General features: G+C 32.1%; 13 protein-coding genes, 1 long non-coding RNA gene and 2 other non-coding genes across 24 annotated transcripts; 7 read left to right on the top strand and 9 right to left on the bottom strand.

The window, feature by feature from the left end:
* The first annotated feature begins 10,635 nt into the window (after nt 1-10,635).
* On the top strand, nt 10,636-10,962 carry LOC111012954 (sigma factor binding protein 1, chloroplastic-like). Its single transcript, XM_022287268.1, has one exon. The coding sequence runs from the start codon at nt 10,636-10,638 to the stop codon at nt 10,960-10,962; it is 327 nt and encodes a 108-aa protein (XP_022142960.1).
* Nucleotides 10,963-20,128: 9,166 nt separating this feature from the next.
* On the bottom strand, nt 20,129-33,798 carry LOC111013058 (myosin-11). 3 transcript variants are annotated; one of them, XM_022287415.2, is made up of 37 exons: nt 32,130-32,264; nt 31,087-31,230; nt 30,860-31,005; nt 30,635-30,791; nt 30,420-30,478; nt 30,061-30,220; nt 29,792-29,941; nt 29,557-29,693; nt 29,327-29,473; nt 29,095-29,196; nt 28,707-28,764; nt 28,524-28,625; nt 27,972-28,009; nt 27,641-27,767; nt 27,395-27,565; nt 27,028-27,159; nt 26,826-26,935; nt 26,592-26,652; nt 26,128-26,305; nt 25,707-25,912; nt 25,500-25,619; nt 24,919-25,017; nt 24,563-24,784; nt 24,021-24,160; nt 23,554-23,665; nt 23,403-23,450; nt 23,039-23,290; nt 22,810-22,965; nt 22,515-22,721; nt 22,262-22,405; nt 21,954-22,024; nt 21,774-21,873; nt 21,647-21,703; nt 21,490-21,546; nt 21,304-21,384; nt 21,093-21,175; nt 20,129-20,633 (listed from the first exon to the last, which is right to left on the bottom strand). In XM_022287415.2, exons 1-37 carry the CDS (start codon nt 32,262-32,264, stop codon nt 20,510-20,512), a joined length of 4,593 nt encoding a protein of 1,530 aa, XP_022143107.1. In that variant the 3' UTR covers nt 20,129-20,509. The 3 variants fall into 3 exon arrangements, 1 of the variants encoding a protein (XP_022143107.1); XR_015792617.1 differs by lacking the exons at nt 20,129-20,633; nt 21,093-21,175; nt 21,304-21,384 and adding an exon at nt 33,199-33,798 and having other exon boundaries at nt 21,774-22,024; nt 32,130-32,258; XR_015792618.1 differs by lacking the exons at nt 20,129-20,633; nt 21,093-21,175; nt 21,304-21,384; nt 21,954-22,024.
* A 766-nt stretch (nt 33,799-34,564) lies between these two features.
* On the bottom strand, nt 34,565-38,420 carry LOC111013139 (F-box protein At5g03970). 3 transcript variants are annotated; one of them, XM_088127059.1, is made up of 3 exons: nt 38,285-38,420; nt 34,912-35,940; nt 34,565-34,844 (listed from the first exon to the last, which is right to left on the bottom strand). In XM_088127059.1, exons 1-3 carry the CDS (start codon nt 38,343-38,345, stop codon nt 34,792-34,794), a joined length of 1,143 nt encoding a protein of 380 aa, XP_087983185.1. In that variant the 5' UTR covers nt 38,346-38,420; the 3' UTR covers nt 34,565-34,791. The 3 variants fall into 3 exon arrangements, with proteins under 3 accessions (XP_087983185.1, XP_022143223.1, XP_022143222.1); XM_022287531.2 differs by having other exon boundaries at nt 34,565-35,900; XM_022287530.2 differs by having other exon boundaries at nt 34,565-35,940.
* Nucleotides 38,421-43,876: 5,456 nt separating this feature from the next.
* Nucleotides 43,877-45,493, top strand: LOC148209936 (AT-hook motif nuclear-localized protein 20-like). 2 transcript variants are annotated; one of them, XM_088126861.1, is made up of 3 exons: nt 43,877-44,054; nt 44,195-44,634; nt 44,787-45,493. In XM_088126861.1, exons 2-3 carry the CDS (start codon nt 44,268-44,270, stop codon nt 45,290-45,292), a joined length of 873 nt encoding a protein of 290 aa, XP_087982987.1. In that variant the 5' UTR covers nt 43,877-44,054; nt 44,195-44,267; the 3' UTR covers nt 45,293-45,493. The 2 variants fall into 2 exon arrangements, with proteins under 2 accessions (XP_087982987.1, XP_087982986.1); XM_088126860.1 differs by having other exon boundaries at nt 43,877-44,634.
* Nucleotides 45,494-53,776: 8,283 nt separating this feature from the next.
* Nucleotides 53,777-57,741, bottom strand: LOC111013165 (putative prolyl 4-hydroxylase 3). Its single transcript, XM_022287562.2, has 8 exons — nt 57,351-57,741; nt 57,174-57,255; nt 56,986-57,083; nt 56,445-56,542; nt 55,241-55,370; nt 54,973-55,160; nt 54,571-54,642; nt 53,777-54,029 (listed from the first exon to the last, which is right to left on the bottom strand). The coding sequence occupies exons 1-7, from the start codon at nt 57,554-57,556 to the stop codon at nt 54,572-54,574; spliced, it is 873 nt and encodes a 290-aa protein (XP_022143254.1). The 5' UTR covers nt 57,557-57,741; the 3' UTR covers nt 53,777-54,029; nt 54,571.
* A 2,163-nt stretch (nt 57,742-59,904) lies between these two features.
* LOC111013116 (Methyltransferase family protein) lies at nt 59,905-64,570 on the bottom strand. 3 transcript variants are annotated; one of them, XM_022287494.2, is made up of 7 exons: nt 64,146-64,570; nt 63,919-64,028; nt 62,331-62,545; nt 62,158-62,231; nt 61,315-61,417; nt 61,016-61,158; nt 59,905-60,491 (listed from the first exon to the last, which is right to left on the bottom strand). In XM_022287494.2, exons 1-7 carry the CDS (start codon nt 64,260-64,262, stop codon nt 60,390-60,392), a joined length of 864 nt encoding a protein of 287 aa, XP_022143186.1. In that variant the 5' UTR covers nt 64,263-64,570; the 3' UTR covers nt 59,905-60,389. The 3 variants fall into 3 exon arrangements, with proteins under 3 accessions (XP_022143186.1, XP_022143187.1, XP_022143185.1); XM_022287495.2 differs by having other exon boundaries at nt 62,331-62,407; nt 64,132-64,570; XM_022287493.2 differs by having other exon boundaries at nt 64,132-64,570.
* A 2,079-nt stretch (nt 64,571-66,649) lies between these two features.
* On the bottom strand, nt 66,650-73,441 carry LOC111013080 (AT-hook motif nuclear-localized protein 14). Its single transcript, XM_022287450.2, has 6 exons — nt 72,965-73,441; nt 72,078-72,130; nt 68,151-68,282; nt 67,730-67,882; nt 67,230-67,521; nt 66,650-67,135 (listed from the first exon to the last, which is right to left on the bottom strand). Exons 1-6 carry the CDS (start codon nt 73,374-73,376, stop codon nt 67,080-67,082), a joined length of 1,098 nt encoding a protein of 365 aa, XP_022143142.1. The 5' UTR covers nt 73,377-73,441; the 3' UTR covers nt 66,650-67,079.
* Nucleotides 73,442-77,375: 3,934 nt separating this feature from the next.
* Nucleotides 77,376-80,298, bottom strand: LOC111012942 (c-Myc-binding protein). Its single transcript, XM_022287256.2, has 5 exons — nt 80,140-80,298; nt 79,937-80,009; nt 79,759-79,807; nt 78,880-79,003; nt 77,376-77,696 (listed from the first exon to the last, which is right to left on the bottom strand). The coding sequence occupies exons 1-5, from the start codon at nt 80,152-80,154 to the stop codon at nt 77,610-77,612; spliced, it is 348 nt and encodes a 115-aa protein (XP_022142948.1). The 5' UTR covers nt 80,155-80,298; the 3' UTR covers nt 77,376-77,609.
* A 1,476-nt stretch (nt 80,299-81,774) lies between these two features.
* On the bottom strand, nt 81,775-86,304 carry LOC111012940 (RNA-binding ASCH domain protein). The gene is made up of 8 exons (XM_022287254.2): nt 86,143-86,304; nt 85,865-86,041; nt 84,912-85,055; nt 84,053-84,120; nt 83,913-83,963; nt 83,751-83,810; nt 83,020-83,658; nt 81,775-82,120 (listed from the first exon to the last, which is right to left on the bottom strand). Exons 2-8 carry the CDS (start codon nt 85,989-85,991, stop codon nt 82,082-82,084), a joined length of 1,128 nt encoding a protein of 375 aa, XP_022142946.1. The 5' UTR covers nt 85,992-86,041; nt 86,143-86,304; the 3' UTR covers nt 81,775-82,081.
* Nucleotides 84,004-84,813, top strand: LOC148209937 (uncharacterized). The gene is made up of 2 exons (XR_015792809.1): nt 84,004-84,140; nt 84,533-84,813. It is a non-coding gene; the product is annotated as an uncharacterized LOC148209937 (long non-coding RNA).
* Nucleotides 86,305-88,551: 2,247 nt separating the features above from the next.
* On the bottom strand, nt 88,552-88,624 carry TRNAR-CCG (transfer RNA arginine (anticodon CCG)). Its single transcript has one exon. It is a non-coding gene; the product is annotated as a tRNA-Arg (tRNA).
* A 4,636-nt stretch (nt 88,625-93,260) lies between these two features.
* Nucleotides 93,261-93,333, top strand: TRNAR-CCG (transfer RNA arginine (anticodon CCG)). Its single transcript has one exon. It is a non-coding gene; the product is annotated as a tRNA-Arg (tRNA).
* Nucleotides 93,334-93,783: 450 nt separating this feature from the next.
* LOC111012941 (low-specificity L-threonine aldolase 1) lies at nt 93,784-98,381 on the top strand. Its single transcript, XM_022287255.2, has 10 exons — nt 93,784-94,014; nt 94,159-94,613; nt 95,097-95,208; nt 95,923-95,973; nt 96,246-96,317; nt 96,404-96,536; nt 96,671-96,729; nt 97,099-97,199; nt 97,438-97,504; nt 98,157-98,381. Exons 2-10 carry the CDS (start codon nt 94,171-94,173, stop codon nt 98,184-98,186), a joined length of 1,068 nt encoding a protein of 355 aa, XP_022142947.1. The 5' UTR covers nt 93,784-94,014; nt 94,159-94,170; the 3' UTR covers nt 98,187-98,381.
* Nucleotides 98,382-98,534: 153 nt separating this feature from the next.
* Nucleotides 98,535-101,822, top strand: LOC111013011 (protein LIGHT-DEPENDENT SHORT HYPOCOTYLS 1-like). Its single transcript, XM_022287331.2, has one exon. The coding sequence runs from the start codon at nt 100,933-100,935 to the stop codon at nt 101,488-101,490; it is 558 nt and encodes a 185-aa protein (XP_022143023.2). The 5' UTR covers nt 98,535-100,932; the 3' UTR covers nt 101,491-101,822.
* Nucleotides 101,823-111,759: 9,937 nt separating this feature from the next.
* Nucleotides 111,760-117,329, top strand: LOC111012951 (Prolyl oligopeptidase family protein). The gene is made up of 11 exons (XM_022287265.2): nt 111,760-112,176; nt 112,296-112,474; nt 112,954-113,176; nt 113,299-113,440; nt 113,627-113,827; nt 113,980-114,111; nt 114,226-114,354; nt 115,108-115,523; nt 115,745-115,961; nt 116,369-116,559; nt 116,880-117,329. Exons 1-11 carry the CDS (start codon nt 111,812-111,814, stop codon nt 117,055-117,057), a joined length of 2,373 nt encoding a protein of 790 aa, XP_022142957.1. The 5' UTR covers nt 111,760-111,811; the 3' UTR covers nt 117,058-117,329.
* Nucleotides 117,330-117,874: 545 nt separating this feature from the next.
* On the bottom strand, nt 117,875-121,521 carry CAC1 (chloroplastic acetylcoenzyme A carboxylase 1). 2 transcript variants are annotated; one of them, XM_088127830.1, is made up of 7 exons: nt 121,252-121,521; nt 120,654-120,707; nt 120,406-120,554; nt 120,002-120,317; nt 119,816-119,887; nt 118,264-118,329; nt 117,875-118,166 (listed from the first exon to the last, which is right to left on the bottom strand). In XM_088127830.1, the coding sequence occupies exons 1-7, from the start codon at nt 121,402-121,404 to the stop codon at nt 118,143-118,145; spliced, it is 834 nt and encodes a 277-aa protein (XP_087983956.1). In that variant the 5' UTR covers nt 121,405-121,521; the 3' UTR covers nt 117,875-118,142. The 2 variants fall into 2 exon arrangements, with proteins under 2 accessions (XP_087983956.1, XP_022143201.2); XM_022287509.2 differs by having other exon boundaries at nt 120,406-120,572; nt 121,252-121,520.
* Between the last annotated feature and the right edge of the window lie 375 nt (nt 121,522-121,896).

Below are 121,896 nucleotides of genomic sequence, written 5' to 3' on the forward strand. Positions count from 1 at the left end.
TTGTAACAAAACCCGTAATGGTTACGTAGTACAATTTGAAATGGAAAAAAAAAAAAAGAAAAGTAAAAGGGAAGGAATAGGGAATAGGGAATAGTGGGAGTGAAATGAATAATTGAAAGGTAGGTGGTGCTCCCAAGTGTGGGAACATGATGGGTGGTTAGGGTGTGTCTCTCATCACTCTTTTTTTTAAATTTTGTGTACTCCAAAATTCCAATTCTGTCTTTTCCTTTCATTGCTTTTCTCTCTACTTTCCACTTCATATATGCCACCCTCCCTTTTCCCCACGCGCCTCTCTAATTCGTCACCTCTTCTCTTGCTTTCACGTTAAATTACAAGTTTAATCTCAAATTTTGAATTTTGTACGGATTCAACTCTTAAGATTTGTTAGTTAACGTTCTCTTTTCGTGTTTCTTGTTTAGTCTTATTGAAGAATGTAAAGCATTTGACAACTATTTATGTTTATTGTTTTTCATTTTTTTAGAAACGTTCCAAAAATTGTTAAAAAATTTTAGAAATTTTTTCGTTTCAAACAAAATCAAGTTTCTTCTTTTTTAATTAAAAAAAATGAAGAACACAAAATAGTTACTAGATGCAATTATGTTTTTTTTTTACTAAAAATGAAAAAAAAACGGAAACGTTATCAAACATGTCTTAAACTTTCAATTATTATGTTTTCATCCCAAAATATGATTAATCTTAGTCTCCCTCGTTAAGTTTTTCGTTTAATAGTAAAAAAATATTTGGACTGTTGATACCTAATTACAAGAAGTAACTTTTTTAGTACAACATGTGGGGTGGGGGATCGAACTCACAATCTTTTTGTTGGAGATATAGGTCAATTACTGTTGAGCTATGCTCGTGTTGGCCAAAAAATAACTTTTAAAGCTTGTTTTTTTAACATTTATTGATCATATACAAGAGGAAAAATAGTTTATTTCAAGTTTCTCACTACAAGAAAGAAGGCTTTCTGCAGCACCATTTTAACGAAATTTTAACAAAAGTGTCGCTAAAACGGGAGGGGAAGGAAAACGCTTTCGAAGATCGAGATTGAATTTCTTTTTCATCAAAAACGAAGAAGGCCGGCTAAGACGTAGATTTAGCAACAACTAACATTGATAGATAAATATACTATCTACATATAAAGTTATTCATAATTTTTTAAGTAGATCGGAAATATTAAGGAAAATTTTATAAAAGTTTAATAGTAATGAAAAAAATTTCATACTACTCCCACCTTACTCAATTAATATTCAAGATACTAATAACTATTCATAAAAGTCGAATATTTTGAATTTTTATTTTTACATTTCTACTATTCTATAAAAACCTGAACTCATAAAATAAAATAAATTTTCACTTTTTTGGAAGACATCTATTTTTTTTAAAGGTCAAGGCTAAAACCCCAACTTTATTTTTATTAAAATAAGCAAAAAAAGAAAAATAATTGAATTAAATAAAACTTATTGAATATATTATTACAAAGTAGTTGATTTGAGTAATTTTTTAATGTCAAATCTACATTGAGTTGGGGAAAAAGGACCAAGTTGGTTGGAGCATTATCCTTCAACTTAATTAAACCTTTTGCTTCTGAGTCCTTCCACATATACATAATTTCCACCTGTACAATAACTCAATTCTTTTAACTTAAAAAAAAAATCAACTTTATTTTCTTTCATAAATAAGTCAGATTCATTTTCTCAAAAAGAAAAAAAGAAAAAAGTCAGATTTATTTAAGTTGATTTAATAGAAGTACAATGTACTAAAATCTGATTTTGTTTGGCAGTCTTAAATTTACCATGCCATGTCTGGTCACTAGTAGATTTAAAATCTCCATAAAGTTTAGATGATTTATGCTAGAAGTGGAATTAGAGTGGCTAAATTGTACTCTCGTCTGAGAACACGTGTTTGGACTAAAGTTTGGGTTAAGGACAACACGATCAGGTGGAGTCACTCTTGACTTATCCATGAGAAGCCCAATTCCGCCGTGTTTAAAAATATGGATTCCCCCACCATTAAATAGTAGAATAATATGCTTTCCAAAGCTTCCCTGTAAAAGACGGAGTCCATTCTCAACAAAGTTACACAATTTTTAGTAATCTAACTAAACTTGATTTGACTCAAATTCGAACTAAATTTTAACTTAATTTTTCTTATAGAAAAATAATATTTTTTAAAACAGCTTAAATGTTAGTTAATTTTATTAGGGTGTTTACGGATCGGTGCAATTTAGTTTTCAACCAAATCGATAATGAAATAGTCTGAAATAGTTTCAGACTCAAATCAAACCAAAATTTAGATAGAATCAGCATTCAAATTTCAAGGGATATAGAGTGTCAAAGTTTTCATTTTCAATGAAGTTTTTCCTTTTCTTTTTTTTTTCTTTTTTTTTTTTCCTGTCTAAGAAACCTTAAAGTGTCCAACATCTCGCATAATCATGCTAAATTAAAGAATATTCTTTAAAAAAATGTATATAACAATTTTTTTTAGTTCAGTTTATTTATTTATTTTGTTTTCTTAACGTTAAACCAAGCAAGCTGAGAATTTTCGATTGTTCCAATTTTGGAATTGGAAAAATCCAATATAGCATGGAAATGGGTTCAATTATTCTAAAAAAAAATCTCAAGTTTCTAAACTACATAAATTCAACAAGGCCACATGTTAAATATTTTTCTTCGAGAGATTCTATTCTTTTTGCACGAAATTAATTTAAGTTGGCTATATATATATAAAAGCATGGTTTGGTCTTACCTACAAATTTGACTTTTTATCATGAATCATGAATGTATGGGAGTCAAATCTATGTAATTATTAAACTTACCAAAATAAAAAAAAAAATGTTTCAAATGATCTATTTCAAGTTTCTAACATATCAACTTGTCAGCTTCCTCCATTTTTTTTTTAAAATTGAAAGAAAATTTATTTAAGTAGATGTGTATGTATACATAATTGTAAGGGTCATCACAATTTGCAGCGTAAGATATATATAAACCCTAATTTCTTTTGTGCCAAGTATATCAAAAATTAAAATAAATGATATCAATAATTCAATATATATATATATCAATAGTTATTATTTTTTTTTCCTGAAAAGTATCAATAATTCCTATTAATCAAAGTATATCAACTATATCTAAAAAAACTGCTATGTGCAAATATAATCGTATAAGTGTGTCCATATTATTTATATATATATATATATATATATATATATATAATATCGAAATAGAGATGTTTTAGCCATTAACCTATACTTATGTTAGCTATGCTAAAAATATAATTATTAAAAGACAGGAGGAGTAAAAGTAATCGGCTACATTTCTGTTTAGTAATGATTTTGTTTCAATTTTTTTATTTTATAAGATTATGTTTGTTTCCACCATTTTTCAAAGTATTTTTTTCACATCTTTTATAAACACATTTTAGTCCATTTTAGAAAATAAAATAAGTTTTTAAGTACCATTTTAGTTTTTTGTTTCCAAAATAATAATAATAAATTAAATTAAAATTTTAAATTTTAAAAATTAAAAATTTCTTTTTACTTTTATCTTGAAAATTCAAATACAGATAACAAAAGTAAAAAGTTAGTGTTGATTAGGCGTCCCCAAAAAAACAAAATAATTATAAAATAGAGGTTACATTTTTTTCGTTTTTTTAAACGGACTTTGGATGATGGAAACATTTTTAAAAGAGCAGGTATTAAAAGAAGGATAAATCTTTGGGTAGAAGTAATATTTTAATTTTTTATTTTATATTTTTTTGTATTTTGACTTATATTTGGAAAAGAATAAAAAATCAGAGAAAGGGCATATATGTATTACCTAGATTCAGTTTCCCCAAACTGCATTACACTGTCCAACACTAGACAGTGAGTACAAATGATATCAGAAAAATTGCACTGTTTTGTTGTTGGGATGGCAGAGGCAGACATAAAATGCCCTTAACTTATGCATTTAATCTCTCCCAACACCAACACTTGAAATCAAAGAGAAAGTTAGGGCATAATAATGAAGAGTGAGAAGAGAAAGAGGCATTGAAAAGAGCGCCAACATGACTAGGTTTTGAAGATGGACAGGGTTTGAGTTTCAGTTTTCACATGGGGTTCACAGTTTAGGGTTTTGCAGGGTCTAGGGTTTTTTGGGGTTTCCTTCCCCTTCCATTTTCATGGTACTCATTCTACTTTCTATTTTCTAACCCTATTCCCATACTCTTTGTACCTTTCTTTTTTCTTTCTTTTCCCTTTTTCCACCTTCTCTCCCTTGCTTTTATTTTGTGGTTTCACCCTTATATTACTTGTTATGATTAAAGAACAGGGTATTTTGGTTGACTTCAGTATAACTAACTAAGGAGTGAATCGACATTTTCATTTTGGATCATAAAAAAATCGACGAAATAACGTTAGTATGGAAATAGTATTAGAAACTAGAGTTTTAAATTCGTTTATAAATGAGTGCATTAATTTTGTAATTTTTCTAGAAATGTTCATTGATATAAAAATTTTATCGATATTTCCAACTACGTTTTCGTAAAATTGAGATGTCGATGTTGGTCTTTAAAATATTCATTAAAGTCTTTTGGTTTGGTGGATTTATTTTTGGATTGTCCTGAATTTTTTTGACATACAAGCTAGGAAAGTGAGAATTTTTACTTGAATTTTATTTTTGTCTCTACTTTTGGTTTTGATATCTCGAGATATCTTTTGTCTCTCAACTTTAAAATATTGGCTATTTTGGTTTATAAATGTTTAAAATGTTTGTTTTAGTTTTTGAATTTTGATTTCTGTCTAACTTTTAAAATGTCTGCTATTTTAATTTATAAATTTTCAAATGGTAATTATTTTAGTCTCTGTTATAATTACTATGACATCGAATATTACATCCAGTATTCAGTCCTCAAGGAATAGCTTGGGTCTTAAAGAATATCCTTGAGGTTGCATACTGCTAAATTTGGGAGGCTTTCGGAGGAAAGAAAATAGAGAGAATTACAAAATAAAGTTTCATATTAAATTCAATTCCTTAATTTGATACACGACATATCATCTTATTTATAATAGAATGATTCCAAATCATAATAGGAACAAAACATCTAAATCAAAATGATATCCAAAATTAAATTCTAAATCTCAAATCATATCAAATCAATTTTTAAATCATATCAATCTCATAACACATACATTCAAGTATAGAGGCATAAAGACTAAAGGGTTGCCGACTCTTGAGTAATAAAAAAAATATTACATCCACTCTATTCCTGTCTTTGTTGACTTATGCGTGACTCCAATACATGTCCAACTCCAGCATGTTAATACACACCTTCAAAGTCAAATTATTCGTTTGTTCATCAATTAACAAAATAAAAATGGTGAAATTTTAAATGACTATGTTTTAAAAGTTCATGGGCTAATATAAGACATTTTAAACATAAAAATTTAGATACTAAAACAGATCTTTTTAAAGTTTAAAAACTGACTTGATATAATTTAAAAAATTTAGGGGAACCTTAATTTTTTTTAATACAAAAATAACATAGATTCGTGTTGTATTCATTTAGCTAATGTTTAGATGTCTATTTGAAAAAGTATTTTAAAGCAACATTTAGGTTAGATATTATGTTTCATGATTAATGAAAAAATTAACAATAAATACTAAAATAATTTTTTGTAAGTCTAAAAAAAATGCAACAAAAACATTCCAACAAGTTGAGGGTAAATAATACACAACATTTGATGTTCAGGGACCAAAAAGTGAACAAATAAAAAAAAATGTAAAATTTTGGATCCTCACTAATATGGAGCAATTTTGATCTCACCACCATTAAATATCTAAAGAAAGGGAGAGAAATACAAAATCAAAAGTGTTTTTAAAAAATAATGAGTTGTCAAATATTTAATGGTGGTAAGACAAAATTCATGTTTATTAGTAATTTATTTTAGAGACAAGATCAGAGTATTAGCAAAATTTAGGCCGATAATTATCTTTTAATTTTTAATCTCTCTTTTAAGGTAGACAGGTACAAATTCCCAATTTTCATATGATTTTTTTATTTTTTTTAAATTTCTTCACACTCAACCCTCTGCCATGGTTAATCTGATGAATATATTTTTTTTAAGTACTGATTTTGTTTTGGGAATGATATTCTAATAAATCAAATTAGTTTGCATGGATAATTTTGGTTGGGCCTAAAACTGGCTGTCCAGATGTAGCTCAATGTTCCCCAAACATTTTGGACCATTTGGGAAAATGGGAAAATGGGCAAATGCTGAAACTACTTCAAAATAAATAAAAATGCAAATTAGTATGTGCATGTCATATATCATTGCTAATTTTAGAAAATTAATTAAAAAATATCCAAAGTTAGTTTTAAAATCTACGCTAATATTACGTTTTAGTCCTTAATGTTTGGGAAAATTTTCACTTTAGGCCCTAATGATAAAAAGTTTCAACAATTAGTCTCTAAATTTTTTTTAAACTTTTTTCATTTAGTCCATCGTCATTGTGATGGACTAAATTGACAAAGATTCAAATATTACATGACGACATAATATTTAGTGAATTCGTAGAAATTTAAAAGATAAAAAAAAGTCACTCAGAGAATAAAATTTAAAACTTTTACCAATTATAAAATTTAGACCGTGGAATTATAAACTTTATCTCCTAGATATAGTATGTTTCCCCCGATATCCACAAATTTATTGAGTTTTATATCCCACATTTAAGTTTATTAATCGACCAATTTTAACATTCATCTAAGTGTTAAAATATTAGTGACTAAATTGAAACATTTTAAATATAAAAAATAAAATTGAAAAAATATTAAAAGATTAAGACCAAAACATATCATATCAGCTGTTCCTTCCGTAATTGGTCTGTGGTTACATTATTTTATATATATATATATATATATATATATATATATATATATATTTTTTTTTTTGGGTAGGAAGAAGATAATCGTGTGTACCCTAAAAAGTAAAAATCTAAATAAAAATGAATTTAAAACTTTATATTCTATATACAAAAGGGAAAGAGACAGAAGGTTGTACAAATAAATTTTATAAAACTTAACAATATGACTGAGATTCTAATAAAAGTAAATGTTTAGAAATTTTGTTTAAAAAAATATGAAGAAAAAACCAGAACGTCCATAATGTAAATTAAATAATGGTTACAATTACAATTTGTTTTTTCTAATTATTAGTGATTAAAAAATTATTATTGACCATTAACAGTCTTTTCAATCAGTCAAACCAGAAGATTTAGCCAATTAATCAAGATTCAAGTGTAATATTTTTTTTTTAATTTAGTAAGCGTAATAATTTTGTAAATAATATATGATCTCTAACAGATGTGTTACGTGTTTCTAGATGGTCTATGAAACCATATTTTATAAACAATATTTATTAATTGATCAACTTAGACTATTTTGACTTTCATTTTGTTTGATATTTGCTCTTGATTTCAACTTTCAAACCAATCATCCCTGGCTAGATGCAAATTGCAAACAACTACTTTTTGACTCAAATTATACAAATAATAATTGTGAAATGACTCCTTTTTGTTATGAAATATATATATTTTTCACAATCTCTATGATTGATATATCAATATTTTTAAATACAAATTATTTTAGTATTTCAAAAGTTATATGTAGTCCATCATTTTTAATGATTTTCTTTTTAAATAATGCTATAGATTAGGATAGGGTTTTTCTTGTTTATTAATATATATTGTTGAAAATTAGTTATCATTACTCAAAAATTGAGTGGATGATGTTATATTATAAAAGGTTAATTATCAACTATTTTATTATTTAAAGTTTAGGTTAACAAACCACTACGTTTGTGGAGTATTGTCAATAAGCTGTATAATACAAAAAGTTTGGGGAAAGCCAATTATCACTCAATTAAGCTATGTTAACACAATAAATTAGGTATAATTTATTGAAAATTAGTTAACATTATTTATTTAAATATTTTTTACTTAATGAAGTAGTTTTTCTTGTGTTTTTTTAGTACAACTATTTAATGAAGTACTTGGAGTTGTTTAAATCTGTGAAGTTTTTACACGAATTTTTTGTTAAAAAAAAAACCTCCTAATTCAGATTTTCATTTTAGTTCCTCAAGTTCAACATTTATTATTTTTTTATTCTTAAACTCCCAATTTTCTATTAATTTCTAAAACCCTTATAAATACTTATTTTAGTTTTCCCATTTAATTTTTCATTAATTTTTAAACATAAAATATAAATATATTGCATTTTGAAATCCAAACACATAGCATACTATTATGTGACTTCGAATATTTATGCGTAGGTATATCTACTAAATAATTTATAAAATATGTGGTTATGTTAGATTTCTATTAAATAATCTATAAAAAAATAAAATGGCTAAAATTATTTTTTATATTTGAAAGACTAAAACAAAATATTTCAAAGTTTGACGTTCAAAAAAGAATTTAGTATAAAAATTTAATGAACAAAATAAAATCTAAACTTTTTTTCTTTTTTTTTTATCAATAGAGTTTATATCAGGAGAAAAATAAAAGATAAACTTTTTTTTCTTTTTTTATCAATAGAGTTATATATATATATATATATATATATATATATATATATATTATATCATTTTTTTAGTTCTAATAACATGATGTGAGGACGGAGGATTCGAACTTTCTATAGAATGAAGGATTCTAACTTTCCATCTTTTGTTCAAATGAGATATAATAATCAGATTATGACTATATATATATATATATATATTATATCATTTTTCTAGTTCTAATAACATGATGTGAGGATGAAGGATTCAAAGAATTCTAACTTTCTATCTTTTGTTTATAAGAGATATAATAATAATGATCTTCGCTATATAATCCAAAATTGCTCCAAAGTTAGTCAAAATGTGTAATGATAAAGGGAACATAAAAAGATCTTAAAAGTACTAGGTAATATCTCGTGGAATTTAATGAACAACTTTAAAATAATAGGTTGTCATACCCACATGTTTCTAATTTGTCATAGATTATATTTTTCTCTATAGAAAATAGCATAAAGTTTAAGAATTTTAGATGTTTGGTCAATGTATATCATAAAGTTTAAGAATTTTAGATGTTTGGTCAATGTATATCTTTTTTAAAAGATGATGAATAATTGGAAGAGAAAGAAGAATCATATTGAAATTCTCCATAGAATATACAATATATTAGTCTAAAATTTTGAAAAAATTGCATATCTTACTTCATTGTTAAGGTTGGTCTAGCTATCAAAAGAGCAAACCATAAATCTAGTTCCAATGGTTTTGAGGAAAATTTTAATTGGAATTGGCCTTTTAGGCCAGTTAAATATTTTCTTTAAAAGCTTTAAACAAAATTATAATCAAGATATTCTAACTCTATAAATTAGAAGGTTAAATATATGATTTGGCTTTTTAAGCGTGCATACCATTTTTCAATTTTATTTTTAATATTTTTAAAGTATCAATTTCATATTAAAAATATACAAGTTTTTCAATATCGATATGAAAGTTTGTTTGTTAAACGTTAGAAGCTCAAATCTCCATCTCCACATTGGTGAACTTGAAAAATATATATTATATTTTTTTATTTTTTAGAATTGATATCTTGTGGTTTATGCTAGTAGATCCCTATAACAGAAGCTCGCTGCTTGGGTTGAACAGTACTTGTGACCAAGATCCCTATAACAGAAGCTCGTTGTTTGGGCTGAGCAACACTTGTGACCAACGCAAGGCTTGAATTTGAGACTAAGGTAGTTGGTATCTCAAGTCTCCAACTACCCTTCCCTGAAGGGACAACTTGAAAAATAATTGATCATATGAACACTTTTAATCAAAACTTTCATCATATCATAAAACTACGTACCCAAATAACCAAGAATTAAAATATCTCTCGCAGGTCAATATATCCCTAAATTAGGAAAATTTGACATCAATATCAAGAGAGTCAATGTCAATCAATATAATAATCCAAATCTTAATATATAAATTTAAACATTTAAATTATTAACAGAAATAATTTTTATAACCTTTATGCTTTTTATAATTCTATTTTAATAATATCCATTAATATCAATACAGATCTCCCACTCTAATACCATTACTCTAATACCATCTTAAGAATGAATAAACCACCACTCAACCCAAAAGTTTAAGCTAATGAGTTGGGTAAATTTAATTTATTTATATGGATTCTAACAATTATCTTTAACATAATCATATATTTATAAATTTGAGACCTCAACATCTCACCCAGAGACATTGACATTTTATACAATGAACTACAACAAAAAGGGCAGCCATGTTAGAAAGTTAACAATAGGGCGGAATCGTACACATATAACAATGAACAAGTACACACCTTTTTTTTTCTTATTTCAACCACCATCTTCATTTTTTGTGTTTTTTTTTTCCTTCCTTTCTCAATCATCTCTCCTTCCACGAAACAACCCTTCTTTACAACTCTACAAAAACACAACTTCTCCCCCAAACAAAAATAACATTCAAATTCAACTTCTTCCCTTCTCCCAATATTCTCCAACTTTTTAAATATGGATAACCTTAGAAGAAGCCTTCCTGATCATCACCGTCATCACCAAAGAAGCCAAGCTCCCAATAGAGCAATAATGGAGAAGCCCATCAAAGTCAAGTACATTTCGAACCCGATGATGGTGAAGGCGAACTCCGAATCAGAGTTTCGAGAAATAGTTCAGAGGCTTACCGGCCAGAACTCGCCCGATGATGCTTTTGAATCACCAGCTTTTGGAGGAGAAGAAGAATTAAACCATGCTTTTTATCCTCCTCCGCCGTCTACGGCGGTGTCGACGGACCCTAAGGGTTATTATGGCTTGGTCTCCGGTAAGGTCGGCGAGCTCGGCGAAGGCTGCTTCCGGCAAGATGAAATGCAGGGTTTTTCTGGGTTTCAAGCTTCTTGCGTTAATACGTATTGGTGATGATCAAGATGAAGAAGTTGAGGAGTGGTGATGAGCTTTTAGCTTCAAAGAGTAGTTTTTATGGGAATTTTGTATTTAATGTGTGAGAGATAAATTATAGTTGATATAAATTGAATTGTTATACATTTGGTTTAATCTTATATTGAATTTGAATAAGAGGTATAAGGTGAACTAAAAACAAAACCTAATAAATAATTTTTAGTGTTAATTAATTATAACGGAGAATATAAACCACATTCATCTTTGACATATTAACAGATGTCTTATCCACTCCCTATGCTTGAATTATTATAGTACTTAAAATTAGAGAGGTAATATACCTTTTTTTTTTGGGTATAAACCTCCCTTCGTTTCAAAATTATATAATTGAATTCTTAAAGTTTTGTAAATACTCAATTTTACTCGTTACCAGTCAATTTAACATAAATTAGATTTCGCGAACCAGATCATTTGTACAATTTTAAAACCTAGGGACGAAAGAGACTTGTTGTCCAAACCTCTTGGATACAAAAAAAGTTTTTTATCCTAAAATAAAAATAAAAGTGGACATACAATAGTTTGCCATCCAACAATAAAAATAGTTCAACCTAACTGTAAAAATAATTAAATTCAATCACAAAATCAAATGATAAATTTTTACTAAGTAGATTCATTTTTTTAAATATATGAAAATATTACTATTATATACATGTAATTACAAATATAACATTAGGATAACATTTTTAGAAAACTTTATTAATCACTTATTAGCTTCAACGATGACAATCAATGGATAATTAATTAACTATCTTATGACAATCACTAATTAATTTACATGATATTGATTAAAAAAAACTGCAACTGGCCTTTGTATACCAATAAATTTTTCTGTATCTTTTGTTTTATAATTAAATCAAGATCGAAATTACAATTGATTGTCAGCATCAACAAAATGATCCTATGAAACAAAATGTTGAAAAATGGAAAAGAAACTATAAAAAATCAATTAATTGTCTAAAATTTGAATGCAAATATTAAATTATGATCAAAATTTATCTTAAATAATTGTGTTAATATAACCCACCTGAGCATAACTCAAGACACCTGTCTTTAATTAAAAAGTCGTAAGTTCGAATTTTGTCCCTACCTGATGTATACTGAAAAAATAAAATATGTATATATATATATATATATTATGTAACATCCATAAATTTTTCCTTGATGATTAAAGACCAAATTTGAGTGGAAATTTTGAATCTATAAAAAAGAAACAAAAAAATCTACAGCCATATGCAACAAGATCATTTTCTCAGTTACAAACAAATATTAGTTTATTAATTTAGTAGTTCTAAATTATTGATCAATAAAAGAGTACTCTTGGACAGTCAAAGAAGTAAGCCCAAAAAGATTATTATTGTAGTTATTGTATATAATACACAATTAATTTAGCAAAGCTAGTATACCCTCTCTTTGTAGATGGTCCATTAAGCCAAATTATAAAACAAATTGGGTCAAGAGATTATTGTGACTTAATTTAGTGATAATGACTGCATGTAGAGTTTGTGGACCAAAATTTTTGTATATTCTCAATTTTCCACATTCAAATCAATCATCTCATATAGATGCTAACTAAACTTTTTGACTTAGCAATTACAAATTTGTAGTCTTTTTTTTTTCCCTTTACCAAAGTTTATCATAACTTTTAATCCTATATTTAAAATCTTATTTTGGCAATGAATTTTTAGATTTGCTTTATTTTGATCCATATTAACTTTTAAAAGGTCTATTCAATCTTCATATATTTTTTTTTTAATTTCAAAATTAGTTGTTGAACCTTTTAAAATATCTATTTGGTCTTTGATTTTTTAACTAACCATTTTTGTCATCGTTAATACTGCCTAGCTAAACTAATACTCGCCAACTATGAGGCTCCAATGCTCACATTTAGCAAGTAAATACACAAACAACAAATTTATAACATAGTTATTTTGTTTTAAAGTTTAGGGAGTAAAATAAATATTTGAAAGTTTAGAGACAAAAGTGCAATAGAAAGTCAACGACTTTTTAGTCATAATATACATAGTTGGACTATGTTTAGGTTTACAAATAAACTTGAAATTCCTTATTAAAAACTAGAACAAACACATTTAGAAAATCTAAGGACTAAAATTGAATAATTTTAAAATTTCAGGTATCAAAATCTAATTTAAACTTTAAACTTATTTTGGTCTGGTTAGATATTCTATAAAGGATTAAATTTGTCCTGACCCATTAGTTTAAGTACAAAGAGTCTTAAATATCTTATAAATGATTAAATTTGCCTTAATTACAGTTTAAGCTTTTGGTTTATTGATTGTTTAATCATATTTGAAAGGTCTCAAAAACTTCCATATATTTTATCTTGGTATGTACATTTAATTTTTTTTATTTCAATCCTTCAACTTTTCAAATATTATGTATTAATTTGTAATTTTTTCATAAATATTTCGTTGATTTTCACATTCAAATCCATTAATCGTATAGATGCAAACTAAACCTTTAGACCAGCATTGCAAAGTCAATAGTGATCTTTTTTTCCTTATCAATTCATGATTTTTAGTTAGTCATAGTTTGTATAATTGTAGTAGTAAATAAGTGATTAAATATTGACATTAATTTCATAGAGTGATTTTATACGTTTTTCAAAATTTTCGAAAGTACTTTTTTTCATATACAACCAAACAAAAAAAACCAACAATATGTTTTTTGGATTTTTTTTTCATTTTTTTTCATATACTAAAACCCTAATAACCATTTTATTTTGGATTGTTTTGTTTAAAATTAAATTGGAAAACACTACTTTCACCCTCTTTTAAAATTTTTTGGATAATTGTATGTTTTTTTAGAATAAATAATGATGTCTATTTAATATCCAAACATTTTAAAAGTTAATTTACAACTAGTTAATATGTTTGAATTTAACACATTTTTTTTTACCCAACAATATAGGAAGGTATGGATCGAATCTCGTATCTTTCGTCGAATATATTTATTTTATCGATTGAATTATATTTTGATATTTAAACACAATAACTCTTACCTTGATAACTCCGTATCAACATTATCAAAATTATGATTTAATAGGATGAGGACACTATTTTGACTTTTTGACTTTTTTTTTTTTGTTTAAATTTTGGATGATGTTCCATATTTTCCAAGCAAACCAAAATCAAACCAGCTTCTAAGTTTTGTGTGGCTATTTTTACCCAAAAGTTCACGTGTGTTGACCCAACATTATTATGGCTACCTTTAATTTATATTATTAATAAAGGTAAAAGTAGAATCCTTTTTATTTAACTAAAATTTCAAAAGTTGCCTTTGTCTGGTGATATCTCTCTCTAATTTCTCCAAATAATTAATTTTGGGATTTCCCTTAAATTGGTCAAAAAGATGAAATGGGAAAAGTGGACTTAGAGAGTAAAAAATAATTAAAGTAATTAATTAGATGTTAGCCTCGTGGAATGTACGAAGTTAGGTACAATTTTCATCAATCAACCCTTGATTTGGAGATCCTGTTCATGCCCACAATGCAACGGAAGCTAATTAATTTATCAAAATTAAGTGACACGTATAGCATATTGTATTCATTTTTTAAGAAACTTTATTACATTGTCTTTATAGATCACAGTCACTTTATTTTGTATCTACTATGTTACGTCATATCAAATCAACAAAAATTCGTTGGATAGACATGTTACGTCATCATCATTTATTTAATAATAATAACAATACAGAACAATCCTGAACTGATTTGGTGGTAAATAATAAAAAGATTAGAGGGAATGAATTCAAACTACGTGACTACATGCCTAAGATTTAATATCATTAAATAAAAGTTTATGATTTAAAATTAACAATAATTAGAAATTTTCTTAAAAAGTATTTAATTGAAAAATAATTTTAAAAATAAATGAATAAAAGAGGAAAAAATCTTCGTGGAACTTGATCCCCGTGAATTCTCTATAGACATCTCACTCTGATCACTATAAAATTTCGTGGAGATGGAGAATAAAACGGGGGCGAGGACAGAGACGCACGAGAAAAGTCTTCCCCCATCCTCGATTCATCTCACCCCGTCCATGAACATCTCTAACCATAAAGCGATGTTTGAAAACAATACATATGTTTTCAAGAGGGCAAGGTACCAAATACAATACACACGACGTAAAATTTCTATCAAATACACTTCAAAGACACTTACCTAATGATAAAAGACTAGAACTAATTTTGATGGATATATATGTGATGAAATGATCAAAAGATAATCCCAATGGAATTTCATAACTATATTTTTTAGTTTTTGGAAGTGGGATTATGACGTTTAAGCAGACAATTTAGAAGATACAATATTGCCAACAACCCAAGGACCAAAATGAAAAATTGACCAATTGTATAGAAAAAGCAACAGTCCTTTGCTTCATTAATTATACACCAAATAATTTTCCTTAGTCAATTCCATATGCCTTCTTTCTACTACCCCACTCTCCTTCCCCTCTATTTCCTACCACCAAAATACAAACTTCTCTCCAAAGGATCCCATATTAAAGTTTTAATTTTTTTAGACTCGGATCTTGAGATAATGATTAATTCGCTTATATTATAAATCCTGGTTCAGATATCCTGCTCTCAAAGTCTCTTTATATACTTACCTCTCTCCCATCCAAATCTCATTTTTGAACTTACAAGTTTGTAGATAACAACCATCTCTCTCCCATCAAACCCTCTTTTTGTACTTGCAAGTTATAACAGAAATCTGTGTTGTGATGGGAAAGTGTGGAGAGATGAACCAATACAAGAATCATAGCCAGAGCCAAAACACAACCAAAGTTCAGAGAAAACCCATAAAAGTAAAGTACATTTCAAGCCCAATGATGGTGAAAGCAAGCAATGCAATGGACTTCAGAGCCATTGTTCAGCAACTCACTGGCTTCAACTCCGACGCCACGATTTCTCCGACGAACCACCGACCACCTCCCGCCACCCGAGCTCCGTCTTCAACGTTGCTTTTGGAAGCTATCGGAGTCCCAGACGACAGGTCGTCGTTGCTCCATCTAGATGAAGGTGGTTGTTTTGGAAGAGAGAATGATCTTCCCAACACCTTTCTGGGATTTCAATCTTCTTTTTTGTTTCAATAGAATATTCATTTACATACTTGTTTTTTGTTGGTTGGCAAATATATAAAAATTTTAAACAAATTAAAGAAATCTCCAACTTTCATGATACAAAGGCTCCTTTGTATGTATATGAATGAATTTTTTGAACTTTAAACTTGTTTATTATCAGTATACTTTAGTTTCTTTTAGCTTTCATAGAAATACTACTTTTGAAATCTCAACTAAATTTTAAATTTGAAAAAGAAAAGGGTTAAAATTTAAGAGCTACTTTGGTTTTTAAATTTAAGTTTTCAAGGGCCAGCTAGATTATTAAACAAATAAAATTATAAGTAAATTAAACAAATTTGATTAAAAAGAAAAAAATGGTTATCAAAAGGGATAATGTCTAAATTTATGTTTACTATTTGTCGTGGTTCTTCTGTTTTAGTTTCAAACTTCCAAATGTCTAAGTTCTAGGGTTGGCTTAAGATATAGACAGCCCCTAATCTTACGAAGCCTCATATTTTTCATATATTAGTATATACAATATAATATAATATTGTTATCTATTTATTTTAGTTTTTACTTATAAATGTAATTTGGAATATAAAATAATATTTTTTCATGGATTTTGTTCTTATAATATTGAAAATACAAACTAATAATAAATATAATTCACTTGGAAATAAATTTCTCTAGATTTTAATTTTTAATTTTTTTGGGAAGGAAAGGGGACTAAAGCCCATCAAACTAAGAAAATAGCATAAGACGAAAAAATAACGAAGACAAGGCATGGAGAACCCATCAAACTTAAGAAAACATAAAATATAAAAACTTATTGAATCTAACAAATGTACTACAAAAACAGAGATTGAATATGAAAAAATGTTATCAATAAATTTTTTTTAGTAGAAGTAAAAGTAATAAAAATGATAACATAATAGAAGAAATAATAGATATAAATAAATCAAAACTTAAACAAAAAGAGTAGATAATGCAGTATCTAATCAAATAAAGTTCAACTAAAAAAATACTCGTATTAAGACCTCCGTTTTAAAATTTTGCCTAAAGGGCACATATCATCCTGAGATGTCCCTGCTGAGCTTTGTATATATAAAAAATATATATATATATATATATCTAATTAGACTTTTCTCATTATTTTAAGAAACTAAATCTATTCGGAATCAATATCTAACCTACTATATATGATTTCAAAACTCCTATCTTCATCAAAATAAATAAACAAAAAAATATCTCGTGTTAAATAGTTAAAAATGAATTACATAGAACTATAGTAATTTTCCATTCAATTTTAAAGACTAAAATTAAAACATTTTCATTTTAACTATAAAATCCTAATAATATAATTGAATTCTTATTTCACATTATTATTTCACCAAATACCTAAATTAAGACCACAACTAACTCCCACCATAGCTAAACTATCGCATGAACTTCATAAATCAATATGCTTTAATTTAAAGTTCAAAATAAAATTAAATAAGGAGTAATCAATCGGTAAAAAGTTGAAAGTTGAACTAAAATAAAATAATAATACAATAACGAAGTTAGTTATAATTAAGCATACACATGATGTCTTTCCTTTTAATCTTTTTGTGACCTAAAAGCAGATGCATCAAATTTTAAGTCAAAATATTTGAACTAATCTACAAGACCTTGGTTTTGGATAAAGACAACAGCCCATAATTAAGAAGGATTAATAAAGAAAAAAAAAAGAACAAATAACTTTAAATTACTTCCCTTTATCTTACCTCACAAACCCTAAAATTATTTTTGGAAGTACTAATTAGCCTTTGATCTAAATTTTTCAGTCAAAGCTATATGATCTATTTGATCCTTTTCAACTCCACTTCAATTGGTTCAAGAGTCAAGTCAACATATGATTTCAAAAATAAATAAATAAGAAAATCAATGCATATATTCATAAAGTATATATGATTCAATATAGATTTCTACCATTAGACCTCAACATCCTAATTCCACCTAAAACAATTGATATAAAAACTAATTGCTTGTTTTAATTTCTGTAGTTTGAAGAATGGTTTATTTTTTACTTAATTAATTTATAAAAGAATATATAATTACTATCTTGAGATATGACCGTTCAAAAACATCATACTTTAAAATTTATCATTATCTCACATGTTAATATAGTCTATCATATTCTCAAATTTTCCATTCGCACGTGAGTACATACTTAAAATTATGGAAATTTAGAAAATATATATTTTAAGATATCAAAGAAACTCTATCATATGTGACAATGTTAACATGAACTTAACTCAACAGTTAAGATATCAACTTGTTTTCATTATCTAAAAGTAGAATGTTCAAATCCTCACATTTTGCTGTACTAAAAAAAGAAAAATATGCTGTGACAATTCAACGTGATGATATATAATAACTTTACTCTTCATACATGTACCAAAAATTGACCAAAAGTTGGAAGTTTGTAACTTACGTAACAGTCAATCGAGTTCGGTTTAGAGCTTCTAGATCTTTTTTTTTTCTCTTTAATAGAAGATAATCATTCAAAGTCAAAATAGATGATTGATTACTTTTGTTTGATGATCAAAGAAATTTATTTTTGTCATTTTTAATTTTTTTCCTTTTTTCCCCCAAAAAATTGTATCCATTGATCTATAATTGTGATCGCGATGTTGATTTGCATAGGCATAGAATTTGACTAGTATTAGTATATTGCAGATGAAAATTAAACAAATTTGGTCATTATTGATGTGACTAGTAAATATGATTGAAACATTATGAAAATTTCAAGACTTATTCAAACTTCAAATTTGACTTGATTCCATAAAATAAAGTAAATTGGCCCGCTCTGTGAGCTACTTTTCTTAAAAGGCCACCATATTTTTATATGTCCCATATAATTTATAATAAAAAAATTAATACTCGGATATTTTCCCCCAAATCTTATTCTCACTACCATTGAAAATTGATAATTCATTATTTAAAAAATAAAAATATATGCTTTTAGATTTCTCTTTCTTAATTGTCAAATATTCATAATGGTGATGATGACAATATTTGGTCATAGTCGATAAGAAATTAAGTATTTTTCATTGAAGATGGACCTTGTTTTTATTTTGTATCTATATGTCTCAATTTAAGGCTTGCCTGAACATAATTCAACTAATTTAAGGTACATATCTTCGACATGAAGATTGGAGGTTCAAATCATCACTTTCACACCACGTGTCATTGAACACTAAAAAAAATAATAATAAAAGACTCAACAGCTTACAAGTTAAAGCTATTCTTATTTAAATTACTTAATGTGCTACCTTAGACACTACTTGTCTCAAGCCTTCAATCCCATATTTCATGCAAAGTATAAACATATTGAAGTTGATAAACACTTTCAAGACCCATTTTTTAGAAATTAACTACGAATAAATTATGCCTTCAACGGATGATTTTTTTTTTTTACTTTCTTTGCGAGCATACTTAAATGTTAATTTTTTATTTATTTATTACTATTATCTTTTGAGTTGAATGATGGGTGGAGATTCGAAGATTTGACCTTATCCTTGAGGATCCCATATTGAAAAAATAAGAGACCTAACAAAGATTTATAATAGACATGAACTATTCCTCTCATTGTCCATTGATTCTGAGATGAACCCCATAAATATTGATAAAGTATCAGAGCTCGAAACGCTCAAACGAGCAGTCGGTCTAAAAATGGATCCGACAAAGATCTATGAGCTAAAAGAGCCATGATCTTGAAGGGAATGTATGAATATTGACAAAGGATGATATATAATAATAGCTCAACTTTAAGGTCGATACTTTACTGGTTTTGTTATAAGCAATATGATTTGTTTATACTGTAATAAGTAACACCGTCTATTCATTCCTAAATATACAAGCTGTTCCTTCAGTCAAGCCAAGCCTAAGGTTACTTCATCAATTCCTCTCTACTTTTCTCTTTACTTTAATCTTGGATATGATAGTACTATACACTTATATGAATATTATGCTACTCTAGGAAAGGTGCATTTGTCAGCAAATTTGATCAAAACATCTTCTGAACTGATGATTTAATTTATTATTTATAAAGGTAATGGAAACAATCTCAGAGAAAGTACAACTAAAATACAAAGAAAAATGTGGAGATCTATGATAGGATGGATGCCTTCTACTTCACTGGTTCTGTCTCAAAAAATCTAAACTCATACAAAGTGTAGTAAAGAAGAAAAAAAATTGGGCTACAATGCTAGGAAGTGATTTGAAGCAATATCTAAGCCATTTGGAGGAAGATTGGTGAGCTCCATTTCACTTCAAACTGCAAGGCATGTTTGAATCTCTAGAACTCAGCATTTGAGGGGTTTAATTAAGATCGAAACTTTGGCGAATTATGCTCCAAGAGAGAGAGATTGAAGATTCATCCATTAGTCCGTTCGTGGTAACAAGAAACTAAAGCCCGAGTTCTCGCGAATCAGTGGCGGTGGTTCGATGTCTCCGATGTCTATTTGCTCCATGGACTTTGATAAATCATCAACTGAAAATGGAATGCTGAAATACAAAAAACCAACAAATATGTCAAGGTTGTTTTGTTTTGTTTTCCCAACTAATATTAAACACGTCTATAAATAACTTGTCAGGTTGGATTTAGGGTTACCCTTCACTTATGAGGAGGAAATCTAGTAAACTTTAATCAAAGGATAGAGATTGACAATGAAAAATTTTAAAGTACAAAAACGAAATTGGTTACAACATTGGGAATAAATATGTAATCTATTCTAAAATAAATGTAGAAGATAGAACTAAGAACAAGCACGGGTTGCAATTTTGGCAAACTTCTAAATAAATGGAAAACATTTTGTCTAGTTATCCACTTAGTGATCAAGAGATCAACTACAATCAAATTTAGCTATGCAGTTACAAGTATATAAAGATGAGAAAACAACTACAGAAATATTTGACAAAAGAAAAGTCACAAGATAGAGTAGTGAGAGTGTTGTTGGTACTAACCTTGAATCGTCGTCCAATAGAAATGAATTGCTAATTGCATGGTTCGAATCTTCGGTCATTAGCACCCTCATATTGGATATAACCTAAAAAAATATTCGAACAATAAAGATCCATGCACATTTGCAAAAAGATGAATGTAAACAAGGGTGCTGAATACAAAAACTTCTAGATTTGAACTACAAGAGATGATACACAATGAGTAAAAGCTTACATCAGGGGAAACACTATGGGTACCATACTTGTCGTCCCAGTACATCGTACTTATACGATACAGCTGCTGAATACTTAGTACCTGTGAGTGAATAGTTTGGTTTATTCAATTCTGAGGAAATGGAGAATGACTGATTAAAACGGTACTTAGATATTCATTGTACACATATGCTGAGACGTCACTTACAGGGCATAGATCGTGGCTTATTTCATCGAGTGTCTTCTTTGGCTTCTGATGAATGACCTATTACATTATTAAAGCAAGAATTCAGCTCTATTTCATGTTTTCTAATTCAGGAAGTTTTGTGGGAAGAATTGAACATAATAAAAGGATGGAGAGATACCAGAAACCCGATCGCTTGTCGAATATGCTTCAGCTCGTCCCAAGCAGAACCTGCATACTGTATTTTTTTTATCGGTTATTAACTGTGTTTAACAAAATAAACAAGGTAAGCAGCGTACTAGAGGTACCTCATCAGTAGCCTTATAACACCAATGTTCTAATTCAGACAGCCCAGCTTTGACGTATTCGCCATTGCTAAATGAACAACATTCTCGTCGTAAAAGAAGACTGTCAAAGAAGTAAACATGTTTGCTGACTGAGAAAAGTGCTTAGTTAAATCAAAAACAAGAAATGGAAAAGCTGCATGCCTGTTAAATAGTTGAACGTTGATAAAAGAAAATATTTGTATGAAGACTTTCCGAACTAAAAACGGGGGTACCTACAGTGACATAAGATACAGGAAGGAAAAAAGAATATATGTTTCAGAAAAAGAATAATGTTCAAAAACAAGCAAATAAGTAATCATAGCTTCATATGCTTATGGAGTATAACAATCAGTAAAGAGATAGTTTAAACTTCACATATCACCAATAACTTAGTAAATTGACTATGATAACTGGTCTACCGTATTTACGAAAAGAAGATACAGAACAGACTGACATAAGATTCTGCATACATGATTTGCTTTTAAGGTGTTTAAGAAGTTTCCAAGGCTCTTCACAATTCCTTGCCAGTGAGCAATTAAGGCGCGCTGGGCCTCTGTTGTGGCAACAGAACGAGAAGATCCCTTCACTAAACTTGCCCTTGATGTTCTTGGTGCCTTTTCAGTTAAAAAATATGCATTTAATGGTTAGGAAGAAACAAAATGAATAAGTTAAACAGCTAAATCATGAAGCATAGGTATTTTGTACTTCTTCTGAAAATATTACCTGGATGCACAATCCTAGCAATGGGGAAATTTCTTTCTTCAAATTATCTCTTATCATTCCATAAATTTTCTCTACATATGCTGTCAGCTGCTGCTTGAAAAGCAAAGCAGGGTACTTTGCTTCAACTTGTCTTAAAGTGTCAACTCCTCCACCAGTTCCACCATTGATTAAGGATAGGTTGACTCCCTGTGGAGCTCCTCGAAAACTCTAGAAAAAGTTGGAGAAGAAAGATGTTTAAATATGATACTAGTTTATGCACAGAATAAAAAGGATTTGTGAATTCTCTTGTACTTACTTGAGTCATCCTCCCAAATAGCGTAGCCGACGATGATCGCCGACGCTGTGGAGCCATTCCAGCCGCACCACTAGCTTTCAAAGTGCGCTGAAGCAGTAAGAGAAGCGTTGAAGCATTGGACAACCAATAGGCCAAGACATCATTGTTATCCTGGGTCTGAAATGGAAATGCTTAATGTTAGAGAGACATGTACAAAAGAGTGGTGGAGCATAAGGTCAATCAGTTGAACCTCAATTGCATGGCCTATGGTTTGAATTATCCTATCAAATACACTGGTGCGTTCGACTTCAAATGACCTCCACTGAAGCAGGCACTTGTAGATGATACAAGCAGCAATTGGCCTGTTTCCTGCAAAGCCTAGGTGCTGAGCAATACATCTAATGAGCAATTCCTGATTCTCTTGCTGTTTCTCATTAAGTGATTTTTGAGGTTTATCCTCGACTTCTGCATCCCTTTGGTTAATAGAAGGGCTGTGTAGATCCTGATTCAGTTCATCAGATAGTAATATTAAGGTAAGAAACATAAAAATGGAATAAGGAAAGTGACTTTATTTGTTCCTTCAAACTTTTAAGGTCAAGAAAAGCTTTACTGACCAAAGGTGTCCTCCCTTCCCCTCCATAGTGACCACTTTCAGCACCCCTCTGTCATTTGGCATAAAAATTTCACAAGTAAATATATCCAACATCATAATATAGTTAAAATTAAGTTATTAATCTATCATACAGTACTAATATCTCATAATACCTGAAGAATTGATCGAGACCGTCCGGAGAGGAGTTTATTAGGTGCCATAGAGACAGCTTGTTGGCGTAAAACTTGATTCTCTGATTCCAAATTGGAAAGCTTCTCTTCTAGCCTAATCAAGAGAGTGTTCAGTTAACCATGTCATGAAAATCAAATTTTTAGCTCTCTCAGGGTAAAAGACAACCCACGTGTTCTTAAACTTGTACAGAGGATTGTTATACAATCAGGTTCAGAATATTATTGGCACATTTATCGACAATATTATGCTGCAATCTAAATGGATTTTTGGTAAAGATGAGTTAAATATTGTTTATCTACAAAGGTCAGCAGAAAGGTGAACAATTCATTTCCAGCAGGTTCCACATTATTAAATATTTAAAAATACTTCCTACTGTGCATAATAGTGGCAATCCAAAAATGTGGTAACAGAACTATTTTTCTATCCATTCTCAAAATAATGATATTACCTGGTCAATGATTCCTGGAGCTGATGAGCTTTTTTCTCAGTATCTTCTAACTTTTTACGCTGTTCATCTCTAGACTGTTCTACTTCACCACATTTTTTCTCATATTCATCGGCTCTACTTTTCTCCGTCTCCAGTGAGGTCTGAGAAGTCGTAAAATTAAGGTGTTAATCAGTTTAAAAAACATTATCAGTCATCTATCAATATGAACCCAGTTTCTCAAAGCCTGAAACAATTACTATTTACTCTAGTTGATTATGTCACAAGTGTAAATGCTAATATATTACACTAGAATGTCTAGGGGATAAGCTACTTAAGCAATAAATTGACTTTCTTCAATCATAAACATAAAGAAAATATTGGGAAATGCAAAATAAAAGTTTGTCACCAATGAAATTAGGCCAAATCATTAACTTCCAAGAACTTGCATAACTACTAATATTCTAGTCTCAATATGCTAAGACCCAAATATGAAAAAGAAAATGCTAACAGTAAAAAATGATTCAGCTAAATGCAGTTTATATGAAGAACCAAATCATTACTACCTTTAAGCTTTCTACTTCTGCTGTCAAAGCATCAATTTTCATAGTATCTTCAACAAGAACTTGGGTTTCTTGTATAACGGGAGGTGCTTCTTCAACAGCCTTCTTGACAGCCTCTCGCTCCTTTACTAGAATTGAGTTAGTTTCTTCAACTTTGGCCTGCATTTCTTGCAAGGAATTTTGTAATTTCGCTATCTCCTGTGCTTTTGCCTCTTCCAGGTCCGTCTGCATATATGATTCAAAGCTTCACCATGCAAAATATGTATATCACAGCACTATACTGTAGTCACACGACTCTAAGGATGATCACAACTACAAATAATTGATGGTTTCAAATTGACTAGTTCATTCTAGATTACCCTTAGACGTTTTTCTAGTTGTATGCGCCAAGTAAGCTCCTCCACTTTCTTTTCCAACTTATCCTTTGCTTCTTTTAGTGCGCCAGTCTCCCTTGCAGCCTGAAAAATTTTGTTTTAAGTTACCAATATTGGAAACGCTGAACAAGATTCTCAGAAAAAAACTTGGTTTGACATTTCTATGAATATAGAATATATAAAAATGCTACTTCTATTCATATCTATAATCAAAGTATCCCTGTATCCAAGAGCTGCGAAAAGATCAGATAAGAGACTAAATCTTTTGGTTCAGCAGAATGTAAATAAACTTGAGATTTAAGAATAAACAACAAAATACCAATGGAGCCTACTAGATACTAAAAGCATCCTAGACATGCTACTATATAAGATCAGTATTACAATTAATTCCAAAATGTCAATAACTGCAATCATTCAATAAAAGTAATATTGAATCAATTAAAGTCAGGATCTACAAGTAAAAAGAACTTTCCAACTTTTCCCCTCCGTCTACATTGTGCAATTTGAGTTTTCTAATTGAGCATAGTTAAAATTCTATACTAGATAAAGAATTGATCTCTGCTCACCAATTTGAGTTTTCTAAGTTCCTTTCTTGCGACCTTTCCCCTCCATCTACATTGTGCAATTACTGAGCCTCTCTGAAGTTTCTTATAGTATGAGGCAGCTTTATGGCAACGCCATCGAGCCTGCAGTTTTACATGTAATGGAGAAATATTTAATCTAACAATAACAATAAGAGATCTCTTGGGTCAATTAAAATATTAGTATGTAACCTGAATGATAATTGCCGCCTTGGTCTGCTTCCTAAATCTGAATTCGTTCCTTGCTGCCATTGCCCTTAAACCAGTTTGCACAGCAAGCACTGAAATTTGTAGTTTTTTATAGGATTTTCTCGCGTGAAATCTTCGAGCATTCTTCTGAATTTTCACAGCAGCTGCCTCCCTCTTCAAATTCTTGAAAAGTTTGCAAGCCAGTTTTCCTACAATCATGTCATATAATAACAAGTAATAAAAGAAATGTAGTAACTTGCTTAACAGAAAGCTTAGAAAATTGCATAATTTTTTTTTAAGGGTCCTTTAGAATAGCACAACAATAGCATTAATGATTGTTTTAGAACTCATATACGGGAAAATTATTTTAAAGGACTGATTGTTTTAGAACTCATATACTGGAAAACTATTTTAAAGGACTGACCTCTCCACCTAGATTGCACATGTATGGTTGCCTTTCGTAATGCAATAAACTGTTTACGAGCAATATGGGTTCGTGTGCGCCGTTGAATAGTCTTTGCTGCATTACTCAGCACCTCTGCTCTTCGTGCGTCTAATTCAGCCATCTGACCAGCCCTAAGGAATACTTTTGTCTTACCTATCTGCAAAATGCAAGTCAAAACATATCGCTCATGAACACCTATAAGTGACAGCATACTTGGGCATAAATTACATTAATATGTGATATCCATAGATGTTTTGAACACATCAACTCCATTGTTGTCAAAATTGAAAAAATATCACAATCTTTTGATCAAATTTCCATTGGTTTAGGTCATGATTGTGCAAGTTGAGATTATTTCAGTTTTCAGAGTGTATTAAATATAAGAAAGGAATATTTTCACATCGAAATAGGTATTAAAAAAGCTGCAAAGGAACTCTGTTTACCTGAAACCCTTTAAGTCCCTGCTTTTCTAATATCTTTTTACACACAGCTTTTTCGTCATAGCTGCTCACCAAGAAAAGAAGGTGGTTTCAGAATGCCGAATATTAACTCCTTATAGCAATGTAGTTACATAATGAACATCAGATATGCTCCCTCTTTCCCAACACCACCAAGTCTAAGAGAGACTGTATGAGAATGAGAGAGAACTGAAATATATTCTAAACTAAAATACTTACTTTCCTTCTAATGATTCTTGAGCTAGAATTCCAAATCGGTTAATGAATTCAAAGAAAGCACGGCGAGTAGGGTACCCAGCACAACTGATCCTGATTGCTTCCAAGACACCCTATAAAAGCATCATGAAATCATTGTAGAAAGGGGGAATCAAAATCCAGTTACAAGCCGAACAAAATAAGAGAGAAGAAAAGTAGTACTCACACCACAACGCAGCTGTTGCATTATGTTGACATTCTCAAAGATGGCAGGTTTTAAGAGATTGTTTGGCTTCACACATCTGATGTAGTGAGGTTCTGTAGAATTTAATGTTTCCATTAACTGTTGTAGTTGTAGCTGCACAACATAGAATTCAACACTTAAGGTCAAGGTCCTTTAACACATAAAGATATCTCAGTTTCAGAAGGATCAAGTTAGAATGGTACATTTCATTTAGATTCAGTAACTAATAAATAAAAAACAATTTCATCCTCTTGCTTCTTTTTAGTAAAATTTATAATAATGAGGTTTGAATTTCTTGTGTTCCTCTATTCATAAATAAATTGTTTTGGTCATTATGATTTAGAGATACCTTAAAGCGAGACCCAATGGAAGAGAACTTGGAAGATTTTGCAGATTCTTCTTTTAGTGGAGGGAAAAGGCCAGCTACAAATGGACACTTGGAGGCACCCAACAAATCCTGATGTTCAGGAACAACGTAATCCTTGTTTTTGTCCAAAAACTGTTCAGATTGATATAAAACCTGAAAACAAGTACTTTAATGGTAAGCGTAAAATCTTCCCTGGCATGAACAAAATTATGCCTTAGTTGATGTTACCTCTCCAGCATAATGAGCAATGGTAAAGTCTGTTCGAGAAAGTTTGGGTTTTATAAACCGCTTATGACTCTTGAAAGTCTGATAGAGCTTGTTAGCAAATGTTTCATGTGTTGACTTTGGGAACATGCTGAAAGAACGAGAAAGGGCAACTTACAAGTTAAAATTGGATAGAACTACAAAAGATCATCCTTTATTCAATAAAAAATAATTTGACTATAAACAACACATAAGCTACAACTTCTCTAAGAATCGTGATAATGACAAGGAATTCCGCTAACTGATAATGGTTAACCTCTCTGAAAAGTGACAATTTAGAATAAAATTAGCTTACCAAGCTTCATCAAGGAGAGCCACAATTCCACCAGGTTTCTGTCAAATAAAGATACCACAACTAGCTTAAGAAAATGATGATAATATGAATGCAAAAGAATTGAGTATAAGAATATTTCTAATCCATAGTCAAAACTCAGAAGGATATTAAAATCTGAACATATTTTCTCATAAAAATTTCTTGAATCAAAATGACAACCTATGTAACTTCTTTCATGCTCCTTTTCCCTACCTTGCATCTGATAACAGCGCAATGTTCAAGGAACTATTTGATGCATCTGAGTGTACTTGGTTGAAACTCACAATACGAGTCAAAGGATAGTCCCAGTTGTTTTTTTTTTTCATCTCTCATTATCCCACGTTTGAATTTTCCTTCCTCTTCTTTTTTCTCTCCTCCATTGCAATCATATAAAATTGTTCTAGTTTACATGAAAGTAACACAACAGTAACAGAAAATACTCCAAGAATCAACAAACAAATTTTTTCCTTAATAATTTGAATAAGAGAAGTAATCATGAGAATATTCGTAAGACTTTAGAACTAGATATTTAACCTTTTCAATAAGATCCAACACATCTTGATTGTCGACAAACTCAATGTAGCTCCAATCAATCTCTTCTTTCGTGTATTCTTCTTGTTCCATTTTGAAAACGTGCTGGACACCCAGAAAAATGTATATTAACTACTGGGAAAAAAAATAGAAGGCTTAAATGGTGTAATGATATCTGGAAGTCACCTGATTGAAGTGCTGCTGTAACTTCTCATTTGTGAAATTAATACAGAACTGCTCAAAACTGCACAGCATGATATGCTGAAATTAAGTTACAAGAATTTCCGAAGTACAACTACAAAGTGAGGAGGATTCCTTACATATTACTACGAATAATGACATGACCATTGCAAATGATGCCATTTACCGTGCATAAGATTTCAGTATATTACCAAGATTACAAGAAGCTAAGCTAAACTAATAATGGGACTCCAATGAGAACTCATGCTATTTCATCAACCAGTGGCCATTAATGCTTAGATCTGTTCGATTTTTCTTTTTTGTTCATCTCTTTGATTCTGAGTTGCTTGGAACACTTAAATCCATATCCATATCTACAATCATTATTCCTTACCTGTTAGCTTTGAAGCTTTCAAAACCATAGATATCAAGGACCCCGATCAGGGACTTGGAATTAGGATCTTGTCCAATTGAGACATTAATTTTATCAACCAACCTGCACGTGGGGAAAACATACATATAGATCCATATGAAACTCAAAATTTCTTTCTGTATGATAGTTTCAGGGTGTAGTTCAATGCTTAGCCATTAAAGTGGATGACATCTTGTAAAATCAGGGATCTAACCAGTCAAATAGTCGAGAATATATAGTTTTGGCCAAACCATCTCGGCTAACAGCCGCACTTTGAGGATCCAAGCTACGTTTTATCACTTCTTCAGGGGTGATCATGACACGCTTGCATAATGCATCTTCAAGGCCAACAGCATCACACCTGAAACAAGTTCAGTTAGATGAATACCGCCAAAATAAAAGGATGCAAACATATGAAGCACCATTTTAATGCAGGATGAGTACATGAGAAGCTCTGCAGTCATTTTAAGATGAAATTTGGCCTTGTCATCTTTTGGAACTGATGAATCAACATCTTTGCCCTTTGTAAATTCAATATTTCCAAGATGAAGAATAGCAGCAACAACCCTAAAAATTGCTTCCTGACGTAGGAAAGAGAGAGAAGAGAGGATGGACATAAGAAGATTACTAACTTTGCTCAAAGTTAGGAATTAGTTACAAGCTTCAGCAGATACCATACCTGCTCCTTAGCACTAATTCCAACAATATCCATAGCTCTTCTAGTGGCTAGGTAGTCATGAGCATCACTTACATCGACCAGTTCATAGCAATTTGATTGATTAAGGTAATGAAATGACTTGGGATTTCCCAGCTTGTATTTTTCAATTTCCTGTCATACCACAAACAACCCTAACTCACAAACCACGGCTATGCCAAGTCACATGTGCACGTGTCCTAAATAATCTCAAATTCTTAGCTACTGGTGTCAAAAAAAAAACTGCTGAATACCTCCTGAGGTGCAGCACAAAGGAGGTAAAAGCAGTGATAATTGCGCTCAGGATCAGAAACTTGGCAAACACGAGATCTCTCAAGAAGGTAAGTTCGGATGGCTGCTCCTGAGATTCTTCCATGCTTGTCAAACTGGATTTCAACAAATTTACCAAAGCGACTGTATGGACAGAATAATCCTCAGCAATAATTTGAAAAATGATAATTTGTGCTGTTTTAGTTAGTTTCTAGAAATGAGTTCGTGAGCAACCTCATGTTATCAAACTAATTGCTTCATGCATTATTTTCTTAGCAATAAAGTAAAAGTTCTATCTTGGGAAAATAATTTTCTACATTTTTGGCAAGTGGAAGAATCTTACCTGGAATTGTTATTTCTAACAGTTTTAGCATTTCCAAAAGCTTCAAGCACTGGATTTGACTGCATATAGATCAAGGGGAGAAAATACCATGAGACTTGAATCAAAAGATGATTTCATAAGATTTAAGGAAGAAACAAAGCTAGTTAAAACTTGTCTTGCTGTACTGGGAAAAAAACGGTGGTTTGGTTTTATATGGAAGTTATAATTTACCATACCTCAAGAACTTGTTGCTCAACTGTTCGTCCTTCAGTGGCTACCCGGCCACCTAAAAATGCAAGGTACCGCATGAGCATTTTTGTGGTTTCAGTTTTCCCTGCTCCACTTTCACCACTGACAAGAATCGAATTGCTTTTACCCTCATTAATCATTGCCCTGTTTTAGTATAAATGTTAATCATAGATACGTGGAGGTTCTTCAAGAGTAACATGTCGAAGTTTAACCTGTATGCAACATCAGCAACGGCAAAAACATGAGGACTCAGTTCTCCAAATGGTGCTCCTTTGTATTGTTGCATCATGTGACCATCATAAATATGAGGAAGTCTTTGGAATGGATTAATTGCAATAAGAATATTGCCAGTGTAGGTCTGCAATAACAAGGAATATTATCAGATATCATTTTTTTCAAGAACAAAGTGACAGTTACAATATGAAGAGTGGAAATTTACATAGATTTCATTGAGTTCATATCGAATTTTTAAATTTTGTAGAACTCCAGGCTCATGCAAGTAAGATAGCTTCGTCATGTCATCAACGCCACCAGCTGGAGCCTCCATATCTTTTGGGTATATTTTGGATAATTTTGCAACAACCTAAAATGCCAAAATAGAATGACACACAAACCAATATTTGTGAGACATACGAAAGGAGATATTTACAGTGGACTAAGTGTAAATTTGAACGTTCACAGTTTCTAACAGAGGCTACACATCTGATTTAACTGTAGCTAAAAAGAGAAAATATAATCATGCCTAACATAAACTTGAAGGGTATTTTATATGAATAAATTAAATTAGTAGCCCAATTTGGGCCCCTTTTGTTATCATATTTCATATATCAACGAAATAGTTTCTTGATAAAAAAAAATTACCATTAAACCAACAACTTTTTATCGTCAACTTAACTAACTTTTATTTTCATTCCAAGTATTTGGAAAATTTTAAAATAAACTTGACAAACAACTAGTCTAAAAGAACCCCAGGGAAATGTTATATGACGTTATTTTAACAAGCCATTGAGTAATTATTAGTAAATAGGGAAAAAAAAGACAGGGAAAAGAGAAAACACAAAGGATGCAGAAGGGTCATGCCGGAAATATATGTATGGAACCAGACTATGTTTCTTAAAATTTTCAGAAATTGACTCTGACTCCTAGTTATAAAAATATATATATTTTTTCAGAAATTGACATCAAGTTGGTAGTTTCCTGCACATGTTCAGTATGGGGTAAGCATGCATTTCTTAAATTAAATCCCTAACTACACATATTTACTAGGAAATTGCAAACATAATCTAAATCCTCCAAGTGACACTCTTTTTTCTTTTTATTTTAACGAACTGATGTGATAGTTTCACTGTTTATATTCTTTCTTCCCCCCCTTTGTAGTGGGATTTCTTGCCTTCTGCTCTTCCTATAAATGTTTGTCTTATAGTAAAATGTCAATTCCTATTAGGAAAAAACATAAGACAAAAAGATAAGATATTTGCCTACTTTTTTCCCATTGCTGGCTTCGATCTCAGCTTCCTGCCCTGTAATCTTGGAAACCTGTCCATCAAGCCAAGCAACTTCTGGATCTTCAATCCAGACATGAGAACCTACAATAATGTTAACTGGAGTACCCTGCATACGTCGAAAAGAAAAACTTTATTCAGAAAGGATCACATTTGAAATGTTTTTAGAAAGTAATAATAGTTTAAAATTATATCTGAAGAGGCATATTTATGAAATGTTAACACCCCTAACAAGAAGCTAACAGAAATTATGCAAAGTGGCACCTAGGAATTATTTTGAAACTGTAACTTCTTTCCTAAGTAAAATAAGGTTTCTCGAAACTTTACATGTTACATCTGCACACTTCTTGCTAATTGTTAGAATCCTTCCACCCATAAAAGGGAGGCATCTACCACAAACTAAATTGTTCCTCAGTTTCTCTATATATTCAATGGAAGCACTGTCTTTCTGAACTTAGTTTCTAACAAGGAAAATTTTCAGTGTCCAATTCCTAAATAAACATCCCAAGAGAGAGAAATTAACTAGGAAACCTATATGACAGATAGACAGCATCCATCCTACTGCAAAATTTCTACCCTTTGATGACAAGATCCAGTTATTAAGGGATATTGATTGAATTTTCACCTGTTAGTGCCCATCCCCCCAACCCCGTATACTTTTGCCCTTAATCATGAGCCTTAAATTTTCATACAAACATCTCATGGTATCACAGAATACAAGAAAGAATCATCAGCTAAAGTTTCCAGCATAATTATAATCTGCAATACATATTTCCTTTAAGCAGAAAACCTTTACCCTTCACCATTAACTTCCCACACTCCTTTTAATATGCATTATTTTCAAGGTCTGTTTGAAGATTTTGAACAAAAATTAATCCAAAAACATCTAGCAATGAAATCACCAGCATCAGATCACGATGCAATAAATATTTCTGTGATTCTTTGCCCATTTTGATCTTCCAAATAAATAATACATCCAAACATAAAACCTGCAAAGAAGCACTTTTTTAGTGTGACTGAATCAAGATATCTGATGGAAGTTCACCAACCATTTGTAATGCTGCAATCTGAAGCCTGTTGACGATTGGGTACTTTCTTCAAACACCTCAGCTGCCTAATTCATACAGCATACCAGCGACAGGACGGCTAAAAATGGCACCCCAAATGGCCCTTTTGGCAAAAATCATGGCTTAAATTCACATCAGAAAGCAGAAGAACAGGGAGTAAATCAAAGATGGGTGGGAGTGTAATGCAAGAAAATGGACGAAAGAGACATTTCCCAGAAAGATTGGTGGAAAGAAAAGTGAAAAAAATGAACCAAAAGAGGGTATTGTGATCTGAGAAAGTAAATTTTGTCTGCTTTAGAGAGAGAGAGCTAGTGAATCTGGATCCGATGGATTGTGGGAGTGACATTGTTCAGAAAGGCCGGTAAATTCGGTAGTTCCCTTTAATTTCGCGCCAATCCGTGGCTACCAAGTCTCTCTTTCTTTCCCTCTCAACCGAAATGCTTTTATATGTCTTCGCATGGCGACCAACATGGCTGGACAATCAACCCTTCATCCTCACCCTACGATTCAAATCATCATTAACATCCATCATATTTCATCTTCTTCCTTCTTTTTTCCCTTTTTTCTTCTGCATGTAATAAATAATTTGCATTTATGAGCCTCCAATTTAATCTAGTTTCAATTTGTTATTATATATATTTTTTAAAAAAATATTTGTTAAATTACGAGTTGAAATTTTAAAGTTTTATTTAAAAATGACTAACAAGTCCCTAATCTTCTAATTTTGTATTTAATATATCCGTAACCTATTCGAAATTTTTAAAAATGTCTAATTTCGTATATGATAGATTTCTAACATGAATATATTAGATTAAAATTAAAGTAATGTAACCTAATAGATTATCTCACTATCAAAGTTGATTCAATAAGATGGTCAATGTCTCAATTGTATGATAAAAAATCAATTAAAAAAAAAGGTTTTAAGAAAAAAAAATCATTAAAAAATTGTGTGGCAAATATTTAAACTAACAGATACTACTTATGAAACCGTTATGTTAATATATTTTGTAATACTACAAAAACGTCGATTCACCCCTCATGATGTCATACCTTTCACTATTCCTCATCTCACTAAAAGTGTAACTTAACTTTAACATATTGGAAATAGTAATTTTTGTTGTGAATATATTTTACCTAGCCTCGCTCTATCACCAAATTTCACATTTTAACAAAACTTGAAATCAAAGTCAAATTCCAATGACGATAACAAGTTTTTAAGAACCACATTATTTTTTTCCTTTCTAAATTCTAATTTGAAAAACGATTCTGAAAGTACACAAGGAAAAAGAAAGCTTGGTAAATGAACACACTACTTAAAAACGATAAGCGAAAAAGCAAAATTTAAATCTGAATCAACAAAAAAGGATCATCATTGAGTAACAAAAGAAGAAATTGGGCAGAGAAAGGCATCTAATAGTCATTTTACATATTGAAGAGCTGCTCCAGAAAATAAAGCACAAGGTTTCAAACTTTTAGGGGTGAAACGCAAAGGGAAATGAGGCCATATCTGTTGAAAGTAAGGCACTACTTTACAAAAATCCCAAGGGATAGAAGCAGCATCACAATGGTAAGGAATCACTTCCAGCCTTTTGCTTTCGACGTTGCACCGGTAGATGTTCGATCCCAGCCTGATGAAAACCGATTCGGAATTACGACGAACAAATGATAATATTTGAGGTTCTTTAGACCGAATACCTGAATTTGGGTTGTGCTTCCACATGTCTTTGTAGCTTAATTTGTGTCGTAGCCCCCACCGGTACTCGCAACGGGCATTCACGGTGCAAGGAGACGAGGAGTTTTCTCGTTCCTTACAGAGAACCCATGTCTCCAACCCCAGCCTTCCACTTTGACCATACTGCAGAAGTCCATCAGATGACTCTCCTAAAATGGAATCCTCATAATCAAAAGTCAGCTGACCAACAGGTAGCTTGATTGAAGTTATGCGCCTTTCTCCAAATTCTGGATCATAAATGGCTAAACTTCGATACGTTCCGAACCAGTGGATGACTCCCTTTATTATGGTGCCCACCGTCCACGGGCTCAAGGCAAAATCTGGAGAACAAACAAGAGTGGATTGCTTCCATGTCCAAGTTAGTGAGGAGAAAGTCTCTATGGAGATGGTGTTGATCACATCAACTTTGCATTCACAGTTTGCCCGAACAACCCTATATACAATATCTCCGCCCAGGTCTTCAGTCATGAATGCTGTACATAGATATTTGTAGTGCTTTCGAGGTTGAGGAAGTTGGCGCCGGTTCTTGGTGACGGAATCCCAGACATAATAATTTCTTGGATGCCGGCCACAGAGAAGAAGGCCATGAGAGTAGTCAATGAAATAGCCAAGCTGCTTTAAGATTCCAGATGACATTAAATCATCACCCTCTTTACAAGTTGAAAGTAGAGGTAGAGCAGGCTCGAATCGTGGACGCCTCAACCCGTCTTGTGGTCTGTCAATGTAAAGAAAGTTGCATACGAAAAAACCTAATAGATGACTGTGAGTGCCCCATTGATTTTCGTAACAACGGCGAAAAGAAGAACTACAGATCAAGTATAGCCATCTTTTGGACACAAGTATAAATTTGAAGACGGATTTCTCAGGCAATCGAAGGAGGATTTCTGTGAGGATGTCATCGCATGCCAAAGTTGAATAAACACTATTGCTAGCCATTTTCCTCCCTCTTGGTCTGGGGAAACATTCCAGTGAGTGCAAATTTCCAGTATAACCTAAACAGATTAATTTTCTAGCAAGATAAGATGTACTGCATTTCACATATAACAGTTACAAAAATATGCAATTAATTACACTAGAATGTGAAAGTTCAAAGATAGATAACAAACTCCTTTCAAGAGAAGCAAGTTCATAACTTAATTCCAAGATTATGCTTGCATGATGAATCCAGTCATTTAGTATCAAGAGTTTCTATTGCACTTTTATTGTTTAGTATATCCAGAATTTATGAGAACTATCACATTCAAACACCAAATCAATGTCAATTTCAAATGTTGAGGCTCCAAAACATTGTAACCCATTAGAACAAGTAAATTGTTATCAACTAATGTAAAGGATGACACTGTACTAGGCCACATATTTGGATACGCACCATTGCAAATGGTTAGTCCAAGGATCTTCAAGACTAACAAACATATAAGGATAGACTACAAATTTGATCCTTCCAAAAGAATTAATTTCCACTTGAGCAAAGATTGAACTTCCAAATAGAAGTCAAGGTAGCTTCAAGAAAGTTCTCTCTTTGTTCTTTTCTATCTTAATTTCAAAAGTACTAGTGTACTACTACATCATTGTACGAGTTAATTGACTTGACATTTCTAACTCATATAAAAGAGAAGGATTAAATGGTAAGTAGAAAACATCATTCAATTTCAGGTATGATAGCCATTTGAACTCTTATATATTATATTGTTTTGTTCTTTCATAACCATATAATGGTCTAGTTCTGCCCCTTATTACCCATACTGTCATGGTATATAGAGCAATGCCTTTTGAGGAAAAGCCCCTTCAGTCATCTCAACCATTTTTTTAAGCTGATGATCTACGAAATCAGATTCAGGGACCAAAGTAGTTAAGTTTCTTGACAATGGGTCTAACATTCTGAGATATATATTGCTCCCTATTTTCTTAAAACTAATGAAAACAGGTGCTACCCTAGTTTTGTCTCACAAAGAAAAAAGAGAAAGCAGTAAGTTTAAAGGACTTTAGAATAACCAGTTTGGTTACGAGCATTTTTACAACGTCCTTGTAAAGGTCCTCGCAGAAAAGTTGAAGCATTAACCCAACAAGGAGACAAATTCTACATCCGATATTTGTTGCAAATTAAACCATAGAAGATTAGAAAAAGTGGAGGAAGTGCAAGTGGAAAACAAAATTGATCATCTTTAGAAGGCCTATGATATGGTTGATTCTGAAAGAAAGGCTCTGGGACAAAATAGATAGAATGGATAAAATGATACATAACTAATACAAAATTTCCTATGTTCATCAATGATAGACCAAGATGGAGAATAAAGGTTACAAGAGGTTCGAGGTTTACGACAAGGAGACCAACCTTTTTTTTTCCCAAAATAACAAGCAAAGGTTTGGCGCTCTTGAGGATTGTCGTTAACTTGATGCAAAAGATTACAACAACTTGAAATTGCACTCTTGAGGATTATTTACTACAAATTTCGTATTCATGTTGTAAGTAAGAGGATTATGTACATTTCGTGGCTGTAGCTATGTAATTAACACTATGCATTGGTGAACCGGCTTGTTCAATCTAAAATGCTGAATCGAAAAAAGTAGAAGGAAAAAATTTTACTGAAAGGCGCCTAAAGGCTGGTTCAAGCCCCAATTTAAAGAATTTATTAGCTTAAAGGCTGGTTGTTTCCTAGAGCTGGCTCCAGGGTCGGCAAAGCTTCTCAAATATTAGTGGAATAATTCAAGGACGTAACAAAATAAAATCACCAAAAGGGAAACTAATAGTTAAACTCACACAAAATGCAATCTTTTGAACTTATTTGGTGCTTAGCACCGGTGCATCCTCATTCAAAATTGTCAAAGGCATTCATACAATTCAATACGATCAGCTGAACATCTAAGCGAAGAAATCTAACAAAGGTTCAACATCGCAAACAGAATTTGAAACACGACATGCTACACTAAAAATGACATTATTATTTTCCAGCTGAAACCGGAGTGGACATGCAACATTAATCTCCCAATCTCAGACCCATAATACTTCAACCTGAGAATCACATCACGCAGAGAATATGCAGGGTAAAAAAAAAACAGATTATCTCATGAAAATTAAACATCGTCGAGAAATCCAAATCCTTCCCATCACTATCTTTTCCTTTTTCTTTGCATGCTTAAGATTAGAAACGCAAGAAATGTCAGAAATCAAAGATGAAAACACAACTGATTGAAACCCATCCGTATTTTACAACAATTAACCAAAAACCCGATGAAAATAAGGGCAATGGAGAGAGGAAAGAGAGAAAGAGGGGTTGCAATTGGTTGAGTGAGGGAGAAAGCGATAGATACAGATTGTGCGAGCGATCATTCTCGTACCTGATGGCCGATTGCTTGCAGAAGCAGAAGCCGCAATGGGAGAAATTTTGGCGTTAACCATTGTTTACATTGGAAAGCAATATTTTTCCAAAAATGTAAATTTGTAAGCTTGCTCCACTTTATTTTGGAATGTGCCCTTGCCCTTGCACCAATTTCCATTTTTAATTAATTTTAAATATGTTGTGTATTTCTTATTTTCCTTAGAACAAATGTGGGATTTAATTCACGGCAAAGATGTCTTGACAATTCAGCTCGTCGAGGCAATGAATTTGAATCCTCACTCACTCTCACCTGCTGTACATTTAAAAAAATAGTTTAACATATTAGCAAATGTTATGTATTATACTTTGCATAAAAAAATTTATTTTGATTTTTACTGTTAGCTTTTTTTTTTTTAATTTTTTCGAAACAATATATTGGGGGGAGATTTAGACCTCTCATCTATAGATATATATGTTAATCAATTGTGTATTCATTTATGTGAGAAATGAGACGTAGATCTGTGTCACACAAATTGGTAACTTAACTATACCATGAATTGGTCTAGTAGGTTTTCAAGCATGTAAAAAAAGAAAATAGACTTTAGAAGAATTGGTCGTCCGATCAAAACTTGTAAATTGAGTTGATTGACTATGTACTCAATAGTTAGGAGGGTATAACTATATTGAATAATTCAACTGAGCATAGATCAATAGATTAAAACATATAATGACAAGTTGTTTCAAACACACACGATTATAAAAATAAAATATATATTTTGACTAAAAAAAAAGTCGAATCCCCCATTTTGATCAACTTTTAAAAAGACTATATTAAATAATTTTTCTTATGATAACTCCTTGTGATATTAATATCCAACGAAATGATATAAAAGAAATTGTTTGGTCTTGAAATTTAGCGGTAAGTATTAAAATAACGAAAAAAACATGCAAATGTAGGTGTGTTACCTCATATTTTATGTTTTTTTTTTAGCAAAGATACCTCATATATATGTTTTCTTTACTAACCTACTTTTTTTATAAAAAAAAAAAATTAAAAGATATGTATTTTCAATACTTGAAGTTATATATAGTATATTAGGTGTCGTCATATATTTTAAGGATTCGGATTTTATGTTAAATAATTAATAAAAATTAACTACCAATGACTAAATCATTTCTTACCTCTATAGAAAGCTGGAAATCCGAATTCCCCACTTCTATTAAAACATTTTTAGTTTCTTAATTTACTTTTCAAATGATAGCAGAATTAAAAATAAATAAATAAATAAATAAAAGTAAGTTCTTAAAATGTATTATTTATTTCTTAATCTTAACTTTTGAAAAGCAAACAAAAAATGGAAGAAGTTATTAATAAACAACCTCGGTTCTCGCATAAAACACTAAGAAAACAAAATGATAATAAAATAGAACTTTTATTAAAGGCTAAAACTAAGTTTTAAGGACAAAAATAATATGTTAAGACTTGAATGTGAGTAACTATATATAATAGTAGATCATATCCTTTTGTCAAAAGAAGAAGAAGAAGATCATATCCTAACCCTCCTTTTAATATATATATTTTCTCTATATATCCACCTTTAAAATATAGTTAAAATATTTTTAGATAAAGTATTAGATTCATCGATACAAAAAAAACGTTTGATTTTAAGCGGTCTACGATTTAAAAAGTCTAGATTTGATTAGCATATTTTGATTTATATATTTGAGATTTGTAAATGAATTTCATTACTCAATTGTTTCATCATGTGTCAATTTAAAGTTTAACTCAACCAATTCGTATGTATTTGTGTTATTAACATGTGGGATGGGCAAAGCTTACCATTTGAGATAATATATATGGCTTAATATGGAAATAATCTATAAAATATCAATAAAGAGATAAAAAAAATTTTTAAAAAAATCTTAACAAATATGCTTCTCCTTTTATCATCTTTTAATGCTTTTGTTTATCCTCCAAATCAAATTTGTTTTGTAATTATGATATAGTTATTATTTCTCACGTGAGTTTAGGCCTCTCTTTTCTATGTAAACATACCTCTCCGTAATTCATCGAAACGGTAACTTTAACAAAAAAAATTAAAAATAAAACTTAACAAATATTTAAATTAACATGGACATTATATCAAGATTTTTATATATATATATTTGTCTTATTTTTAGGATATTAAAGTCGATTCACGATTTTTAAGTCGATATTGAACGCATTGATTGATAGAAATTTAATACCCGGCCTAAGGAAGTTATAAGTTGAGCCCTCAAAATTTAAAATTATAGTGGCAATGTTTATGATTACACAATAAATTAAAGCAGATTTTGAAGGCTAAGAGGAAACAGTAATAGTAATACATTTGGATCGTCTTAAAGAGCTGTGTGCACATGAAGTTGATGACAAATACTTGCTCATTTTGGTCTCTCACACGCAAGATTTGAAATGTTGATATTGATAGAAATATCGAAATCTCAATTTTAAGGGAATGTGATGGAAATATGTTGGCATCGATTTATATTTCGAAAAAAATCACGAAAATTGTGAAAATTGATGGTAATTGTTTAATATGAGTGAATAAAATTTTAATCGTAGCTTAATTAGGTTATAATTGATCGATTTTAACCACAATATATATGAGTGACTTACCAATGAAAATGTGGTCGTCGATCGAAATATCATAACAAGATAATGAACGTTATTGAAGAAGATTATTTGAATTAGTAAATTAAAGTTCAATGTTGCATTATTATATTTTTATCGATAATCTACAGTCAAATATAATCTTACTTACATAATTGAACTAGATATAAAATCTCAAATGTATCTTTCTTCCTATGTGGCCAACCCTCTCCATATATCTCTCTCTCTCTCACTATCTCTCTTCGCTCCTTGCACTGCATCTAACTGTTCCTTTCTACTGTCGCATTAGGTTTCAGTTCGATATATCGTTGACAATGGAGAAAAACGATTTTTCTCTCAATCGAAATGTTGATCTCCTAGACACGTCGACATGTTGACAGTCGACTTTTTAAATCTTGCTCTCACACTATATGTACTCCCCAAACCCTAACAGCTAGGCCTTTTTTTGTTATGAATTCAAGAAAATATGAGGTATAGATTCCAAGCTCCAATATTTTAGTCAATAATACATATTTGGATCAGTTGAACCATATTTAAGTTGATATTTTTCTTGTGGTTACCACCTTCAATTTTGGTGTACAAAATGGTAGGTTTTTATGATCAGTTTTCCTCACAAGATTTGAGATTTTTGTTCATCATTGGGTTGCTAAGATTCACAATCCGTCCAGTTTCTAACTTCACATATGCAAATAAGTAGATAAAGAAAGTTTGCTTTGTTTTATGATTTAGGGCATTTTAAGATGAGTTTAGATGTACAAAGTAGAGTGGCGCAGCGGAAGCCTGGTGGGCCCATAACCCACAGGTCCTAAGATCGAAACTTGGCTCTTATAAAAAGTTGTTAAATTATTTTAAAGATATAGATTTTTAAAGCATTCACTCACTCATTCCTAGCTCGCTCTAATTCTTAAAAAAATATACAAATATAGATTTAAAATTTTCTTTTTATTACTCAGGAGTCGACGGTCTTTTGACCTTTATGTCCCTATACTTAGGGATATGCACACTGTCTACATATGCAATGTTTCTCAAGGTCTCAAGTCACCCAAGCTATCCCGTGAACTAAAATATACGTTTTAAATTTAAAAGCTAAGAGATTTTTAGTCATCTTACCATTACATAAAGCCACTATCTAAAGTACTATTGAAAAGTATAATGATTTTTCACTTGAGAAGCAACCATATGCTAAACCATGGAGCTGAAATACCAAATAAATCGGTGGTGATGATAATAATAATAATAATAATAAATACAATTTGAATATATCTCAACTAGTTAAATTTATTATAACTAAAAGATCGTGAGTTCAAATCTCCACTTTTACATGTGTACTAAAAACAATAATAATAAACACTAGAGAAATTAATACGTATTTCATGTTAATGTTATGACAAATTGATAAACAATTTAGTTCATTAATGTTATGATCTGATACGTATTCATGTGTGATTTATCGACATTAACGCATCATGTCATATTATTATAATAAGTCGTAATATACTATTCAGTCATCTACTTTATTATTATTATTTTGTTATATTGTCTTGGCTAACTTGCGTGTACTTCAACTATAATCTAACGCAGTAGCCATATGAGTCTACAACATTTAGTGTCGGAAAACACATAGAAATTAATTTAACAAATCTAATTTAAATTCTAACCTAAGACCTATATTGTCAGTCTAACCTAAGCATAGTTCGATTATAAAACATATATATCATTTGTTCAAAAGATCGAAAGTTTGAATCCCCACCTAAACAAACAGTTAAACTAAAAAAACAATATTATGTGAATCTCTCTAATATATGCATCAAGCATACCAATATAATACACCATAAATGATAATAAAATACTTATCTTAATTGACTTGAGGTAGATACCCACCTCAAGTCAATTAATTAAGATCCATAATCAATACAATATTATTTAATTTATTAGGGCTAAAAGTTCTCTCTCAATTTTTGCCTAAAAAAGGTTCTCTTAATTTAATATTCTTAAAATTATGATCAACTTTAAATTATATCATGAGTCTATAGTTAAAATATTTTGAAACACAAATTTGAATTTGTTAAATGAACAATTAGAAGAATGATGGTAAAGAAATTTGAGGCAAAACAATTTGATAGAGATTCTTCTATACATCAATTGCATTCTTTAATCACTTGTTAAATAATAGAGAATTTAAAATATATGTTAATGATAACACAATAATTGATTTTACACTATGAACTTAAATCATCCAACTCTCAACATATTTGGACAGAAAAGAACTTCACCAAGTTCAAAGTTCAAACATATGCAAAAGGAAAGACCAATATAATAAAATATAATATATATATATATATATATTGTATAATATTCATATGGACAGGGTTAGAGGCTTGGATTTATGTCTCTTCATTAATGTTTCTTTTTACCTAATCTCTCTCCCTCCCAAATTTTACTCTCCAAAGATGGCTCCTTTAATAGTAAATATCAACTCTTGTTGCCATTATTATTCAAAAATCGACAAAGTTGTAATTTTTTTAGATTAAAGCTTTCTACTCTTTCATTTCTTTTTCTTCAAACATATAATAAAATTGATCTTTTTTTAGTACATAAAATTGTTCGTTACTGTAAAGAAGTCAAATATTTTCTTTTACTCCTTTGTATCTGAGTCGTGGGGTGGGGACGGAAGAAGACAAGGACGTGCATCCCACCATCATAAGCGCATGCCACCCCACTCACAAACCCTAGAATTCCTAATCACCATCACCACTGCCCCATCTCTCCAAAATTCTATATTTTTTATTTCACAGAGAGAGAGAGAGAAACCCGATTAGCAGGTAGCCAAGACTTTGTCACACACCCATACTACCCCAACCACTCCCCCATTAAAACCCTTCAAATTAGGCCAAATACACACTCAAATAAATCAATAATTTATTTAAAAAAAAAAAAACACTCTCATAACATAACCCCAACATTTCTAGACAAAAATAACAAAATAAAAATCACTTCTTTATCTCTCTCTCTCTCTCTTCACATACTTTCTTGTCCATCTCTACTCTAGGCATCTCTTTGCCTTTTCTCTCCTTCCCTTCTCATCATCAGTTTGAAGCTCTCTCTCTCTCTCTCTCTCTCTCTCTCTCAAGTTTTCCCAGTACTACTTTCCCTTCTGCTTAAACTTCTATATTTACATCTCCCAAAACTTATATTAATTTAATCCATTTTCTAATCATTGATTTCTCTATGTTTTTCTTTTCCAACAATACCCTCTTCTTCTTTCTGTTCTCTGCGCAGGAAAAATCTGAAACTTTTCTGATTTTGAACTGAAAAAACGAACCTTTGAAGATCTGAAACTTTATTTTTAATCATGGCGAACCGGTGGTGGACCTCCGGCCAGATGGGTCTTCCCGGAGTTGATCACACGTCAACCAGCTCCTCCGCCATGAGAAAACCAGATCTAGGGATCTCCATGAACGACAACGGTGGACCGATAAGCAGCGGCGGCGATGATGACGAAGATAGAGACAACGGCGGTGACGAGCCTAAAGAAGGAGCTGTGGAAGTTCCGACCCGCCGTCCCCGTGGCCGTCCACCGGGCTCCAAAAACAAGCCTAAGCCACCCATCTTTGTCACTAGAGATAGCCCTAATGCCCTTAAAAGCCATGTCATGGAGATTTCTAATGGAGCTGACATAGCAGAAAGTGTCGCTCACTTCGCCCGTCGGAGACAGAGAGGTAAGCTTAAACTGATAGATTAGATTAAATTAAGTTAAATTGTAAGTGTTGCAATAAAAGATATTTACTTTGAAATTAGGTTAAATTGTTTCTCAATTCAAAATCTTAAATGGATTTGGGTAAATTTAATCTTTTATTCATATATTTAACAGGTGTTTCGGTACTCAGTGGTAGCGGCACGGTGACGAATGTGACGCTCCGGCAGCCATCTGCACCGGGTGCGGTCTTGACCCTCCACGGCCGGTTCGAGATTCTTTCTTTGACTGGAACTTTCCTCCCTGGACCGGCCCCACCAGGCTCCACCGGACTCACGATCTACTTAGCCGGTGGCCAAGGGCAGGTGGTGGGTGGCAGCGTCGTCGGTCCACTCACCGCTGCCGGGCCGGTGATGGTAATCTCCGCCACGTTTTCTAACGCAACGTACGAACGATTGCCCTTGGAAGAAGAGGAGGAAGGGGGCGGACGAGCACAAGGGCACGCATCGGCGGGAGGTGGTGCGGGCGACGGTTCACCGCAAGGCATCGGCGGCGGTGGAGTAGCGGATCCTTCGTCGATGCCACCGCTGTACAATTTGCCGCCGAATTTGCTGCCAAACGGCGGCGGGCAGATGAATCAGGAGGCTTATTCCTGGGCTCACGGCGGCCGGCCGTCGTTTTAAGGCTTCTGAAAAAGGTTAGAAAGTGATTTAAGATTCAGGCTGTTCAGTTGCAGCCATGGTTTTTAGGAGGGTTGAAGATAAAAAGATGAAAGATGGGTCTATATATTTCATGGTAGTTGATTACAAATATTCAGTGTGAAAAAACCCTTAATTAAATTGTTCTATGCAAATACAAGGAGTTAATTAAGTACTACTTCTATATTTAATTCCTTCTTCTTCTTTTTCTTAAATTTTTATTTTCATTTGCCTTGCGATGGGAATAAAAATAGGGAAAAAAAAGCAAATCCATCACTTTGAGATATAAAATATACATTAAATTCATAAGAACGTAACTATGGCCCATTTGATGAAATGACTTTGTTTATTCTAAAGAAATGGAGGCCTAGCTACTTAATTTAATTAACACTTTTTTCTATTCCATTATTTAGTTTTTAGAAACATTTTTTAAATCTTAAGTAAGTTTTTAAAACTAAAAGAATTCCAACAAAGAAGAGAATAGTAAACAAGTTTAATTTATAAATAAAAACTTACTTGTTCAGGCATATAAGTACTGATCAAATCATTGAACTCATAGTGTCTTTTTCTTATAAATTGTACCCAAATAAAAAATAAAAAGCTAAAGTTTTTAGGTTTAAATTTTAGCAACCATGACCTTTTATTTAACTTTGTTTGGTGTTGGATTCAAGGGAAATTAGGGTTTGATTCTTATTTATTGTCAAGAAATGAATTGCTTTTAAGCTATTTGTATATGATTGGATTTAATTAAAAACTATAACAATAATATTATAGCCTATTCTATATGCTATTTCATATTATATATGCAATATATACCTAAAACAAACATTTAACTTCAAGGTGTATTTTCTGAAAAGTACATGTTTATTTCGTGTTTTTTATTTACTATTTCTAAGAATCAATTAAAACATGTAATGAACCTAAACAAAATTATAATATCAATAAATAATTAATTATGTATGAACACAAAAAAGAGGCATGCAAAAAAAGGCAGAATATATTTTAAACTATTTCTTAAAATTGTCCTATTAAACAAATTTTCAGCATTATATAATTTTAAACATAGCCCATCTCATACTATTTGGAATTTCATTAAGCTTTTTGAATATTTTTACTTTCAAACTTTAATGACAATATTTTAATAATTTAAACTAAGGGTTATTTTATAACTCTAATTTAATATTAGTTACACCATATAATAACATTTATTTACATTATATTTATCTATATCTTTATGATCTTGCGTCTATATATGTGGCTTACCAAGATGCCTAAAATTGAAAATTTGTGAGATTAATATTGTCCCCATTTTAGCTTCATACCCCACTTCCCATTATCACCATTTGTTAAAAAGTAATTCTTCAGACTTAATTATCATATTATATTAACAAGAAAAAAGGTAGAGCAAATGGGTGGAGCTCCCAATGTTCTTTTTTGTTTTTTTATATGTAATTCAAACAAATCCTTATATTATTATTGATATTATTAAAATATACAATTGATGGGAAAAGAATTATAAAAAAATTGTTCATCAAAATTGATACAATATCATTTGTCGTTCATCAACCGAAGCATCCATCACAAAACCCATCATTAATTTTCTTCTTTCTTTTCTCTCTTTTTAAGTTCTAATAATATAAGAATAAAAATTCGAACACACCCCTCATAATTAGTTGAACTATATTCAACCTGATGTTGTAATATAGGATAAATAAGTTAAATACGAATTTAAATTGTACCAATTACATCGAATTATTTCTAAAAAACTAATAAAAGAAAATAAACGTCAGCTTTTTCGTGAAAATACAAGTGGGTCGAAAAGCAAAGAGAAATTTCTATAAATTAAGGGGGAAAAATGTGGGCTCGTGTAGCCTTGTGGCAAGGGTTAAGCAAACAAAAAGAGAGAAATTAAAGGTGAGAAAAACTCAAAGGAATTTAAGGAAAAAGAAGAAAATAAAAGAAAATTTAATATATATATATAGGCATTTTGGTGTTAAGTTTTTAAGAAAGTTAAGACCACACATATAATATAATTTAATAGAATGGTTTTGGTTTGTTGCATAGTGGGGGAGGAGTTTGGGGAAGGTGGCTAAGCCATCATGAAAATTGATGTAATTTATTTTATAGAGATGCAATTTCCCTAGACATTGTTGTTGAAGTTTGAGTTGTGACATAGAAACTAGTGATGGGATGTCATGTTCTTTCGATATTGTTGCTTAAATATCACTAATTTAAACAACACCCATCATCAAAAACTACTGAAAGAAGTTTCTCTTTGTTAACTAATTTAATCATATGTTCTATTTACATATATGTGATCTAAAATAAATAATTTGATCCTTGAATTAGTTTCTATTTTGGAAGAAATTTATATGTTTTACTACGAATATTTTGGAATACACAATACGACGAAAGTTGTAGGTTACGTCTGAGGGAGTTGTTGTCTCCTTATTGACCTCTGCCGTAGAATCAATTAGGAGCCGAGAGGCGGTTGAGTTTGTTTTGTGACTTATATTTTACATATATCTGATTAGGTAGCAAAAGTTGAAAAAGATATTAATATATTCTCAAAATTAGTATTCTTAAGACCAACGTATTAACATTATTTATGAGGTTACATCTGAAAATCAATTGGTAATATTTAATCAGGAGAGAAGTAGCCATATTTATTATAAACTTATATGTACCCTTCTTTTATAAATGTGGGATTATCCTTAACACAACGAGACAGATATGAAAAGAGGGAAAGCTCTGCACTATCTTTATTTCTTATATTTTTTTTCCTTTCAATTCTACACATATGAATAGGCAATTTTTTTTTTTTTTACAATTATTTTACCACATCTAACTTTTTCATTTGTTTTATATTTTTCAAACTTATACTTATTTCCAACTTTTATACATCTCTTATAACCTACCTTCAAAATCATTTCCGAAATCATATAGTCAATTTTTAAAAACTAAAAAACAAAATAAATTTTAAAAACCTATTTTCTACTTTTAAATAATTATCAAAACCTTCTTATTTTTCAAAAGTAAAAAATCGAAACTAAAACAAAAAAAATTGGTCAAAAAATTATTTATGGATGAAATTGTCCAACAATTGAAAAAAGAATATACGTCACACAAAACTTAATTTTTAAAAACAGAAAAGAAAACCAATTGAATCGAACAAACAAAACATTGTAGTTATATAGTCTTCTAAGCTAACTCTTTTTTTTTTTATTTAGCCTCCTAAACTAAAACTTAATCAAATTAATATATGTGGATCCGATGATTACGGTAAAGTATACAAATCAATAACAATGTAATCTGAGTAAAAGAACTTTAGGGTTGTCAACTTGAACTTGACTCAATAATTAAAATATGTATCTTCTCGACTGAGTTCAAATCTCACCTCAAACATATTATATTTTAAAAAAATGGAGAAGAAAGAATCCTAGGGTTATTTTTTTCCTCCTCAAATAAATCTAGGGTTCTTGGGGAAACAAACAAGGGAGGACCCTCTTCACATGGATTCACATGTCATTGCCTATGTAAAAACCTCCAAATATTTTTTTAATTGCTTTTGCTTGCAACCATTCTATTGGGTGAAGGTGGCATACTCCATGGACCCCACTCAAATAATCAAATGGGGATTTTTTTAATCTATCAATTTGATTAAAATAATATTGGTTTAAAGACTGGCAACAAATGGGGGATGGTACTATTTTCTTTCTTTCATATTAATTAATAGTACTATTAATTTATTAATTAATTTAACACAGTTTACATATATTTTTTTAATGTGCCATCTTTTTGAAAGTCTAACAAAAACCCAATTAGTTTATTATTACTTTGAAAAAGAATCCACAAAACCAGCATTAAGGAAATATGGACCACTTGATAAAGTCTAAGTTTTTGCAGAGAATTTTCTTTGTATTTTAAAGGAAACCCACAAACTAGAACAAAGAAAAGGCACAGCAATCTGCTTGAGTTTTGTATTGTGTTAATGGAGAATCATTTGTCAGCAAATTATGCCTTTAATTCACTTTTCTTTTCTTGTTAATTAATTAATTAATTGAATTGGTTGGTTGTTCTTTCAACTTTGAGAAAGCTTACTGATCTTTTGCATGGAGTACTACAAGGTGTGTGCCTAATAGTAAAATTATTTTAGGTAAAAATTCATTTTTTTACTATACTACGTACTTGACTCATTTTATCACTTGTGGAATTAAATCTTAAATTTGAACGAGTTTAACCATTTAATTATGAACACTCTTGTGTCTAGATTTGGCAAGGACTTGATATTTCTGGTTGGATGTTTAGAAAATAATAAATAAGATTTCATTCAATTGACAATTTGAGGATAGGTTTTGTACATAAACCCCTCAAAATTTAAATTTTGTTTTGTGTTTCACTCAAAAGGTCTTGTACCAATGGAAATGTTGTTTCTCATGTTTATATATCACTCATCTTCTCTTTATTTAATCAATGTAGGACTTTGATCACATTTCCAAGAATTCTCCCCTCGAACAAAGTACTATCAAGTCTCTCCTCAAATAGTTACTCATCTGTTCAACTCTTATCCAGGTTAACTCTTCTTCCCCAAAGCTCACCGTCTGTTCGATAGAGCTCAACCACGGATCATACCATGACTACCATCTTCTAAGATTTACCACTTTCTTTGTTTGGCACACAAGGATTCTACCAAACAAAGCTAAGTTAGAAACATTGTTCTTATACCATTTGTTAAGAATAACAGTATCCTCAAGTATCTCTGATCCACAATAGTATGATATTGTGCATTTTGAGCATAACCTTCGCGACTTTGTTTTTTGTTTCATCTAAAGGTTTTGTATCAATGAGATGTTGTCACATACTTAAATACTCATAATCTTTCTTTTAGTTAGTTAATGTGAAACTTTGGTTGCATTCCCAACATATAGTACGTATACTAAAGAAAAGTAAGAAAACATGTGAAAAAAATAGTTAGCTAAATATGTTTTGTTAATGAATTGTACCAAGAAAAGTAGAAAATTTATTTGAAGATCAATACTTCTTAAATATTAAACAAGCCCTAAAATAAGATTATGTTTGGAGATAATTATTAGTTAATTCTTATAAATTAATGATTTAAGGTGAATTTTCCTTTTACTATTAAATATTTGAAGTATATACACTATATATCTTTCAATTTCGTCTTCCATCTTTAAAAATTTAGGTCTCGGAGAATTTTGTAATTAAATTCTTTTTTTAATATAATATGTGAAGTGGGGATCGAACTCACAACCTCTTAATTAAAGATATATGTCAATTATTAGCTATCCTCACTTTAGCTTATAATTAAATTCTTATTCATATAATAACATTAAGAAATTAACACAACAAAAATTTTTATTAAATTCCTGCCATAATTTTTTTAAATATTATTTTATATGAATTGATATTTTCTAGACGCTAAATATATCTCACTCATTCTTACTTAATTTTAAAATTCATTTAGGTCTCACTGAATTAAAAACCCACATTTTTTTTTAGAATAAATTAAAAACCCACTTTGTGAGGTACTATTATTACATTATGTTGCATATATATAATCCCATTAAAATAAAAACCTATTTGGTAAAGTATACTATGGTAGGGTAGAACGCTCTAAATTTTAGGATTAAAATATTTATGAAAAGTAATACTAAAAAAATAAAGTAAAACCATATTAGCAAATAATTAATTTGTTAGTTTGTTAATATTAAATAACTTGTCAACTAAAAATAATATTGAACAATCAAAGTTAATATTAAAATATAAGTTATAAGTAGTTATTAAAATTAATTAGATACAAACAATAGGATTTTCTTTTCTTGAAACAAAACAATATGCTACTGTTATTTGTTTTAATAGTTAATTGTTGGTGAGTTAAAAGTAAAAGTAATAAATATTGATTAACTAAACTAAATAAATAATGTTTGCTATATATTTTCTAGATAAAAGAAAAACTTTTACTATCTCAATAAGTTAAAAGTACTTATGTCCAAATAGAATAAGTTAAAGTATTTATGTCCAAATAGAAGGTTATAAATTTGAATCCCTTCATCTCATCTCATATTGTATTAAAAAAAATATTTTGTTTCACCAGAATAATTATTTTCTCTAAAATTTATGAAATAAGTGGATCCTTCAAACATTAAAATAATAATAATAAATAAATAAATAAAAAGAGGAAAACTTTTCAAACATAACCAATGTTAAAAATATCACTAATATCACCATCGACCTTTTTGTTTTTAAGAAAAATATCACATTCAATCTGTATCAATATTCATAAGAGTCTATCTCAAAACCAATCAATAATGAGAAGAGTAGTCCATGTATATTATAAACTTTGTTAGATCTTGTTTGGGATTTTTAATAATATCTGAATATATACCTTTATAAATTGAATATTTGACAAAAAAACTTTAAATAACGTTATTAAGAATTATCTGTCGAAGCAAGTGGATAAGGATAAATAATTCGCCAATAGCCTTAATTCAACTAGTTGAACTATATTTCTCGATAATAAAGTTGAAGCTTCGAATTTTCATTCTGCACATGTACTTAAGACTCAAAAAACAAAAAATCAAAAAGCATTTAAGCTCTATTATTCCTTTCTTTCTCCATTAATTATTCCATTTTCTATTGAAGGTCTAAATATTCTTTTCAGACATTAGGAAAAGTAAAAGTGAGGTATTAACCTAATAATCCCTACAAGATATATTATAATTAACTTTACACCTCTACTCCCATGCTTTTGACAAAAGAATTCACTTGTTTTTCTATACATATATAAATATATATATAATAGGTGGGGATGAAATTTGAACTCAACACCTCTTAAAATATATGTCTTAACTAATTGAATTATATTCAAATTGATAAAAAGATTCACTTGTTATTAATAAATAAAAATGAAGAAAAATACAAGTCAAAATGTTCCCATTTCTGCCGTCATGAACCTAAGCGATAATTGGTATGTATATTATTGTACTAAAAGAAAGTTCAAAATCCTAAATTTTAGGTTCAAATCTAGTTCTATGAATTTTTAGAATTATTTTAGTTTTGAGTTTTATTTGTCAATAACAATTTAGCAAATAGATAATGTGACTTCAAAATACGTGTGTTAACATATTAAAGTGATATTTGAGTGGACGTGTATTGAGGTAAGTTAGTTCATATTAGTATTAGGTAAGATTTCAATATCGATGTTAATGGAAATATCAATAAAATGTCGATGCATGTGAATAGATATAATTCCAGAAATATTATAAAAATAAAAAATTCATAATACATATTTAAATTTACAAATAAACATTTAATCTTTTTAAATAAGTTAAAAATATTAATATTTAATAATATTCCCTTAATATTTTATTGATATTTTTTACATTTTGTCGCTTTTTTTTTTACAATGTTGATTCACCCCTCTTATGTCCACAAAATATGTTGATGTAAATGTCAAACATATCGACAAAAATTAATATCCTAGTATTATAACAATGCTTCATTGTCACCGCTCTCCCTCCTCAACATATAGGAGAGAGGAGAAATTTTTTATTATTAATAATAAATAAATAAATAAAAGCATGTCAAAAAGTTAACGGTGAACGGCAGAAGAACGATTAGAATTTCTTACTAATGGTCACTAATTGGGTCAACAAGAAAGCCTTGTTTTAGTATTAAGTGAGTGAATATAAGGTTTGGAAGCTTCCTTTCCCAAAGAAATGTCAGATTCTTTCTTTGGTGTAATTTGCATCGAGCTCTTAATACTCACGACAAGCTACAAATTCGACTGCCTTCTACCTATATCAGCCCAAATTGGTGTGTCCTCTGTAGATTATCTATTGAATCTTCCCATTAAGACTGATTTCGTACCTCTAGAGTCTATCGATATCGAAAATTTAACCAATATGAATATCCACGAACAATTTCAAAAACAAAAAATGATAATCTTTTTCTTTTATCATCGTTAGAGATTGTAAGTTCAATCCCCACCCTACATATTGTACTAAAAAACTAGTGAATAAACATAAATAATTATCCAAAAAAAACTTTAAAATCTTATTTCCTTCAATTCTCTTAAAAAAATAAAACACTAATTTCCATCTCATTTCTTTTAACCCTTAAATATTTAAATATTTCATTTTGACCTCAACTTTCAAAGTTTTTTAATTTTAATCTTTAAACTTTATATTAAAAAACAAAATAAGTGTTAATAACGTTTTAACAAAAGTTTTATGTTTTAGAAAAATTTGAAAATGAGAAAAAAAAATTTGCTGTTTATAAAATTTCTACACAATTTTCTAAAAACTAAGAAACGATAAATATGTTCAGTTATCAAAACAAACAGGAAACAAAAAACAAGAAACGAGAATGTTACCGAACAAGTTTTAATCTTTCAGATTTGATTAGTTTCACAAAAATTAAAATACAAACAAATCATAGAATGAAAAGTAGACAAAAAACTACATTTTTTTCATGAATTACTTTCTGTGCATACAAATTAAGCAGTAACTATACAACTCAACTCAAGCATGCAACTTTTCAGAAGGTGAAAGATTAAGCAGCAAAAGAATTACATATAAAAAGTATAAACAACAATCTTCTTCTTCGTCTTCTTCTCCCTTTCAACATGAGCTTTCGTTAGAAAAATAGGCATTCTCTCGACTTCCTAACTATCCACCAACGAATGTATTTTAATTATTCCCTGAAAGTTGGAAATGGTCTCCCTTAAAATCATGTAAAATATGGCATAAAATCATACAAAAATTCACATATCACATATTGCTAATAAAATTTAATGGCCAATCATTGTAACCCATTAACAAATCCAGCATTTAAAGTTATAAAAAATAAAAATAACTAAAGTATGCATATAATATTTGACTATCTTACTACCCTGAATTGACTCAATATCCTTAAATAATCTCTTTAAAAAAAGTATATATCCATTTCTTCAAATTTTTTATTGTTACATTATCTTCAATACTATGTCTTTTCATGTGTAACTTTTATATGCTAAATAATTATTGCACACTTTCGAGTTCTATAGAACTATTTCACTTCAAAAAAAAGAAAGAAAGAAATAAAGAAGAGACCCATTAAATTGAATAACTAAAGTCAAAGGAAAAACAGTATTTATTTGCTCTCTAACTTAACATCCGTATTGGTGAGAACTATATTTATACCAAAAGAAAGGAGAAAATTTTAAGGTTTACCAAACTGTTACAAAGAAATATACTACTTACCTCACGAGTATTTGTTAACATGCATCCACTTTGTACATGACCATTTGTTCCCTTTTATTACAGGGCAAGCACCTATCACAAAAATGTAATTAGTTCTCCTTAATAATTATTAAAATGCGCCCAACTCTTGAGCAAAGGCATATATAAAACAATCAAAATTGAATCCAAAAGTTGATGGTTTGATCAGTTATATAATATATATATATATATATATATATATATATATATATATAAAAGTTCCAGGGCCAACATATAATTTAAACTTCATTTATGTTATACTGTCCATCCCGCCCCAAAAATGCTTGTTTTTAATTTTCTACTATTACAAATGTAAATAGCAAACGATAAATTTGAAAACAGAGGGGAATATTCAAGATTTTGATGACAGTAAATATCACTAACCATGCAAACTTGTAGGATCTAAGGAAGCATCAGGCTTCATGCTCCAGAACAATAACGCATCCCCCATCTTTGGTTTTACAGAAAGTCCACCTTTACCACATTCAGAAAGCTCATTCCACCATGGCACAGAGCTGAAATTTCCTTTTGCAGCCGGGAACACCGTCTCGCCCCCTTCTTCAACATCCGACCTGCATTCGTATTGGTAGCAATTTAGAGAGATAATTATAGAGGGTCAGATGAATTAGAGAGATATCAAGTAGAATCTTACAAATACATGAGAAGGGTGGCCATTCTTTGGCTTCCTTTTTTGATGTTGTACTCATCAACAAAGTAATCATGGTGAGCATCATACTTCTGCCCAACTTCATAGTGCAGAATTTGAAGTCCTTCTCCATGCTCTGCTTGGAATACAAATATATTGAGACCAAGGATGTCAGTGACATCAAGAAAGCATCAAAACAAGTAAATGAATCAAAGCACGGTTTGGTTTGGGGTCTCAAAACAGAAATGGAGACAATATCACATGAAACTTAGCTACGTTTTTGGATTAGTAAGCTTAAAGTTTAAATATTTGGTTGCACTGATGCATATGTTTCAAACAGATCAGTTCCTTTTCTTTTATAAGTAGGTCTTGGAGGCAACCTACAAATCTCTAAGAGGGTTTCACCCACCTCAAACCCAACCCCGAAAGACAACAAAAAAATTTTAAGTTATTAAGTTTTCAATTGAGGCTTAAATCCAAGACCTTAGAGAATATCTCCAAACATTTCAAACCTTTACGTTTACCCTTGGGGTAAGAGACTAATTGCCATAATTTAAGCAAATTCGATGTTTGGCTTGATCAGTACCAAACTTCTTGTGGGAATTATGTTTCAGTTGTCAAATCTACAAGGAAATAACTTGTAAAGATTGATGGTGCTGAATACATCAAAATCACTCTCCATCCACATATTACATAAGGACAAAGTCAGAAGGACAACTTGTTCCAAGAGATAAGTCAACACATAAAAAATAACTCTTTAAAAAATTATAAAAACTTGTTCTAACCACTATTACCAGGCAAATAGGTAGGAATTATTTATTTATTCCTTTTTTTTTTTTTTGATAACTGAGAGCCGGAGCTTTACTCCCCTGTACCCAGGCAGTGACCGCCCTAAAGTCCGGACCCAATAGACATCAAGGGTTTTTGGTATTAAACTCACTAGAAGATCCGAACCTGAAGCCTCTAAGCCAATATGACTAAGAGACCACAAGTTCTTGCCAACTGGACTGCCCCTTGTGAGCAAATAGGTAGGAATTATAACAATAGGATGAACAAATTAAACATTTGGTGTAACATAGCACAGCGGGCCCATCTGGTAGAAATGCTAGTTTCAATTAAATACTTGTATATGTCACAGGTTACAGAACAGAGTGATAATAAATGCATGAGAAATTGGAAAAAGAAATAAGTAATCTTTAGAATTCTTTACCTATAGGAATGAATGTAAAGTCTGCAATTCTTTTCTCTATGTTCCTGATGATTCTGTCCTGCCCTCTACTCAGAAACATACCAGAGCTGGTGCGCACCCTGCGAACATTATATTATGTAGCAAATCAACTAAAGTTTCCCTTGTTTATTTGTAATTGTATTGTTATACCCTTCTTTTATGCTTTCTCCGTAACCATCTTTTTCACCTAAGGCGTATGTGGCCGGGTTTTGACCAAATCAATTATCTAAACCAGCCGCCTAACTCAAACCAATTTATTATTTTCAGTTTTAGGCTTTGAAAAACCGAGCCTACTATAAATATACTTCAAACCGACCAAATTTCAGCTGAATCTACTATATGCAGCCACTTTCGGGACTTACCTCCCTCAAATAAATCTACTTTTAGAGAGACCATTGATCAGAAAGACTATTTATAGATAAATCATCTTTAGAAGATGAAATTATTACAAAACTAACCTCTATCTTTGTTCGTAGTCATAATTGACAAACTCTACTGGTATGTAAGAATGAGAAAGACAAACCTGCTATCCATACTCTTGCCAGTTTCGGAATCAATCACAGTTGACTTCACCATACGAGGCTTTGCAAGACTAATTAAGTACAAGCACTCTTCCTTGGACTGTTCAAAAGCATTCCAACATCAGTAAACATTTAAACCAAATGACAATAAAATAATAATAATAATAATAATAATTACTCTAAAACATACCAAGAAATTGTGATAAATGAAAGCCCTTGGCTCCCAAGAAATGACCTCAACCCACTGCTCCCCTCTCTTCCCCAACCCCTCACTTCAACAAGACCACAATCAAAATCGCAATTAATCGATACTGCCAATAACAAGCTGAAGAAATCAAATCACTAAACATTGCCGAATCGGGAGTACCTCTCAACGGCTTTACGCCTGACGGAAGCGAGACGGTCGGGTAGGTTGGGATCAGAACTTTCGGGAGGAGAGAAGAACCGGAGAGCGAGAAGCATGGAGAAGCCGAGGGCCAAAACGAGAGCCATGATGATCTTGGAGAGCTCTAATGTGGACCATTTCCTGCCGTGAAAGTTAATCTTACCGTATTTCCCTTTGGACACCGCCATTGACGAGACGAAGATGCTTCAATTCAATTCTGCTGCGGAAGACGAAACATAGATGAATATATACAATCTGGTGTTGAGGAAATTCTGCCATTGATGACAGTGGGAGAGAAATTTGTTGGTATTGCCCTTTGTGTGCGCCCACAGACTGTGAAAATGCGTTGTTTGCTTGAAGCTGTTTCGGTGGGAAGAAGACCGAGAAATTAAGGAGGTTGTTTTTTTAAATTTTATTTAATTTTTGCGAGTGTGACGTAATAATTGTACTTAAATGGATTCAAAAGAAAAAAAAAAACTCAAAAAATTCGTAAAGGTTTGAAATTCTTATTACTAATATTATTTCTATAATATTCCTATTTTCTTACCTTTAGTCGATTATTTTACTATAGGATGGAATGTCTATTCACCTCGCCTCACGTGTCGACGTCGAAATTATGAACATATGAAAATGTTGATAGAAATTTAAAACTATATCTTTAGTGATATTACTTATCAATATGATGACAGTGAAGCTTAAAGAAAAACAATACTTTTCTTTTAAGTATTTATAAGAATATGGTAGTTTTGATGAGGAAGGTTTAAAAGAAACATCTTAAATTTTTAAATGTTCTGGCACAAAAAATTATTTTAATCTTTTTCATCCATTTTTTAATTAATTACTTCAAACACTCCTTGGTATAGATGTTTATTGATTGATAAAGTATCCCAAAACTGCCGATTTATATTTTTATTCCCGTACTTTTAACTTTTTTTCCTTTTAACTTTTGCAATAATGAAACGTCACTTTTGATCTCTGTATATCATTTTGGTCTCTTATTATTTATATTCATTTCATTTTGTTTCCAATCACATATTTAGCACAAAAACTACCCTCAATAAATTTCTTGAAAAGTGTAGCTAAAATTTTGTATTAAATAGTTTTCATTGCGTATAAAATTTGTATTTAAATTTTACAAACATTGACCAAAATAGACGTTTTGAAATTACATATACTAAAACGAACAAATGTTAAAAGTACAAAACCAAAATATAAAATATAATAATCGAGAGGAAGGAAAGTAGAAAACCCAAAATAGTATTTAAGCTTTAAAAATCAATGGTAATTGTTAGGGGACAAAAATAATCTTGTCACGTATAGAATAGTAGAACATTGGAAGACCACGTCTACCCAAAAAAGTCAAAGGAACACCCAACCTTTATACTTAGTCATGGAACCATCTAGGTAAAGTTTCATTTGACTAAAGGTTTTGTCCATCTCCAACCTTGCAAACCCGACAAACTGATCTTCCTACAAACTATCCAATAGCACAAATCACCGACCAAACATCTTGTCTAGCGCTTACCCTATAAATAGAGGGTCACACTCCACGATATCAAAATATGACATTAAATCTCAATATTAATATCAAATATCAAATTTATATTGATTTGAACATTGGACCGATGAATGTTCAAGCTCATTTCCAGTCACCTACTCAGATCAATTCCGACCTTGACCAAAAATCTCCATGAACAATAGCTATTGAATTGAATTTTTATACCACAATCAAAATGGGAGACGTTGTACGGTGGGCTGCACAAGGTTTTTGTTATACTTGACCTTGGGAGGTCGTACAACTCTTCCATTCAAGCTAAAGGTCTTCACATTTTACTTATTAAAAAAAAAAAGTCTTCATATTTTTTTTCTTTTATTTCCACCCTGCAAACCACAAATAATTTTTTGGGCCCATGTTTGTTAACTATTTTTTTTTTAATTTTCTATTTTTAAAAATTAAGTTTATAAATATTTCTTTGTTTTATAATAAAAATTATTTCTAATACAAGATTTATTTTTTTTGAACTAAAAAAATAATTTCAAAAACTTTGTTTCTTTTTTAACGTTTGGCTAACATTTAGAAACGTTTAAAAAAAAAGTTGAAAAGGCATATTAAAGAAGCAGCTAGAAATCAAACATAATTTTCAAAAATAAAACGCCAAAAACAAAATCAACTACATAATTCTTGAAGATAATTAACGTTTGGATATAATTATATCGGATCTTGTATTTTGTATTGTAGAGAGAGTTATTTTAAAAGAAAAATTACATTTAAGTCATCTACATAAATCACACCTCAATCAATTAATAACCAAGATTTCAAATATCAATGAATATTTATAAAAAATCATAAAAAATTTCACCATCTTTTTAAGTGTAAACATTCTTAATAATATTATGTTGACAATAATGATATTTTAGCAACATTTCACTATATTTCATCATTGAAAATATTGATGATTGACATGTCAGTGAAAACTTAGTACCCTAACCATCATAACGACAATAATTTGCAAGAAAAACAAATGCATTTTTCCAATGAACTTCAAAACATATGTATTTTCATAAAAAAATTCCAAACGGTCAATCTAAACATAGCTCAACTAATTAAGTATATATCCTTAGTCAAGAGATCAGAGGTTCGAATCTCTACCTCCACATATTGAGGTCTACCTCTAGCATCGTGCCCGTGGCCCACTCATTAATTCCAAGGATACTTCACCCACCGGTCTTAAAGATAACAAGAGTTCTAAAATATCAAGTTTTCACCTATGGGCTTAAACCCAAAACCTTGGAGGGTATCTCCAAACATCCCCTTGCTAGTTGCTACTAGGGTCACCCAAGGGTTACATCACCCATCCTCATCACTCATTCTCTTTCAACTGCTGGCTGCTATATATATCTATGAAATTTCACAATCACTTCCCAAGAACTCCAAACATCACAGGACAGCAGAACAGTTACCAGAAGGGCTTGAAAAAATTCCTCTGAAATGCTCTGCTCTGTGCCTTTATATCACATGATTCATGAGACAGGCTTCTGAAATTTTCCATGAACCCACACCCGCTCCATGCTCTTTCCATTTCGACGATTCGAGGACCTCACACAACAATATTCCAGCTCGAGCTGCAGTCACAATCGTGCTATAAAATTAGCCATGACGGTATCGATCATTTCATCAACTCTGAAGTGCACGTAATATAAGGTGGGTAATACAAGAATGGTGACAGGAAGAAGCCATATAACCATTTGCCATCGGTTCGAGTATAAAACTATATAATTGTAAACTTTTAAAAGTTTTGTTCATTTATTCAATGATGAGTATATATCCACATGAGAAGGGAAAAAAAGTGTAAATAGGTGAGACACTAAATTGAAAAGTATTAAAACCCAAGGTATTAAATTGAGACTTTCTAAACAATAAGGATTAAATTGAAAAAACACTCCACCATCAGGGACTAATTAAAACATATATTTAGCCCCAAAAAAATTGTCTAGAACTACCTCTAGTATTATGACAAGTGTTGAGTGTCAAAAAAGATTTGGAATTCTTGTTAAATGAGTAACAAAAAAGATTAACGGCAAGAATTAAAATTATTTTTATGCGCAAATTTGAGAAACTAAAACAAAACATTTGACAGAAGAGTTACCTCAATAAAGCCTGCAGTGACGAACAAATCTCTCAATGTATTTAAGCAGAAGAAATAAGAACGTGTTCCATCTAATCTAACATACTCCCTGAATCCCACTCTTTGATCTGGCCTGAATCGAAGCATAGTCATATCATACAGACCTGAGTTTCAATAAATCGAACATCAATCAGCAGGAAAGTTAGAACACATTAGACGTGGCTAGAAGGAGTTAAATAACTGAACTCTTGTAAATTTTTGTCACTTATTATCTAAAAGAAAACTAGAATATCGTCCTCAGGCTACCCCTAATCGATTACCATAATCCCGAAAAAAGAGCAGGCCTCCGGGCTTCAAAACCATAAAGCATTCTCTGATTGATGCTGGCATCCTCTGGAGAGGCACTGCTGATAATGTAAATATCTGAAATAGTGAATAGCCAAAGAATCATTCAACTGTTATTAGATTACCAAGAGACCATTAAGACTTGCAAATTAATGATGTTAACAAAATATTGGTTTTACCCTTGGTGGTGTTGGCTAAAAGATTTGGCAAAGTAGTGAAATTAATACCTCAAGTATGTTAAATTTTCATTTTAATAAAAAATTGTGGCTGGCTAACATTATTTCTGGTCTGACAATACTATTTTTGTGGATTGGATTTACAATTTTTAGATAGGTTCATACATCTTATTACTAGGATATTAAGTTTACATGTCAACATTTCCATATGTCCTTGGGTTTGACATCAACACATGCAGGGAATTGACACTTCTATAATATCGTTAAAAAAATTCACAAAATATTAAAAAATATAAACAAAATATCACTAATATGTACATGATATCTATAATAAGAACTTTAACACATTTAAATAGGATTAAATGCTTATTCGTTGATTTAAATATTTTTTAGGAATTGCTTTTTTTATAGGAAGCAGAGACTATTAATAAAGAAGGAGATACGCAGCCTGTGGACAGAGGATGAGGAGACCCTGTAAAGAACTAATGAACTAATGAAGTGTAGCCTTCCAATCTCGAGTCATCATAGCAAATAATTTTTATTATTATTTTTTGGAAGTGATAGTAATCAAATTTTGAAGTGTATAATTGAAGACTTGTAAACCAATGCCATGGATTAACTTGAAGTAAAGGAGGTACATACCAGCGTAAGAAAATCAAACCCACCAATGCAACATCCACTTTCTGCTAATGCAAATGAATCGGTGGCTTGAGATCCTTCAGTCTCAACAAACATAGAGAAAGATGAATAAGGGTGTCAGAAAAGCAATAGCTTGCAGTTTTAGTTATGTCTAAAGGGATTGGCAAAATAACAACCTGGAGTAGTACAACTCGGCTGCAGTTTCAAAGTGTTTTCGCGGCACGAATTGCAGGCCAACAATGTTGGAAACTTACTAATAGAAAAATCACAGCAGAATGGATGGAATCGATCATTTACAGATGCAATACCAGTACAATTCAAAATCTCTTTTGCTCTGTCAAGAGTTTCCGTGCTACAATCGCAAGCATAGACAACAATGTTCTCGTTCCCACTACAAAGAAAGTAATCCTTTGTAAGGAGTTATGAGACTGCTGCTGCCTGCTGCAATTAGCCTTCACTTACTAATGCATGAGATAAAGGCCTAACAGTATGCAAATGCACTGAAAGCACTGTGATGTCCATAAAAAATTGATAATGCTTCCCTATAGATTGGACAATACAAGAATCTCTTGTTGCCACCATTAAGTTTCTGACAAGTGGGAGAGATGAACACAAAGAGGGAGAGAGAAGAGAGATTTTTTCTTTATCTCAAAAGAATAAATAGCAGTCAAAAATTTTGGTGGTAGGCACAGTCAGTACGAAAATATTATTCATAAAACATTTTTAAGGTTGTTCTCAAGTCCATAGTCAAGCCAACAGAAGATGCACCCATAACATCTAATAAGGTTTCATTAAGGAATATCTATGATTCTACACACGAACAAAATTTGAAGAAAAATGTAAAGAATGCATCCAATCTTTCATCTAGGAAGCGAAGCTAGAGAAAATGACACGCCCATGTTCCAGTCTAACTGGTTAAGGTTTTAAAATCAAAAGGGTATTTTTTGTAGACCATTGGTAAATGGCCCAATTTGGCCACTCCATTATTAGAATTTTTAAGAAGCTCTATCTAAACTTCATCGAAGAAGCAACTAAATATCAATTTAATCGAAAATTTTCTCCGGAACATGAAAGAGTTAAACGTTATCTGTGTCTTGAAAGACAGAGAGATAAAGAAAACCATCACAAACATATATCTTACCGGTGATAAAATAGATAACTTGGATGGAGTACGATTTACGGTCTAAAACCAAATGCTGAAAAGGAAGTGAAGGATAAGTTCTCCCATGTATATGTGAAGGATTCTAACCAAATAAAGGAGAGATATAGATTACATTCATCTCCTAAAAATGTTCCTCTCACTCCTGAGCGAAAGCTAACCTAACCACAATATCACATTAAATCATTAAACAACCCAAAAATTTAAATTGATGAGTTATGGTAAATTTATTTCCTTTTTATAGATATTTTAATCCCTTCATATTATATTAAATAGAGAGCAAATGACATTACATAGGTTCGAATGTAGAACTTTTTGCTCCGATGCCATTAAACCACCGATCTAATTTTTTTATTTTATAGGTACTTTAACATATCATACCTTGAAAGAGGTGTGGGAGTAATTTAGACCTAGACCATGCAAAGATAAGCCCAAAAACCCGGGTATATACCGAAGAAATTTAGGGAGATGACAAAAAAATGTGGAAAAATCAAGCATAATTTATAAGAACCGGAGTTCAAAAATGAAATGGTTATAGCGCCTAAGCAACTCATCAACACCATTAAGAAGTAAAGCTGGGGAAAAGTTCAATACGTTAGAGTTACCGCAAGATTGGAAGAGCAGTGCTTCCATTACCGCAACCCACCTCCAAGAGTTTGGAACACTTCTTACAGGAAACCAATTCAGGGAATTCCTTCAACAAATATCGCCTTTCCTGAATCCAAACAAACGTACAGAACAAAAATCACAACCGAGCTGAGAAAAACGAAAAAGTTAGGTTAATACAAAATGTTCCAATGCTAAAGGGGAATGAAAACCTTGAAGAACTTGCCAGAGGAGTGGCGAAGGTGAAAGCGCTTCCAGGCGTCTGAATCGGCTTCGGCGGAAACAGAAGGAGAGCGATCGGAGGGCTCAAAGGGAAGCAAATGGTGTCGCAAAAACGGGTCATTCTCGACCCGGGTTCGAAGATCCTCCCAATCGAAGTCTTTGGAAAAATATTGAGCGGCTTCCCCCATTCACCCCCTTAGCTTCTTCTCCCTCCAATAATAATGGAGACTTAGGGAGCGAGCTTCGAAATTCAACTTTCAAATCAAGCAATTCTCCAGTCTCCACCAGAAAATCGAGCTGCTTCTAATACTTGAATTGCGCTCCAATTTTTGGATACTAAATTGAAGGAATTGATCGAAAATAATATTAAAGTGAGAAATTTTGTTAGAAATTTACGAATTTTAGAGATTTAATCATGTAAAAAACTTAGGCTCGCGAGGATTCAAGACTGTCGAACGGTATTATTCTATTATTTTATTAAAATTCATATCTCTTATATCTTTTACTTTTTCCAAAACTCACTTGTAGAAAATAAATCTAAGTAAGCTTGAAATCACAAAAATACGAAAATATTTTTCTATTTATTTTTTAGTACAATAAATCGAGGGTATGGAGATTTTAACTCCTTGTTATTACCGCTAAACTATGTTGGTTATCTTATCTTTTGTATTAATCAAGTTTAAATTGTGTAAAGGAATTTTTTTTTCTTTATTATTTTTTGTTAAAATTAGTGTAGCCTCAATTTGAACCAAATGTGAAAAATGCATCCATTATTTTAGTTCATTATTCAATTTAATAAAATTAAAAATTTGATATACAACTTATACTAAATGTTGAATTAATTTAATGATATTAAAAGTTTAATATAAAACTTCTTTTTAGAAAAACAACTAGAAAATTAAGATAAAACATCAAGACGTAATGAAGCTAAGGGCGGGTCGAACTTTCTAGGGTCATTCTTCAAGTCAAATTCAATCTTCTTGAGAGATCATTGCCTGCCTTCTTTGCCAACAAATGTGCAGCTTGTTGCCTTGATATTGACAAATTTGTATTGATGCTGAAAATTCCAGAAGTAATATAAAACTTGATACAACTTGCTAGGTTAAAGATTAAATGTTGAATTTTTACTATCCCTTTGGTTTCGATATGTATTTCTTATTTTGGTGGGAAGACAACATTATAAAGATTAGTAAACAATTAAGGTTGCCGATATTATCATAGTTTAACGGTTAAGACACCTTACTCTTTCCTTTGAGATCGGAGGTTCAACCCTCATTTATACATCTTTTGTACTAGAAAAAGACGATTCAACCTTAACCAGCTTTTGATTTATACATTCAAAACATTTAAATTTAAACCTAATTCAATGATCATATTCACTAAATACTAGGAAAGTTGTCTCAAAACCTAATTAACTTGGTTGGGTACTGCATGATTATTGAATTCTAACTTCAACATGTGAACTATGACCCATGAATAGTAGAATTAAAGAAACAAATTATTATTATGAATTGGATGAAACACCAAAGCCAAAAGAGCCCTCTGTCTCATACACTTTTGCCTTTATCAAAAAGGGATTTGCACCAAAATCCCTTTGGACCTGAATTTAAATGCAAAAAATAGATACACCTTGGAGAAATATGTGGGATTTGCTCCCACAAAAGGGTTCTTCACCATTTTCAAAGTACCCTTTTTTTTGGTTAATTTCAAAAGGTTTACTAGAAAAAGTTGAACAAGTCAATGAGTTTTGCAAAAAGGCCACACCCAAAAGACAACTTTTCAATTTTCTATCAAACCCATCTTAAAAGATTTAATTTTTTTTAGCATTTTTTTAGATCATTTGAATGATAATCATTTAAAGGGTTGAAAACCAAATATGATGTGATAAGAAAAGCAAAAGAGGTGAGTTTGAGACATACTTATACTAATGGTTTGTGGTTTCATTTAAGGGAGAAGGTGTAGTGTTGGATCCCTTTATTGGATATTATTGTCATCCTCCAATCAAACTTGGAAGATTCCCATCAAGTCATTACCCATCCTATCTAAAACCTTTTTAAAAATTAAAAGTTTTTTTTTCCTCTCAGAGTTGAACCCATGCAGCTTAAGAATTAACCCACGATATTTTTGTCTTTTTGTTCGAGAATATGTCTTAGAAAATTGAACTACCCGCAGGTTGACAACATGTTCGTGTCTTAATTTGTTCAGAAGACAATAATTCAATAATACATCAAATTTTTTATTAACAAGTTTTAACAGTTTTTTTTTACCAGATGACATAATTGAGAAGCTTTAATATATCAAGGATAAAATTAAGAATTTTAAAAGGTTAAGAACCAGATTCAAACCTACCTAAAAGATTAGGGACCATTAAGACATACCACATCATAAGGTAAATAGAAGTTACTACTAACCCAACCCAACCCGATCCCGGATGTTGTTTTACATCAAGAAATCATAATCTTTGTGAGTTCATCAAATAACATTGTTCATCACAAGAAGATTAGTGCATAGAAATCTAAATCACCAAAGAGGTGTTTGTTTATATGATCAAATTGGAAATTGCAAACTGTAACTACAACAACCTTTGTTCCATCTAAAGCAAAAAACAGGAGAGAATTAGAATTAGACAGCAACAACATGCAAATACACCATGAAAGGTGGAAGGATGAAAACTTGGAAAGGGGAAAATAAAATGCAAAGAGAGCATAAAAAAGATTTAAAAAAGAAAAAATAAAGAAAAAAAGAAAGAAAAGAACTTCTAAAGAGTTTGTTATCACCTTTACAGTATGGTGCATACTACAACCAGAATTAGCTCTAAGACAGAGTGAAAGAGAAGATTGCTGGCATGGCAACTGTTGATATTGTACATTTTATCTACGACAAACTTTGCAGTCCCGTCCTGTCCCGTCCTGTCCCATCCCGTCCCTTTTGTTAACTCTTAATCGGGAATCTGATCGTAATCTCCGTTTTCGGGAGAATGATGGCTTGTTCTTCCTGCAAAAAAGCTCACAATCTCATAATATCACAAGTTCGCAAAAGGGAAAAAGATGAAGAGATTGTGTGCGTCTTTTTGGTAATCAAATTATACCTGTCAAATCGTAAGCACTGTTTGTGGCATCCAGACCCATCCTCCAGTCTGTGGGCCGCTGAGATGTCAGATTCACGCCCCGGGGCTGAAGCAAGAAATGACCCTCCCCAATGCCTTGGTGTTCATCATTTCCCCTGACTTGATTACCTCCTGAGTCGATGGTCGAGCCATAGCGTAGACCCGACATCGACGTCCCACCAACAGGTGAGGGCAACTTGCCAGCAGATGCGTCACCTTTTGCACCACCACCAACGTCCTTCTTTGGGTCGATCACAAAAGTACCAACAATAACCTGACATGGACGGGACCGTACCGCACTAAGCAAAAAAGTAATATATCTAAAACTCTTTAAGACTACTAACTAAATAGAGTTACATGAATGCAATAAAACATTCAAGCATCAGACTAAAATCTCATCCTACGTCTGTCCAGTGCCTAGAACTAAATTTATTCAGGAAAATACAAACAATACAATCAACAAAATTAATCGACTATCATACCTGCACGGGTCCAGCAGCCTTCAATGGTCCACCGACTCCCCCTCCTATGATATGACCATCAGAACTAGACAAACATACACTAAGACCACCAGTCTTTCCTCCGATGTCAGTACGTACATAAGATCCGCATAATGAAACAATCTCAAAACGACCCTAATAGTATCATTCCGTGCAAGTAATTATTATAATGCATAAGTCATAATAGATAAATTTCCGGAGGAAAAAAAACAGAGATCATCATCAAAACAAACAGCCAGATTATCTCTTATCCATTTTACACAAAATTATATCAATAATGTGAATGAAATTCATCTGCGATTGCATATTTATGTTATTCTGCTACAAAGTGTCGTTTTCCTTTTCTTTTCTTTTGTGCACCAAAGAGAGAAAATACAACATCATATGGAGAAAACCCAAGTACCTCATACGTAATATTGCCTCCGGATGTGGCTGGCTGACGGAGAGATGCATTGGAGATCGAACCAGAAGCAGAAAGGATACAGATTTCCCGCTTGCATTGCTGCATAAACAGCATAATTTTCTGGCCAACATCCTATTCAACATGACCGTAGTTTGGGTTAAGAGGGTAAAGCAGACAAGGGATAATCATATCTCAACAATCATATAATATAGAGTATCCATATGCCAATATTAAATTAAATTGACTGGTAAACTTGTAAGAAGACAACCAAATATGTGCTTTTTTTAACACAACAGTCAGCTACAAAAGACGAGGGAAGAAGAATTAAGAATTTCCTCCATATCTATCAGTTAAAAAAAGAGCTTTGCTGTAGCAACAAATTAGTAACTTGGAATTTTCTTTTACTGTTCCTTGAAAATGTATAATGCTATTAGCAAATCAGAAAGATGAACACTGGATGACTTTTGAAAAGGGGAGAAAAAAAAATTATTGATGAGAAATCCAAAGTAACGTCCTTTCCCTTTACGTCACAAAACAAGGATAATTTAGCTATTAGATAAGTAAAGATAATTTCATTGACAGAATGAAAACTCTTCAATTGAGCATCAACCAAAGATCTAGCAGATTAGTACTCTCGACAATTCTTTAGGGAGGTGTGGCTTGAACAAATAAGACTCTTTTAGTGATATGAAATGGGTATCATAATCTTTCACTCTTAGTTGGAGCCTGCTCTCAAAGGGCCTTCTGTAAATATTTCTGTTCTCTGATTTGACCCATTGGAGAGCTTTTTATTTCCATAACAATCCCCTATGATTTGGGTGGGTTCTTATCCCCTTTCTTACTATTCCTTCATTAAAAAGAGGAGGAAAAAAAAAACCAAAAACTTCATGAAGAACACTCCAATGAGAAATAATCCATCTAATGACAGCCCATATCAACTCCAAGGAAACCCGCATATTACTCTTGCATCGGCTTCAAAAGGCTGCCTGCATGACATATTGAGAATGAATTCTTGAGGTATAGAGACACACCATTTCACCAAATGAACAAGCGATTTGCATCTCCGCTAAACTTTGCACTAGCATCGCTACCCTAAAGAGAGAGAGTACAAGAAGGATTCCTCTTCTGGAATATACCCATTATTGATGCCTCCAAGAAAAAGAGTCACATAACATCTAAAACTTCTTCAGGCCTTCAGATTTCTAAATTTTTTTTAAAGTACAACATGTGGGATGGGAGATTGAACACAATCTCTTTGTTGGAGATATATATCAATTACCGCTGAGCTATGCTCGTTTTGGCACCTTCAGATTTCTAGATTTCTAATCACAACTTCGAGAGATGATAAAATCATTAGCAGCCAGGTTATTAAACAAAGAATTAACAGAAAAAATGCCTCCAATCAATTAAGTAACCAGGTCCTAGAATCACTTAAGTTGAGGACCTTGATTCAGATGGCCATCTACTCTTATATCTCTCTTGATTCAGATGGCCAGCCCACAACAGCTCCACTTTGCTCAAACCCCAAATTGGCAATCCTGAACACTCCTCTTCTTGTTATAGGACAGAACAAAAATTCTTGGAAAAGGAACACAGAGAAGGGAGAAAATGAGAGATCATTTCTAAAGGAGTTTCTCAACCTGAATGCAAATTATCTATATTGTAGCATAACTATTTCAACAACTGTGACCGAGTTTCAAGCTTCACCAGAAGACAAGACAATAGGAAAAAGGAAGACTTGAGCCATCAATTTATCAGTTAGACTACATGGGCATAACTCGGAAAGATAAAGCTAAATTGATACAAATCCAAGTCCACAGAGAAACGAAAGAATGAGTTGTAATGGTTTTCTTTTTTGGGTGATGAAAAACCATACTTTGCTCGAGCAAATGAAAGGATAAAATAATAAGAGGAAGAGGAAGAAGGGAAAAAAGAAAATAAAAGAAGAAGCCCAGATAAGAAAGATCCAGTACAAAAAACCAAACTAATGAGTCTTGAAGTTCTCCCATACTTCTAATTCTGAAGAGTTGTAAAGTTTAGTATAAAATAAGTAGCTATAACTATAAGAATAAGGAGATCGCATCAACTCACAGAGAAAAATTTACACAATAACACCGTAGCAGATAACCAACGAAACATATACAAAGTCCTTCCTTTGACAGCAAGACTGTGAAGGAACCAACAATGTAATGATCATCAATTATTGTTTGATTTTTGCCCTTAATTCCAATTCATATTTTTCAAGTTTTCCTGTTTGCATGCAGCATATTACTCTATCAGAAATGAAACACGACCATAGTGGATATTGCAAATAAGCTTGCCACTCTCTTATTCAAAAATGTGAAGCACTTAATTTAATTCTTCCAAAAGCCATGTGATAAGCATACCTTACGCATATTCAAGAATGTAAATCTAAAACTACCTTTGTGTGTGTGCACAAGTACACGAACATGTGCTCTGATAATGTGAGAGGGGTACTAAGAAACCATTCTCATATGCAAGACGTCCTCAATTTTTTCCATCACCATCCACTATTTATAAGGATTCTCAATTGTATAGGTTCTCAGTTGTGTGTTTTCTTGTTTAAATTACATTTCTCCTGCATTAGCATTACAAGACCTTTTAATTGAGACCTGTTAAAAAAATAAATTAAAAGAGAGGAGACGATTTTTTAATAATGTACCTGAATAATTATTTTTCAACTCCTCCAATATTCCAAATTACCATGTCTATTAAGAAACCAAATAGATATTCTTGTTTTACATATCTCCCTCACAAGAAGTTGAACCTGCACCAAGAGTTTTGTTTTATTTTTCTTCTTTCTGCACTCTAAAATGCCCCAACCATTTCATGTTCAATAGGTTCAGAATTATGAACACTTCCATTGCATAATTTAGATCAGAAAATTCATGGGACCAAGTAGGTGGCCTGAAGATTCTTAATACCGAAGTCTCTAAAGTGAATTACATGGATTTAAGTCCTAGTACCTATTTTTCATGGAGTAAAATTATATTTTTTTGAGTTTTGTATAGGTACGTCGTGGATGGCTACTTTTTCTCCTTTTATTTTACTCTTCCATGTCTACTTTCATCTCTTCCAGGAAAACTAGAAAACTTTGTTTGCTTTCATTTAAAACCAAAGCGGAAAAAAGGGAAAATGTATTAATAATTTAAAAAATGAAGTACAATAGAAGGGAAGATTTACTGCTTTTAAATAGGCTTATTTTCCACAAGAGAAAAAAAAAGTATTATATATATAATCATAAAACTACTTCAAAAGACTTGCGAACAGAATACCAAGTCTTGCATTGTGCCCACCCCCCAAAAGAAAGCAAAACAAAGAAAAGGAAAGAGTGAAAGAAAAAACAGAAAACCATCTGCAGAATCTGTACAACTGGATATCATGCTCCATCAGAGAATGAAAACTCAACCAATTAGTTGAAAAGGCAGACATGTCCTTCAAATTTAGAAGTATTATACATTCAAGCCTTCAAATAACATAAAAAACATCCCATGCAGAAACAATAATATATCAGACCAAAACTATATTAAAGGGCAATATACTCGGAATTAAACTAAGAAGCTATCAACTGCAAACGCACATTTCAAAAACTCTACACCCAGATGCAAAATAGAATCCATCAGAAAATAGTATTCAAGATCATAAAAATTCTCTTGAGATCTTAAATGGTCTTGGTGTCCTATTGCAGTAGCATCATACTAAATATATATGCAAGGACAGCATAAGTGATGTCCCATATTCTTCCGTAAAACTAAGGAGCAGTTGTGTTAATTGTATACCACCCACAATTTTTAGCTATATCATTGTATAGGTACATGCAAATGCAAATGCCTGCACATAACATGCACTTCAATTACATCAATATAAATGGAATCAAGTCTCTCGAAACTATGGAGAATGCATTACCTCACCAGCTGCCACATTAATAACATGTGGTGCAAAACTTTGGCCTGCATTACCTACATCTCCAGTTAGAAGAATAAATTCCAAGTAAGTGTTCGAGCACATATCCATGAGTGAAATAAAAATAACAAGTAAACGAAATTAGAAAGAAAACATATTACTGATAAATCCCCAAATAAGCAGACTGCAAGACTGGAAACATGTTATTTCAGAACATGGAACCATTACAAGCATTCGTAAAATATTGGAAAATCATGGCAGAGCTTCTGTTTGCATCTCTTGTTCAAAATATTTTTCCAACTATTCCTCCTAAAATATTAACTCCGATTGATCTTTCCAATTTGAAACAATTACAAAAAAAATTTCAAGAAATCCAACGAGAACAAATAAATTAATGAACTTTGGTCTATTCTCAAAATAAATGAAAATTGTTTCTTGTGGGAATCATGGTGCAACATAACTGGTGATCAAGAAAGTTCATTATCTACAAAACGAATAAATAAACCCAAGTAAAATATCAGCCATTAACTCTATCTTTATCCTAGAATTACTAAATTCAGCCACAATTTTGATTGAGGAAACTCTAAGGGCTAAGCTATGTCGAGCTCAATTACTGAAAATTCAGGAAACTCCCTAAACACTACAAGGGAGTTGACATGGCTTTTTCTTGAAAAGAAACGTAAGTAGGGTTTAAACTTTAAAGCAAAAGCTTCCAAAAATGGAGACCAGAACGAAATCTCAATTCTCAACCAAGACTAAGAGGAAATAGGGTGAATTCCAAGACCACAGGAAAATTTCACAAAATTCACAAAATTATAAACAAGGGCAAAAGAAAAAACAAGAATTAGAAGGAAATTAGTGGGGGAAAGAGAAAAAGAAACAAAACCCACCAAGTGCTGCCAACTGGGATTTCTTGGAAGGGGCAGAGAAGGAAGAAGAAGAAGCGGAGAGAGCATTAAGGGAAGAGGCGTGGTGGTCCCTCTTGGCCTTGGAGGAGGAAGAGTGAGACGACGCCGTAGCAGCTTTCTTCGCAGCTAAAGCTTCCTCGGGAGTGCCGTACTTCCTGGGGCGGCCCCTCTTCCGGCGAGCGGGCTCGAGGGGCGAGGAGGAGACCGCGGCGGAGGGCACGGAGTGAGGGTAGACGCCGTGAGAGCCGCCGTCTGCGGCGGCGGCGGTGGAGGAGAGGTGGTGGGTGGGGGGTAAAAGTCCATTGGTCGGCGATGTGGTGGTGGTGGTGGGACTTTGATGGTGGTGCTGATGGTGGTGGAAGTAGGAGCTGAGCTGGTTTTCATTGGGTTCCATTTTTGAGATGAGAGAGAGAAACAAAGAAAGAGAGAGAAACAGAGCGTGTGTTTTGGAAAAATAAAAATAAAAATTAATAAATAAATCCTTTTTTTTCTTTTTTTGAAAAGGATTTGCCCTTTTCTTTCTTTCCTTTTTTTTTCTTTTTTTCTTTTGTGTGTGTATCTGTACACTACCGATTTATATTTATCCATAATATCTCATAAATAAACAATTCTTTTTATTTATTTATTTATTAAGTATTATGAGATTTGACTCTCGTTTTTTCCCTTTGACTTAACTCCATCTTCTTTAGGGTTTCTTCTCACCTTTTTTGGCTTCCTTTTCTTTTCTTTTAAATTACCATTAATTCATTGCCTCTCTTTGTAAGAGTAAAATTTTACCTTGGAACTTTATATATATGTGTGTAACTTTTCGGGTTCAAAGATTTTGGAGAAGTCAAATTAGAGGGAAAAAATTGAAATAATGTATATATTTTTTTTGAATTTATGACAAATGTTAAATTTAGATTTATATTGAATAAATAAATGTGATTCATTTTTGATATTTTTTAATTTGATTATCCGTTTAAAAATATTTTATTCCTCTTTTAAAATAAGCTTGTATTTAGTCTACTTCACAATTAGTGTCTTTTAATTAGAAATCAATTTATGCATTTCAACAAGTATTATAAATATAATACATGAGAAAATACATGGTAATAACGAAAACTTCGATACCCAAATGAATTCATTCCCCTTTTTTATTGCTGCAACACACCAACCGAAGTAGAAAGCGAAGCTCCAAAAGGAGGAAATTTATAATTTTGTACTTGAAGTATATATCATTTTCAATCTTTTTCCATATCTTTTAAATGTTTTAATCCTATCTTTTATATATTAAGTTCTTCATTAAGCTTTTAAGAATGAAGGCTATGGAAATTTAATAAAATTTAATTCTTTAATAAGATAGTCCATTTATGAAATAAGTATCTCTCTAATTGTTACAAAAAGAGTTTCGTATCTACCAAACCTTGACAAAAGTCTTAAATTTACAAATTTTTGTTGCAAATAGTGTGTTGATTCTTTCTATTTGTGATGGAGATGCAACGATCCCAGTTCAATCGTAAGTGACAAGCTAGAGTAGTACCATCAATAAACCTAAATACAATAATATGCCAAATAAGTACCTTTATAATAATTGTTGTATCAATTGAAAATGACGACCGTTAGCCTATTGTCACTTGTCACTAAATAATGATGAACGTAGCTTGCTTAGAGCACCACATCATAGAGTCATGCTCGTAACTCAAGCTCATTTATTCTCTCGTGCTCGAGTGTCACATTAAGTACGAGTAATTCAAACTTACCTTTCAAGTTGTGTCGTAGTAGGTCTTTTAAGAGTTGTGTTGCTTGTGTAGTTTGATTGTTGACTGAGTTGAGTTGTGTTGCTGAGGTGACTTAGTTATTTAGGCAAGTTGTCCAAAACTTGGCTTCATTAATGAAATTTGACCATAAAATAAGGCCAGCAAACATGCCATATAATAAAATGATAATAGACCATCTATGTAAAGTTGTAAACCAATCACCAATACTCTAATAAATATGAAGTTTTGCTTATTAAAACGAGTCTAAGTTTTTTATATGTATCAAATCTTCGGTTAAAATGTATATCTAAACAAGATGATTAAAACCTCTAATATAAAGAAAAAGATATTTGAATTTATTTTCAACTATTAATTGCTTTAACTTAAAGTTGCCTCAATAATTCATCTTTGAAGTTTAGGATTTGGTTGAACTTATGTTAGTAGGTGGGTCCAACTCAAGCCCAACTGAATTCACTTGCCAACTTTTAAATTTCTAAACTTTATACCTATAACTATAATGGGCATTGAAACTTTGGAGAGCATAGGATTGTGAGTAGCCCCAATGTCTAATTTGGAGGGGTGTGCCAAAAGATTCATCTTTTCAAAACCTACATAAAATTTAAGGTTAGGTTGAGTAGGTTAAAACTATTCCCTAAAGTGAAATAACTCAAAACCCAAATTTCCAGGGTTAGATGCAAAATCTAGCAACATGTAAAGGCATGAGTTGCAAATTTGGAATGACTTTTCAAAGCACTCCTAGAAGAAACACCACCTCAAAAGCACTTTTAAGTGTTTTTAGAATTTTCTAAATCATTTTTAATCATATAACTAAATGCCAAAAATTTTCTAAAAAGTATGGCTAAGAGTACTTTTCATCATTCCAAAAGTCATATCAAACTCACTTGAAAGCCGTTCACCTTGGTGCATCAATTAGAAAAAAAAAATGAAACAAAAGAGAAAGTTTCAAGGGGAAAATATCTCTTTTACCAGTTCTTTGACATCAATATTTGGTCTTGAAGACAAGTGATTTGAGCTCCTAGAGTTTCTTCTTCTTCCCAAGTAGTAATAATGACAATCGAATCCCTCAATAGCTATAATCTTAAATGTTTATCTTAATATTAAACGGTACAACTGTACAACCTAAGCTACTGTCTAAGCCTAGCAGAATTACCCAGTTAACTCCCTAGATTGTGTTTCAGCCAAGAGTTCTAAAATTACCCTCAGAACTCCATGCATTTGCCAGTAACAGCATTCACAATTAATAATACTTGTTCATCAGATTCTTATTGCATATCTCAACATTTCCTGCCAACCAAATATTTCCAATTTCAGCACTTGGAAAGTAAAAGCTTTGATTTTCCTGCTACATGAATCATGCTAGAGATTTAAGGTAAGTTAGATAAGACACCCCACTTTGCAGCCGGGTGGGTCTCAACTCGTAGTCGTGGGGATAAAGGCACTTACAGAAATCTTTTGAAAACAATCTTGTTGGTTTCCAAGTTTGTGAAGTTTTTTCTTATTCGTGATGGGTTGGTCAGATACTTTGTTTTTGGGAAGATCCTCGCTTGGTTTTCTCCCATCTTTATCACCCTTCTTCTATGGAAGTGCACTTTCGTAGCTTGTGTCTTTTCTTTATCTGGGAGTTCCACTTCATACAACCTTAGTTTTAGGCGTCCTTGTTCCAAAGGAAACCTTTTGAAGTGTTGTCTTTGCTTTCTCTATTGCATGGGTTCCATTTTTTGCCCTGGGTCTAGAAATCTTCATATTTAGACCCCCATTCTCTTGGACCCCTTGTAGATTATAAATTATTTTTGTCTCTATTGTGTGACTTTGGCCCTCATGGCCTCTCTCTTCTCTTCTTTGCCCTTGCTTTGGAAGGTTAAAGACTTCGAAAAAAATCAAATGTTATGTTTGCTGGGTAGTCTATGGGAGGATTAACATTGTCGACTTTATCCGAAGGTTTTCCTCCATGTTACCGAAGCCTTAGCGATGCATCTTGTAAAACTTTGGGTATGAAGATTTGGATCACGAGATGTAGAGATGTCAATTTGAAGTTTCAACATGGGATAATTAGAGATTTTTAGTGTACTTTCAGCTCATAATAGGTCCTGATGTTCGAATGTTGGAGGTAGTTTCGTCCATCGTTTTGGTATAAAGAAGTTTGACAATTGACATGTAATTTTTCGAGCAATTTTATCCGAATCTGACTTGAAAGGAATAAGATAATGTTTAGATGAGTTGAGAGTTCTCGAGGTGTAACCAAGGAGTTCTGTGAAACAACAAAAAAAAAATGTTACAAATTTTTTCCATCCAGATAAAGCATAAAACAAAAGAGCTACCAAAGAAGACAACTCCTCGAATGTCAAATAAATACTTAACCTCAAGCCCTTCCAAAAAAGCCTCCAAACTATGGTGGAAAAGGAGTACAGACACAAAAAAATTTATTCAACTTCTCATTTTTGCTCCCACAAAGAACACGCCAGTTGTTTCTGGTCCTTTTAAGAGGCTACCTTGTGTTTTGGGCTTTTTTCTTTTTGCATAACCCCTCCTATTTTTATCTTGATGAAAATTTGGGGTGGAGATAGTTCGGCTATTTCCATGCAACGTTTTCAGTTTCATTTTCGAGTGGACTTTAACAACATCACAACAAGATCGACAGAACTCAAGTGAGTTTTCAAGAACAAACAATGTCAAGAATCACGGGTAAAAAGATAGATACAAACCTCATACAATTCAACATTTCAGCAAATATCTTCCTTCCTCTTCAAACATGCATAAGCAAAACTGCAAAAGGTCTTCACATACCTTTAAGGAATAAGATACCACATTTTTTCTTGGCTGTTATACAGAAAATTCATCTACCTCCTATGTGCAACTGCATGAGTCGTTCATAGTTTATCGTTATCATCCTCACCATCAGTGGTATCCCTGGTAGATGATACAGCGACATTATGCGAGCTTTTAAGTTCTTCCAACTGCAACAGAAATACAAACCTATGAATTTAATTTCAAGAGGCTATAAAACAGGAAAATAACAAAACAGTTTAAAATTTTAAAAATCAGACCAGTTAATCTCAGGATATGTAATCAATAACTATTAATTAGAAAAATTCAATTGTAAGGTAGCAATATCGATATACAGACTCACAATCAAAGTTCCAAATTGCACATAGCCAATTTTGAGCTGAGAGCTTGACATTCTAGTTCTACAATCCTAAGGAGAATTTACTTCACGGGAATGTGGGAATGAGAATCATTCTCTCTTCCCATTTACACTATTTACTATGTTAGTTAAAGAATGTGATAGGACTTCCGACTTCTCAAAATACAGAAAACTAACAGAGGTAACACTTCAAGCTTGCAACTATTACATTAGCTTCCCTTCTAGATCCCTGATTTCCTCATCCTCTTTCTACCATAAGCATAAGTAAAACAAACTGGTGGTTAATCAACCGTATTATAATGACTCCCTACTCATTTCTGGATAGGATATGCTGATGTTTCCGTTCTCCAATTTTGGTAGATTAAAACCACCATTTTTCTTCACCTTTTTTTTCTCTTGTTTCCCTACTTTCTTCGCGTGTCCTACACCATTTAAACTCCAAGACTTGATCAACTAATCATACTAGTTAGTGTGGCAGACGATATAAAAATATATATAAGACCAGTGTTTTAAACGCACTTCTGTGTCTTGCCATTTTTGCTTTATTTTATTCTTTCAAATTTTTTATGGGGACATTAAAAATTATCCCCCCCAAAACCCTCATTTCTCTAAACAATCTCCTACAAAAACTCTAATTTCTTAAAACTTTCATTATCTTATTATTTATAATATTATATTTTTACGCTTCACGCTTAAGCTCCCAAGGACTTGTTTTAGTGCATCTTGCACTTTAAATGATATTCCTTAACAATTCTCTTCACTTGAGGGCTCAAAATTAATACAATATCCAACAAGTGACTGTCTTTATTAATTATAAAATAATAATAATAAAGAATAACATTATAGGAAACTGAAGTTAGAACCTCTTGCTCTAATACCATATTAAATCACCACTCAACTAAAAAGCATAAGCTGATAGATTATAATATACTAATTTATTTATATGTATTCTTAACAACAAGCAACAGTAGCGAGCCAGGTTACTTCAACACTACCTCTTTACAGGTTTCCTTGTGCGTAGATAAAAGCTCATCATACTTGACTCGTAAATCTGCGACCTCAGATTGTAACTTCTCATATTCAGCTACAGAGGGACCCCCTAGTCTTTGTTGAATAAATCTGTCAGAGAAAAGAAAAAATAAAAGTCCAATAATTACGTCCAATTGGAATGTACATTAATAAAAACTTTCGGAAATCTGACTACTTCATAATCTTCAATGAAATTTTCCTATAAATGTCAATTATATCGTCGAACTTTTGAAGATAAGTACTTTGAAGTTTGAACTTTCAATTATATCGTCGTACTTTTGAAGATAAGTAATTTATTGTTTGACTCTCTATAATACCACAATACATGCTCCTGTGGTTTGCTTATCATGATTAAGGAGAAAAGATTGACTTTTCCTCACAATTGTAAAATAAATGACTAATAAGAAAAAAATTCTGAAAAACGAATTTAGTCCAACTTTGTGTTCAAACAAACCAGAATTTTATGAATGAGTGAATAATGAATTTTAAAAAAAAAAAAATCGAAGCTTAGGAAACAAAACGAAGAAAAAAAAATAATAGGTTACTTAAGAGGTCAAAATAAGATCTAAACCCACTTGAAAAACTTGGTCTTGACAGCTTGTAACAGAGATCTACAACTGATTGGACGAAATTATTAGTCGATTCAGAGATTTTTATATGCCACTAATTACGAAAATAAAACATCTAACAGAGACATTATGCTCCATGAATTATCAGTCAGCTACAAAACTAGATAGTTAGAACAACGGTTAATCTCAACTATTGATATTCCACTAACAATCACAGATTCACAGGGGCAAGCAAGACAAACGGATATGATCCAAGAACTCAAAGCAAGAACTTACTCGAGGGCAGAGGAAGGCTTGTCATTTTGCTCATATAATGCAACCAGAACTTCAAAGTTCAACCCACCAAAAGAAATGGAAAATGGAAAATTTATCAAAAAATATAAACAAAGAAAGAATTGCAGGAAGGAAAAAAGAAAGACGGAGAAGAAGCAGAGAAGTGGCGAATAAAACCAACCTTTGGTGAAAGCATCAACAACGCCATTCGACTCCAAATACTTCCTAAATGCTTCCTTCTTCGCTTCCTTTTCCTAAATCGAAGAAATGGGATCCCAATTATGACAGAGATAGAGCGATACAAACGAATTTGGATGGACAATTTCCATGGAAAGAAGCAAAAGGAAGGTAGGGGAGAAACTAAAATGGGGAAATAGATCTGACCTCTTTGTGTCCCATGGGGGAGAAACGGTGGTTCCTCCTCCACAGTAGTTTGCTGGTTTGGTGTTCGATTCTTCGATGGAATCCGTCCCCATTTCCGCAAGAATAATGGTTTTGGGGCCGGCGGATGTCTGAATTCTGACCCGCACAGAGACTTCAGCCTTCGATTGCCGTGGCCCATGATGCTGAATTTCACCGCAGCCCAACATTACAGGATTTACAATATATATATATGCAGGGAATTTTGAAATGCCTAAAATTTAGGTCTTTTTTGGCAGATGAACAGGGCAAATTTTCCAGTCCAGTGGAATTGGAAATTTTTCTAGTGCTCCTCTAAGATTTTTTTCTTCACAAATAATTTATAATTGATGTTCCACGTGAAGGACAAAAATTTCAGTCTGGAATATGGATACTACTTTTTGTTATCAGCCACATTAGCATTATTTAGGAATGTATTTAATGGTGAGAGACTTTTTTACAATTCTGTAAGTTTTAGAGCTTAATTTTTAGGATTAGAAGTTTGTAGATGCAATTACGAAAACTACTGTAGTTTATGGTGATTTATGTAATTTGTAAATTGAAAGTTTATAAATATAATTGAAATGTATTAAAGTAAAATGTTAATAGACATAAGTATCAAAATGTTTGGACTAAAATTATAAGTTAATTTACTAAATTTATTAAAGTGATTATTAGATCATCATAAACTAACAATTTGTTTTTATGGAATTAAAAATATAGTATTATACTTCTTTGATAAATTTTAAAATGTACGCAATAAAAACAATAAGGAAATTTTGTTCTCCAAAAAAAAAAATTGAAGAAATTTTATAATTTAGTATGAGGAGATTTTCATTTTCTATACGGCATTTAGAAAAGGTAACCACTTTATGTATTAATTTGTCAAGATTTAAATATATGCCTGAATTTGTTAGAGCTTAATTTTGAATGATTCTTTGAAGATTTTAATTTTCTTTTAATTAGTAACTAAATGTAGAGAAAGTTCAATTCTAAAACTCGAAAGAGATGTCTTTTATTAGTACAACAACAACCTACAAAAGATATCTTAATCAGTTAACTAAGTTTGCAATGGAAAAAATTGTGATAAAATTCAATTTTAAAATTCAAAGAAATAAAATTGAAGATCGAGAGTAAAATTGATTGACCTTGCAAGTCCAAATAAAAAAATGTACTCTTTAAACAAATATTTTTATATAGTAATAGATTTTTTATACCATTTATCATATTTATTTATTTATTACAAAAATATTAATAGATTATGGATAGATGTTTATTTAATATCTGCCGCTTAAAAAGCGACTTATCTAGTCTCTAAAATTTGTAAATCGGTTCTAAATGATCCTTAATATAGTTTAATTGAACAATTTTAAAAGGACATGAAGTCAAACAATAAAATTAGTCCATTTTATAAGATTAGTCAACAATAAAGAAGTTCTAAAAACTCATTCTAAACTACCAAGTATTCATTTAAAAACTTCAATACTTCAAATTTTATGGACAAAAAGTATATTTTACCCTAATTTTAAAAGTCATTGGTTCAAATCGCCGCCCTACATTGTTGAACTAAAAACAATAATAATAAAATTCAGAAATCTGACCATAATTATGAGATATAAATGATGTAAATCAAGCTCTAATGGTTTTACATTAAAGGAAAAAAAAGAAGAAGCTGGTATTTATCCTTATTGTCTGCATTAGATATAATTATAACTTCATAAACCAAGGAATTAATCATAAACAAGAACGAATACTAAAAACAACTGTAAAGGCATCCCCTCTTGAAACTTGAAAGAGATACACTGCCCATTTGTAGACTTACAGTTGAGTTTAAAACACCTGAAGAAACAGCTACTCAATAGGAAGTCACTCTCACATAACACTGCTTTCTATGTACAAAGCTCCTCGCCATCGAATCGATCGACATTCATGTCGGTCTCAGTCCTCTTAATGCAGCAGCGAAGATCTGAACACGACACCAGACTACTCAGCAATTCATGTAGCCAATAATAATCGCATAACAAACAAGAATATCGATCATTTTATAGCGAGTTGGAAATGATTTTTTAGAGCATTTTTAGAAGGAAAAAAAAAACCATTAACCAAGTTCTTACTCTATAAAAGGTACTTTTCATCGTTCCACAAGTCATACTATCACTATTACTAGAATCTTTATGGTTTAAAATCCTACTCTTCACCTAAACTTTCAAATATTTCATTTTAGTCCTTCAAATGGGAAAAGTTCAGCTTTACTCCCTAGACTTTGCATAAAAGCTTATAGGTTAAATTACAAATTTAGTCTATAAATTTTAAAAATTGTATCTAATAAATCCCTAAACTTTCAATTTCGTGTCTATTGATCCCTAAGTGTTTAGTAAGTTCTTGAACTTTTAATATAATGTCTGATAGGTCATGGACCTTTTCGACATTTTACGATTGAATTTTGTTTCTATTATAACCTTAAACTTTCAATTGTCTAATAAGTTTGAATTTTAAAAAAAATGTTTAATAGGTCAGAGACCATAAATTTTCAATTCTATCTAATAAAAGTCTAAATTTAAAAATATGTTTAATAGGTTAGAGACAATTAAAATTTCATGAACTTATAAACATTAAGGACTTTTGAGGGACATATTAGACATAACTTAAAAAAGTTGAGAGACTAGACTTGTAATTTGATCAAACTTATTTTAGTCCTTGCTATTAATTTTCTATTAATCATTTTAACAAAAAAAAAATCTGAGTGGACCATTAGCCTATTTTCCAAGTAGATATCAATTCGTACCACTTCTTAAAGCGAAGTGCTAATAAAGGTTATTTTTGTACACAGCAATTCATGAAAACAAAGAACAGGAACACGCATACCTTAGGAGCTCCACTGTGCTGCTTTGGATGTGCACAAAGCGCCCGAGATCGAGAGTCATAGCTACTAGTTTGTTCCTCAATATTTTCTTGTGAAACCTCTTCGAAACCTCGGTGGAAGTTGGTAGGTTGAGGTTTATCTCCTTCCAAGAATTCAGTTCTGGATTTACCTGTCCTTCCAAGATCAGAGGTATAGTCGTGGACAGAAGTTTGCGGGTCCTGGTTCTTTCTTGGAAACTGAGTACCGGCTGCTCGAGCACCAGCTATCACAGCACGTGGTAGCTCAATATTTGCTCCTGAAACCTCTTCAAAACCTCTACAGAAGTTGGTAGATTTAGGTTTATCTCCTCCCAAGAATTCAGTTCTGGATTTACCTGTCCTTCCAAGATCAGAGGTATAGTCGTGGACAGAAGTTTGCGGATCCTGATTCTTTCTTGAAAACTGAGTAGCGGCTGCTCGAGCACCAGCTATCACAGCACTGAGTTTTGATGACTTCTCCCCTTCAAATCCTCCAGTCTCGGGAGAACATGAAGAAACAGATCCAGGCTTCAAGGAGAATGGATCTCGAGGATCTGGAAGTTGAAATTTTACAGGCAAGGGACATGTAACTCGGGTAAGACCTCTGACTGCTGCTTCAAATATCTGAACAGATATAATTTGATTTTAGAACATATGGGGATACAAAAAAGTAACATTAAGAAAAAAAAAACAAAAACAAGTTAGCATGTCTCCACCTTCTTTTCTAGGTTATAAACACGCTGGTAACCTCGCATCTCGAACGGAATCAGCAATTTCTAAAACGGTTAAAAGAAATGCAATCCAGCAAATCAGTACTTTGCTGAAATTTGATTTTATGTTCAAATCAGTAATGCATCAGTATGAAACACGGTACACACCTGTGGTTGTTCACAGAGCCAGCAGAAGTCAGTCTGTGCTTCTAATCTAACCTGCATTCAGATAAAATTGGTTTTTCTTTATTAAAAATGTGGTAACTCAATAAACTAACGTGTTGGTAAGGAAAAAGTAAGCTACCCACCCCTTCAGGTACTTTATCCCAGTTTTTCAGTTCATCGCCCTGAAGACAGCCAACAACTTCAACACACCCTAAATGAGAAGGACAACAGGTGAGAAATTGATATGTTACACATTTAATACACTCTATAGCTCTTGTAGACTAACAATCAGCATTTTTCAATTGGGCTTTAAAAGTTAGACTCAAGCTACATAAGTGGAAGTATAATTCATCTTCACCCAAAAAAATTAAAAGGCGTAAATAAATAATCAAGCATGGGTTTTTGGTTATTAGGAATCTCTAAGACTTTGCATGTTGTGAGAAAATTCCAAAAATTTTAATATCCTAAATAGATGTCCACCAGAAAACTTGAACTCGTACCCCAAAGTCCCTAGTCTAACAGAGATTCTTTTCATATTTACTATATTGGAAAATACAACCATTGTCAACATATATATTAATTTTTAATATCCTAAATATATATCATGCATGCTCATTGCTCAGGATAGACAATGTAAGTGTGCCGATCATGAAGATATGCAGTCATATCGTCCATAAGAGGCTCAAAATCACAGTCAAACGAGTGATGATCATGACAAGTGCTGTAATGTTTATATGTCAAGCTGAAACATATCAAGGCATGCACTTGGAGAGATAATATGGACCAGCAGCATAGACTCTCAGGTTTGTGGAAATCAAGATATCTATCAACATTATTATAACGCTGATTAATAATAAACTTCAGAACTGTAACTTTAACTTTATAGAATGTGATATTTCAGTTCCAGGAGTACTGCAATATAGTTAGGAAAGGGCACCAGAATAACACATCAACCAGTAACATAAGGAATGTGTATCATGAAAAATCATCACATTTAAATACCTAAAAGTCTTGAAACTGGATAATGTTCTGGAAACTTAAGATCAGTAATTCCATCCAAAGCATAAATTTCTCTGTAAAAGTCCTCCATTGCTTTGATTGTAGAATCCTCGGGAACCTTACTTGCAGCATGAATCCAAAGACGGCCTTCAGATATTAAATTGACAAGTTCAGGATTTAGAATAATCCTCACTAATTAAAATTATCACAAAGAAAAGGGAAATAAACTAACAAAGGATACACCAATATAAAAAATAAACAATGGAACTAAAATGAAACACATGCGCACACAAACATTCGATGTCCTACAATGTCCATATTTTTTGTGCCCGCGAGATTCGGCCATTCTTAGCTATTATGTCTGTTAACCCATTTGAGTTTCAAAGTCCTTTTGATTACCCCATTATTTTTAAATTTTCAGTCAACAGGATAAATTATCTATCAATAAGCACAGTTAATGATGATTTTGTTCTTTTAAGAAAAGGAAAAAAGAAGTTAAGCCTATAAAAACATCTTATACCAAAATTTTCCTATTAAAGTTTTCTTTGTTTAGTTTTTTACTTGTACAAAAATCTTGTTACAATTTTAAAAATAAAGACATTTTTTAGAATTTCAAAAAGGTTTTTGAAAAATGTTAGTAAATAAATAATTAGAAAATTAAAGACATAAATGCTACCAACGGATCCCCAAACGATCACAGTTTTTGACATTTTGTTAAGATAATCTCGAATCGGTTAGGGTTTGATACAGAATCAAACAAACGGCAAGCAGTAAAAAGTAACTTCAAACTATGTGGTTCGCCAATTCTGCTTCTCAACTCTGCTTTCCCTTGGCCAATTCGCCAATTCAGCTACAAACCGATTAAACAGAGCTCCGCTCCAGAATCAGAAAGTAGATTTAAATTGGCTATGGGCACATGATTTTGGTACCAAATGACTGAGTTTAAGAAAACGAACCTCTGACAGGCGCAGGCCAGGCTCTGCCCTCAATGCGTTTAATTCCGTAGACCAGAAGAGAAGCCCATGGCTGATGCATAGTCAAACAAGGGTTTGAAAAGTTGCCAGAATTCCTTCCTTTCATCATGTCAATTTTGCAAACAAAATCGTGCCCTAGAATTTCTTTACCCCTTCTGTCTGGTTCCACCAAATCACAACAAAAATTGAGCGCCAAAGTTAATGAAAAACGAATGGCGGGGCGTGATAAAATCAAGTGGGTTCGCGAAAATCTGAAGTACCTCGCAACAACGACGACGCAGAAGAATCGACAGGGAAATTTTCTCAATTTCGAAAATTAAAATGCATCCATGGCTCGCTTTGTTAGTCAGATTTCGAGTGTGATCTCAAATCTCGACGGATTTTCAAATAGATTTGAGTCATTCGGCAGGATTTCATAGAATTTTAATTAAATTATGTATTTAACTTTCTTATATTTTAATTTTTAGTTCATAGATTTAGATTAAAAATCTAAATCAATACATTTTTATTTTTATTATTCTTTTTACTTTTAATATTCAAATAATTTAATTATATTCATTTCTAATCATTCTCATTTCCAAACAATTTAAAATCATTTTCTTGACTTCACTGGTGACTTAAACTCTACCAAACAAAATCTTTTAACTACTGTAAGCAGAGATTCGAAAGTCTATTTTTCTTAGATACATGGAATATAGTAGTTGAACTAGATACCGTTTCTAAAATTTCGTTAAATAATTTAACTTCTATGAGTTAAAATTTAATCTCTAAATTTTTGTATATCATCAAATAATCTTTATAGTTGAAATTTATAATAATTTAGCCCTTATTGTGAAATTTTCATTGATTTAAAGTATTAATGATAACTTGGTTTCTAAAATTCCATCAGATCTCCGATTTTTCTATCATTTGATAAAGTATATAAATCATGATTTCAAGTTTTTAGCATATATTCTAATTTGGTTGAGTTGAGTTAGGGTGTATAAGATTTTTTTTCCCCTTAAAAAACTACTTTTAACTGCACAAGTTGTAAATTTGTGCTAACCCAATGATCCTATCAAAATAATGAACCTACGTACCCTAAATTAATTCAACCATTAAATATTTGTGTTGGGTGATTTTGATTGTTGAAATAACATGTTAAGATAAATGAATGGTGAAATTGTTAGTCATTTATTGCGGTAAAAAATGATTTAAGATAGTTTATAAACTGGCAACCAATATAGAAGTCAAAATTACCAACTTTGTTTGGAAGAACATCATGTATCGGTTAAGTATCCTCCAAGTGCTGATCACCAATAACAACGACTAATAGTTCGAACTATGAGCTCATAATCAAACACCTACGCTCTTCACCTACACACCATGAGGCTAACACTGACTATACATCTTTTTGTTCTAGTAAACCTTTCAAGCTAAATCCCTTGGTTATTATTAGGTGGATGGCTTGTTATTACTTTATTTAAAAGTCCAAGTTTCTCACTTGTTGCTTCGTAGAGATGGTAGGGACATGTTAGCTCTTTAATAATATCAAACTACTAGAATAGATAGACAATATAAACGTAACTAAGCGGTTAAAATATCTTGCTTATTACGAAATTTCAATCTCATTCTCACATTTGTCGTACTAACAGAAATCACTGGAATAAATAGAAAATGGGATATTTTCAAATTTATTCCTTATAACAAATAGGAGATCTATCAACCATACTCATTTTTAAATTTTTTAGCTCAAGGAGTGATATTCAAACCACCAACTTATTAATACTAATACGTGTTTAATCCACTTTTGATATTAGACTTGATCAAGGGTCTTTTTTTTTTTGTTATATGTAAAAAACTTAAAAAAATATATATTTCAATATTATTTTAAAAAAGCAAAAGAGGGGGAGGCGAAGTGAACCACAGAAAAAAATTGTTAAAATACTATTTTAACTCCTATACTTTCGGTTTTAGTTTAATTTGATCCCTATATTTTCAGAATGTCTAGAACTTTAGTTCATTTTTTACCTCTATATTTTTTAAAATGTTCGTTTTAATCCCTATACCTTTGAAATGTGACCATTTTATCTTAATTCATTATATTTATGTTTCAGATCTTTAATATTTTTATATAATATATATTTCTTATTTATTTTATCAATTTTAGAGTAAAACTCGAATGATAAGTTTTGAAAAACGATATACCATTAATAAGTAAAATTCAAATTCTTTTTCGACTTTTAGTTTCAATTCGTTAAATTTATGCTTTAGATGTTACATATACATTTCGAAATTAACATAGATAAATATTATTTAAAATATATATATTATAAAATAAAATCTTATCAATCCTCACCTCCAAATATGGTTTCTGACATGAATATATACTTACTTTTTTCAAAGGTTATGTCATGAATATTGCAAAGACTTGACTACGTAGTTGAATATGTATTTTGCTCCTGAATGAAAATTCTAGATCTGTCACCGTCGATATTGAAGTTGCCTATATTTATCAACATTTTCATAAAATAAAGAATTTAAAATTTCCATCAAAATCGAGATATAAATTTTTAAACAAATTTGATGATAAATTTGGAGGAAAAACAATGAGTAATATTATTTTGAATCTCAAAAAAGGAATCAAAAGCACAAAGTAGAAAGTTTTGAACATTTCAAAAAGAATGGTCCGTTCACGGTGGGACTCGAACCCACAGTCTCCCGCTCCGGAGGCGAGCGCCTTATCCATTAGGCCACGCGAACTGATTTGTTATACAATCATCTAAACTTGTAAATATATTGAAAAACATATTTGAGAGAATATTAGGCGAAATTTTGAAGACAACACTATAAAATTATTGTGAGCGGGAAATTTATTTGTTTATTTTTTTTAAATGAAGGGAAATTTTTATTTTTAACTCATGTGAGAGGTCTAGGATTTTGTAATGAACGGGTCAAGACTTTTGTTAAATCCACCCATCCAGATGAAAAGGTATATATAATATAAATAAATTTTACTTTTCAAACCTCTCCTAAAGTGATTGAAATGGAATAAATAAGTATTACTTTTAAATATAGTATAAAGTTTTTAATTTTACAAAAATAACTTTAAAAGATTAAACTCAAATCAAATGTAATGTAAAATAAAAAAAAGGTCGCATATTTTAAGAAAACGATAGGTTGTGATATTTTTTTAAATACATATTAAATTAACGTTATATAATGCAATTTCTCTTGAAAGTGTCCTTAGATGGTCAATATAATTATAAATGAAGTAAATAACGTTAAATTAAATATGTATTTTTAAAAGGTTGAAATTTTAAAAAAAATAGCCTAACTCAAACCAAATCCAAATTTGAATATTATATTTGAAAAAAACAAAAAATTGTAATATCGTTTTTAATACATATTAAATAACCCATCAGTAAGAATGGAAGAGCTTCAAAGTTTTAATATTCACGGAGATATATTAAATGGGTAAAGATTTACCTTCTTTGTTATTATTGTCATTGAATTTCAAACTACGATAACTAATTCTATCTCAGAAGCATTTGTAACCTTAATTAAATTTCCAAAAAATATTTAAATAACTAGTTGCCCTAATTTTATATTTAAAAAATTACATTTACAACTAAATGAATAATATTAAGAAACGTTACATGTCAAAAACTATCCTAAGTTCTTTAAGCAAGAAAAATTTGACTTAGAACAATCATCTTATCTTATAATCTCCCATATTTTGAAAAGATAAAGAAGATAATTTAAAAATTGAAATCACTAATGTTTGTGAAACAATGAGAGGATCATGGAATTAAAAGATAAAATCCACTTGAACTAGGAAAAGGAAAAGAAAACAGCTATAAAAAGGATTCTTCATAATAATACCATCGTCTTCAACTTCAGTTCGTGTGATTTGATTTCTATGGTTGAGAAGAAAACAATGGCTGATAGTGCTGCAGCCATTGAAGCCAGAGAAAAGAAAATGTATATTTTGAATCAATCGTACTTGATTTTTAGTGATCCGCCCAAAGTTCCGAGGAGGAAGAGGACTCGGGTCGAGTACTGCGACTGCAACTGCGACAGAAAACACCAATTCAAGGCCCCAGATACGGCGGCGATGGGGAAAGGCGATGACCCAGGTGCGGAAGTGCCGGCGGCGATGACGAACGGCGACGACCCTGGTGCGACGGAGGTGGCGGAGATGGTAAATTGCGGCGACCCAGGCGCTGAAATTACAAACGGCGATGTCCCGGGTGCGGCGGAGACGGCGACGATTGTAAACGGCGGCGACCCAGGCGCTGAAATTGCAAACGGCGATGACCCAGGTGCGGCGGAGGCGGTGGCAATGGTGAACGGCGGCGACCCAGGCGCTGAAATTGCAAACGCCGATGACCCAGGTGCGGCGGAGGCGGTGGCAATGGTGAACGGCGGCGACCCAGGCGCTGAAATTGCAAACGCCGATGACCCAGGTGCGGCGATGGTGAATGGCGGCGACCCAGGTGCGGAATTGCCGGCGGCGGGGGGGAATGGCGGTGACCCAGAAATACCGGCGGCGATGAGAGAGCATATAATAGGGATGGGGGGGTACGGAATACAACTGATAATCGAGAAGGTGTTGACGGCGACGGACTTGAGGACGGATCAGGGGCGGCTGTCGCTGCCGCCGAAGAAGCTGCGGGGGGAGTTTCTGACGGCGGCGGAGGAGAGGTTTCTGGTGCGGCGCGGCGGCGAGGGGGAGACGGCGCTGAACTACATAGACACCATAATTTTGGGGCCGGATCTAAGAGAGAGCGCAATCCGGTTCAAGAAGTGGCGAATTGGGGCAAAATACGCCAATTGTTTGATGAATAAATGGAACTCATTTGCCAGAGCTCACCACCTGAAGGCCGGAAACACTGTGCGCCTCTGGACCTTCCGGGTCGATCGAATTCATCCTCAAACTAACACTAACCATTCTGAATTGTGTTTCGCCCTCGATAAGTTCTAACACGACGTCAGGATGGAGATCGAACTTTCAATTTCAAGAGAAGAGTCAGATGTCTTAACCATTGAACTATACTTACGTCGTCAGTAACATGTGACAGTAATGTATCATGTAGGGTTGGTTCGTCTTTTTTTTTTTCTTTTTTAATCTGAGATTGATAATCTTCTGTAAGAATCATTTCATTTGACGTAGATTCGACCATTTTTGTACCTCTTGATTTGAAGTACTTTTTTATTTTCTCAATTGATATAAACTACCGGCTACATTTGTGATGTTGATCATTTTTTCATATAGAGATTATGGTTATTTAATGGATTTTTTATGCTCTAACTTAGGATTTGTAGGATTTATGTATTGAGTGCTTCTGGATAATAAAAGATTTCAAACGTTGAGAACATATTAGTAGGATAGTTGTATAGTACTTTGATTTTTTTTTTTTAAGTTGAAATCCAGCGTGCAGTATTTCATTTATTTTACTTTCTAATAGTTCTCGCCTTAAACTAACATTGATATAAAAGTACACTACTAAATTAATAAAAAATAAATAAATTTGTTATATAAATTCAAATTAGATTGAATAATATTTTACAACATATAAATTACACGATAATTAGTAAGATATAAACATCTTATTAAACGAACCTAACTATCTAAATATTAGACAACAAACCTATAAATATTATTGTCAACCAAATATAGATTCGAGATGCTAGATATCTATTCCATATGTTTTACAAACGACCTTTAAGATGAACTTCTAAATGTAAGATCAGCTCTAGGCCTTGTTTGGTTGAGGATGAAAAATTAATGAAATGAGAGTATAATATTTTTTTTCTCATTCATTTATATTTTTAGTAAATGGTATAATAGAATCAATTGATACGACTCTAATCACCAATCTAAAATATGTAATATCATTCCCCTCTCCTCTGAGATGTGTTATCTCATGATTCTTTTACAGCTTATCGTTCTCATTATTTATTCCGTGGGCCCTATGTCTTTATAATTAGTATTTTTCATTTTTTTTACATTTTATCTATATATCGAGATTTAATTAATTGTTTCACAAATTTATTATTTATGCTACTAATAACTTTTCTTCTAAGTATGTCCATACGATAGACATCTAAGAAGTATTTAATTTGATGTCCTCTTAAAAGCACGAGTTCCTAAAGAGTTCATTCGGCAACATTCTCGTTTTCTATTCTCATTTTCTGTTTCTCAATTATCGTTTTTTATTTATTAGTCTTTTTTTTAATTAAAAGAAAGAAATTAAAACATATCGATAATTATTTATTGCTTATCGTTCTCTATAATTCTAAATAAAAAATAAATTTATATGAAAATTAATTTTAAATTAAATATTCAAAATTTTTATTTTATATGTATTATTTAATATTTATTATGCATTCAATAATGTAGTTATGCTTTGGAAAAATTGGAAGAACATTAAACTTGATATTTTTGTTTTCAGATTGATGTACAGTGGTGGAAACATTTCTAAAAGAAAGTTAGGAACAATAAATATATTTGATTACTGAACGTTATTTCTAAAAACTTAAAATTTCAGGATAGTTTATTAGATTTTGTCATTCGTTTTTATTTTTTATAAAATTTTATTTCATCAAATTTCTTTACTTCTTATGTTTTTAAACTATATTATTAAAATAAATTAGTGTATCTATTAACAAAAAAAAAAACTATTTATATATTATATTATTTTAATGAATTTTCTCTTATTACATATCTATTAGAATTGATATTGTTTAATCCTTTGGTTTATAAATTCTCTTAAATTAATATTATCAATTTAAAAAATCACAAAACCAAGATAAATATTACTCCCCTAAAAAATTTGTTTCCTTTATATGTCATCAATTTTGCAACTGTCTTCTTTTGGGGCCAAAAAAGTTTACGATAAAATTAAAATTATATAGTTAATACTAGTATTTTATAAAAATATCAAATTAATATATTCTAATTTCTAAAGCATAATATTTTAAATAAAGGAAATTAAATTGATAAAAAGACAAAGGAAGTAAATTAATACACAAAAGTAACTAATTATCACTGTATAAATTACATGAACGTTAGTAAGGGTTTTCTGAAATTTCAAATATTACTATAAAACTATTCAAATATTCTTAAATTTTATTACAAAACAAACATGATTATACAAAAAAGTTGAACATTTGTGTTTCCTCTCAAAGCATCTAAAATTTTGGATATCTCAAGATATAGAATATCAAAGATCACTCCATAAAATTGGCCCTAATATATATATATTTTTCATGTTTATGGGTTTTTATTTTTGTTTTTTTTTTTTCATTTCTATTTCCTTAAAATGGTTGAATATTCAATGTGGGATATTATTTAGCAATTAGATATTTACTCTTTGGTGTAACGTAACAAAGAGTTCGCGTGGCCTAATGGATAAGGCGCTCGCCTCCGGAGCGGGAGATTGTGGGTTCGAGTCCCACCGTGAACGAATTTTTTTTTTCCGTATAATAATCAGTTTTTTGATAAATGTTATTTTCTTAGTATATTTTTTGATAAATGTTTCAATTTTTATCTAAAGAGACTTGTTATGAGTTTCGAGTTATCAAAAAGGTTTGCAGTCTAATCTCATTCATTTCATATCCATGTAGTGTCGATAAAGATAAGAGTTTCGTGTCAATCTATTTCTTATTCTGAAAAGTTAAAAAATGATCCTATAATAATACAGAGAAAAAGAAAAAGGGAGATTTGTGATAGATTTTTCCGGGAATAGAATATACGTATGTCGTATATATTCTGCTTTCTTTAGAGCGAATGGGGTGGGTGGGGTGTGATGAATGTTTTGGCAGTTCTTTTTGTTGAAAATGATTGATGAGAGCTTTACCATTTTCCTTCGTCAATCCCTCTATTGTCGTTGTTATTCGCGATTCTTCTCTATCGAACAGGATAAAGGGTGGCTGATTCTTTGAATTTGTCGTTACTTTTGATCAACTTTTCTCTGTAGTTATCTCGCCAGCTCCTCTCTGGGGGTTTTGATCCTTTGTTCCCCTAGAAGCCGCCCATTAGTCATATTTTTTACGTATAAACTTGGCAACTTACCCAAATCCTCACTCTGTTTCTCTTCATCCGAAGAATCCGTGGAGAAGACGAACAGAAATAGTTCTAGAAACAGGTACCCATTTCCATTTCTTTTGGGGTTTAAGATTGTTTTCCAATTTCTATCTGTCATTATGCGAAATGGGTTTCTTGAATTGTGAAAATCAATTTGTTGTCTGAAGTCTGAACTGGGTTTTCCTTTACCTTCTTGTCTCATCAGTTTCTTCCTAAAATGGTGACGAGAATCGTGGATCTTCGTTCAGACACGGTCACCAAGCCAACAGAGGCGATGAGGGCTGCAATGGCGAGCGCCGAGGTTGATGATGATGTGTTGAGAAATGACCCAACTGCCCTCCGTTTGGAAACAGAAATGGCGAAGATCATGGGGAAGGAGGCAGCTCTTTTTGTGCCATCGGGCACCATGGGGAACCTCATTAGTGTTCTTGTCCATTGCGAGGTTAGGGGCTCTGAGGTCATTCTAGGGGATAATTCTCATATTCATATTTATGAAAATGGAGGTATTGCTACCATTGGAGGGGTCCATCCGAGGTCTGTTAAGAATAACAGAGATGGAACTATGGATTTGGATTTGATCGAAGCTGCCATTAGAGACCCAAGAGGAGAGATCGTGTTCCCAACTACGAGGCTTATCTGCTTGGAAAACTCACATGCTAAGTAAGTATTCTAATTTCTTTGTTTACAACCACTGTAATGTTTGTTCTATGGTCTCTCACTCAGTGAGAAGATTCTTCCTCTTGATTGAAGTGCCTAGTAATTTTAAAGTGATATTATATATTCAATATGCTTGTGTTGTGTTGATAGGTCCCTAAACTTTAAAAAGTATATAATAGATCATAGAGCTATTAAACACAAAATTCAAAATTAAAATATGGCACCAGTTAAAGTTCAAGTACCAATGAGATACAATCCTCAAAGTTTTGGGACAAATATAATTTAACCTTTGAATTGCTTTTAAGTATATTTGAATTTTCATCATCAATTATGTAATCGAATACCATGAATATTTTGAAAAGTACTTTAATTGGCTAAATTTCACCATTTCAAAATTATACCACTTGGGATGAATTACTCTAATGATTGGACCTTTTTTTAAATTATCTCCAAGACTTATTATTCGGGTACTTTTCTAAAATGCAGCTGTGGAGGTAGATGCCTCTCTGTGGAGTATACAGACAGGGTTGGCGAATTAGCTAAGAAGCATGGTTTGAAGCTTCACATTGATGGTGCTCGTATTTTCAATGCCTCAGTTGTATGTAGATGACTGAACATCTTATTTCTAATGACAATGGTATTAGAACATTATGCATTATAGTATCTGCTGCATGTTCTGTTAATTAATGCTCAAACTTGAAAAAGTAAAGAGTCAAGTTGCTCTGAAATGATTAGTAAAGATCAACTGGAGAAAGAGTTCCTCCACCTCTTGTTCTATATCAGTTGATGAATAATAAATAATAGAGATATGCCTTTTGGTTTGCCGCTCTGTATAGGCTTGTGAGTAAACTTAGTCCCTAACATCATCCTGTTGCCGAAGATGAACACGTTGATCTGCATTTGATTAGAATGATGTGTGATGAATATGGGTGACCAGAATTATTTATGGCTCGATCATAGAGGTCTGTGGTAAAATATTTAAAGTGAGAAAGATGGAGGTTTTCATGACTAGCTATCACTGAAAACTCTTGAACTAAATTGTTCTTATCATAATTGATTCTTCACCGTTAGATGTGGCTTGTTCTTTCTCTTTGCAATGGTTTGCTACGTAAAATCTGTTTATTCTTATGTTCTTTTCCGTTATTGTCATCTTTATCTTCCTGGCCTAGGGGTAATGCCACTTCACAAGTATAATTTTGCCAATCTCTAGCCTTCAAAGGTCACATTTTCAAGGAGTGGGATCGCGTAGATTTTGTTTACCCTGAAACTTCGTTTAACAATGATCATTAACCTATTGCTTCTGTGTTTCCAGGCACTTTGTGTTCCTGTTGATCGACTTGTCCAAGCAGCTGATTCTGCATCGGTATAATTAACCACCCAACTTTGTTATTCTTAGTCAATTTTATTCTTAAAAACTTCATACCCTTGCTTGTTTGTCCATTTTAAATTACCACCGAATCCAAAAGCTCGAGCAGGGTTTAGGATATATTTAATCTCTTACCGATTTTCTTAAAACTATTCCTTCTTGTCTCCATCTCAAATGTAGAAGCATTTCATTTCATATACATGCTTTTGTTAATTAATCTACCTCAGGTTCTATTGCTCAACCTGTGCTGTACTTAATTTTTGAACTAGGTATGTCTATCAAAGGGTCTGGGAGCTCCTGTTGGCTCTGTTATTGTTGGTTCGAAGAACTTCATTTCCAAGGTATATGGTCAGATTTTGGTCTTTACCTTGACTGCCAATGCTTTCTAACAACTTGTTTGATCAAAACTTACGTGCTTTCGTTCTAGGCAAGACGGCTCAGGAAGACCTTAGGAGGTGGGATGAGACAGGTTGGTGTTCTTTGTGCTGCTGCATTGGTTGCAATACAAGAGAATATTGTAAAGCTTAAGGGAGATCACGAGAAGACTAAGATTTTGGCTGGTAAAGCCTCCTCCCTTGCAACCATATTTTCAGTTCTCCGTTTTGGATTCTTTCACTGCAAACTTATGGACACTGCATTTCCTCTGTTTTTCTTCCTTTTTTCTTTGTTGTTATTGTTGTTGTGAGCTGTACAGATGGATTTAATGGGATCAATGGATTGAAAGTGGGAAGCCATTTGGTTGAAACAAACATAGTGAGTATCTTTTTAATCTATGCTTATGCTTAGATATGGAATTTTCTTCTTCTTCTTCTTTCTTTCAACCTCCTGGATATCAGGAACTATGGTATTACAGATCCATTTGATAACATTAATGAAAATCTGTTTGAAAATGATTCTTTTTTATTTATTTAAATGATGCTTAGTTTGTTTACTGAAAACTTTTCTTGTGTAATTTACTTTGAAATCTGTTTTTAAAATTCTAGGCAAATTTCAAGAACTTGTTTTTGGTTTCTAAAATTTGACTAAGATTTCAAAAGGGGTTTCAGAAAATTGAAAATCATTCTTTCTTCTTGTATGTTGACAGTTATATTTATAATTGCTTTCGAACTTGCCATATATCAGATATATATAGATATAGAAGAAGGCTCAACCATTACAGGGGAAAAACTATGCAAAATTTTGGAAGAACATGGCATACTTGTAATGCCAGAAAGCTCATCAAGGTTCGTTTTTAGCTTTTGGATGTCTTGAAACTTTTGCAGCTTCTCATTCTCGTGTCTATGTGAAACTATAGAGCCTTTTAGAAGCATGTGATGGACACTAACAAAAAAAAAAAAAAGTTAAAGAAGAAAATATTTGAGAAGAAACTAAGTTATAAGCATCAAAACTCTTCACATAATATACACTTGGTTTGCCGCTTTCTCTCGAACTCTATATGTTAATATCCTTTTGTATGTTCAGGATTAGAATTGTTCTGCACCACCAAATTTCAGCAACCGACGTGCAGTACACTTTATCTTGCTTCCAGGTGATCCAATAAAGACATTCTAATCGTGTTTGTGTTTTTTTGGGTTTAAATTCTATTTTGTTCTCTGAACTTTCATGTTTATTTTTATTTTATTTTGGTTATAGACTTTCAAACCTCTTATTTTAGTCTTGAACTTGACATTAAAAATCATTTTAATTCTTGAGGTTAATTTTCTATAAATTTGGTATAAACAGCCCCAAGGGGCGGTCCAAGTTGACAAACGCTTGAGGTCTCTTGATCATACTGGCTTAGACATTTCAAGTTAAAACCTTTTGGTAAGTTTAATACCAAAAATCTTTAATGTCTCTCGGGTTCGAGTCTTGGATAGGTGCGGGTACCCTAGGGTATAGGGAAGCAAAGCTCCGACTCCCAGCTATAAATAAATAAATTTGGTATAAACATGTATTTTGTTCCTTTGTTTGATGGGCATATATGTGTTTAAAGCTATATTAAGCAGAGCAAATTTCAAGTACAAAAATTGATTTTATTTTCTTTAAATGTATAATTAATGGAGTTGAAGAACTAAAACAGAACCTTTGGAAGTTTTGTGACCAAAATGAAGAAAATCACGTAGAAGTTCAGGAACTAAAATATGATTTATTTATATTTTGTTTAAGATAAACTAAACAAATCCTCTCGTTCTATGTCACAGCAAGCAATGGTTGGAGCAATTAACACATGAAAAAAAGCATCAACATGGACGATGTGCTCGAGTCGAGCGTCTTCTCTTTCGATGTAATGTGTCCATGCTTCTGTAAATAGTTTGTTTATCTAATAATACGTAGCAATATCTGTGAAGCATCATGACTATCAGTGAGTCTGTAAAAGAAGATGGTTTTGGACTGGTTAAGAATAATTGATAGTGTGGTTATTTTCATCCTTGGCCTATAGAGTCTTAAGCATAGAAACAAGAGAGTTCATTCAGCACTTTGTCATTTTTACCCTTGAAAAAAAGAAATATTACAAGTGTGATATCTTAATCAATTGAGTTATTAGTTAGCCCATGTTATAAGTTATAAAGACAATTTTTAATATTTTAACACACTTAAAAAGAAAAGAGAGAATTAAAAAAAAAAAAAAAAAGTGGAGTAGGCTTCCTATCTTGATTTGAACTGAGCAACCTAAACATTTTTCTAAAAAAGGACCTAAAACAATAATTGTATTGTTGGTAAAAGAAGATACCTATGTCCATAGGGCACTAATGTTCTTTTTTTAGGGTATTCCCATGTTGTTAGGGCAACCCTACACATCTAGGGTTTGCATTCCCATGCCCAAACTGGTTAGGCTTCCTTCCATATTGATCAAACATATGGAAATGTTGGTACTTTTTTTATTTCTTTTTTTGGTCCTTTTGTAGTTTATAATTAATGCCTCATCATGATGAAGATTTAGTCTCATTATAGGCTTATAGCCCATAGCCATACTAGCCCTTCTAAATATCTTTTTTGCTTTTTAATATATTTTGATCCTTACTCTTTAAAAATTTATCATTTTTGTCATTTTTTGGTTCTTTCATTTTGTTTGTTTCTATCCAAATTTTGAGTTCATATTTTACTTACTAAATTTCTTGAAATGGAGTAATAAATTTGTGTTAAAATGATTTTTGTGGTGTATAAAACTTTTGTTAAAATTTTACAAAAAATAACAAATTGGTCATATTTTAAAGATGCATGAACTAAAACAGATACTTTTAAGGTATAAGCAACAAAATGAACTTAGACTAAAATGAACCAATGAACTTGAAATTACAGAGACTAAAATGAACCAAAATAAAGTGGGGGTGTGAAGAGATGTTATTAGTTTCTTATATCTGATTTTTCGATTAGTGTGACTAAAAACCCACATTTACTATCATTTCTTTCTTTAATCTTATGCGTCGTCCGTGTTCTCTAAAATAATGTTTAGAAGATATTCTTCCAAATAAATATTTAAGTTTGTCAAGTATTATTTTGTGAAGAATATTTTGTTTGATTTTTATCTCAAAAGGTGGGAAAAGCTTTTCTTGATGTTATACGTTTGGTTGGGTGGAAAGAGCTTTTATCTAATTGACAAAGAATTGCAAAAATTTTGATTTATTCCCACTATCACTAGTAATGGTATAATTTCAAGAGGTCAAATTCTAAGTAAGGAGACATTTACATAGATAATCAATTAATGAGTTGATAACTCACTAATTATATCTTCTTTAAAATTGGACGTTTAATTGTCTAAACGGGTATAACTCAACGGTAATTGGTATATATCTCCAACCAACAGATTGATGTTAAGCTTTCAATTTCATCTAATTGAATGAGTACATCGCATAAAATACAACCAACAAACAATAACTACAAAATCAAATAGGTAAAAAAAAAATCCAAATTCAACCAAAAAAGGGAAGAAAAAAAACCCCAAACCTAGCTTAATTCAAGGATATTAAAATTTCAGTACTTATTTAACTTTAGGATTTAATAACTCACAAAAGTAAGTACAAGTAAAAAAATTAAGAGAAAATGTTATGTGAGATGGCGTAGTGACAAGCGCTTGAGACCTTGAAGTATATCAAATTCGTATTAATTTTTTGGTACTTTTACCTACCTCCCAACATATAAATGCAAAAACTTGTATAATTAAGGGGTGGTTTTCTACTCTTCTACTGTTGTTTTCCAAAAATGGAATTTCTTCATTTGAAAAACTACCATATTTCTCAAATGAGTTTAAAAAATATGTTAGACTTAGCCCTAGCCTTGCCTAACATACAACCCTATACTACAAAAGCATAAATCTTTGTACTTTGAACAAATTAAAAAAAGAAAACACCTTGGAAAAACATGCCCTAGACTAGATCATTAGACTAAAATTTAAAAAAAAAAAAAAAGAAAGTGAAAGACACGCGCCAAAGAGTGAGTGGATGACAGACCAAATGTCCTTTTACCAATGGTCACCATCAACTCTTTTCACTGCTAAACTTGTCATGTTATGGCTAATACTGTTCGTCTCTCTCTCTCTCATCCCACTTGACCCACTCTCTCTCTCTCTCTCTCTACAGTGTTTAAACTCTCAGTTTGCTTTCCCTTTTCTCCTGAAAAAGAAAATCCCATTCCTCTCTCTCTCTCTCTGATCTCTTATAATTTTCACTTCCTTCCCATTCCCATAGACTGCAACTCTCTCTTTCTTTCAAAGTTGAAACCTTTTTTCTGCATTCTGATCTCTAATTTGGGTGTCCAACAGAGGAAGGGAAAAAAAAACCCCTTTTGGCAAACCCATATGATTTCACATTCTTCTCTCCAAGCCATGCAAAACCCACTTCCCATTTCTCTGAAAACCCTAAAATAAGAAGTGGGTTTTGAATTTCAACTCCCATTTCTCCCTCCAAACCCTAAATCCAGCAACCCCATCAAGAAAAGCCCAAATCTTGCTTGTTATTTTCTAAAAATAATTGGATTTTTATGGATTTGTTCGCAGAATCTTCATCCAACAACAACAACAACAGTGGCAGCGCCGCGGCGCCATGCTCATCGCCGCCGTCGTCGTCGTCGTCCGGCGCCACGCCGAGCCGGTACGAGAACCAGAAACGGCGGGACTGGAACACGTTCTGCCAGTACCTGCGGAACCACCGGCCGCCGCTGGCGCTGCCGATGTGCAGTGGGGCCCACGTGCTAGAATTCCTCCGGTACTTAGACCAGTTCGGGAAGACCAAAGTCCACAACCAAAACTGCCCGTTCTTCGGCCTGCCCAACCCGCCCGCCCCCTGCCCCTGCCCGCTCCGCCAGGCCTGGGGGAGCCTCGACGCTCTAATCGGGCGCCTCCGCGCCGCCTACGACGAGAACGGCTTCCGCCCCGAATCCAACCCCTTCGGAGCAAGAGCCGTCAGATTATATCTGAGGGAAGTTCGTGATTTTCAGGCCAAAGCTCGTGGCGTTAGCTATGAGAAGAAGAGGAAGAGGCCTAAGCAAAAAATCACTAATTCCACACAAGATCCTCCAACAACAACTCAACAACAATAAAAATAAATAAATTTATATTCAAATTATGTGACCTATTTCTTTTTATCGAGAGCGTTGCAATTGTGGAGGTAGGGATTTGAACTATCGACCTGACTGGGCCTTAAGGAGAAGGTTTAATTTCCTATGCATTCAGGTTTAATTTAATTGTTAATTTAGTTCTCTATATCTCTATCTTAAGAAGGTAAATATTTGTGATTACTATGATGATCTCTTAGACCATGTTTATTTCTCTGTCTCTCTCTGAATTCATATGAGAGAAGTGGATTTTGTGATTAAATTTTGGTGGGTTTTGCTTCATATCCCAATTAATTAAGTGGTTTGGATTTTTCAAAGATCTGTTTTTTACACTTTGTGATATGAATTGAAGTAATTAATGGGAGTATTGAGAAATAAGTATATGGGTTACTCTTGAAACATATGTATATATGAACCAAATTTCATGAATTTTTTATTGCCATTTTTGGTCCTTTTTTGCTTCTGGGTTCTGTGATGGAATATCTAAAAGCTAGGGCTTTCTCTTTCTCTCTCTTTCTCTCATGTTCATGAGGGAAAGAAACAGAACTATTTGGAGTTGATTTGGAAAATGCAACAGGAAATGGAGGAGAAAAACAGTGTACAAAAACTATTTATTAGGGTTCCTTTGGCTTAAAAAGACAATCTTTTTAAAGATCTATCTAAAATTAGGCAAAAGGGCAAAACCCTAGATTAATTTTAATATATGACAGCCATCTCTTGAACATATCATATAATTATTGACGGGGTCAGGAAATTAAAGAGGTATAATATATCCCTATTTGCATGTTGGTTAGGTGATTCTATTATTCGTTGCTGAAACTATAATTAGAAAATATAGATTTTAACTGATTTACAATTTAGGCTAAACTAGGGGATTGTGTACAGGAGGTTATTTGTTCTATATATTTTTATTTTGGTCAATATATTTTGATTGGTACATATGTTATGGTAATTTGAACTCACAACCTTTTGATCGGGAAAAAGTATCAGTTGAATTTTGCGAAGGTTCGTAATTTTGATCGATATCTACTGTATGATGATTACGTTTGTTTATCATGTTACTATTTTGTGATTTGCTGCAATAGTACAACCCACTAAATTGAATTGGATTGAATTCAAAATAAATAAATAAATATATATATATATATATATATATATATATATATATGTGTGTGTGTGTGTGTGTGTGTGTGTGGTTAACATATTCGTGACAAGTTGTAAGTTTGAATTTCCATCCACGTGATGTTGAATATCAAAAAAAATGTATGCATGCTTATAATTATATAGTATGATTACATTTATTATTTTGGTGAAAGATTAAAATTGGAAAAATGTGAAGGAAAGATCACTCAAATTACAAAATCCAAGATTTTAATTGATAGTAAAAAATGTAAATAGAAGACCCTTGTAAAAAAATTATTTTTTTAATTGAATAGTAGATGAAAATTATTTGAAGATATATGTCTCAATAATTCTAACTCTATTCAAAAATTTTGTATTGAATATTTTAAAAGCCGAACCTTTGTTTTTGGAGTTATCAGGGGAATTGAGCAATGGGAAATATGGAATTGATATATTTTTATGACTCATAAAGTACCTAATTAATTACTATCTTCAAGAAAATTGAATGGATAAGACAATTTCTTACCTTTGCAAAAAAAAAATGGCATTTTATTTTTGTTATTAATTTTATAAGCTGGCTCTGTTTATAGAATTATCCATGCAAATTTACTTGAAAGGTTAGGAGTTGTATTGTAATTAAAAGAAATCCATTATCTTAATAGTGGATTAGGGTTGTGATTAACATTTTTTTTTTCTAAAAATTGATTTGAAAATTGGTTTCTTCTTAACTGTTTTGCAAAATTATAAAACTTTTTTCTTCTCACAATTTTTGTTTAGGTCTCCTAATTGATTTCTACAAATGTCAATACTAGAAAAAGGCATAACAGAAAATAAATATGAAAATAAAATATCATCTTCTTAGTTTACATGTATACAATTTTAAATTTTGTTCCTCTTTAAAATATTCATTTTTTTGCTTTAAAGTATTACAATTGAAACAAAATCGTGTTTTCCAATCTAAAATTTGTAATAACTAATGTCTCGAAGAATTGAACTTAAATAATACAATAAAACCTCCTTATATATTCTATTTGTATAAATTTTATCTAGTTCTGGATAAAGTTATTGATAATCTTTCTTTTAATATTCCACGATGGCTTGCTATCTATTTAAAAATTAAATTCTATGTGTTTTCCTGCATCATAATCGTATTTGTAGGGTCTATAAAGCGAACGGTGTCCCGTGAGATAGTCGAGGTTGTCCAGATGCTCATAGATATTAAAAAAAAAATCTTTAATTTTAATACTTTTTTTTAAATTATTATTTTTAATAAGTAGATAATAAATAATTAGAAAAGAAAATTCTCTACCATTTAAGGGTGAAAAAAGATTGCCAGAAGGATTATTTATTTATTTTTAATTCCCCTTTCAGATGAAATGACAGTTTAAAGGGTTGCATTTTCCATTTTCAGAACATTAAAAAGTTCAAATTATTACATGTTATTCTTTTTACCATCTGATTTTGTCCACACACACACACACATATATATATATAATGTGGTTTTTGGGAGAAAAAAGGGTTAAATCATATTAATAGTTTCGAACTTATAAATTATAATTGCTATATTTTTGAAATATAATTTTGAATTAAACAATTTTAGAAAGTCTCTGATTTAATCATGCTCTAATGGTTTCAAACTTAGGATAAATTGTCTTTTTAATAAGTTTTTTCTAATAGATGGTTTAGTTGCAACTTATGTTAGTTGCAACTTTTTTTAATAAAACAAATATGAGGTGGGAAATTGAATATTTTACGTGCTTTATTCACTATAAGCTAAATTCAAACGGACAATTGGTTGCAATTTGAAAAAAATGTCAAAACCACCCCTCTGCAATATATCTGATATATATCTGCAATATATCTAACTACTGATATATGTCTCTGATATACCAATGATATAATAATGATATACAATTGATTTACTTCTAATACAACTATGATATCTACTAAACTTCTAATACGGCTTACCACTTATATACGTATGATAACCATTGAGTTACCATGCCAATATGATATTTATATATCTGTAATATATACTTGATATGTTTCTAATTTACCATTGATATATAAAAATGATATACCACTGATATAACTATGATATCTACTTATATAACTCCTTATATATGATTTACCACTAATATAAGATTGATATATATTTAATATATACTTAATATGCTTTTAATTTACCACTGATATACCATTGATATAAACCATGATATCTACTAATAATATAACTATGATACATGTGTGTTAATATAATACTATTATATATCCACTTTTTTTTTCATATGAAAACAATGGTGAAAAAAATGAAATATAAAGTTATTGTATAAAAGGTTTATGTGGATCATGTGTGTAAAAAAAAAAATTAAAAATCTGATATACTTTATAAATCTAAACCGCTAATATCCCTATGTTTAGTATCTAATTAATTAATATAGAAGAAATGGTAGTGATATAGTAATCAACATTTTAAATAATATTAGTATATCAATCAACAAATTGCAATGGTAAACTAGAATTTATAACAGCTGATATACCACTGAAAATTAAACCTTATATTTAGAATATCAGTTGCAAATATATTTAGTATATCATAAATTAGAGGTACATCAATTATATATATTAAAGGTATAACACATACATCTGATAATGTATATCATGGCTACATCTAATATATATTGGGAAGTATATCAGAGATTGGATGTATATTATATATTGGATATATATCAGATAAAGATATACGATGTATATCAGATATCATAAGGGTAAAATCGGAATAATAAAAAATCCGAAAATAAAAATTGAAATATTTTGCTATATTTGAAATTTTGAAAAGCCGGTGACATTTTTTGAAATACATAAATTATTTTTGCTACCCATTACAACTATCCTAATATTGTTAGAATTAAAGCCTAGACAGTTCTTAAATTAAGGATCGTTATTGCAATTAATGTCCCCTATAAATTAAGAAATTAGTTTTAATCAATTAAACCTAACTATTATATTAGGATAGAGTTTAATTGCGGGATGCTGCTATAATTTTTTAAGGAAGTAGTTCTCAAATTAAAAGTGTGAAAGTGGTAACACTTTAACATCTTCTATAGTTCATGAGTGGTTTTTATTAATTTTATTTAAAAAAAATATTTTTCTTTTTAAAAAATGACCTTCAAATTCACTCTAAAACAACAAAAAGACAAGTGTGTTACCTAGGGGAAGTTTAGCTTTAAGGTTTATGACCCTCCTTTTATAGGGAGTGATATGATATGACTACGTGTGGAAGAAACTCAAATTTTTATTTTCAATTTCATGTTTGTGTATGTAAAGTTCGACTGATAAAAGGGGGGTTTTTTTTTTTTTTTAATTTTATCTGCTATGATTTTGTGTAGGACGTTTTCAAAAGTCCAAACTTTTTCACTTTTTTTCTTTCTTTCATATAATGTGGTGTGGAAAAGAAAAAAGAAAGTCCTTTCACATCCGCTAAAATAATTTTAAGAAAATCAATAATATATAAATAGTACAAATTTTTTTAAATAAAATTAAGAGCAAAATCAAGTTGGACTTAGTATAGATTTGAAGTGTGTGCAATATATATCATATTATATTGTCGAGAAATTACACAATATATTGTTGTAAACACAATAACCACGTTGTCAAGTTTATCTTCGTACTCTTTTTGGTATATACTCTTCAATAGAAATATGTTTTAGTCCTCCTAGTTTAATTTTTTATTTTGTATATAACTATAATCTTAAATGGTTTGTTTATATAAGCTAAAGAGCAATGTTTTCTATCGACCAAAAACACTACTTCCACATTGCGTACTAATTTTTTATGAACAATTTCGGGAGACTAAAAGCAAATTGTATAAACCATGGACTAAACTATAGAAATTATTAGCATTACACAACAACATATAACTTCGCGGTTAAACACACCTTTGAATTTGAAAAACTTTAAATTATCACTGTCGAATTAAAGTATGATTTTAGACATATTATTAAACTTAATACTGAAAGACTAGTTTGTTTGACAATATTTTCGTTTATGGTTTTTGTATGTTGTTTCTTATTTTTAATTTTTGAAAAATATAAGTATTTATATTCGGTAATTGTTAAAAATATTTTTTAAATCGTATAAAAATTTAGAAACAATGAAAATGAAAATTTGTTTGTTTCTAAATAATTGACTTAGAAGAGAAAATAGTAAATGGAAATGATTATTTGAAAAATTCAACCGTGAGGCAGACACGCACCCCCACCTGGGGACACACAAAAAGCCGTACAAAGATCCCGCAATCTACGGTCAACTGGATGGGACGTCGGTGGTTGACACGTGCGCTTCCACGTGGTCCCCACCAGCCTCGTGATCCCACGTGGATCCATGTACTCCCTGTCGGCTCCCCACACGCTGGACCCCTCGCAGCCGTCCATTTCGAACATCAACACATCCTACGGCCCAGCACCGCTTTCCTTCCCACAAGGCTCTGTTTCTTTTCCATCTTTGGTCCTTACATCCTTTGCTATTTTTAGGATTCTATTTTCCTCCACATTTGTGCCTCCCCTCCTCTACTCTAAATGCTAAATTTATTTTTAAATCTCTCTCTTGAAGTTTTAATTTTTTTTTGTTTACTAAAATATTTATGTGAGGTTGGTTCTAACAAAGAACAATGTGATGCAACATCACGTAGTTTAGCAATTAAGATGTACTGCATTTTTTCTTAACGTCGGAAGTTTAATCATTCATCCTCATATTTGTTATATTAAAAAATATAATAATAATGATCTGATACAATGAGACGACATGACATGGTGTTGTCCATTTTGAGCATAAGCTCTTAGGGAGCCCTTATCTAGCCAATGTGAAACTTTGATCGCATTCTCGACGTATCAAAATGCTAATTTGTTAAACTATAGATCAACATTCTGTAAAATTTAATTATTCATCGGACATAGTTTTTTGTGTTTATTTCAATCTGTAGTGCTTGAAAATGTTCCGATGAACTATTTATTTTATGTTTAATAAATCTCTCTTTAAATATTGACATGACAGATAAATTAAACTAACAAGTGATGATTTTGTAGCATAACAATTAGATATAACAGCGGAGGGTGGGCCAAGAAATTGATGAGGTAAGGCGTGGATGATACCCTTTTCAACTTTTTTTTCTTGCCCTCTTCTAGTTGCTGCATCATATACAAGATCATCACTCGATATATTGTCCAATCAACGTACCACGACAATATTTAAATAACAAGAAAAATATAAACTTTATTAGTGAGATGATATCATAATTCAGGGGTGTATAATTAATTTAGAAAAAAATTAAGAGATAAAATATCCGTCTGTTTCTATTTTTAAATTTTGAGGAATACAAGCATTTTTTAAAACTATCCATGTTTCTCGTTTTCTAAAATTGTATAGAAATTTTTAAAACAACCAAACAAGTTTTTTATTTTCAATTTTTTCCAAAACATAGATAATTATCGAATACTCTATTTCTTTTTCTTCTTTTTTGATAAAAAATACCAACAAGAAAACGTTGTCAAATATGTTTTTGTTAATTGAAAAAGAAAACGATAAACGAGAAATAAAAAATATTATATAGATACAGCTATCAAAATTTAAGAAACCAAGTGTGTATTAATGCCTCTATGTATTCCATCATCTCTCATTGTCTACAAAATAAAGGGCAATGCCGTTTCAACCCTTAATTTGGGGAGGAGGAGACATAAAAAATCTAAGCTTTGCTTATAAAATTAAAATAATTAAATAAGGGCAGACGTGTGCAATATTTGGAGAAGCGTTTCTTTTTCTTTTTTTTTTCTTTTAGATTTTAGAAAAAGTTGAGATCTCGTTTTTCTTTGCATGGAAATTTGTTAATTTATATATAAATAAATAAGTTTACGATTAAATCTATGCATTGAATTTGTCACATGTACTTAGGGGCTGTAATTAATTAGGTCAATAATGAAACTCGTTTCTTATGATAAATTTATTTGGCAAAGAATAGTTTCAATTTCCAAATTCCAATCAATGACAGTCTCCAAGAAAACTCCTCCAATATTTAATTTGTTTTTGGAGGCTCGTGACCAGTCATCATCGTCCCTTGATATAAATTTGCTCACCAGTGGGTATTTTTATCATTAATTTACTTTGTTCATTCTCTTGTTTCTATATTTGTAATTTTTATGGTACAACAAATTAAGATTATTAAATGGATGTCTGTGTTCCACGTAGCCCTGCTGCATTGGCACCAACATAGGCATTGGTCTTGCTAACAATTATATATTCTCTCTCTAAATTATTTATTCTCTTTCTATGTACATATATATATATATATAGTTGTTCCTAACTTGGTAGTGACATAAATAGATTTTTGGTTAAATGATTAATTTGTCTTCCGAATCCTCTCTCAACTGTTATCTATTTACTCAAGATCGAAATCATCTATTTCTTATAACATTAATTCAGTAAAGCTTAACACAGCTAAATAGAAAACTCTGACTATATATTATCATCGTCATACAAATAGAAAACATGTTGTTATGGAGAGAATCTGAAGTTCCACGTGACCGACCCTTACTTGGACATATGAATCTGGGCATAAACCCATATATCCCCGAAGTGTGATGGTGCGTTGAGTGCTCAGTTCAACGTCGACCCAGGTAAGATAATCACGTTAGCGCATTATCCACGGGCATTTAGCAAGAGGACCATCAAAGTGTTAGGGAATCTTTCTTTATGTAGTTTAAGGTCGCTCCCTCGAAGACAAGTAGGGGTACGGATCGGAATGTCTAAATCTCGCATTACCCTTATTTCCCACTTGCCATTTTATAAAAGGCAGAATCACATCCTTCTAGAAGGTACGGAACACTCTTGGCAAAAGAAATTCTAACTCGACATACTCGTCACTTCTTCATGAGTTCTAACTCAGACATCAAAATGCATGTGGTCGAGCTTCATACATTTGCCACTAGTGCTAGCTAGTTTCTCTTGCATGTGCATTAAAGATGTAGTTGAGAAGTGACACCTATCCAAAAATTTGAATCAACATATTACATGTGGTAAATGACATATAAAATAAGTGACAACCTGTAAAGTTCATAGGAATCAATTAACCCCGTTGATTTTTTTACATCTCTAAGTAAGATTTTTTAGGGGAGGTAAGATTTTTTAGGGGAGGTGTTTAGTTTACGAGTCTCTCGAGCTTCTGTAGCCTAAAGATTAAAAGCCTATGTTTTGTGCAATATGATTAGATTATGTGATTTATATAACTTATATTTGTAAAATTTATGGACCTTGTAATTTTAGAAAAGTCAGATGAATTGTGTAAGCTTGAACTTGTGCATAGCATTAGTTCATAATGTTAAAATATTATGGTCATTAATATCGTTCTAAAAATAGGCCACTTGTGGGAATAAAATAACAATTTCTAAAAATATTTTGTTAATACTCAAACATGTTTAATTTTCACCTTCTTTTAATATAAAAACAAATACGTAAAATTTTAACTTAAAACCCACAAATTATTGCTCCAACTCTCAACATGGAAGACATTGGGCCGAAGCCCATTAAGCTTTCGTAGTCTTTGACCTATACCGTGGCAAACGTTGGAAAGAAATATTTTTTGTTTATACTTGGGTGGGAGCAAACCAAGTATTGAGCATGTAAAGTATTCGCATCTTATATGAATTTGCACCCTACTTTTTTTAATAACTTTTTTGTTCTACCTAATTTTTGCCTACTTGATTGAGGTTTAAGTGTTGTTTTTACATGGGGAGAGAAAGGAGAGAAATAATATAAGGGAAAGTCCAACGATGGAGTATGGGGACTTCCAACATTCTGCACTTCCCTTTGACTTTTTAAAGTTGCGCTTTGTGATTAAGGATAGAAGTCTGACACGTCGCTAGACGTGCCACAAGTTCTGAGTGCCAGGTTTGTTAACCATATTTATACAACCTTACAGTATACTCGACATTCCCCATTTGGTGCGTCTAATGCTCTCCTCTTATCGAGTTACGCGAGCTTCAAGTGTTCCTCTATTGACGTACCATGTGGCGTTCTATATTTACCCTCACCACTAATAATTTTTTGTAGCTTATTATTTTTTTTTAGACATTAAGCGAACAGAACATATATTTACATAAAGATCTAAATAAGTATTTAAAAAATAGGTATTTTGATCAATCTTGCCAATCATCTCGATAGGCTTCTCTTACGTGGGTGATTTGAAAACATAAATTTGAAATTAAAAGACTCAATGGAAAACACACTTGCATTGAGTGTTTGATAACAAATTTTATCTCAATTTAAAAAATTGTTGGTGTGTTTAGTTAGTAAACTAGTGATATTTACCGTGTATTTGGAAGTGATAGTAGAATTAGTAATTTTGAAAGAAGAGGTTTAAGTAGAATTAATTTTCCAAAATTACTTTAAAAATCAATTTTAAGTGGTTTTAAGCTTTCCAAAAATCAAATTTCTAATTTACCAAACATGATCAATAGAAAGAGGAATGATTTTGACAATAGCAAAAGTGATTTTAAATCACTCACAAACACACCCTTAATCCAATCTAAAATATTATTAGTCAATATGTTAACCCATATGTTATAAATTTTGTATAATTATTATTATAGAATATTATATAATTTATAATATATTTGTTTCATAGGTTTTAATTTTAAGTTTATCACCAGAATAATATATTTGGTTTTTGTTTTCTTTGTGTAATTATACATTTTAAAATTCCAAATTCAAGTGATTAAACCATTGAAAAATGTTATTTTTAGAATTCTGATTAGAAAACCAAAATAGTTTTAAAAAACAAATGTGCCAATTACATATTAACGAATCTATTTAATTTAGTGAATCTGAAAACAATAAATATAATCCGAATTACATAACAAACGAGCTCTTATTTTTATTTATTTTACGTCGGTTTTGATTTTGGTTCGATCATAGTATCAAACTGAACCAAATTGAACCACTTCAGCCAAGCTTGTAGAGAATTAAATAGGGCAGGAGTCGTTAAAAACTCCAACCACTGCCCAAGCCCAAGCCCAACTCAATCTTCAACCTTACATTAAATTAAAATAAATAAAATTGTGAATTTAGTGGCAGTTTCGGAACAAAAACCTCTCATAAACCCTTCTTTAACAATTCCGGCGAAAGAGCTCAGATAATGAACCAATTTCGCGTAGCCCTCCGGCACCGCTGCAATCATCTTCACGGCGCTCTGCGGCGATGCCTCCACTACAAGGCACCGAAGCCACCGCAGCCACCGTCACCGGCGGCGCCACCGAAGCCCCCAAAGAAGCCGCAGAGCTTCACAATGCACGAGGTCACATGGGAGGACCCGTACAGTTGGATGTCGAGCTTGAACGACAAGGTGGCGATGCGGCATATGGACGTCTATATGGAGCAGGAGGAGAAGTATACGGAAGCTGTAATGGCCGGCACAGAACGCCTCCAGAGTAAGCTCCAGTCGGAAATGGCTTCTCGCTTGGATTTCGATCTCTCAACCCCTCCCATTCGCTGGGGCCCTTGGTATGTGTTTTTTCTTGGTGAACTATTTGCGTTAGTTAATGTTTTTGTTGCCGATGAGAAGCGCTCTCTTTACCTTGATTACTGTTGATCTCTTTGAAGGCGAATGTCAATCGCCGCAGGTTGTACTATCGAAGAGTCGAAGAAGGAAAGCAATATCCTGTTCTCTGCCGCAGATTAGCGAGCTTACATGAAGAATTTATTTCTAACAGATCTCCTTCCGCTGGATTTGATTATGTGTCGGGCAAGAAAATTGAGCAGAAGTTGCTTGATTACAATCAAGAAGCTGAGAGATTCGGAGGTGTTGTTACTTTCTCTGGCATTCCTCTTTTTTCCTTTGGTTTAAGATGTTCTTTTGTGGGGATTCAGGAATATCATCGAGTTTGGGATGACTATGAGAGGGTAAAACGTGCTTTAAGCCGATTAAAGGTACTTTAAAAAATATTATGGTGTTTGGTTTTATAATTAAAAGTGATTTTTAAAATTAAAAAAACACTTAAAAGTCACTTCTAAAGTGTTTGGGGAAGAAGTGTATTCACTTAAAAATACTTTTTTTAAAAGTTGTCTCAAACTCGCTATTAGGCTTTATACATGGGGCAATGAAATAAGTCTATTTCTTGCTGCAGCATGATAGATTTGGTTTGATCTCATATATGAAATGAAGTAATCATCTGCAAGAAGAAGAGATTAGGTTTCTGATTCTTGTTTTCGTGTGACCATATTTAATGCCCACATGTATTTGGAATACGTTGAAACGCATCCTCTTAATGATTATTGCAGGTTATGCCTACGAGGAGCTATCAGAAGTATCTCCAGATCATCGCTTTCTTGCATACACTATGTATGACAAGGACAATGACTACTTCAGATTATCTGTAAAGAATTTGAATTCCGGTTCTTTGTGTAGTAAGCCTCAAGTGGATCGAGTTTCTAATTTGGCATGGGCCAAAGGTGGCCAGGCATTGCTATATGTTGTTACTGATCAAAATAAAAGACCATGTAGGTTGGTAAATTAGTGTCTCCGTGCAGTTGCTCCTAATTAGTGTATTATTTAAAATTTGTTTTTTCCCATTTTGGCTATGGTTGTGAAAATGAAATGGAATGTGCTTGTTTCTGTCCGTTTAGGTTGTATTGTAGCATGATTGGATCAACCGATGACGATATTTTGCTTCTGGAAGAACTGGATGACGATATCCATGTTTATATTAGACACACAAAAGATTTTCATTTTGTTACTGTTAATCGATTCTCTCCCACGTCTTCTAAGGTGTGTATGACATCTGAAGAACTTCATAGTCGATACTTATGTTAGTTGAAATTATGTATTTGGCTCCTAAATATTCTTATATTTACATTTAGTGAATGTTTTTCGCCACCAATTATAACTTGCTTATATTTGTTCTCCCAATTTAGATTGAGTTCGTTTGTGTTGTTTTCTGAACCCGCATTTTAGGTCTTTCTGATTGATGCTGCTGATCCATTATCTGGTATGGTGTTAATTTGGGAGTGTGGAGGTTTGGCCCATTGCATAATGGAACATCACCTGGGAGATCTTTACTTGTTTACGGATGCTGATAAAGGTCATGAAGCAGTAGATTCTCATTACCTTCTTCGTAGTCCCCTTAAGGTTGATTCTACTGCAAGAACATGGGAGGTTGGTTGTGTTCGTTGGGATTTGGTGTCCCTGTTACACTTTATGATCCAAAAACTTCACCATTTCCACGAACATTGTTTTTCGTCTCTCCATCTTGATAAGTCTTATTTCCACACATTTTCTTAAGCAACCGATTTTATGATGTGGTGCAGCATGTATTTATTGAAGACCAAGACTTGGTGATGTTGGATGTTGATTTCAGTCACACACATTTGGTGCTTATACTTAGGGAAGGCCAGAAATTTAGACTCTGTGCTGTTCGTCTACCCTTGCCTGTTGGAAAGGTCTGGTTTAAGTAATGTCAGGACTTTCTATTGCGCTGGTTGCATTATAATATGTGGCAAAGCCCTAGCCTACTGTTATATATTCCTTGACATCTGTCTCTCTCTATGTACCAGGGACCAATCCATCTCAAAGAACTTGAACTACAATTCCTACCTCTTCCTGAGAATGTATCACAAATTTCCCCAGGACCAAATTATGACTTTTATTCATCAACAATGCGATTTACTATTTCATCACCTGTGGTACGTGGATTTCTATTGGTTTCGTCTTCTTAAGATTGTTTCAATGCACATGGTTGGTTACCATTACTGTATAATGGTTGAGGCACGAAGCTTGATGAATATGAATTCTTAATTGCTTTTAATGTTAAAACTTTTGTCTATTATCATATCTTACGTGAGTTTGGGTGGCAGTTTACTTTTTCTTTATGGTTTAAACTAGAAGATAAGAGAACTGCCCTAGTTTACATTTTAAAATTAATCCAGTACATTTGAAACTTGTAACGAGGGTATAGGGAACTTTTCACCATGTACCTTTTTGTCCTGCAGTAAGCATTTGAATACTCGGATTTTATACCAGGATACGACTACTATTCTATTGGTAATGTGCCAGCAAAACTTGGCACAAACATTTATTTTACAGTCGCCTATTATGGTCTATCCTCTATCTTTAGTTATATTATCTTAGCCGCCCTTCTTTTTTAACTCATTACTTCTGGATTTGTGAATTTGTTTTATTATCCCAATTTATGGGTTGTTGTTACCCTTTTGCCTATGTAAAGTTGTCAAGTTCGCTTCTCAACTTGTTTCCTTATACTAAACTTGGGTCTGACTCTATGATATTGAGCTATTATCCTTGATAGCTTTAGCTTTAACAACCTATCCTTTGGAATGTAATGGTTATAGAACTTAACCTCCTTAAACTTCAAGATAAATGTAATAGTAATACTGTCTGACCATTTGCCGCCCATTAATTGTTTTCCGAATTTCAAACAGATGCCTGATGCTGTGGTTGATTATCACCTATCAGATGGAAAATGGAATATCATTCAACAGCAAAGCATTCTTCATGAAAGAACACGAATTCTGTATGGAACAACCTCTACTACAGGAGCATCAGGAAAAATATCTAACGTGTTGGAGGACTCTGTGGGTGAAGGCAACTTGAATGATGATCAGATGTGGAACAGCCTCTCTGAATTTTATGCTTGTGAACGCTTCAATGTGCCATCAAATGATGGGGTTTTGGTTCCTTTAACAGTTGTATACTCTTACAAGTGTAAAAGAGAAAATGACAACCCTGGATTACTACATGTACATGGAGCATATGGTGAGCTACTTGACAAACGGTGGCGCAGTGAGTTGAAAAGCCTTCTCGATCGTGGCTGGGTCATTGCATATGCTGATGTGAGGTTTGTATGCATTTGTACTTCTCTGAATTCCAAATACCTTTGTAGCTGAACTTTTTATTGCTTTGGTGATGATACACAGCTTTCTCCGGTAGAAATTGTTTTAATTCAACATATGATAGTTATCACTTATTTCAGTTACCGTAAAAACTTCTATTTCTCAATTTTGGCATCTGATTTCTTTTTGTTTGCCCCTGTCATATAATTTGATGCTTTGGTTCTAGAGGTGGAGGCGGTGGGGGTAAGAAGTGGCATCATGATGGTAGGCGTGCAAAGAAGTTTAATTCAATTCAAGACTATATTTCATGTGCTAAATTTCTTGCTGAGAGAAATATTATAAATGAGGAGAAGCTTGCTGGTTGGGGCTATAGTGCTGGAGGACTTTTGGTTGCTTCTGCCATCAATCAATGCCCAGAATTATTTCGAGCTGCTATTTTGAAAGTATGCTTCCATCTTTTGCATTATTTCTCTTTCATACTTGTTGCATCTTATGTTACTTCTGAAGTCGGATGAGGGCTTCCCTTTTCTAAGACTTTATTCTTTTTGTATCATCACTTTGTATGTATGTATATGTGTGTGTGTGTATATATATCTCTCTGCTTGTTTTGAAATAACTTCTCTGTGAACAGTGTGGCTAATTTTAGTGCTTGGAGGCATGTTTGGGAGTGAAAAGTCAAAATCATTTTCTCCATTTGTAAACACTAGGATATGTACTTTTGTCATTGTCAAAATCACACCTATTTAAAATAATAATGATATACAAATGATTTTAGAAAATGGTGAAAGGTTTTTGGCTCAAACATGCCTTTTATCCATTTTGTTTGACCAAATCTTTCTTTTTGTCGCAGGTTCCATTTCTAGATCCAATAAGCACACTCCTTCATCCCATTATACCACTAACAGCTGCTGACTATGAAGAATTTGGATATCCTGGGAATGTAGATGATTTTCATGCAATACGCAGGTATTCTCCCTACGATAACATACAGAAGGATGTCGCCTACCCTGCTGTTTTGATAACCTCAACCTTCAATACCCGGTAATTGTCATTCTTTTTCTGCTTGTCTAAAGTTCATGTCATTGTAAAGTCCATGCTTCTTTCTTAAACAAGAAAAATGTTCTGCATAGGCGTTCAGGATGTTGCTTTTGGCTGAACTAGAATTAGAAGACTAGAAGTTAGCTGATAATAAAAGAAAAGAGGAAGCCAAGTATTTATCACTCAGGACATTTCAAATTTCAGCCCATTCTAGTTTTCTAGCTTTTAAATAGATCAACTAGTCGTTTCATTTACTCATCAGGAAATATTGTTCCTTGCCCAGTCATTATGTTATGTTCAATCTTCTTATTTGTGTTATACAGATTTGGAGTATGGGAAGCTGCAAAATGGATTGCTCGAGTCCGTGATTTCAGTATTTACGATCCGAAGCGTCCAGTAATTCTCAATTTAACAACAGACATAGTAGAGGAAAACAGGTATTTGCACTGTAAAGAATCAGCTTTAGAGACTGCATTTCTTATGAAGGTGATGGAATCCTAGGCTGCACTACCTAGAACTGCAGTTAAAATTAAGATCTATACATGCAAGTTGTGGAGACGATAATTAGGATAGATTTAGATTAGATTAGGTTAGGCGAGGGTAAAATTCATCAAGGGTTTTAAATAGTCAAGAAATCTACCCTCGTTTAGGTAAATTATTAGAATGGGTTATTTATTTTTCAAAATAATGGAACGGAAATAATGTATTGTAATGAATCGTTGTGATAAGTTTTTCTTTGTGTAACTACTTGCAATTAAGCAAGTTTCATGCTAGATTTCGATGGTATGAATCTGACCTAACCACTACACATTGCATTTAAAATTCTTTGTTAAATCAAAAACTAAAATGGATGTTGAATCGAAGCTAGCATCAATCTAGGTTAGGTAAAACTAAATTCTTCGCTCGAATTTGTTGCACTTGTGCGATGCCGAGGGTTCTCAAATATAAGAGATTAAAAGACGAGGACGAGCAAGCTAGAAGTATTTTTCCACTCATTATCTTGATACGTATGGCTTCATATAAGATCTACTACATATAGCTTCAAATGATTGCATCTAAATAAACATCTATTCATCATTGCCCGAAGTTGATAGATCACGAAAAAATAAGCATAGTGTAATGCACAAAAGGCTCGAAGCCACGCATAGCAACAGGCAATATATCCAGGTGGGATTTATTCATTTAAAACTTACTGAGAAAAGGCAGTACATGATGAAGACTTTCCAGTTTTTGTGATTACCATCTATGGCTTATGAGGTAGAGATTGTTTACTTACCAAATGATTGATCAACTGCCTTTCATTTCATCAACTCAAGAAGGCACCAAAATAGAAGTATTTATTAAAGGATAAGGAAAAAAAATATCTAATTTCACAACCAAAGTTCCCACTAAAACTAGAGAAGTAACTGACGTTTATGAACACAATCTCTCTCTCTTGGTACACTCGATTAAAATGGGAAAACAAAAAAAGAAACTACCATAATAATCCACAACCTGACCTTGATCGGAAACTCAATTTGCTTCCCATACTCAGCTTAATCTTATCTGCTTAACTCATCACGTGTAAATGAAATGGGATTCGTTGTTTAAGGTTGGATGATGAACAGAGGCTGCAAAGAAATCAGAAGAAAATACAAGTCCATAAATCCAAGAAAACAAAAAACGTGGAGTTTATAGCCACAATATCTTTAATGGTTAGGTACTCACCGTGTCGACACTAACGGGCTTCCCATCCTCTGCAACAACCTCAACTATGGTCCCTGATTGGTCGGCCTGAAAATTTAGGTTTTTTTAAAGAGCATACATTAGCCATTGTTGGGTTAAAACAGTGATCTGGGTAGCTGGCTACTGGACATTATGCATAGAAATGCAGTTCTATTTTACCTTTAAGAGTGGCTAGTCAATATTACTAGATATCAAACAAGACCTCTTGAATTTCGACTCTAATTTGTGAACATACCTTCTTATTAATTTCTTTCCCACCACGTTTCTCTCTCATCAACTTTTTTCCACACTCACTTTTCCCACTGATCTCTTTCCCCCCGATAAAATTTGACAGTCGTCAATGACTCAAATTATTTTTATTCGCAGTTTACTGGTGTTATTGATAAAAGTAAAAATGGTGTTGCCAACTATAGTTCACTTTCCTAATTAACTTATTTGTGTGGACCTTTGCTTTAAATGGATTAAGCACAGCTGATCTAGTTCAAAAGAAGCACGCATACATTGTTTTTGTCCCCTGTCTCACTACTGTTGTTTATGCTTTAAGAATAAGAAGGATTTAAAGGAGGATTTAAAGTTAAAACATCTTATTTTCTGGTACCAGATAAGCTAAAAGTTGTGGGCTGGCCTACTTAATTCTTTTGGTGTTTCTTGGTGCTCCTGTGCGGATGTGGTTAGGTCCTTGGACTAGATGCTTTATGGTTTGGATCTGAATCCTCCGGTTTGATTTGTTTGGATTACGGCTGTTAAGGCCACATTCTGGGAGATTTGGAAGGAAAGTAACTATCTAACTTTTGAAGATAACAGAGAAGGACGGACGTGTGTTGGAGTTTGGAGAACCTTTTTGTAAGTTCCTTTCGTGTCCCTTAGTAATTTTTCGTTTTTCTGATGAAAAGTTTTTATTTTCTATCAAAGAAAAGTATACTAAGAGGGAGTACTAATTGTTATGGAAGTACTAGTACTACACTGTAATAGATCAATAATTGTTTGAAGGAGACTAAAGAGATACAAACAGCAGAAAAAATGAAAAATGACAGCATTACTACTTGCTGTATCTATCCTGAATGAACTCTAGCCTATAATTCTTCAGGCACTTTTGCACTACACGATGAATAATCTCTTGAGACTAATCCGTAGGTATATGACATTAATTAGGACATAAAAAAGAATCGAACTGAAAATTACTTGAATGAAAAGTGTGATATGAATTTTTAACAACAGCCAACATCGCCACTGACTACCATCTTGTTGGAAACATGCCCAATCCATGATCAGGCTATTCTAAACAGTCAATGTAGAATTTGCAATTTATGTGGTTCCCACAATACTATGGAGAGCGTGGAATAAATTATTCACAAATTCAACGGAGAACAGGACATAAAATTAAAGCAAGACAAGGAAATAGCAAGCAGTGGTAGAATATTGATCAATGCTCCATATAGATGGTTCTAAAAAAAAATGCTCCATATAGATGGTAAACTTCAACATAATTTTTCACATTCATAGGATCTAAATGGACGAAGAGGGAAATTCTTACTTCTATTTCGTTCATTAATTTCATGGCCTCAATGATGCATAAGACCTGTCCCTTCTGTACTTTATCTCCAACCTATAGGAAGAATTCCTCAAATCAGCCCCAATGATAGATTTACGATGAAACAAAAAGTTGCAGGAGACATTCCGATAATTGATTTATGAAATACTATTCACTAAAGAAACTCACCTTGACATATGGTGGTTCTCCAGGTCCTGGACTACGGTAGAATGTGCCTGCCATAGGACATTTAAGAGGTGGAAGGGAGGAGTTGGTCGACTTGGTATCAGGAGGTGGAGATGGTGTCGAAACAGGAGAATTAGGCGCTGATGCAGCAGCAGGAGCAGGGGGAGGAGCTGATTGTGCTACTGAAGGTGGGGGTGCATACATTAGAGGAACGGCAGGAGGAAGCGATGGTTGAGGTAAGGCCTCCTTTTTCCGGATCACCACTTCACAGTCGAGCTGTTTCAGTTGCAACTCTACAATATCTCTTGAATCGACAAGTCTGCAAGCAGGTAGCAAAATGTTATACTTACACCCCAGCCATATGTAGGATAATTTTGAGGAAAAGTTCAAAGATTCAGCTAGCTAACTTGATAAGGCTTGAAACTTGAGTAATGAACTCAGAGATTGACTCCTCCGTTGCCAAAGTTTTAGAAGATTCTTTATCATTCAATGGTTTAGCATCCCTTCCAGCTGACTCAGATGAAGTTTTCGCAGCAGTAGAACCATCAACAGGATCCTTCAATGAAACAGACGACTTCAAGAACAGCAAGTTAGGAAGGACTAAGCACTTCAACAAAATAAAATCCTCTGCAACAAAAATTCGAAGTAAGCATACCTCATTCAATTGTGCTCGCAGGAAAGCTGAATTCTTACGAATTGGCTGCACACCCTGCAACATAACACTTACATCACACGCTTTAATCATGACAAAAAATAACAGCACGGCATGCAAAATAGAGTCTTAGCTGGAGTGATATAGTTCTATACAATCATTGGTAGAAATCTGTCTGCAGGTGGAAGGTGTACTGATCTAAGAAGGTAACAGAGTAGGAACAAAATTGGAAACATTGCAGATGGATCACTATAAAAGTTATTTCCAAACATTTAACCCTTGCTTATGAGCTAGCTGTTCGTAGGTTGTACCCAATTCACAGTGCGGTCTGCTTTTAGATTGCTTTTCAAATTTGTGTATTACAATAAAACAGTCCAAGAATTACATTTGAAAGACATTCTTTGTGTTTGTCCTTGCCGATTGGCAGCAAGCGTCCTACACAACACTCCATTGAAACATTTAATTACCCACCAATAAATCCAAAAGCAACTAAGAAATTCACACAGCAGGACGCAAATACAAAATCAGAAACCCAAAGCCAAGACACGAAGGAAATAGAATTCGCAGAAATAGGAGAGAAGGGAGAGGAATTGGGGCGTACCGTGGTGAAAATCCGGAGTCTGGGCTTGGGGGAGAGGCGAAAGGAGAGGGCGGAATGGGGGGTGTTGTGGTTAGTGGTGGCGCGAGGCAGAGTAGTGGAGGGAGGCTTGGCGACCGCCGAAGCCGCGGAAGCTGAAGCTGAAGCTGAAGCCATTGGCAATGGAGTTTCAGAGAGAGCTTTGGGGATTCCGTGGAGGAATTGCAGTTGCAGTTGGAGTTGCAGGTGAGGAATGGAAGCTCGATGACGATGAAACCAATGAGAAAATAAAGAGAGGGCGATGCGATGATGATATTACCACACTCGCCCTTCCACTTCCTTACATTTCCGCCACGTAACTCGCACGTGACATTTCTATATCCTTTTTTTTAGACACCATAAATTAGAAAAATAATAATAACAATTACTCCGAATTTTTAATTTTATTAAATTAAACTATAGGTTTAAATGAGTACTACAGTTTTTACTCTCTGTCTAATAAAAAAAAAATGTAAGGATATAAAAATACACTAATCTATGATTCTATAGCATGTGAGTATACATTATGCAAATTTAAAGTTATTCTTCTATTACTTTTTTGCACAATTTTATCCTACAATATCTCGACATTAATTTAACTTAATAGTTAAGATATCTTACTCATTTTCT

Source organism: Momordica charantia (assembly GCF_013281855.1).
Source record: "Momordica charantia cultivar OHB3-1 chromosome 8 unlocalized genomic scaffold, Mcharantia_2.0 BLBB01000008.1, whole genome shotgun sequence".
NCBI lineage: Eukaryota > Viridiplantae > Streptophyta > Magnoliopsida > Cucurbitales > Cucurbitaceae > Momordica > Momordica charantia.

Bases quoted from the DNA above. Each gene is read 5' to 3' on its own strand.
- LOC111012940 (XM_022287254.2), bottom strand. From the start codon at position 85,991: ATGATGAAAGGAAGGAATTCTGGCAACTTTTCAAACCCTTGTTTGACT. The intron at 85,056-85,864 runs GTTCGTTTTCTT...TAATATCTGAAG, and splicing joins CTGGCCTGCGCCTGTCAGAG to GCCGTCTTTGGATTCATGCT. The intron at 83,659-83,750 runs GTGGAGACATGC...ATATCTGTTCAG, and splicing joins TTTATAACCTAGAAAAGAAG to ATATTTGAAGCAGCAGTCAG.
- LOC111013165 (XM_022287562.2), bottom strand. From the start codon at position 57,556: ATGGCGGTGTCCAAAGGGAAATACGGTAAGATTAACTTTCACGGCAGG. The intron at 57,256-57,350 runs GTACTCCCGATT...GTCTTGTTGAAG, and splicing joins AGGCGTAAAGCCGTTGAGAG to TGAGGGGTTGGGGAAGAGAG. The intron at 57,084-57,173 runs GTATGTTTTAGA...GCTTTTGAACAG, and splicing joins TCATTTATCACAATTTCTTG to TCCAAGGAAGAGTGCTTGTA.
- LOC111013011 (XM_022287331.2), top strand. From the start codon at position 100,933: ATGGATTTGTTCGCAGAATCTTCATCCAACAACAACAACAACAGTGGC.
- LOC111013080 (XM_022287450.2), bottom strand. From the start codon at position 73,376: ATGGAACCCAATGAAAACCAGCTCAGCTCCTACTTCCACCACCATCAG. The intron at 67,883-68,150 runs GTACTTGGGTTT...TGATACTATTAG, and splicing joins GAGGCAATATTACGTATGAG to GGTCGTTTTGAGATTGTTTC. The intron at 67,136-67,229 runs GTATAATTTGAT...GCTTTTTTGCAG, and splicing joins CAGTGCTTACGATTTGACAG to GAAGAACAAGCCATCATTCT.
- LOC111013116 (XM_022287493.2), bottom strand. From the start codon at position 64,329: ATGGGGGAAGCCGCTCAATATTTTTCCAAAGACTTCGATTGGGAGGAT. The intron at 61,418-62,157 runs GTATGTACCTCC...TCACTATTTCAG, and splicing joins GGTTTGATTTTCTTACGCTG to ATATTTACATTATCAGCAGT. The intron at 60,492-61,015 runs GTAACTCTTCTG...TTGTGACTGCAG, and splicing joins TCACTGCAGGCTTTATTGAG to CTCGAGCTGGAATATTGTTG.
- LOC111013058 (XM_022287415.2), bottom strand. From the start codon at position 32,264: ATGCAGGGTACTCCAGTTAACATTATTGTAGGTTCTCATGTCTGGATT. The intron at 29,197-29,326 runs GTTAGATCCCTG...CCCCACGTGCAG, and splicing joins TATTCTCGACTATTTGACTG to GTTGGTTGATAAAATTAATG. The intron at 22,406-22,514 runs GTAATATTTTCA...TTAACTGAAAAG, and splicing joins TGCTAGGATTGTGCATCCAG to GCACCAAGAACATCAAGGGC.
- LOC111012951 (XM_022287265.2), top strand. From the start codon at position 111,812: ATGAACCAATTTCGCGTAGCCCTCCGGCACCGCTGCAATCATCTTCAC. The intron at 112,177-112,295 runs GTATGTGTTTTT...CAATCGCCGCAG, and splicing joins CCCATTCGCTGGGGCCCTTG to GTTGTACTATCGAAGAGTCG. The intron at 113,177-113,298 runs GTTGGTAAATTA...CTGTCCGTTTAG, and splicing joins CAAAATAAAAGACCATGTAG to GTTGTATTGTAGCATGATTG.
- LOC111012942 (XM_022287256.2), bottom strand. The intron at 79,808-79,936 runs GTTGGTTTTATT...TGAACTTTGAAG, and splicing joins TGTTGATGCTTTCACCAAAG to TTCTGGTTGCATTATATGAG. The intron at 79,004-79,758 runs GTAAGTTCTTGC...TTTCTCTGACAG, and splicing joins AAGCCTTCCTCTGCCCTCGA to ATTTATTCAACAAAGACTAG.
- LOC111012941 (XM_022287255.2), top strand. From the start codon at position 94,171: ATGGTGACGAGAATCGTGGATCTTCGTTCAGACACGGTCACCAAGCCA. The intron at 95,209-95,922 runs GTATGTAGATGA...CTGTGTTTCCAG, and splicing joins GTATTTTCAATGCCTCAGTT to GCACTTTGTGTTCCTGTTGA. The intron at 96,730-97,098 runs GTGAGTATCTTT...GCCATATATCAG, and splicing joins ATTTGGTTGAAACAAACATA to ATATATATAGATATAGAAGA.
- LOC111012954 (XM_022287268.1), top strand. From the start codon at position 10,636: ATGGAGAAGCCCATCAAAGTCAAGTACATTTCGAACCCGATGATGGTG.
- LOC148209936 (XM_088126860.1), top strand. From the start codon at position 44,268: ATGGCGAACCGGTGGTGGACCTCCGGCCAGATGGGTCTTCCCGGAGTT. The intron at 44,635-44,786 runs GTAAGCTTAAAC...TATATTTAACAG, and splicing joins CGCCCGTCGGAGACAGAGAG to GTGTTTCGGTACTCAGTGGT.
- LOC111013139 (XM_022287530.2), bottom strand. From the start codon at position 38,345: ATGGTTAACGCCAAAATTTCTCCCATTGCGGCTTCTGCTTCTGCAAGC. The intron at 35,941-38,284 runs GTACGAGAATGA...TAATCTGTTTAG, and splicing joins TGCAAGCAATCGGCCATCAG to GTTATACTGGAAATTTGCAC.
- CAC1 (XM_022287509.2), bottom strand. From the start codon at position 121,404: ATGGCTTCAGCTTCAGCTTCAGCTTCCGCGGCTTCGGCGGTCGCCAAG. The intron at 118,330-119,815 runs GTAAGAATTTCC...CTAAATTTTCAG, and splicing joins AATTAATGAACGAAATAGAA to GCCGACCAATCAGGGACCAT. The intron at 118,167-118,263 runs GTGAGTACCTAA...ATTTCTTTGCAG, and splicing joins AGCCCGTTAGTGTCGACACG to CCTCTGTTCATCATCCAACC.